This window comes from Nycticebus coucang, chromosome 12 (genome assembly GCF_027406575.1).
Source record: "Nycticebus coucang isolate mNycCou1 chromosome 12, mNycCou1.pri, whole genome shotgun sequence".
NCBI lineage: Eukaryota > Metazoa > Chordata > Mammalia > Primates > Lorisidae > Nycticebus > Nycticebus coucang.
Window position 1 is genome coordinate 2,161,433 of NC_069791.1, and position 144,179 is coordinate 2,305,611.

Here is a 144,179-nt window from a genome sequence, read left to right on the forward strand (position 1 = left end):
TCTACCAGCCATCCTGCCTCCTGCCCACTTGGCCCCTTGTAGAAACCCAGGCACTACACTCTATCCTTACGCTCCATCAGGTGGGCTTTCCAGATCGACATTGGCCTCTGTTCAGGACCCTTTTATCATCCTCTCTCTTTTAAAAACCACCCACAGGATTTTCTTTTCTTTTGAGACAGAGTTTCACTCTGTCTCCCAGGCTAGAGTGCTAGGGTGTCATCACAGCTCACAGTAGCCTCAAACTCCTGGGCTCAAGCAATCCTCTTCCCATAGCCTCCTGAGCAGCTGGGACTACAGGTGCCTGCCACAATGCCTGGCTAGTATGTGTACATATATATATTAAATACATATATATGTATTTTCTGTTCCTTTTTTTTAGTAGGGACAGGGTCTTGCTCTTGCTTAGGCTGGGTCACCCACAGAATTTTAAACTATATTTGTTGATTATGATCATTTTCTTCATAGCCCAAAGAGCAGTTTCTTTCACCAAATTTCACATCATTACCTATTTTACTTCAGACTTGCCATTTAGCTAAAGCCTGTGAACTATTTTGAATGTCTATAGCTAATTTATTTGTGGAGCTAAATACCTTCCAAATATTATACTATCTCTTGTGCTTCTGATAATCTCCAATTTGTATCATACTTAACATGTAGAACCTCATTTTTGAAAGACTAAAGCATATTCTAAGACTTAAGAAGTAAATCCCTGTTCATGGGAATGAATATTTGCTCTTTCACTTACTGACACTGTGCTTTGTATCAGGGATATATGGGGAAAAAAAGGACATTATCTTTGCTTTCAAGTTCAAGAGGAAAACATAGTTTTAATCATCTTTTTCATATTTTTTAAACCAAAAATAAAATCAAAAGTTCATGTGTTTGTTCACTTTCTTCTCTCCCTCCCTCCCTCCCTTCCCTTTTTTTTATTTTTTGAGTCTCAGTCTGTGCCCTGGGTAGGGTGCCTTGGTGTCACACAGCTCACAGCAACCTCAAACTCCTGGGCTCCACCGAGCCCCTCAGCCTCCCAAGTAGCTGGGACTATAGGTATCCACCACAGTGCTGGGCTAGTTTTTCTATTTATTTTTGCAGGTTTTTTTTTTTTTTTTGGCTGGGGCTGGGCTCGAACCTCTGGCATATGGGGCCTGCACTCTACTCCTTGAGCCACAGGCGCTGCTTAGTTTTTCTATTTTTAGTAGAGATGAGGTCTCACTGTTACTCAGGCTGGCCTCAAGCTCCTGAGCTCAGGCGATCCACCTGCCTTGGCCTCCCCAGAGTGCTGGGATCACAGGCGGGGGTCACCGTGCCTTCTTTGTCACTCATCTTCCTTCTTAACCTGTAAGTTCACTGAGAACTCCGACTCCGTGCATTATGTACAGATTTGTATGTATGTGTTTACATATGCATTATATGTCCTAAAAAGAGAATATGATATAGTAGTTAAGGCATGGGTCCAAATCTTGACTCTACCACCACTTTGCTCCATGACCTTATATGAATAATTTAACTTCTATTACCTTTAGTTTCCATACTGATAAAATGTGGTTGATAGTACCCAGCTCATCAGGACTTTGTAAGAAATGAGACAATGTGTATGAAGGTCCCTCAAAATTCATGTGTTGAAACTTAATACCAATACGGTAGCATTAAGAGGTGGGGTGCATGAGAGGTGGCTAGGTCCTGATGGCTGTGCCTTGGTGAATGAATTAGTACCTTTATAGGGCGGTGCCTGTGGCTTAGTCAATAAGGTGCCGGCCTCATATACCTAGGGAGGCAGGTTCAAACCCTGCCCTGGCCAACCTGCAACAAAAAAATAGCCACGCATTGTGGCGGGCACCTGTAGTCCCAGCTACTTGGGAGGTTGAGGCATGAGAATCGCTTAAGCCCAGGAGTTGGAGGTTGCTGTGAGCTGTGTGAGGCCACAGCACTCTACCGAGGGCCATAAAGTGAGACTCTGTCTCTACAAAAAAAAAAAAAAAAGAAAAGAATTAGTACCTTTATAAAAGGGCTCCAGGGAACGAGCTCACTCCCTTTTGCTTTTTGTCCTTACAAATCTGCTGATATCTTGATCTTAGATTTCCCAGCCTCCAGAAGTGTGAGAAATAAATTTCTGTTCTTTATAAATTACCCAGGCTCAGGCATTTTATAGCAGCAGGAATAAACTAATAAAATAGGCAAAGTGGTTAAAATAGTCCAGCATGTAGGGAACCCTTAAATGTGTGGGCAGGGACAGAATTTATAGTAGGGTTTGTTTCCTTACATTACAGAGTGATTCAGAACACACACACTGAAGCCAGATCACTTGGCTTAAAATCCCAGCTCTACTATTTGCTAGCTGTTGATCTTGACTGGGAAAAGGGATAATAATAATAATTCCTACCTCACAAGGCTGTTGTAAAAGTTGTATGTGTTATATGCTCTTCCACACGCAGAATACTTAGAAGATTGTTACCTGGTAAATGCTACATAATTGTTAACTATGATTACATATCTCTTTAAATTTAGAGTTCCTTAAAATAAGGCCTTATAGCCTTGGCACCCATAGTACAGTGGTTATGGTGCCGGCCACAAGCACTAAGCCTGGCGGGTTCAAACCCGGCCAGGGCAGCTAAACAACAATGACAACTGCAACAAAAAATAGCCAGACGTTGTGGTGGGCGCCTGTGGTCCCATCTACTTGGGAGGTTGAGGCAAGAGAATCGCTTAAGCCCAAGAGTTTGAGAGTGCTGGGAGCTGTGACATCACGGCGCTCTACCAAAGGTGACATAATGAGACTCTGTCTCAAAAAAAAAAAAAGGCATTACAGTTACATTTGTTATATTAACCAAACATAGAGTTTCTCAACATAAGGTATTTCAGGTTCCCTTACAGTGTAATAGAATGAGAAGATCAGTGTCCTGGGTTAATACACATTTATAAACAAGACTGAAGCACACGAGCTGGTAATTTTCTCTGTGAAATGGCAGCATTAATCTCCGCCTATTCCTGAACTATTTATTTTTTATTTTATTTAATTAATTAATTTATTTATTTTGAGACAGAGCCTCAAGCTTTCGCCCTGGGTAGAGGGCTGTGGCATCACAGCTCACAGCAACCTCCAACTCCTGGGCTCAAGCCATTCTCCTGCCTCTGCCTCCCAAGTAGCTGGGACTATAGGCGCCCACCACAACGTCCGGCTATTTTTTGGTTGCAGCCTTCATTGTTGTTTGGCGGGCCCGGGCTGGATTCGAACCCGCCAGCTCGGGTGTATGTGGCTGGTACCCTAGCCGCTTGAGCCACAGGCGCCGAGCCTGGACTATTTTTTTAAAGTGGTCCACCCATTAAGAAATATTTGAATCGGGCAGTGCTTGTGGCTCAGTGAGTAGGGCACTGGTCCCATATACCAAGTATGGCAGATTCGAACCAGGCCCCGGCCAAACTGCAACAAAAAAATAGCTGGGCGTTGTGGTGGGCACCTGTAGTGCCAGCTACTTGGGAGGCTGAGGCAAGAGAATTGCCTAAGCCCAAGAGCTGGAGGTTGCTGTGAGATGTGATGCCACGGCCCTCTACCAACAGTGACAAAGTGAGACTCTGTCTCAAAAAAAAAAAAAAAGAAAACAACAATGCTGTGACTTAAATAAATGATACATTAAAAAAGAAATATTTGACTATCAGTTCTTAGCAGACGTGTGAATGATTTAGACCTTAAGAGGACCTCCGATCTGCAGTTGTGTACAATCCAGTTACATCCAATGTGTCTTTTAAAGAACTTTAAAATCCCTGTTGAAACAAGTCAGGGTATAAATTAAAGCAGATAAAGCTGTGCCCTTGTCAACAAAAAAGAAGCATACTCTGTAAAATAATTTAAAGAGGTTTATTCTGAGCCGAAGTTGAGGACCATGACCTTGGGCCACCCCCGAAAGCCTTAGTAAGTGGACTCTTTGTGATGGGGTTACAGTTTGGTGTATATGTTTCATGGAGATAGGAATGATAGGTAAAGTTTTATAAATCAGTATGTGGAAAACATAGTTTGGTTTGGCCCCAAAGGTGGGTCATCTCACAGGGGGGTGCCCACAGGTGGCAGGTGGGTTTAAACATTCTTTAGCTGACTATTGCCTGAAAGAGTCAGGCTCTACCTGACAGACCAGGAGTCAGAGAAAAGGAATGCTGAGTTAAAGGTTAGCTCATCAGAGGCCAAGTACGGACAAATGCTCAGGCACGAGTGGTTGCTGTGTCTATGGAGGGCCTGCAGGGGTGTCTTGCCGAGCCTTAGCCTTGTTAATGAGTCACAAAGGACATCTCTAAGAAGACAGGGGACATGATGAGGCATGCCTGGTCTTGCTCATGGCCAGTAACTCAATTTTAGGGGATCCCCTTGGCCAAGGGCGCCATCCAGTCAGTCAGCCACTGGGTGAGGGAGCCTAAGGTTTTACTTTAGTCCACGTTTGCTCAAGCTCCTGGCACATGATGTTTGTTAGCACATCACCACGTGAAGGGGCTTTGTGTGCTTTCCTAAAAACGCAAGATATTAAAATTACAGTATAGGCTCGGTGCCTGTAGCACAGTGGTTATGGTGCCAGCCACACACACTGAGGCTGGCGGGTTTGAACCCAGCCAGGGCCAGCTAAACAACACTGACAACTGCAACAAAAAATAACCAGGTGTTGTGGTGGGTGCCTGTAGTCCCAGCTACGGAGGAGGCTGAGGCAAGAGAATCGCTTACGCCCAAGATTTTTTTTTTTTTTTAATTTCAGTTTGCTCGTTCATTCTTCTTTGTTTGAAGTACTCCTTTTTTGTTGATTTTCTTCTTCCTCTGGCCGTGCTGGCTGTTTTTGATATTGTTAGTAGAGACAGGGTCTTACTCTGGCTCACTGCTGCTCATATGGGTCTTGAACCTCTGAGCTCAGGCAATCCACCTGCCTCGGCCTCCCACAGCACTGGGACTACAGGCATGAGCCACCACGCCCAGCCTTAAGTCCAAGATTTTGAGGTAGCTGTGAGCTATGATGCCACAGCACTCTACCGAGGGTGACATAGTGAGACTCTAAAAAAAAAATTACGGTATAGCAGAAAATGCTGTGTGTTTAAGGAAGTTTGTTTTGTAAAATTCTGTTTAATATCATTCTTCAGTTTCTGATGGCAACTTATTGAGTGATACCTGGTGAATTAGAAAAGAAAAAGCACAGATACCTTTTGTCTCTGAATAGGGAATTACAGGTCAGTGCAATCTACAAAGCCTTGTCTGAGGCTGAAAATAAAACCCCACTTGAGATAAACAGTAGGAAACCCTTGTAAGGATAATAAACACCAATGGAGTTTGGAAAGAAAGATAAATGGTAAGATCTTTCCAATGCTGGGCTAAAATGCCATTTACGGTGATTCTCCACTTAAATGTTTCATTGTGATGTAAATTCTGTGTTCTTTTTTTCAGACTGCTTCTCTTTCTTGCAAAATAAGAAAAGAAAAACAGTGTGTTAATAACAAAGCATTCTTTTTTGTTCTGGAGTATTTAAAAAAATAGCTATAAAATATGAATTGCAAACTGTGTTTCAATAGGTAGTGATTCTGGGAACTCTATAAAACTGAAATCCACCCACAGCTTTCCAGAACCTAATTCACCAGGAGAATTATTAACCCCCTTCAATGCCCCTATTTCAAAAATATACCATAATCATTATCAGAGAAATTAGAGTAATAAAAGTTGGAAAGAGCGGATCTCTGTAGTATGAGGCTATATATGTAAGATGTAAAAACAGTGAGAGCTATTTTTGTTTTAAAAAGGGTAACTGAAATACGTGATAGGTAGAGTCCACACACATATGCACAATTTTGTTTAATTGTTTTAACACATATTTCGCTCTCTCAATTTTTAATGTTTTATTATGAAAAGTGTCAAGCATGCACTGAAGCAGAGAGACTGTTGTGATGAGCTGCCATGTCCCAATTGCCTGGCTTCAGCAATCAGCTCTGCCAGTGTGCCTAGTTCTGACGTTGATTTTCATGTTAAAAAACCCACTCCAGTTTTCTGATGAATTTCGTATGCATTTGCTTGGAGTATATCTTTTTTTCAACTTTACTCAAATTAATATGAGGGTACAAATTTAGGTTACATTGTTCTCACTTCCAGGGTAAAGTTCCGTTTGTAGAAGAACCCCTCCCCAGGGGGCGTGTTATACACCCTCACCATGTGCACAGGAGGTGAGATGCCACCTCCTGCCCTCCCTCCTCCTGTCACACGCCCTCCCCTGTCCCCCCCCCACCTCCCACTTCCCTCTACCCCCCAACTGGACTATAATAGTGTTTTATTGGTCTTTGGAGCATGTAATTATTCATATATTGATTTCATATTAGTATGGAGTACATTGGATATTTATCTTTCCATACTTGATACTTTACTAAGAAGAATGTATTTCTTTTTTTTTTTTAAATTTTTTTTATTTTTCATTTCAGTTTGCTTGTTCATTCTTCTTTGTTTGAAATACTCCTTTTTGTTGTTGTTGTTGATTTTCTTCTTCCTCTGCCGGTGCTGGCTGTTTCTGATGTTGTTAGTAGAGACGGGGTCTTACTCTGGATCACTGCTGCTCATACTGGTCTTGAACCTCTGAGCTCAGACAATCCACCCACCTCGGCCTCCCACAGCGCTGGGACTACAGGCGTGAGCCACCACACCCGGCCAAGAAGAATGTATTTCAACTCCATCCAGGTAAATGTAAAAGATGTAAAGTCTCCATCTTTTTTTTTTTGGAGACAGAGTCTCACTATGTTGCCCTTGGTAGAGTGCCATGGGGGGTTTTTTTGGTAAAAATCCCTGACATAATGCATATTCAAATATACTTAAATTTGAGTGTAGCAATCACTAAATTGTAGTTGGTCTAATTATAGCATAACTCAAACAGCTACTTGACAGCTTCTCAAAGCACATAGAGAATATTTTATTGCCAAATGGTTATTGACAATCAAGTGAAACCCATGACTTAGTAAATGTTTTGAAGCTTAATTTAAAGCTTCCATTTGCTCTGTAATCATTAGCAAATTCTCTCGTCAGGTAGCATAGTTTTTATTTTTATAGTGGCAAATGAGATTCAAAAGCAGTAATTTTTTTCCAGGCTTGTCCATTCAGTAGAATAACTGAAAAGAAATCTCTGCATTTTTTGAATTCTAATTCATTTCATAGAATTTTTCTATTTGCAGCTTTTAAAAAATTGACTAGTATTCAAAGATTAGATGCTTTAGTTTAGTTTTTTTTTTGAGACAGAGTCTCACTATGTCACCTTGGTAGAGTACTGTGGTGTCACAGCTCACAGCAACCTCAAGCTCATAGGCTTAAGCGATTCTCTTGCCTCAGCCTCCCAAGTAGCAGGGACTACAGGCACCCACCACAACACCTAGTTATTTTTTGGATGCAGTTGTCATAGTTGTTTAGCAGGCCTGGGCCAGGCTCAAACCCTCCAGCCTCTGTGCATGTGGCTGGCACCCTACTCACTGAGCTACGGGTGCTGAGCCAAGTCTCCATCTTTTTTCATGGTTGAATAATATTCCATGGTATACATATACCACAGTTTGTTGATCTATTCATGGGTTGATGGCACTCAGGTTGCTTCCATGACTTGGCAATTATGAACTGAGCCACAATAAACATTCTAGTACAATGGAGTATATTTTTTCTATTCTTTTGCTTTTAACCTACCTAAGTCTTCATACTTAAAACACTTTTTCGGTGGGGCGGATAGATAACATCCAATCATCCTTTTAAAAATCACATGCTGGGGCTTGGTGCCTGTGGCTCAAGTGGCTAAGGTGCTAGTCACTGAGCTGGTGGGTTCGAATCCAGCCCGGGCCCGCCAAACAACAATGATGGCTGCAACCAAAAAATAGCCAGGCGTTGTGGCGGGAGCCTGTAGTCCCAGCTACTTGGGAGGCAGAGACAGGAGAATCGCTTGAGCCCAGGAGTTGGAGGTTGCTGTGAGCTGTGATGTCATAGCACTCTACCCAGGGTGACAGCTTGAGGCTCTGTCTGTCATAAACAAACAAACAAACAACAACAACAACAAAAACACATGCTGAGCACCAGGGCTCATGCCTGTAATTCCAGCACTTTGGGAGGCCAACGTAGGAGGATCTCTTGAGGCTACGAGTTTGATACCAGCCTGAAAACATAGTGACCTGCCCCAAATAGCTGGGTGTGGTGACATGCATCAGTAGTCACAGCTACTTGGAGCATTCCTTGAGCCCAGGAGCTTGAAGCTGCAGTGAAGTATAATGATATCACTGTCACTGCAGTCTGACAATCTCTCCTTTTTAAACGGGGTGTTTGGATATTTATAGTTCATGTAATTAATAATGTTAATTCATGTACTAATAAAATCAGGTCTACCATTTTGCTATTTGTTTTCAATTTGTCACATATTCTATGTTTTTTTTCCTTCTTTTAAATTAATTGAATAATTTTTAGTATTCTATTTAATCTCCATGATTACCTTTTTGGCTATTATTTCCTTGTTTTATTTTTTAGTGTTTTTTATTTTCCCGAGATTTAAAATTCATCTTTAACCAAATAATAGGTTCAAATACTGCAGCAAATATGACAAAGACCCTTCTAACGGTACAATTCTGCTAATGTTGTCACACCTTTTAGACTTATGTCTCATACACTTCATGGTACATTGTTATTATCTTTGCTTAAAGAGTCAATTTTTTTGTCTTTTTGAGATAAAGTCTCATTGTATCACTCTCAGTAGAGTGCCGTAGCATCACAGCTCACAGCAACCTCAAACTCTTGGGCTTAAGTGATTCTCTTGCCTTAGCCTCCCATATAGCTGGGACTTCAAGCACCCACCACAATGCTCAGCTATATTTTTGTTGCACTTGTCACTGCTGTTTTGCTGGCCCTGCTAGGTTCGAACCTGGCCAGGCTTGGCGCATGTGGCCAGCACCATAACTACTGTGCTACGGGCACGGAGCCGTCAATTATTTTTTAAGAAAAATTAAAAAAAAAGAAAAGATTATTTTACATTTATCCACATATTTAGCATTTCTGATTTCCATCTGGTTTTAATTTTCCTTCAGCCTGAAACCTTCTTTCATGTTTCTTTCTTTCTTTTTTTTTTTTTGTAGTTTTTGGCCAGTGCTGGGCTTGAACCCACCACCTCTGGCATGTGGGGCCGGCGCCCTACTCCTTTGAGCCACAGGTGCCGCCCCTTCTTTCATGTTTCTTATAATGCTGGTCATGCTGGTGACCAATTATTTTCAACTTCTGTTTGGCAATTTTTAAATTTCATGTTAATTTATTGAAAGACATTTTCCTTGAATATAGAATTCTACGTTGACTTTTTTCTTGCACCTTTGTAAAATCCACTTTTTTTCCTAGCGAATATTCTTAAGCTTATTTCCCTGCCTTTCGTTCTCTGACTGCGCTTAAAATGTTTCTCTTCATCGCTTGTTTCCAGAAATTTGATTAAGATGTGCTTTGATGTAGTTTCCTTTGGATTTATGTTGTTTAGTGTTTGCTGCGCTTCTTACATCTATGAATTTATAGTTTTCATCTAGGTCATAAATATTTCAGACTTTTTTTTTTTTTACAGAGACAGAGTCTAACTTTATCATCCTCAGTAGAGTGCTGTAGCGTCACAGCTCACAGCAACCTCCAATTCCTGGGCTTAGGCAATTCTCTTGCCTCAGCCTCCTGAGTAGCTGGGACTACAGGCGCCCACCACAACACCTGGCTATTTCTTTTTTTTTTTTTTGGTGCAATTTGGCCAGGGCCGGGTTTGAACCCGGCACCCTTGGTATATGGGGCCACCGCCTTACTCACTGAGCCACAGCTGCTGCCCCCCCTTTTTTTTTTTGACGCAGAATCTCACTTTGTCACCCTCAGTACAGTGCAGAGAGAGATGTCACAGCTCACAGCAATCTCCAGCTCTTGGATTTAGGTGATTCTCTTGCCTCAACCTTCCAAGTAGCTGGGACTACAGGCACACACCACAACGCCCGGCTATTTTTTTGTTGCAGTTTGGCCAGGGCTGGGTTCAAACCTGCCACCCTCGGCATATGGGGCTGGTGCCCTACTCACTGAGCCACAGGCGCCGCCCCGATATTTCAGACATTCTGTTATCAAATATATTTTTCTGCCTTCCTGCCCTCTCCCCTTTTCTGGAACTCGACTTACAAACATGAAGCTCTACTTAATATTTTTCCACAGATCACCAAAGTACTATATTTTTAGTCCTTTTGGATAATTTCTAATGCTACGTCATTCTATTTATTGATGTTTTCTTCTATAATATCTGATTTACTCTTATACCCATTTAATGCAATTTTCATTTCAGATATGGCATTTTCCAGTGTAGAAGTTCCAGCTGTATCCTTTTTGTTGTTGTTGTTGAGACCGAGTCTCACTCTTGCCCTAGGTACAGTGCCATGGCATCACAGCTCACAGCAACCTCCACTCCTGGGTTCAAGTGATCCTCCTGCCTCAGCCTCCCAAGCAGCTGGGACTGCAGGCACCCATCACACTTAGCTATTTTTCTATTTTTAGTAGAGACAGGATCTTGCTCTTGCTCAGACTGGTCTTGAACTCCTGAACTCCAGAGATCCTCTGCCTCAGCCTTTCTGAGAGGTTAATGACCGAAAATGGGAGGCTATTCTGAGACATGAATGAAGTAGAGTCCAGGTTCTGTGTGGGCAACATGGCCTTTATTTATTGGGCAAGATCAGGCTGAATTTGAAAAAGAAGTCAGCACATGGGTTAAGGCGGGATGGGAATGTAAGAGTTCCGAGGGGTAAGGATTGCTGCATTCATTCCCGGGTTTCTCAGCACCACAGTGAGACTTTAATGACCGAAAATGAGAGGTTACTCTGAGACATGAAGGAAGGGAGCAGAGTCCAGGTTCTGTGTGGGCAACGTGGCCTTTATTCACTCAGGTGCGAGTGGGCTGAGTTCAAAGAAGAAGTCAGCACATGGGTTGAGGCAGGTGGGAACATAGGGGCTGGGGATTGGTGCACTCACTTCTTCCTGGGCAAGGTGTTCCCGCGCTCATTCCTTCCTCGTTCTTTCCTAGGCAAGATGATTCTAGTTGGGCAGGTCCCTACGTTAGGCCCTGTCGCTCTCAGAGTACTGGGATTATAGGCCTGAGCCACTGCATGGGCCTAAAGTGTTTGAATCTTGAAGGGAGTTAATTTTCTCACAGAAAGCTTGATATTTTTGAATCTTTTTTCTTTTCTTTTCTTTTTTTTTTTTTTTTAGACAGAGTCTCAAGCTGTTGCCCTGGGTAGAGTCCCATGGCATCATAGCTCACAGCAACTTCAAACTTTTGGGCGCAAGCCATTTCTTGCCTCAGTTTTTCTATTTTTGGTTGAGACAGGGACTTGCTTTTTGCTCAGGCTGGTCTAGAACCCATGAGCTCAAGCTATCCAACTGCCTTGGTCTCCCAGAGTGCTAGGAGTACAGGCATGAGCCACTGGCCTTGAATCTTTTTTCAAAGCTTTATTGGGGGAGACTTTTTTACTCCAGAACTCATTTGACCACACCACCGAGTGCCTCAGGGTTCAGTGAGGCCTCGCACAGGTGCCTGGGACTCAGATGCCTGCTGGACCCTGAGAGCTCTGGGCTTTTTCAGTTTACAGCTTCCTGGTTCTTTAATCAGCCTTGTGAGACTTTTCTCTAAGAATTTCCAGCTTCGTCTTCAGGAACAGACACAAGGGACTTCTCTGCAGCCTTCCTGAGCTCCTTTTTTTCTTTCTTCTCTTCTTACAGACCTCTCTCTGAGTCCCTTGTCCACAAGTTCCAGCAGCCTCGGCCACCCCACACTCAGCTTCCCCAGGGACTTCTTGCTTTCCTTAGACTGAGCCTCCCTTTGAGTGATAGTCAGGAAAGCAGAAAAGAAGCCGGGATGATCCCTGGACTTAAAGGATTGATTTCCTTTCCTTCAGAATTTACAATCTCGCACTGTCTATTGCCTAATGTCTTAAAACAAACATCCCTTCTATTTTGTCCAGTTTTCTAGTAGTTTGCAGTGGGAGGACAAACCCGGTACGGGTGACTCTATTCTACCTAGCAGAGGAAGTTTCAGCTTCAATAATTATCTCATTAATTATTCAGGGCCAGGCTTACTTCCTTTGTAGCCCCACACGTACCCCCTCCTAGACACATCATAGGAACTACAATTTTAAATTGAAGGTGGACAGAGTGACAGCAAACTCAGTCACGAGTGGCAGGTAGGAGCGGCCACTTGGAGGCCGACTGCGCAAATGGTGGACAAACGCACTCTGTGAACACGAGGAGGCCTTTTTGCGCCTTCACACCCATGGGTCAGTGCACAGTTCGTAAAGGTGCACATTGTTTTTTATTTCTAAATTTTTGAATTAACACCCAGTTCAATTATTGTAAAGCAAATTTGTGAAACTGACATTTATTTGGTTCTTCTTTTAGAAAGCCAAGCAGCTGGATGTGAATTACAGGTTCTTAGCACAGGTATCAATTAATGTTCATTTAAATGTTATATTCTTGGTACTTATTCATGGGGCTTAATTGGTTGAATAGCTGTTTGGCAAGAACATTTAAAGAGCTATTAATGCGTCATCTTGACACCTATTATTTGGATATTATCCAAATTAAGGCACTTTATTGGTTAATGTTTCCTCTCTTTACTATTTTCATTGCCTGCAATAGGTGAACTAAACATTTCTACTCATGAAATTTCCCAAAGCAGTTTCAGAAGGCTATGGAATATACTGTAAATGGCAGAAAGCCTTTAACGCCCTGGCCAAAACACTGACCTATTATAAACACCTTATAAAAACACAAGAGACTTGTATTTTCTGTCAACAAAAGTGACATCACAGTGCACTTTTCTTCCAGGAATATGAATGGTGATGTTATTACCAAAACCACTCTTTTTTTTTTTTTTGCTTTCTTAGTAAACTCAGGTGGTACTATAATGTGAGTAATAGTATTTATAGTATTTTATTTTATTTTGCTTTAGAGGTGTAATGCCGGCAATGAATGGAAAAACTCAAGAACTCACACTATTTTACCTTAGCACAAAACTGGTGAGGCCGTGTGGTGTAGTAAAAAGATGAGCAGAATAAGTGACCTTGGTTTTCATCCTAACTGCCAATACCTTGCTGGCTCTGGTTGAAATATAGTTCATTCATCATTATGAATTCAATGAAAAGGAATTCTTTTCTTCACATATCTAATACTGGCCGCTGGATAATGAGATTGTGACTGATGGGAATCAGAAATTCAGTCACTAGTGATGTGAACTGTATTCTGGGGGCGGGGATGGCACCAGGGCCTCCTATAGCCTAGTTTATTGGCTCCTAACATTGAAACCCAATACTACCATTTTGGTTGCCTTATTTTCTGGGTTTTATTTATGTTTGTTTTCTAATTTGTTTAATCATTTAAATTTACTTCTACATTTACATACAGTAAAATTTACTTTTTCGGGCTCAATGCCCATAACACAGTGGTTACAGCGTCAGCCACATACACCAAGGCTGGCGGGTTTGAATCCTGCCTGGGCAAGCTAAACGATAATGACAACTGCAATAAAAAATAGCCAAGCATTGTGGCAGGTGCCTGTAGTCCCAGCTACTTGGGAGGCTGAAGCAAGAGAATTGATTATGGCTCGGCGCCTGTGGCTCAAGTGGCTAAGGCACCAGCCACAAACAGCTGAGCTGGCGGGTTCAAATCCAGCCCGGGCCTGCCAAACAACAATGATGGCTGCAACCAAAAAAATAGCCAGGCGTTGTGGCGGGTGCCTGTGGTCCCAGCTACTTGGGAGGCTGAGGCAAGAGAATCGCTTAAGCCCAGGAGTTGGAGGTTGCTGTGAGCTGTGATGCCACAGCACTCTACCCAGGGTGACAGCTTGAGCTCTGTCTCAAAAAAAAAAAAAAAGAGAATTGATTATACCCAAGAGTTTGACGTTGCTGTGAGCTGTGATGCCACAGCACTCTACCGAGGCTGACATAGTGAGACTCTGTCTCAAAAAAAAAAAAAAAAATTCACTTTTTCATTGGTGTACAGGTCTTTAAGTTTGATAATGCTAGCAGTCATGTGATCACCACCATAATCAAGATTCAGAACAGTTAACATTGATCCTCCCCAAACCTTCCCACAGCCCTTAGTCCCTGATAACCATTGACGTGTCCCTTGTTTTACAGTGATTTTCCAGAAAGTCACATAAATAGAATCACAGGGTGTATATCCTTTATAAAGCTGCCTTTTAATAACAGATAGTGTTATTCCCCTTTTATGATTCTCAGATAGAGAATATTATCTACTCTGACACAGATAATTTAAAAATAATCAGTATATGCTCTAACATAAGAGAAGCAAAAAAAATCAATTGATAATAAGATAATATGTATTCAAAGTGAAAATGGTTGAGGGCAACTATTTTGGACCTGAGGAAATAATCAGATCTTTGCATCTACTTTGATGAAAAAGTTTTGTTTTGGCTGGGGGTGACATGACTCACACGTGTAATCTCAGCACTCTGGGAGGCCGAGGCTGGTGGATTGCCTGAGCTAAGGAGTTTGAGACCAGCCTGAGCAAGAGAGAGACCCCCATCTCTATTAAAAATAGAAAAACTAGCCAGGTTTTGTGGCAGGCATCTGTTGTCCCAGCTACATGGGAGGCTGAGGCAACAGGATTGCTCAAGCCTAAGAGTTTGAGGTTGCTGTGAGCTATGATGTCACCCAGGATGACAGAGTGAGCCTCTGTCTCAAAAAAAAAAAAAGAAAGAAAGAAAGAAAAAAAGAAAAGAAGGAAAGAATAAGTTTTGTGAGCCTCTGTTTCAAAAAAAAAAAAAAAGAAAGAAAGAAAAGAAGGAAAGAAAAAGTTTTGCCTTAAAGAAAATAAGAAGATCAGGAACTATCCTATATAAAAAATACAGGGAGGTTGGGTGGCGCCTGTGGATCAAGGAGTAGGGTGCCAGCCCCATATACTGGGGGTAGAAGGTTCAAGCCTGGCCCCGGCTAAAACTGAAAAAAAAATAAATAAGTACAGGGAGGCTGGGTGCCTGTAGCTCAGTGGTTAGGGCGCTGGCCACATGCTCCAGGCCTGCCAAACAAACAAAAAATAGCCAGCTATTATGGCGGGCGCTTATAGTCCCAGCCACAAAGCGAGACTCTGTCTCAATTAAAAAAAAATATAGGGAAATGAAAAGAAGGAAAAAAAAGCATAAGTGCGATAATATCATTTTTCTAAAATGTAAACAATATTTGGTAAAAATCAGAATAAATGAAATCTTACTTTTTTACTTTCCACAGAATGTTCTCTGAATTTAGAGTCATTGCATTTCTGGAAAATGCAGTGTATATTAAAAATTGTAGGGCTGGGCACAGTGTCTCACGCCTGTAATGCCAGCACTCTGGGAGGCCGAGACAGGTGGATTGCCTGAGCTCATAGGTTTGGGACCAGAGAGATCAGCATGAGCCAGAGCAAAACCATGCCTCTAAAAATAGCTGGGGGTTATGGCAGGCGCCTATAGTCCCAGCTACTTGGGAGGCTGAGGCAAGAGAATTGCTTATGCACAAGAGTTAGAGGTAGCTGTCAGCTGTGATGCCACAGCACTCTACTAAAGGTGACAAAGTGAGACTCTGTCTCAAACAAACAAACAAAAACTATGTTTTTAAGTGTAAGATGCATCTGGGTGTTTAGGTTGAGATGCGTATAAGCAGGTCTTCACTTTATATGAACATCCAGCAGGGTGATCAAAAGGTGTGTAGACTCAGGACAGTCCACATGGGCTCCTGTCTCACACATGGCTGGACCTCTGTCCCCCTGGCTCATATCCAGTAAGACCCCAAAGTACCTTCCAGTCTCAACAGCCAAAATATCCCCACAAATTTCTAAACTGCCTCCTCAAAGGCTGCAGTTGAGACCACTTGTCAAGATGAAGCATTTCTCAGGCCTTCTGGCAATCTCATCCTGGGTCAGGGTCCACCAGTCTTCTGACTGTGCATTGAGTTTCTCAGACCCTTCGCACCAGGAAAAGAATGTCTTCAACTGCCACTTTTGTGTTCTAGTCTCTAGAAATATATTTCCCAGGTTGGATATTGTATTATTTATATTTTTATTTTCAGTAAATTATAATGTTTTTACAGTTTAAAAACTTTTCTGCCCCTCCTGGGGCAGGTCAATTCTTAGAAACAGCAAAGGGAGCATGATCTGAAATGCCAGCTGACCAATCCAGAGCCACACCTCCTCTCTGCGGCCAGACGTAATCATTGCAGGACCAGGGTACCAGACAACTAGGGACTATCCTTAAAGTTTAGAGCCTGCTGAAATTATTCAAATGAACCAATCCTAGGCCACTTTCCCTGTGGGCCCTACCACTCCCATGGAAACTCTAACAAAGCTGTGGCCTCAGCTCTCCCTCATTCCTGTCCCGCCTGCCTCCTGACTGGCACTGGCGCTTTCTCACGTGGCCCGTGTGGCACAGTGTGCCTCCTCTTCCTAGGACCTATGAGCATAAGAAACTTTGTCTCCCTGAGCATTCCTTTGTCTCATCCTGTGGCCATGTCAGACTGATCATCTCATAATAAACAGAGATTAATAGATTATCATTTTTATTTATCCCAGTTCTGTTTTGAGTTTGTTTAGCCTGAAACAATTTCTAAGATCCTGGTCAACTCGGAAATAACAACACTAGATTTGTCTGCACAAAGCTGACTTCTTACTTTGCATTAACTCTGCCAAGGTATTGTCTCCTCAATGGGTCTTCCTTTCATAATTAATCTCCCTTGAAATTTTGAAGGTGTCATTAAAAAATTCATGATCGCAACCGAGTGTGGTAGGATATGCCTATAATCCCAGTACTCTGAGAGGCTAAGAGGGGAGAATGGGTTGAAGTCAGGAGTTCAAGACCAACCTGAGGAAGAACAAGGCTCTACAAAAAACAGAAAAAATTAACCAGGTGTGCTGGTGAGTCCTTCCAGTCCCAGCTACTCAGGAGGTTGAGGCAGGAGGATGCTTAAGCCCAGGAGTCAGAGGTTGTAGTGAGCTAGGCTGATGCCACAGCACTCTAGGCAGGGAGAACAGAGTGAGACTCAGGGTTGGGGGTGGATAAGTGGGAGGAAAACAATTCATGATTGTGTATTTTTTTTCTTTTTTTTTATTAAATCATAGCTGTGTACATTGATATGATCATGGGGCATCATTCACTAGCTTCACAGACCGTTTACCAAGTTTCACATATACCCTTGTAAGATGCACTGCTGGTGTAATCCCACCAATCCCCTTCCCTCTACCCACCTCCCCCCTCCCTCCCCTCCCTTTCCCCCTTCCCCCTATTCTTAGGTTGTAACTGGGTTATAGCTTTCATGTGAAAACCCTAAATTAGTCTCATAGTAGGGCTGAGTACATTGGGTACTTTCTCTTCCATTCTTGAGATACTTTACTAAGAAGAATATGTTCCAGCTCCATCCATGTAAACATGAAAGAGGTAAAGTCTCCATCTTTCTTTAAGGCTGCATAATATTCCATGGTGTACATATACCACAATTTATTAATCCATTCGTGGATCGATGGGCACCTGGGCTTCTTCCATGACTTAGCAATTATGAATTGGGCTGCAATAAACATTCTGGTACAAATATCTTTGTTATGATATGATTTTTGGTCTTCTGGGTATATGCCCAGTAGACGAATTACAGGATTGAATGGCAGATCTATTTTTAGATCTCTAAGTGTTCTCCATATCTCTTTCCAAAAGGAAAGTATTAATTTGCATTCCCACCAGCAGTGCAAAAGTGTTCCCTTTTCTCCACATCCGCGCCAACATCTCTGGTCTTGGGATTTTGTGATATAGGCTAGTCTCACTGGAGTTAGATGATATCTCAAAGTAGTTTTGATTTGCATTTCTCTGATGATTAAAGATGATGAGCATTTTTCCATATGTCTGAAGGCCGCACGCCCGTCTTCGTCAGAGAAGTTTCTCTTCAAATCCCTTGCCCAGTCTGCGATGGGATCCCTTGTTCTATTCTTGCTAATGCGTCTGAGTTCTCTGTGGATTCTGGTTATTAAACCTTTGTCGGAGACATAACCTGCAAATATCTTCTCCCATTCTAAGGGCTGTTTGCTTGCTTTACTTACTGTGTTCTTGGCTGTGCAGAAGCTTTTTAGTTTGATCAAGTCCCAGTAGTGTATTTTTGAAGCTGCTTCAATTGCCCGGGGGGTCCTCCTCATAAAATACTCGCCCATCCCGATTTCTTCAAGGGTTTTCCCTGCACTCTCCTCTAGTATTTTTATAGTTTCATGTCTTAAGTTTAAATCTCTGATCCAGTGAGAGTCTAGATTGTGTATTTTTTTAAGAAGAAGGTTACTGCTGGCACAAATGTGTTTCAGTATTCAGTATTTATCTGAATGAAGCCAGTCCCTTAATAGGGGATTATTAGATTTCAATTATTCCAATGAGTTGGAAAGGAAATGAATCTTGTTCAGGTAGTCCAGGACAAGGTGCCTTAGGAAACTTGAGTATTCTCAAAAATGAGTACAAGATACAAGAATTCAACTCTTCTTAAAAAATAAAATTACAAGCCAATATTCCTGAAGAATACAGATGCAAAAATCCTCAACAAAATACTGGCAAAGTAATTTTGATAGCACATTAAAAGAATTATCCACCATGATCAAGTGGGGATAATTGATAATTATCAGTAATCAATAAACAACTTCCACAATACATAATGTCTTTGGTAAAAGTTTTTAAATGATAAAGATACTTTTTCCTTAACTTTTGGGAAGAGGTTTTATTTTTATTTTTAATTTTTATTTATTTATTTAATTTTTGAGACAGAGTCACCTTTGGTAGAGTCACAGCTCACAGCAACCTTCATCTCTTGGGCCTAAATGATTCTCTTGCCTCAGCCTCCCAAGTAGCTGGGACTATGGGCACCCGCCACAATACCTGGCTACTTTTCAGTTGTAGTTGTTATTGTTGTTTGGCAGGCCTGGGCTGGATTCAAAGCCACCTGCTCCAGTGTATGTGGCTGGCAAGCCACTGAGCTACAGGGGCCAAGCCTATGTTTTTTTGGTTTTTTTTTTCAGTTTCTGGCCAGGGCTGGGTTTGAACCCGCCACCTCCAGCATATGGGCCCAGCACCCTACTCCTTTGAGCCACAGGTGCTGCCCCGAGCCTATTTTTTTATTTTTATTTTTGGAGACAGTTTCACTATGTCGCCCTGGGTAGAGTACCCTGGTGTCACAGCTCACAGTAACCTCCAGCTCTTGGGCTTAAATGATTCTCTTGCCTCAGCCTCCCAAGTAGCTGGGACTGTAGGCACCCGCCACAATGCCCGTCTATTTTTTGGTTGTAGTTCTTGTTGTTTGGCAGGCCTGGGCTGTATTTGAACCTGCCATCTCTGGTTTATGTGGTTGGCCCCTAGCTGCTGAGCTACAGGCGCTGAGCCTATTTATATGTAGTTATTATACACATAGAATTATCATACACATACTTTTAAAACTGGGCTGCATTCAACACTGTGCTCAGCAACCTGCTCTTTTCCTTTGCTGTCTTGTGGCCCCTTCTGCACAGCTGAGCCAGGGAGCATCTGTGGCCATCCCTTAGCCATGTGGTGAGAAGTGTCTGCCATGTGGTGAGGAACATCTGTAGTCTGTCCCCGCAGCCTGGTGTGAAGAGAGTCCATGGCCTGTCCCTGCAGCCTTGCGTGAGGAGTGCCCATGGCCAACCCTGCAGCCATGTGGTGAGGAGCGTCTGTGGCCCATCCCTGCAGCCTCATGTGAGGAGTGTCTGTGGCCGAAACTGCAGCCATGTGGTGAGGAGTATCCATGGTCCATCCCCGTAGCTGTGTGGTGAGGAGCAGCTGTGGTCTGCCCCCGCAGCCCTGTGTGAGGAGCTTCCATGGCTGTCCCTGCAGCCATGTGGTGAAGAGTGCCTGTGGTCCATCCCCGCAGCGGTGGTGAATAGGTGAGGAGTGTCTGTGGCCTGTCTTGCAGCCATGTGGTGAGGCGTGTCTGTGGCGATCCCTGCAGCCATGTGGTGAGGAGCGTCCGTGGCCTGTCCCCCAGCCATGTGGTGAGGAGCGTCTGTGCTCCGTCCCCCGGCAGTGTGGTGAGGAGCATCTGTGGTCCATCCCCGAGGCGTGTGGTGAGGAGTGTCTTGTCCCTGCAGCCGTGTGGTGAGGCGCGTCTGTGGTCCATCCCCGGGCCGTGTGGTGAGGAGTGTCCGTGGTCCGTCCCCCGGCGGTGTGGTGAGGAGCGTCCGTGGTCCGTCGCCCGGCGGTGTGGTGAGGAGTGTCTGTGGTCCGTCCCCCAGCCGTGTGGTGAGGAGCATCCGTGGTCCATCCCTGAGGTGTGTGGTGAGGAGTATCCTGTCCCTGCAGCCGTGTGGTGAGGCACGTCTGTGGTCCGTCCCCCGGCTGTGTGGTGAGGAGCATCCGTCGCAGTCCCCTGGCCGTGTTTTGAGGAGTGTCCATGGCCCGTCCCCCCGCCGTGTGGTGAGGAGCGTCCGTCGCCGTCCCCCGGCCGTGTGGTGAGGAGCGTCCGTGGTCTGTCCCCCGGCCGTGCGGTGAGGAGCGTCCGCGGTCCGTCCCCCGGCCGTGTGGTGAGGAGCGTCCGTGACCCGTCCCCCGGCCGTGTGGTGAGGAGCATCCATCGCAGTCCGTCCCCCGGCCGTGTGGTGAGGAGCGTCCGTGACCCGTCCCCCGGCCGTGTGGTGAGGAGAGTCCATGGCCCGTCCCCCGGCCGTGTGGTGAGGAGCGTCCGTGGCCCGTCCCCCGGCCGTGTGGTGAGGAGGGTCCGTGGTCCGTCCCCCGGCCGTGTGGTGAGGAGCGTCCGTGGTCCGTCCCCCGGCCGTGTGGTGAGGAGCATCCGTCGCAGTCCCCCGGCCGTGTGGTGAGGAGCGTCCGTGGCCCGTCCCCCGGCCGTGTGGTGAGGAGCGTCTGTGGTCCGTCCCCCGGCCGTGTGGTGAGGAGCGTCCGTGGCCCGTCCCCCGGCCGTGTGGTGAGGAGCGTCCGTGGCCCGTCCCCCGGCCGTGTGGTGAGGAGCGTCCGTGGCCCGTCCCCCGGCCGTGTGGTGAGGAGCGTCCGCGGTCCGTCCCCCGGCCGTGTGGTGAGGAGCATCCGTCGCAGTCCCCTGGCCGTGTGGTGAGGAGCGTCCGTGGTCCGTCCCCCGGCCGTGTGGTGAGGAGCGTCCGTGGTCCGTCCCCCGGCCGTGCGGTGAGGAGCGTCCATGGCCCGTCCCCCGGCCGTGTGGTGAGGAGCATCCGTCGCAGTCCCCCGGCCGTGTGGTGAGGAGCATCCGTCGCCGTCCCCTGGCCGTGTGGTGAGGAGCGTCCATGGCCCGTCCCCCGGCCGTGTGGTGAGGAGCGTCCGTGGTCCGTCCCCCGGCCGTGTGGTGAGGAGCGTCCGTCGCAGTCCCCCGGCCGTGTGGTGAGGAGCGTCCGTGGCCCGTCCCCCGGCCGTGTGGTGAGGAGCGTCCGTGGCCCGTCCCCCGGCCGTGTGGTGAGGAGCGTCCGTGGCCCGTCCCCCGGCCGTGTGGTGAGGAGCGTCCGTGGCCCGTCCCCCGGCCGTGTGGTGAGGAGCGTCCGTGGTCCGTCCCCCGGCCGTGTGGTGAGGAGCGTCCGTGGCCCGTCCCCCGGCCGTGTGGTGAGGAGCGTCCGTGGTCCGTCCCCCGGCCGTGTGGTGAGGAGCGTCCATGGCCCGTCCCCCGGCCGTGTGGTGAGGAGCGTCCGTGGTCCGTCCCCCGGCCGTGTGGTGAGGAGCGTCCGTCGCAGTCCCCCGGCCGTGTGGTGAGGAGCGTCCGTGGCCCGTCCCCCGGCCGTGTGGTGAGGAGCGTCCGTGGCCCGTCCCCCGGCCGTGTGGTGAGGAGCGTCCGTGGCCCGTCCCCCGGCCGTGTGGTGAGGAGCGTCCGTGGCCCGTCCCCCGGCCGTGTGGTGAGGAGCGTCCGTGGTCCGTCCCCCGGCTGTGTGGTGAGGAGCATCTGCCTCTCTCCCTTGTCAGGCTCAGCTTGTGGTGCAGCCTTGTGCCTGTCTCAGGTCCAACACCTGTGGTCACTAAGAGAGTTCTGGCTGTAACTGCAGGGGACAGTGCCAGGCAGAAAGGCAGCTGGCCTGGGTGAACCAAGGCCTGGGCAGTTCAAGCAGAAGTCCACAGTTTCATGAGAAATCTTCTGATTTACAAATGTCTGCAGCTGATTAAAAAAATATATATATACACACACATATACACAAGTCTTTATCATTTATTTTATTTCTAAAATAAACTGTACATTTTAGAATAGTTTTAGATTTACACCCCAAATGCGAAAGACAGTAGAGACAGTTCCCATACACCCCACAGCCAGGCCTGTTAGCAGCATCTTACAGTAGACTGGCATATTTGTCGCAATTACCAAGCCAGTAGTGGTACACTATCACTGACAGTTTGTTAGATTTCCCTAGTTTTGCCTAAAGTCCTTCTCCTGTCCCTGAATCCTGTCCAGGACATCACATTACATTTCCCTGTGATGTTTTCCAGGTTGCTCCCAGCTATGACAGTTTCTCAGAATCTTTGTTTTATTTTTGCGATGACTGTGAATTTCAAGGAAGCACTTGACAGTATGTTCTCTAATTAGGCTTTGCTGATGTTTTTCTCATGACTAGACTGGGATTCCGGGTTTTCAGGAGGAAGACGGCAGACAACAAGGACCATTGTTACTACCTCACATCAAGGGCACAGACTATCAGCACGACTTGGCAGTGTTGATGTTGAACTGGAGACGTGGTGTTTTTCAGGTTTCCCCACAGCAAGGTTACTCCTCCTGCCTTTCCCCTGGTATATTCAGGAAAGGTCAGGCTGCACTGCCCAGTAAGGAGTTGGGCTCCACCTCCTAAGGACAGTGTCTGTGTATAAAGTATCTGCAGGTGTTCCTGGCACAGTCTTCCATAATGCTCCTCTGCCCTTTCTGGGCTATCTCCCCAGCCGCTCCCCTGTCGGGATCAGGAGCTGCCCTGCGTTCTTGTCTCCTCCCTCGCTATTGCTCTCTCCACACACGGACCTTCCTTGTCTCTCTCGGATGCTCAATTCCCCTGTGACCTTCCAGACTGATCAAGTTCCTTCTCCTCCAGGACAACTTTCCAGAACCCAGCTGTGTTAGGAGACAGTTCCCTCAGTCTCAGAACAATCTGTACCTGTCCCCACCATGCCATTCATTCCTCTCCACCAAGAGTCCTTTCAGAACAGAGTTTGTGCACACCTCTTGGGTGTGGGACACAACTACAAGAGGGACTTACCTAACAAATGCAAACATTGGTAACCAAGTTGTTTGCATCCTCAGGTTAGTATGAAATTAAAAACAAAACAAAACGGAATGTCTTCTTACTGCCTATCTCCGGTGCCTATAAAGTGCACACATTAGACACTTGGTAAATAATTTTGGAATGAATGAATGAACTAAGAAAACTTTCAGAATTCCAGGTCTGAGATTTCTTCTTTGAACTTCCAGTCCTTCTGTTTTGCCAGCAAGCACCATGTTCTGTCCTGTATTATGGTTGTCTGTGTGCTTGTCTTACTCACTTTGGTAGCTCCAAAGTGCTGGGAGGGCTGAGATCTTGTTTTCTTTGCCCTGTAGCTTCTGGATCAGTGTCTGCACATAACAGGTGTTTAACAAATCTTTGCTGAATGAATTAATGAACAAATACATGAAGCTGTTTGAATACATAAGTGATGAGAGTGAATCACACAAGGAAAGGAAGCATGATGGAATGGAAAATAAATGGTAGAATTTCGACCTAAACGAAGTTGACTCCTAATACCAAATTTCTATCATGAGCAAATAAATGTTGTTACATTTGTATTAGAGAAATTTAACTCTATTCTAAATGAAATAGCTATTTTCTCTTCTCTTTAACAGAAAGTAGAGTCAAGTCAGATTCAGTTATTAATTAGATGGACCTTCCCACAAAAAGACCATTACTCTTAAAAGTAGCTGACTGTTGCATATTGGAATTTATGTTCCATCCGATTTAAAAACCAAAAGAGCTTAAATCCTTATCAAGAGCTTAAAGAGATTTTTAAAATAACTTTTTCTTTATCTGTCTGTAATAAAATAAAATTCTTCCCCCTGTTCTCTGCTAAGCAGAAGTGAACAGGAAACAACCATTCTGGAAGGACATAAAATGTCCTATATCAAGACAGATTATCGTTATTATTAACATCAAATTCAATTGCTGAGAAAGAGCTTCACCCAGAGGAAGCTAAATTAGGGGACAATTTAGCCCCTCTTTTTCTCTTACCAAAAAGTAAATTTTATGAAGGCGATTTCTCAATTACTATTTGGTTAGAACAAGCTGTAGAGGGCGTCCTTGCACCAAGAGCCACAGCGGTTTGAGTGACATGAAAGGAAGAAATTCACTGATCAGTCTCCAAGTCAAAGAAAATGTCTATTGTGCTGTGAAATTATTGCCTTTAACTGGTGGCACTGGCATTGCAATGCTAGTATTTTGAAGATTGCCTAATGTATCAATACATTATATAAGTGAATATTTACTGAAATAAAAAATAAAATGTTGGCAAACAGGCAAATACTTGTATTTTAAAGGAAGAATGGCTGTGAAGCTTTGGCTGTAGATTTAATTATGATCTACTTGGTATGATGTGTGGTGTCTAAGGGAGTGAGCTTTGAAATCAAAGTCAGTCACTTACTAGCAGGATATTCACAGTCAACTTACGGGACTTTTTGAGACTGTTTCTCCACCAGTAAAATGGAAGTAATACTTAATAAAAGAGTTGTGAGTTATTTATTTATTTATTTATTTAGAGACGGAGTCTCATTTTGTCACCCTCTGTAGAATGCCGTGGTTTCACAGCTCACAGCAACCTCCAACTCCTGGGCTTAGGCGATTCTCTCTCCGCAGCCTCCCAGTAGCTGGGACTACAGGCACCCACCACAACGCCGGGTAATTTTTGTTGCAGTTTGGCCGGGGCTGGGTTCGAACCCACCACCCTGGGTATATGGGGCCAGCGCCCTACTCACTGAGCCACAGGCGCCGCCCAGTTGTGAGGATTTAATACGCATTTTTAAATAAAAGTACCTTAAGAATTAAGGCACTGCAAGTTCAAATCAGTCATAATTAGATTGTCTAATTCTATCCCCCACCCCGTTTCCTATCATTTTGTAGCAGAAAATATTTCTAATTGGAAATGCGTATTCTGTTCTGTTGACTTCTCATGACCTGCACTGATTTAACTTAATGCAGGCGTTCATCTAGCTTCTCTTCTGTTGCTTGTTTTCTCGAGATGTCCGCTGCTCCACGAAGCGTCTCCAGGTGTCCGCTGCTCCACGAAGGACTGACTGAGACACCAATTGCCCTTGGGGCACTGGTCACAGGAACTGGGTACTAAAGAACAGACAGAAGTCAACAAATCTTTTCTGAGTCTGAAAACTTCCTAAGTTTTTGAAACACCTTTTGCTTCCATTTTTCTTTAGAAATTAAGCAGGAGGCAAAACTAAGACCTTTCTGCTGAGGCAGGTGGGTCGGTTATGGGGTCCCGCTGCCGGCCAAGTACACTTCCCGCAGACGCCGCCAGAGCCTCGCTCTTGTCCCAAGATTTCAGCAAATGCGCGCGCCCCCAACTTTCTTAAAATACCCGCATGAATGCAGATACTTATGACTTTGGGGCAACCCTACTGCGGGGGTCAGGTACCCCCTCGGGCCCAGGAAACTCTTGCAGGCGCTCGGAGCTTTCAGGGAGATTGGAGTCTCCAACAACAGGGCGTCGGGCCGGTGCCCACCCGGCGTCCTGCGCCCCGATCCATTCCAGCGTCCGCGGTCAGCACCGCCGGACTCTGGGGGCGCGGGTTTTAACCGCGTAGGAGCTCCAGGTGTCCGAGCAGCTTGGAGCGGAGAAGACCTGCCCGGATGATGGGAGAGAGATGGAGAGGGGAGGGAGAAGGGATGTGAGCTTTCCGTGGGCACCGGGACAGAACTGGGGGCGGACAGGTTCGTCATCACGGGCTCTCCGTCCAGCCCGGCGAGGTCTGCCCACCCCATCCCCCCCGCCAGGCTCCCCTAGCTGGAGGAGGGCTCCCGCGAGCGCTCTTCGCCCCCGCACCGCACCCAGCTCTGCGAGCGCCCCACGCGCCCCGGGGCGCCAGCTGCCCGGCAGCCCCCCTACAGCAGGCTCGCTCGCACCGCGCCGGCGCCGGCCCCAGCCCCGCGCGCTCTTGTTGCACTTGACCCTGGGACTGCCTGCCCCGCTGAGCGTGCCGACACCTCCAGCCCCGCCAGGCTGGCGTCTCTGCCTACCCCTCTGGGGCCCGCACCCCTGCTCTTGCGCGGCTCCAGCCGCTCATCCCCTTCCTCCTCCCTCCCTGCCTCCCCCCTCCTCTCTCTTTCCTCTCTCCTCCCTCCCTCCACCGCCGCCTCCTCCTTTCCCTGTCTTTCCCTCTCCTTCCTCCTCCCTCCTCGGGCTCTCCCAGGCTCACGGTACCCAAGCCTAGGGGCTGTGCGCCTGGCCGTCTAAGCGCGAGCAGCTCCGGCCGAGGAGTCGCGCGGAGCCGAGACCCTGACGGCCGCAGGTCGCGTCGGTGCAGCAGCTGGACTTGGGCCGAGCGGAGAGGTCCGGAGCAGCATGGCCGGGAGGGGCTCCTTCCCCGGCGCGGCTCCGCGGCTCTGGAGCGTGCTCCTGTGCGCGCTGGCGCTGCGGGCGGAGGCCGGGCCGCGCGAGCACAGCCTGTACCTGTGGGTCGACGCGCGGCAGGCCCGAGTGCTGCTAGGTGAGGCCCGCGCGCCCGCCGCGCTCTCACCAAACTAGGGACCGCGCCTGGAGCGTGTGCGAAAACGCAGTTCCCGGGGAAGAGCGCTCCCTCTCTTTAATCGGATACTCTCCATCTGAAAGTATAAACTTTCCTCTGGAGGAGCCGGCGCTGGGGTGGCGTCCGATTAGTTTGCACTTAGCCTTAGCGATGTAAGCGCGCGTCTGCTGGCTCTTAGCGCACGCAGAGGCGCATTAGTCTCAGGGGAGTGTCGGTACCAAAAACAGGTGGGGCTTGAACAGAAATGACCCGTACTAATGCTTTGGTTGTCTTTTCTGCATGAAACTTCTGATTTAGAGTCTTTCAAGTCCACCTCGTTTGATAGTTTTATTATTATTTTTACAAAACAGGATTTGAAGAAGATATCCTGATTGTCTCCGAGGGGAAAATGGCCCCCTTTACGCATGATTTCAGAAAAGCCCAACAGAGGATGCCGGCTATTCCTGTCAACATCCATTCCATGAATTTTACCTGGCAAGCTGCAGGGCAGGTAAGTTCTCATAACCAAGAAGAGAGGAGGAAATTTCCCTTAACCTTAACGCGGCCTCTTGGCACGTAGGAGTAATACCGTAGAGCGTGTAGTCTGGGACATTTTACAATCTATTTTTCATTTTTATTTTTATTTTTTTTGGAGACAGAGTCTCACTCTGTTGCTCTGGCTAGAGTGCTGTGGCGTCAGCCTAGTTCACAGCAACCTTCCACTTCTGGGCTCAAAGATCCTCCTGCAGCGGCCTCCCCAGTAGCTGGAACTACCAGCGCCTGCCACCGCACCGGCTAGTTTTTTTATTTTTAGTCAATGGGAGTCTTACTTTATGGGGCTGGTCTCCACCTCCTGACCTCACATTACCTTCCTCACCTCCACCTTGCAGAGTGCTAGGATAACAGGTGTGAGCCCCTGCACCCAGCCACATTTTATAATTTTTAAGAGTAATTTCTCATCTGATCACCAGTGCAAATAAATAATTAATTCCTATTTATTTAGGTCATCACGTAAATTAAAGATTTACAAAAGAAAAGAGTAGGCAGTGTGCCTAAGCTCACTAGTTTGGTAAGAGTCTTGAAGCTACTGGAAATATAAAGACCACAAATACCAACATCACTGTGTTTCTATGATCATTAACATTAAAAAGCAACAATAATGTGTGTCCTTCCTGCATTATACTTCCCAGCAAATCATAATGCCTACACTGTGCATTTTAAAAGATGGTATGCTCACTGAAGTGTGAACACTATACACAGATACCCCCCCAACATGCATAACATTTTAAGAAAGGAAAAAAGGACTGTGTTAAAATTGTAATACTCAAGTCACATTTGACTTCTGTAATTACAAGATTACAGAAGATATAATATACAAGAAAACAAATGTATTATAATTTTAATACAGTTTTTAAAGAAAAAATGTGTATTTTTTTTCGGTGCCCTCTGTATATTTCTGGTAGACATTCACAGACTCAAAAGGTATCATGGAAGAATGGTGTAAAATACTGCATCTTGTTGATTTTTTTACTTTTTTTTTTCTTTTTGCAGTTTTTGGCCAGGGCTGGGTTTGAACCCACCACCTCTGGCATATGGGGCCAGCGCCCTAGTCATTGAGCCACAGGCACCTCTTGTTGATTTTTTAAAGTTACTGTTGTAAATGCTTTCATATGGAAAAGAAAACCGATCTACTTTTATGAAGAAGCATTCCTTTTATCCCATGGCACTTTAGCATCTTTTATATGCTGCCTTTTGCACATTTTTGGTATTATATAAATGGCTCCTAAGTTTGTAAAGAATGGAAGAATAAAATGCTTATGTGAGTTTAATTTTCTTTGTACAATTGGGGAATTTAGAGGACAAATGATAAATTCTTTTGCTAATTGGCTGGTAAAATGTGTCTACTATGAAAATCATGGTAATTATAATTAAAATCACATTTTTAGGTCTTTTTTATTCTAAAGTTACTTAAGTGGTTATTTTCAAGAAGAATGTGACACAGAAAACACTTCATAAAATGTACCTGTTTTGAGTTGAGAAAACACCTTGGTTCCTTCTAATCACCTGTTACGATACAGACACTACCATTTCCTCCTCCTCGTCCTCCTTCACCTCTTCCTTAGACCAAATCTTGACCCTCCAACACGTCCATTGTTATGTGAGTTTTTAATTAATAGTCACTTATTTATTTATTATTTATTTTGCAGTTTTGGGCCAGGGCTGGGTTTGAACCCGCCACCTCAGGCATATGGGGCCGGAGCCCTACTCTGTTGAGCCACAGGCGCCGCCCCACTTATTCATTTTTTTTAAGAGAGTCTTACTCTGTTGCCCTCGGTGAGTGCTGTGGCATCATAGCTCACAGCAACCTCCAACCCTTGGGCTTAAGCGATTCTCTTGCCTCAGCCTCCCGAGTAGCTGGGACTACAGGCGCCCATCACAACGCCAGGGTATTTTTTGTTGCAGTTTTGCTGGCTGGGGCTGGGTTTGAACCCACCACCCTCAGTATATGGGGCCGGCGCCCTACCCACTGAACCACAGGCACCACCCATTATGTGAGTTTTTAAAACTTGAAGTTTTTAGATCTGCCCTGTGTAACAGGAAGGTCATCTGTTCCTCATACCAGGTTAGTCCATAGCTGCTCCTTTGCTCTGTGAGGAGAGTGTTCCTTTTCTCCCTGCAGTCCCCCCCCCGTAGGTCCTTCATGGACACTTGAGTATGGAGCCTCATGAGATCAGTAACAGATCAGTGAATGGCCTTCCGTGGCCTCCTTTTCACCTGAATCTACTAACTTGTGGTTGACCACTTCTCAGATGGTCATTAATTAAACGGTCAATTGATTCTATATTTTTGAAAAGACATTTTTTTGACCTATACTTTTATGGATTCATAAGAATCACTGAAAGGTAGCTTAAATTGCACCCCTATCTGAAAGGATTTGATGACTGGGTAACTATAAGAAAAGTGAAAAATGCAAATGCTCTTTTTCTTTTTTTCTGTGTTTTTTTTTTTTGCATATGTCTTCTGGAGAATGGAATTTGAAGTAAAGGCTTAAATTCCACCTTATATCCCCCAGAGCTTAATGCATGTTTGCAAATATTGACATATTGGTGAGAACAAAATGACTGACCTATCATACAATGTCAGAAATATGTCCTGCAGGGGTTAGGGAAGGCAGCGGACTGGCACAAAAATGGCACTTCAGTGTTCTGGACACCTCGGTTCAGATACCTGATAGGCTGGTGTTCTGGGCACCTCCGTTCAGATACCTGGTAGGCCGCGAGAAGCCTGGTGTCTGGTTTCCTTAGGGCAGAAGGTGGCCAGGGGGAGGCTCTACACAACGCCACGTGGCAAGATGTTTTAAAATATAATTTAAGTCTGATTAACTTTGCGTGCTAGAGTTACATGATTCCCGAACCATAATTTTTGAAGTTTTAAAGATGGGAAAAATAATGATATCAATACCAATTAAGTATTCTGAAGGGCTTCTATGTCCAAAGCCAAACCTCTTCAGAACATTTATATGAAAAATGAAAAGTTCATTTCATTACATAGTTATCTCATCCAAGTGATATCTAACATTTAGGCATTTCAACAACACCTAAGCAAAACACATAGCTGATTAATGAAAATTAAGCTTTTTTGTTGTTGTTGTTGTTTTTGGCCGGGGCTGGGTTTGAACCCGCCACCTCTGGCATATGGGACCGGCACCCTACTCCTTTAGCCACAGGCGCCACCCAAAATTTCAAGCTTTATATTTAAGGGTTTGGGCATCACATAGACAAAGTTAAAATAACTTCAGGACTGAAGACCTGGTAAGGTGTTACCCACTTCCAGTAAATCGTTGGTTCAGTAGCCCTAAGTGTTCATGGGCCCTTAAAATACATCTCTGTGTACTATTGCAAACAAATGCAAATAAAAATTATCATGAGATTCATCAAGTTGGTCAAATTCTTACAAAGTTATTTTAGTCTCTGGAGAATTATGCGTCTTCATTCTCTGCTGATATGCATGTCAGCCTTTTTTCAGGGCAATTAGACTCATGGCAAAAGGCTTGATATAGATCCTTTGTGAAATTATACTTTCAGAGCTTCATGCTAAAGAAATAATTGTGGCTATAAATAAAAATTTAAGTCCAAGAATGTTCTTCATCATGCCATTTATAAAAACAAAAAACTAGACAAAATTTAGGCTCCAGCAATAATAGCAGCAGCATAGAATGAAGCAATAATAAGGGTATTCTAGGCATTCGTTTGAGAGGAAGAAAGATGTTCATGCAAATTAAGTAGTCTATAACATAGCATATTCTGTTTGGTTCCATTACAAAATGCATTGGCTAAGTGTGTAGCTACGGTAGTGTTTTGTTTATATTATGTAAAATATAACAATCTATTATAAAAATAAAAACATAGAAATAAAAAATAAAATAAAAATAAAAAAACAAAAAAAAACAAGATGTATTGGCAGACATAGAAAAAAACGTGGAATCAACATCTGATCCTCCACAGTGTAAGCACTGGTTGCATCTGCTACTTTTATGTTTTGGTTTTTCCACAATGAACGTGTATTAATTTGTAATTAATTTTTAAATGTACAAGTTAAAAACAAATTATAACTTTTATAAGTTTATGAGTTTTACACAGATTTTCTGTATTATAAATGCTTTATATTTGTTATCTGGCATCAATTTTACACTACTTATCGCTCAACAAAATGGTAAAACAAATGGGTTTCATGGGTTATTATAGCCAAGGAAACCTGTGAATTCAGCAGTGCTTGTCTGATTCTCGCCAATTTCTTTTGAGGTTCCCTGACTTTTTCCTGCCTGGAGTTATTTTTCTTGACCTCTCTGTTGCTCCTTTCAATTCTCATTTTCCACAGACAGTCTCGCCTCAGTTTTATCTCTTATTTTATTTAAAATACTCATTTTCTGACATGGTTTTTCTCAAAGCTTTTGTTTTTATTAAATCATAACTGTGTACATTGAAGCATTTATGGGGTTTGGTGTACTGTATTTGATATACAATGTGAAATGCTTAGATTGAACTGATTAACACACCCGTCACCTTGCTTACTCATTTGTTGTGGTAAGATAATTATACTCTTTACTTAATAGCTTTGAAATGTACCATTGCATCATGCACATAAAGCTTTTGGATGAGGGAAGAATTTCTACTGAAGAGGCTTAGGCTTAAAGGACTTTTAGCAATTAAGGTAAAAAAAACTTTTATTATTATATATAACTTTTTTTTTTTTTTTGAGACAGAGTCTCAAGCTGTCGCCCTGGGTAGAGTGCCATGGTGTCACTGCTCACAGCAACCTCAAACTCTTGGGCTTAAGCGATCCTCTTGCCTCAGCCTCCCAAGTAGCTGGGACCACAGGTGCCCACCACAACGGTTATTTTCGGTTATAGTTGTCACTGTTGTTTGGTGGGCCAGGGCTGGATTCGAACCCACCAGCTCCTGTGTATGTGGCTGGTGCCTTAGCTGCTTGAACTGCAGGCGCCAAGCCTATTATATGTAACTTTTTAATAGTTGATGTTTTCTAATGAAGTATGCCTTATTCTTTTTCCCTAAATTTGAGACAGGCAGGAACCATGAGCAACAAATTTGGTTTTCTAAATTAGGTACTAATTAACCATTTTATTTGGAAAATAACCCTTTCTAAACCCAATGGCTTTCAAGTAAAAATTTAATGAGAAGCTTTGTTAGACACATCTGAATCAAACATTAGGACACCACTGCTCATTTCCATATGAACCAATTTGGTGTAAGGCCAAAATGTTTTATTTATGTACCTCACATAAATAAATCTCTATTTATAAATATCATATAGATTTGACCTTGTCAACTATAATATGTTCTATCACCTGTGTAAATACGCTAAGACGCTTTGAATCTAGTACTTAGGGAACAGGGCGTCTCTTTTCTTGCTACCTTTTTTAGCAGTGGCACTGGATTTATGCTGAGCCATCTGTGTTAGTTTTTGGACCTTCTTGTGACCAAAACCTGGATTTCTAAGATGAATGGCATGGGTTGGGGTAAAATTGGAATAATAGTTCTCCGGGTATAGATGACCAGCCATGAGTCATTTCAAACCCATCACCTACATTACTAAGCAAGCTGCAGACATCTGTTCCAACAGTCCACTTTTTATGATGTACAATGTGCGGGATTCTCACAACCACATAAGTCAGCGGTGTGGCTTTGTTGTTCAGTTGCAAGATGTTTAAAAACAAAACTTTAAAGTGTTGCAGTGTACACAGGAAAAGAGAGGACGGTTTTGTCTGTTGCCCCGGGGCTGTGTGAGGCTATGTGCGTGTTGTTGAATAACTGTCTTCATTGAGTTAAACTGCATAAAGTGTTCCTTTGTTTTTATGTATGAACCTCAAAAATAGAAAATATTAGATATGCTGAAGATACAGCATGTCAAGGGAAACATTTTCTAATGCATGACGTTTCTCATAAATGAGTTCATGACACTCGTTCCATAGCAATTAAAAAAATAACCTTGAATTATTGAAAACTGTCAGGAATAATAACAATGATAATAAGAAACTAAGTGTGAGGAAAGCTTGAGAATGCTGCCCAGATAGTGGTGTCTTTGTGCAGAATTCTAGTCAGTATCACCCACTTGCAGCCTGAAAGTGAAGAAAGTACCTTTGGAAAAAAGGGAAATCAAAAGCAGGCCATTTCCCTGGCAATCGACACAAAACTGTGCTAGTTTTTTTAAAAAACAGAATCTTCATACTAAGTATGTTTCTATGATATCGATTGGATGATCCAACGCCATAATTACAAACTGCCTAAAGCCCCGGGTAGCTGGCCTTTTCACTGTGGTGCGTGATACGATGTAACGCTGAGCCCCGGGTAGCTTGGCTTTTCACTGTCCTGTGTGATATGATGTAACTCTGAGCCCTGCGTAACTGGCCTTTTCACTGCTGTGTTGGATATGATGTAACTCTGAGCCCTGCGTAACTGGCCTTTTCACTGCTGTGTTGGATATGATGTAACTCTGAGCCCTGGGTAGCTGGCCTTTTCACTGTTGTGTTGGATATGATGTAACTCTGAGCCCTGGGTAACTGGCCTTTTCACTGTTGTGTTGGATATGATGTAACTCTGAGCCCTGGGTAGCTGGCCTTTTCCCTGTCATTTTGGATACCATGTAACTCTGGTCCCGTTGAATTGGCTGTAGTTTGTAGTCTCATGTTTCCTAATGGGCTGGACTGGAGTTAAGGAGATCTGTATTAAAAGTAATTTTTTTCCCTTCCTTTCTCCTCTTGACAAAAAGCAAAGGAAAATAATAGAGGGTGAATTTTAATTCAAGTGTTCTCTCTCCATCTTCAAAGGAACTGCAAACACCCTTAGACAGCTCTTACCAGCCCTCAAGTCATGGTGACACATTATTATTATTTGAATCCCTTAATGTATACTGTCCACATTTTGTCCTAATAGAGTCATGATTATTTTGGTAGTTAAGACCCAATGGTCTTGTACCTTTGCACTCCTGGGGTCTGCGGTCATACCTTCGTGGAGGTTTTATATCACTAAATGGAGGAAATGCCTCGTTTTCTGGCCCTTGTTCCCTGGTTTCAAAGTGGGAATGTGAGCATGTTTACATACTGTGGCCTGATTTCTTTAAGGAGGTGCTCATGTCAAAAGCACAGCTTTGAACCTTTAATGTGCAGATTCTGCTGTGCTGTGGTGTTTTGCATTGCGGTGCTGTGCACTCGCCACTGGGGATCAAAGGGTAACTCTGCAGAGGGCCCATTTCATAGAGCAAAGCAGGCATGTGCCAGCCATCTGCTGTATCTGCTGATGGAAAACAGCAGTAAGTTTCTCAAACTTTAGCCAGAAAAAAAAAATTAGGCTTTATTGCTTAGAGGAGATGAGTTACATGGTACCTTGTAAGCTACATCTGCTTCTATAGCAGTTTACACGGCATAAATGTAAATTTGCTGTGTCTCTCTTTCATGGTGGTGTTAAAGTGTGTAAACAAACCCTTCCTTGGGACCCTCCCTGTTTATTCCTGACTTGAAATTGCTTGCACAAATACAAGTCTTTTAAGTTGTTGTCATGAAGCAGAAAGTTATGACATTTGATAAAGCATTTTGTTTTGGATTAAGCTCATTTAACTTAACTGTCCGTGATGCATACAATGGATACATGAGGGAAGAATTGGGGGGATTAAAAAGTTCAGGGAAAATGTCCTTCATCCCGTTGCCAGATCTCTGGGGGAGGCTTTGTCAGATCAGGGTTTCTTTTGCTGTGGTAATTGAGCGGACCGTTAAAGTGTCACGGGGGAGTAGCTTGGCTACATTCCCCACAGACCCTCGATGGATGGGGATTTGTGTTCCTATGTAGCTTTTCTCTCTGACTCAAGCACTTGATCAACAAACACGGAGGTAGGCTCATAACCTCTAAGTAGAATCAACTCAGCACCTGCCCTCAGGACGTTCACAGTCTAGGAAACAAATATCACATCAGGTTCAATGTAGGGGACTAGCTGAGCACAGAAAGGAGGCCACGCTTTATCCTGCCTGGGGTGTGGGAAAGCTGAGGCACTTCAGTGAGCTCACAGAGCCAATGATGTTTGAGTTAATTCCCGGAGGATAAGTCAGATCCGTGTGTGGGGGTGGGTGGGTGGGGGGAGTGCCTTCCAGGTGGAGAACTCGGGATATTCAAATGGGGGTCTCAGAGGGGAAGGCCTGCTCCAGGTGATGGTAAGCCCTCTGTCTCATCTGAGAGGTCATGGAGACTCAGTGAAGGTCAAGGTCAAGCTAATGGTGAAGGGGTCTAGGAGAGAGAAGTGAAAAGCAGAAACACACTCAACATCTTCCAAGTTTCTCCCAGGGATACATTAAGTAAATCTTTGAATGTATGTTGAGTGGACAACGGCTTTTCCATGACCCAATTTATCTCTTCTTTCTTAATAAGTTTTGGAAGAGTTTGCAATGATTTTGTTTTGTTTGTTTTGCTTTTTGGTGATTAGGGTATGGAAGCATCAGTTTAACTTTCTAACAGAGTCTAGAACTTTGAATATAACACAAAAGGGAGCTTAAATAAGAAAAATAATACTTGATTTGAAAAAGAATCGACTTGGTAGCTATTTCAACTCCCATACGATTTTTTTATTATTTTATTATTTTTATTTATTTATTATTGAGACAGAGTCTCACTACATTGCCCTCAGTAGAGTGTCGTGGCGTCACAGCTCACACCAACTTCAAACTCTTGGGCTTAAGCGATTCTCTTGCCTCAGCCTCCCTAGTAGCTGGGACTACAAGTGCCCACTACAATGTCTGGCTATTTTTTGGTTATAGTTGTCATTGTTGTTTGGCAGGCCTGGGCTGGATTCTAACCCATCAGCTCCGGTGTATGTGGCTGGCTCCCTAGCCACTGATCTACAGGCACCGAGCCTACAATCTTTTTAAAATATCAGGAAAAGCATAATAAAACTATAGAAATTTATCTTGTTAGGTGATCTTTCAGGTTGAAAAAATGAGAGCTTGAATACTAGAAGTGCTTCTTCAAGTATTTGATTTTCTTTTAAAACTTATTAGGTCTTGAGTCTGAGCCTTTAAAGTGATGGGACAATTACTACCCTTTCCTGTTTTTCTTGGGTAGACGTATGGAATCCTATCCTTTTATCTTCTTTTTGTACGTTTTATCTTCTTTTTGGATTTTATGGATCAATGTAATGAAAGAATCTTGGGAAGTTGTCAGAGATCTTTTGAAAGCCATTCACCTGAATAAAATCTTGCAGGGCAGCTAAGTGTGTGGGCTCAGGAGAAAGGGACTGTTGTGACAGAGTTTCACTCTGTCACCCTGGGCAGAGTGCCATGGCATCATCATAGTTCACACCAGCCTCAAACTCCTGGGTTCAAGCAATCCTCTTGCCTCAGCTTCCTGGGCACTGAGGACTACAGGCCCTCTTCACAGCACCCAGCTAGTTTTTCTATTTTTAGTTGAGACAGGGTCTCACTCTTGCTTGGGTTGGTCTTAAACTCCTGAGCTTAGGCAATCTGCCCACCTCGGCCTCCCAGAGTGCTAGGATTACAGGTGTGAACCACTGAGGACTACAGGCCCTCTTCACAGCACCCAGCTAGTTTTTCTATTTTTAGTAGAGACAGGGTCTCACTCTTGCTTGGGTTGGTCTTAAACTCCTGAGCTTAGGCAATCTGCCCACCTCGGCCTCCCAGAGTGCTAGGATTACAGGTGTGAACCACCACGCCCTGCCAGGGAGTAAATTCTTAAGCAGGCAACCTCAGACTTTTTAGTGTTGGCTTAGCTGCTGCTGGCTGGAACTCACTTAATGCCCTGGGGGTAAAGCATGATTAAGAACCAGTTCCCTAGACCAGCAATGTCGTGAGACCCCAGCTCCACAAAAAAATAGAGCCTGGGATTACAGGTATGAGCCACTGCACCTGGCCTGCTTCTCAAGTCTTATGCCCTGACTCAGACCTGCCTCTGGGAGGGGACCTTCTGCCTAATTGCACAATGTTTTCATGGGAGCTAGCTGTGGCCCCTTAAATACCCTAAGAAAAGTGCCATGAGAGCCTACAGCCAGAGGATTTTGCCATTGATTGGGTAAGCTTGCAATTACTCAAGTGCTGAAGAAGACCCACCCAGGAGGTGACATCTGAGTGGGGTCAGGAAGGACGTTCCCTGGGCAGAGTGGCCCGGACAGCTGGATGAGGCAGCCATGCTGGGTGCCCTGCGCAGCTCACAAGGAGGACTCAACTGAGTCAGGGGCGTGGCGAGAGGATGACAGTTATTTAAAACACTTAGAATTTATGGAACAGGATTGAAAAATATGGTTCTAAAAAAGTAAGATTGGGGAAGATTGTGATGATGGTTGTGTGCTGTTGATGCCTTTGTTTCATAGATAATTGGGAGCCGTTGAAAGTCGCTGACTGTGTCATGCCTGTGGGGGTGACTTTGGTGACACATGCAAGTACATGATGGGATGCCCAACTGGGGACTGGGAGACAGTTAGGGCATTGCTGAGATACAGCAGGAGGCGAGGAGGGCCAGAACCAGGCGGGCAGTGGAGACAGTTAGGGCGTCACTGAGATACAGCAGGAGGTGAGGAGGGCCAGAACCAGGCGGGCAGTGGAGACAGTTAGGGTGTCGCTGAGATACAGCAGAAGGCGAGGAGAGCCAGAACCAGGCGGGCAGTGGAGACAGTTAGGGCGTCGCTGAGATACAGCAGGAGGCGAGGAGGGCCAGAACCAGGCGGGCAGTGGAGACAGTTAGGGCGTCGCTGAGATACAGCAGGAGGTGAGGAGAGCCAGAACCAGGCAGGCAGTGAAGACAGAGGACAGGACAGACTCCAGAGGGACCATCACTCTTGATGCAGTTGACAGGACCTGCTGGCCGGGAGCGGCAGCTCATGTCTATAATCCCAGCACTCTGGGAGGCTGAGGCGGGAGGACTGCTTGAGCTCACAACTTCTAGAGACCAGCCTGAACAAGAGTGAGACCCCGTTTCTACTAAAAATAGAAAGACCGAGGCAAGAGGATCACTTGAACCCGAGTTGGAGGTTGCTGTGAGCTACAATGCCACGGCACTCTACCGAGGGTGATACAGTGATACTCTGTCTCAAAAAAAAAAAAGGATCTGCTGAATGTGGGGTTAATGGAAATGAGGGGATGGAGAAGGACACCGCGGTGGCTGGAGGGACCCTGGTGTCTTCACTGAGACGTTACGTACAGGAGCAGCAGCAGAAGAGTTTGGGGTGTGGGGGTCCACATGGAGATGGCTGCCCACATACTTCCTGCTGGACATCCGGGCAGCAAAGTCTACTGGGCAGTGGAAACAATGTGAGCGAAAGCTCAGACATGGAGTGGAGAACAGGATGCAGATTTCGAACACTGAATCCTCCCTTTTGTCCTCTGTCCCTCCTTCATCTTTTTGGCCTTGACTTGATAAATAGGGGTTCCACCTACCGTTAGAGCTTGTTCTGAACATAGAAAGAGTAATGTAAGTTGGAAGCGAAGCTTGCTATTGCAGAGGCCACAGGCTAGTGTGGAGACAGACAAGACCCCGGTGAGAATAACACTGCCGTGTGGATGAGGCCCTGGGAGAGTCCTGAGGAAGGCGCGCACAGCTGCTGAGGAGCAGCCAGTTGTCCCCACAGGCTGCTGGTGCCCTTCAGGGAGCACCCCGAGACCGGTAAAGCCAAGATATTTGTGCCTGGATAACGGAGCCCGATGAGTTCTGCCTTCTACCTGCCATTCAGTTTTTGGAGCTGAACATGAGGAATGTCACAATATCACAGGTGATGGAGCAAGTCAGCTCTCTCAAATGAAACAGAGGGAGCAACCTTTGGGGAAACTGGTTTGTGGGAGCTGAAAATAGGCCCGAATGGTTCGCTACTGCAGTTATTGCCAATGTGCCTCGCCACCAGGCTGCTGCAGGTCAGTTCTGGATGCACCAGCCGCAGGATTCATACCTGAAGTCAAGTCCATGTGGGGCGTCTCCTCCTTAAGTCAGTAATCAGATGGATCCCCAAACACCTGTGGAATTACGCTGATTCCTCCCATTTGAGGAATCCATCAATATTTTTACTTCCATTTAGAACTTGACTAGGATTTGAATTTTATTTATATTGCTGTCACTCATAGCAGTAGCCAGCAGATGGCAATGTAAAAGTTACATCTTTGTGGAATTTTCTACGTCAACCTTTTTTTAAGGCTGTAGGTGCTTTGTGTGTGACAGGGACCCATTTTTGGGGTGCTGTGATCTTTCTGTCATTCATTTCAGTAGACCATTACTGTGCTCAGCAGGTTGGAAAATAGACTTTCTCAAATTCAGTGTCACCAATAGCATTGAAACTCAGGTTTGAGAAGTCATCCTCACCAAAACTGAATTATTTTTATTACACATTGATCACATATTTCTTCCTTTTAGATAATGCCTCAAATTCTAATGGAAGTTAAGTTTTTGGGTTTTTTTTTTTTTTTTTTTTGAGACAGAGTCTCACTATATCACCCTGGGTAGAGTGCCATGGCATCATAGCTCACAACAACCTCAAACTCTTAGGCTTACATGATTCTCTTGCCTCAGCTTTCCAAGGAGCTGGGACTACAGGCGCCTGCCACAACGCCCAGCTATTTTTCTGTTGCAGTTGTCATTGTTGCTTAGCTGGCCTGGGCTGGGTACGAACCTGCCAGCTTGGATGTATGTGGCCAGTGCTGTAACCACTGTGCTATAGGCACTAAGCTGAAGTTAAATGGTGAGTCATCTCTTCATCTTCATCCAATTTCTTCTTTGCCTTTTTGGCTGTCTTTAGAAGATTCAGAACAGCGGAGTAGGGAGAGACTCCAAGTTCATCCAACTCAATGAGCCCAACCTTTCTCCAAAGTGTCCATGAATCATGGTCTTCCGGCCTCTATGTGAACAGGCTCAGTGGCAGGGAATCATTAAGACAAGGTTTTTTTTTGAGACAGAGCCTCAAGCTGTCACCTTGGGTAGAGTACTGTGACATCACAGCTCACAGTAACCTCAAACTCCTGGGCTCAAGCGATTTTCCTGCCTCTGCCTCCCAAGTAGCTGGGACCACAGGAACCTGGCAAAACACCCGGCTATTTTTTGGTTGCAGCCATCATTGTTGTTTGGTGGGTCCGGGCTGGATTCAACCCTGCTAGTTCAGGTATATGTGGCTGGCACCTTAGCCCCTTGAGCCACAGGCGCTGAGCCAAGGCAGGGTTTTAAAAAATGTTTTCCATTGTGTTAATGATAGAAAGTTGTTATTCTTAATGAGTCCAAATCTGCCTCCTAGTGTAACTGGAATGTCCCTATACACTGCCGTCTGTGGGCTCCCTCCTGGGGTGCTGACACTGCCGTCTGTGGGCTCCCTCGTGGGGTCCTGACACTGCCGTCTGTGAGCTCCCTCCTGGGGTCCTGACACTGCCGTCTGTGAGCTCCCTCCTGGGGTCCTGACACTGCCGTCTGTGGGCTCCCTCCTGGGGTCCTGACCCTGCCATCTGTGGGCTCCCTCCTGGGGTCCTGACCCTGCCGTCTGTGGGCTCCCTCCTGGGGGTCCTGACACTGCCGTCTGTGGGCTCCCTCCTGGGGGTCCTGACACTGCCGTCTGTGGGCTCCCTCCTGGGGTCCTGACACTGCCGTCTGTGGGCTCCCTCCTGGGGGTCCTGACACTGCCGTCTGTGGGCTCCCTCCTGGGGGTCCTGACACTGCCGTCTGTGGGCTCCCTCCTGGGGTCCTGACCCTGCCGTCTTGGGCTCCCTCCTGGGGTCCTGACCCTGCCGTCTGTGGGCTCCCTCCTGGGGTCCTGACACTGCCGTCTGTGGGCTCCCTCCTGGGGTCCTGACACAGCCGTCTGTGGGCTCCCTCCTGGGGTCCTGACCCTGCTGTCTGTGGGCTCCCTCCTGGTGTCCTGACACCGCCGTCTGTGGGCTCCCTCCTGGGGTGCTGACACTGCCGTCTGTGGGCTCCCTCCTGGGGGTCCTGACACTGCCGTCTGTGGGCTCCCTCCTGGGGGTTCTGACCCTACCGTCTGTGAGCTCCCTCCTGGGGGTCCTGACACTGCCGTCTGTGGGCTCCCTCCTGGGGTCCTGACCCTGCCGTCTGTGAGCTCCCTCCTGGGGGTCCTGACACTGCCGTCTGTGGGCTCCCTCCTGGGGTCCTGACCCTGCTGTCTGTGGGTTCCCCCCTGGGGTCCTGACACTGCCGTCTGTGGGCTCCCTCCTGGGGTCCTGACACTGCCGTCTGTGGGCTCCCCCCTGGGGTCCTGACACTGCCGTCTGTGGCTCCCTCCTGGGGTCCTGACCCTGCCGTCTGTGGGCTCCCTCCTGGGGTCCTGACACTGCTGTCTGTGGGCTCCCCCCTGGGGTCCTGACACTGCCGTTTGTGGGCTCCCTCCTGGGATCCTGACCCTGCCGTCTGTGGGCTCCCTCCTGGGGTCCTGACACTGCCGTCTGTGAGCTCCCTCCTGGGGTCCTGACACTGCCGTCTGTGGGCTCCCTCCTGGGGGTCCTGACACTGCCGTCTGTGGGCTCCCTCCTGGGGTCCTGACACTGCCGTCTGTGGGCTCCCTCCTGGGGTGCTGACACTGCCGTCTGTGGGCTCCCTCCTGAGGGTCCTGACACTGCCGTCTGTGGGCTCCCTCCTGGGGTCCTGACCCTGCTGTCTTGGGCTCCCTCCTGGGGTCCTGACCCTGCCGTCTGTGGGCTCCCTCCTGGGGTCCTGACACTGCCGTCTGTGGGCTCCCTCCTGGGGTGCTGACACTGCCGTCTGTGGGCTCCCTCCTGGGGTCCTGACACAGCCGTCTGTGGGCTCCCTCCTGGGGTCCTGACCCTGCTGTCTGTGGGCTCCCTCCTGGTGTCCTGACACCGCCGTCTGTGGGCTCCCTCCTGGGGTGCTGACACTGCCGTCTGTGGGCTCCCTCCTGGGGGTCCTGACACTGCCGTCTGTGGGCTCCCTCCTGGGGGTTCTGACCCTACCGTCTGTGAGCTCCCTCCTGGGGGTCCTGACACTGCCGTCTGTGGGCTCCCTCCTGGGGTCCTGACCCTGCCGTCTGTGAGCTCCCTCCTGGGGGTCCTGACACTGCCGTCTGTGGGCTCCCTCCTGGGGTCCTGACACTGCCGTCTGTGGGCTCCCTCCTGGGGTCCTGACACTGCTGTCTGTGGGCTCCCCCCTGGGGTCCTGACACTGCCATCTGTGGGCTCCCTCCTGGGGTCCTGACACTGCCGTCTGTGGGCTCCCTCCTGGTGTCCTGACACTGCCGTCTGTGGGCTCCCTCCTGGGGTCCTGACACTGCCGTCTGTGGGCTCCCTCCTGGGGTCCTGACCCTGCTGTCTGTGGGTTCCCTCCTGGGGTCCTGACACTGCCGTCTGTGAGCTCCCTCCTGGGGTGCTGACACTGCCGTCTGTGGGCTCCCTCCTGGGGGTCCTGACCCTGCCGTCTGTGGGCTCCCTCCTGGGGTCCTGACTTGCCCTTACACTGTCAAGTGGTAACTCATCCCCTCTGTTGTCACGTGGGGACTCTGGGTCATTTACTGTTTTCTTTATTTTGCCAAAGACTAGCTAATTCTGAATTTTTAGAAGGGTTCCACACATGTCACCTCCAACAGGGATGTCTTTGTCTTCACCCACATCGCTGCCATGGTGCGGCTGGTAAGAAGGCTGCTTTTCAGGCCCAGGTGTAATCCGTTCATGCCCCTGTTGTGGTGACCACGCATGGGGCCTCCCTGGGCCATCTTCCTCTCAGGCCGCCTGGCCACGGAGCATGTTCTATGAGAAATGAAGACCCTTGCTGGGCCCTGAGCTTTGTCACTTGGCCCCTGCACCAGTGCTGGGGTCTGGCTTTGGTTTGTCCCTGGCAAGACTCATGCTGAAGTCCCATTGCCAGCGTGGCAGTGTGGGCAGGTAGGGCCTCTGAGAGGCGTGTGGACCATGAGGGCAGATCCCTCATCAGTCGGTTGGTGCCATTCTCACAGTTGCTGGAGAGTTCTTGATCTTGCAAGACTAGACTAGTTTTTATGAGAGTTGGTTCTTAGAGACGGGTCACCCCTGGGCCCCCAGTTTGCACACACCTGCTTGCCTTTCCGCTCCTCCGCCATGTTGTGACACCTGCAAGGCCCCAGCAGAAGTTGGGCAGATTCCAGCACTGCACTCTTGGGCTCCCAGCTACTGACTTGTGAGCTGAGTGGACCTCTTTTCACACAGCAGCCTCAGGCGCTGTGTCGTAGCAATGCAGCGTGGACTGACAGCAGCATGGCGTAACATCTGTTCTTAGCTGAGGGCACCAGTGTTAGGTTCCTGCAACCAATGTCCCCATAGAAATCAGGCTTGATCCTTAGGGCCAGGCTAGAATCTGCCAGTACAAATGTGCACCTCTGTGTGTCCCCCTCCCCTTATTTCCCAGGCAACTATATAAACAGACCCCCTGTTAGCAGGTCCCCCGAATCCCATGCCTGCCAGGGGCGGGGGCCATAGACCACCAGCAACACTGCTCAGCCTCGATTCCCAATCACAGCTCCACTGGGGTGCCTGGTCACATAGGTAACCCTGACCACGGTCCTCTCCTGTCCTCCGAAGCCAGTGGGGATGTGTTTTAACCCCTTTCTCACTGGAAACCATAGGCATTTGAGGCCAGATCCCCTCCCCTTCAAATTATCTTTTCTCTATGCCCAACATCTCCCATTCTTTCAGGTACTTCATACAAGCAGCTTTGCATTTCTTCAACCTTGACTCCTAAATACTTTTTTTTTTAATTGTTAAATCATAGCTGTGTACATGAGTGCAATCAAGGGGTACAATGTGCTGGTTTCATATACAATCTGAAATATTCTCATCAAACTGTTCAACGTAGCCTTCCTGGCCTTTTCTTAGTTATTGTATGTAGACATTTGTATTCTGCCTTTAGTAGGTTTCGCCTGTGACTCCTAAATACTTAACAAAAGCATCGGCTTGAAACTTGTGTAATAAACTAAAGAAGAAGAAGGGATTGAGCAGAAGGCGAAGAAAAAGGAAAGAGGGGAAGGAAAAAAAAATAGAGGGAAATAGCTAACACCTGTTAAATGCGTTTTAAGTGCATGTTGTGCTGATCGTGTTGGTCATTGTCTAATTCCCACAGCGACCCCACGAGATGAGCACTACCTGTGCCCTCTTTTTACAAAAATGATACCTGAGTTACAGAAAGGTTAAATAATTGCCCAAGGTCATACAGTCAGTAGGTAGTGGAGTTGGGATTTGTTCTCAGGAAGTCTGAGTCCAGAATCCATGATGAATTGCAACTGAACTGTTTGAAATCAAGATTTCCCTGACTGCTCGTGTGTGTTTTCAGACAACCTCCTGCCCCACATGAGGGGTGTCCTGCTGCCTGCTGTGAAGCAGGAGTTTAGATAAAGACCCTGAGCAAAGATGTATCATTTGAGAGGAGGTCAAGATAGTGTGGCTTCAGGAAATATTAGGTGGACTTGCTTGAAATTGTCTTTTTAGTAGGTCAAAATGATTGAATTTTATGTGATTAACCTAACAATAAGAAGTGACATTGATTGGGCATTTGCTGTATGCCAGCAGCTCTTCTAAGTAATTTACATAGATTATCTCAGTTAAGGGCAGCGCCTATGGCTGAACGGAGTGGAGCGCCAGCCCGATCGATATGCTGGAGGTGGTGGGTTCAAAACCAGCCCCGGCCAAAAACTGCAAAAAAAAAAAGATTATCTCAGTTAATATTTGGGCCAATTCTAGGAGCTGAATCTCATTTTGATCTCCATTAAATGTATGAGAACACTGAGGCACAGAGATATTATATCGCTTGCCCAGTGTCATACCTTAGTCACCTGCAGAGCCTGGTTGGCAGTCAGGCGCCACGGTATGTGTATATATGTGTTTATTATTTCATGTCTAAGTTATATAAGGGTAGGCCACCTGTCCATCCAAATTGTTTGGAGAGTCCCTCCTTACAAAGCAAATTTCACCTCATCTGAGTCAAGATCAGTTCAGAAGCCAGGAGAAATTAATACAAAGTCCACTTGGAGGATTTTATGCACCTATTACCTATACCTTTGGGAGCCCAAAGCTGGTGGATCACCTGAGCTCAGGAGATCAAAACCAGCCTGAGCAAAGTGAGACCCCATCACTACTGAAAATAGGAAAACTAGCAGGCATTGTGGTGGGCACCTGTAGTCCCAGCTACTAGAGAAGCTGAGGCCAGAGGATTGCTGGAGCCCAAGAATTTGAGGTTGCTGTGAGCTATGAAGGCACAGCACTCTATTGAGGGCAACAGAGTGAGACTCTGTCTCAAAAAAAAAAATCCCCTTGGCTCCAGACTGGCTGAATTTCTTGGATTCCCTGAGATTGAGCAGTAAACTTACCTAGTTTGTAGGCCTTGCTTTTAGAGAGTTACCATTTCATGTCCTATATTGTCCAGGGTTGGAGGGAGCATTCCGTCACAAACGGGGAGACGGAGTGTCACTGGGCGCAGCTCTACTTGAATGAGGTGGGAGACTGTTCTGTCATTCTGCAAATAGTGCAATGCCTGTCATTCATACTGCACTTAATAGTAAAACATGCTTTCCTTTACATTATCTCATTAAGTGCATTCAGCCCTCCCAGTGACTGAGGAAAACTGTGTACTAATGAAACTTTACATACCTGAATATGAGGAATAACTGATCATTTGCAGCAAGTGGCTCTTAGCCAAAAGTAAAATAATTCAGACCCAATCCTTAATAGCTGTGCATTTTTCTATAATAGACAAAAGATTTGTGTTTGCCATTTTATAGAAATGCTTTCGCTGTTCAATAAAAATAAACAAGGGCATCTTCAGTAAATACTACTTGAATTATAAGGAAACATTTCTGGATAAGTGGATTTCCATTCCATTACACAATCAGCATAAAAATAATTGCCCCGCCTCTGTTTCTGTGCTGGATATTTCATAGGTGTTTGCCATCAATTCCTTGAGAAACTCTGCATGCCCAAGGCTTTTCTAGAATGATATTTCCTTGAATTTGGATGTTATCTCCCCAATGTAAAACTCTGCGAGTTAAGAGAGGTGATCGAGGGTGGTGCCTGTGGCTGAACAGAGTAGGGTGCCAGCACCATATGCCAGAGGTGGCGGGTTCAAACCCAGCCCTGGCCAAAAAACTGCCAAAAAAAAGAGAGGTGATTGAATCTCTGAGTATGGGGCACTGCCCTTCCTAATGTGGTGGGCCTCAGTCAGTCAGTCGAGATCCTGAAAAGGACAGAAGGGCCGGCCCTCCTGCGGGGGGAGACAACTCCTGCCTGGCAGAGCTTGGAGCAGAATCCAGCTCTTCTGGACCATGTGTCTGGTGGCCGTCACACTGGAGCTGCAGCAGGGGCTCCTGCCAACCCCAGATCTTAGGACGCAGCCCCCACACTCTGTGAGCCAATTCCTTACAATTCATCTCTTCAAGTATCTCTGACTGTGGGTTCTATTTCTCTGAAAAGCCCTGACACCGTGTTTTCTGTCATAGCTGCCCACCAGTGGGAGTAGTTACTACCCAAGACAGGCAGCTTTGGGCTAAATCTTGATCAATTTAAAATTGTAGGGCCTAAGGGTCTTCAGGTACGAAAAGGTGATAATTAACTTACTTTCTACACTGAAAAACGTGGTTTTTTTCTTCCCCTTGTGTCAGTGAGCTGCTGGTGCTAGGTGGGAGCCGTGAGGCCGGAAGCACAGTCCACCAGACCCCGGCTGGGAGGAGTGCTGCCGGGATGCCCGGATCTCACTGAACTCAGAGTGTGGCCCTGACCTCAGGAGACCTGGCTTCCAGCCCAGCTCCCACACCAGCTATCTGGGGCCTCAGACAAGGATTTCATTTTCTTATCTATACAATAAGAGGGTTTTTTTCTCTCCCAGTTGTAAAATGTCTGTGGTTTATTAGTTATTATAATTATGGATTGTTCTTAATTTTATGTTTGAGTTCAAATCACAGTAATAAAAACAGCTTGGCTATGCAGTTACTTGTAACTAAAATCAAACAAACTTTGAGCAGAATTAACTTTTTAAAAATACCGTTTACCTGAATAATGTTAATAAAATCTATTTTAGGCAACTTCTATCTGGTTTTGCTGTTGCCTTGAGTTCAGTCCATTCAGTTTGACTAATAAACTGACCTGCGGAGTTAAACTCTGAGGACAGGACAGCTACAGTACTAACATGCACCCTCTTAGGCCTTCCCCACATGGTAGCTTCTTTCTGGATGTTCTTAACATTTGTACTTAGCGAGGCTCTCTACAAAGAACTGAGCAGTTAACTCTAAGACTTTTGTCTCTTCGTTATAATGCTAGTTGCCTTGGCAATAATTATAACTCACCAGAAATGTTAACTGGACCCCATTAGAGCTTGCAGGACTTAATTTCCTGGGCATAACTATTTTTATGAATCCTGACAGAGTTTTATTTTAACTTCATTACTTTTTTCCATCATAAACTGGTACACCCTCTAACAAGTTTTGAAATACAGAAAAGGAAAAAGAAGAATGGGAGAGGGGAAGTCGTATGTAGCCAGCCCACCTAAGAAAATCCTAATATTTGAGGAGTTTGGTGTTTTTTACTTGGAGTAACAATTCGTGTCTGCCTTTTGTTTGTTGTCTGTCTCAGGACGGCAGAGCAATCTCTGTGTTACTGAATACTCTCTAAACACACAACATTCTGTTGTTTATTTACACAGTTTTCTACTTAGATCTCTAATATTTCACTATTAAAAATAACGCTGTGGCTCAGTGAGTAGGGCACCGGCCCCACATACCGAGGGTGGCGGGTTCAAACCCGGCCCCAGCCGAACTGCAACAAAAAATAGACGGGTGTTGTGGTGGGCGCCTGTAGTCCCAGCTACTCGGGAGGCTGAGGCAAGAGAATCACTTAAGCCCAGGAGTTGGAGGTTGCTGTGAGCTGTGACGCCTCGGCACTCTACCCAGGACCATAGCTTAAGGCTCTGTCTCAAAATAATAATAATAATAACACTGTGAACAGCAACTGGATAGGTCAGGCTTTTTGCAGGTGAGGATGTTCCTTGGAGGAATTCCTGTGAAAATGCCGGTCAGTGTATGGGCTCTTGGCATGTACCTTATTGCCAAATGGCTTGTCACGGCTGCGCCATTATGTCCTCTTTAGTATTCTCTTGTAGCTTGGAAAAAATCCTCCAAATGAAGGTTTCTGAAGGGTACTGACGCCACATTTTTGTTGTTAGGACAGATTTATCCCGGTGGGAATTTCACACTGTGGGAGCTCAGTGACTGTAGGTGAGTGACTTCCCTCCTATACCAGGCTCAAGGTCCCTCCAGATACGAGGCTTTGCATAAGTTTGACTATTAATCGTGAGCACAAGACTCATCAGACAAAGGCCACATTATAAATTATACTTCTAGTCTAAACATACAAAGCTAGAGGGTGATTTCTAAAGAATAAAACAGCTAACTTCTTTGGTGTTTGTTTTTTTTTATTTTTTATTTTCTTTGTCACCCTCAGCAGAGTGCTGCAATCTCAAATTCTTGTGCTCAAATGATCTTCTTGCCTCAGCCTCCCAAGTAGCTAGGACTACAGGTACCTGACACAACGCCCGGCTAGTTTTAGAGATGGTCAGACTGGTCTCGAACTTCTGAGCAACCCACCTGCCTTGGCCTCCCAGACTGCTAGAATTACAGGTGTGAGCCACCACACCCAGTCAGCTAATTTCTTTGGAACATAGCAAACAAGAAGGTTTTCTACTAATTTGAAATGAACACAAGCAAATAAACATTTGTATGATTTTTTCTACATGTTTCATACATGTGCAGACACTTATTCATAAATATTTTGAAGTAACAGTGATTGGAACACGTATTTTACTACTGTACTTTCTAAAAATGAGTATGTATTAAGTAATTTATTCTTCCAACATTCAGGGAGTTATTTCCTCACTTTCCATAAGGGCAAGATAGAGTGGGATTAGCCAGTAGGTCAACCTCATGGTTTAGGTCAACATTCCTAATGCCGCAATGTACTTTCATTGTTAAAAAGGGGTCACGACCCACAGGTTGAGAACAGCTGGTTTAGGGAGTTACTGTTATCAGTGGCTGGGACAAAGCACTTTCAAAGCAGGAGGAAGAATGATGCATTTGCTACATTCCATCCAAATGAAGAACTCTGAGCAAATAAGAATACTCTTACAGGTGTTCATAAAAGGCAACAAATTAGCATGCCACTCAGAGCCCCCAGCCCTGTGTGTGTAAGTCGGATAAGAGGAAGCACAGACGTGGGAGTGGCCAGAAGCAGCTCAGTACCTGAGCAAATACTCTACGTTTGGGCTTTGAAGTGTCTGAAACTTATGCTGAATTTGCTCTCTTTGGAATGAAACAGTTCGGGGCAGCGGGGTAGCGGGGGAAAATTATTGTTTATAATCCACGGGCCTCTCTGCCACCAAACCCCCTCTGCAGCCACTGCAAAGGCAAGAGCCGTCGCACACTTCTCTGAGCAAAATCCCCAGCAGTGAACTCTGCAACCTGGAGGGAATTGGGGAGGTTGGACAGAGGGCAATCATCTCCACCATCCCCCTGGCTCGCTCTGAATAATTTTGTAAATTGGGCATCAAAATATATTTATGCAATTTGAAAACATTAGGAATTGATAAAAGGCACAAGTGTGTCTCCCAAGATACCTGTGCACTGAATTTCCAGGTGTGCAAGTGTTTCTGAGATACCCGTGAGATCTTAGATCCCCAAGGGCTCAGAACCAACATGCTGGGACTCACAGAACTAGCTCTTTAATGAGCCATCAGCCCTTTACCAAGATATGTACAGAGAATGAACTCAGGCTTCCTGAAGGCTTAGGACTCTGTGATAAACTTTGGAAGAGTTTGTCAAAGGTTTGTTTAGAATTATAAACTCTTAGGAGCGAAAGACTCATACAGATTAGTTTAGCCACCTTATTTTTCAGATGAGGAAACTGAGGACCAGAGATGAAGACCAACTTCTGAGAATCCCAGAGAGTTAGTAACAGAGCTGGCTGGAGAGCAGAGTTCCCAGACAGGCAGATCAGGGCTTGCCACTGCATCAGCACCACGTTACACTCCAGCACTCCCGTAAAAATGGCGGAGGGAAGACCTGCCTGCAGTGTTTCTCCCTGGTAGAGTAGGGAAGTTGTTATCTGTTGTTGTGTTATCCAGTCCAGTAAACACACGTGTGTAGACTTTAATGTGCAATTTTGAGGCAACGGCTCAGTGGGCTGGTCACAGGCCCCCCTGGTTTCTCCGTCTGGCCATGACTTATTGCTCCCAGCACAGTGCCTGAGACGTGGCAGGTGTTTAACAATGGCATGGAGGGCGCGGTGGAGAGGGAGGCAGTGCAGTGTCACGGACATGTCTGGGCCAATCCTGACTGGGTGGGCTTTGGAAATGTGACCTAACCTCCCTGGTCCTCAGCTTCCCCATTTGATTTCCTAGAATTTTTCCAGCTCTAAAATGTGGTGATTTGCTGTTTTACTGTAGAGGGGCCTTGTGGAAACTGGCGTGTTTACACAGCTCTCAGAGATGCCTTATTATGGAAACTCCAACAGCATCAAAAGGAGGTACAGATACAGATTTTTCAAACAGAGTTGGAAAGTGTTTAACAGTCAGATAATATATGTATATGTTTAAAAATAGCTCTGCTTTTCCATGACTTTGAGGAGCTGGCCTGACCCCACGTTTACCTGTTTCGGAAAGCCTGGGTCATAGATGGGCTTTGGGAGGGAGAAGGGCTTTGTGTCTTTAGCACAGCGTGTGTGAACTAACCCTTGTGTTCTGTCGGCCTCTTAATTTGTTTAAAACTTGGGCTCTTTCTTGGCAATGCATTCTTTTCTCCAGAACCCATCAATCCTAGAATTACAATCCTTCCCTTATTCTTTCCTTACCCAAATTAATGAACATATTTTCTCTGTATGATGCTAGAACTTTTTTTTGTTTGTTTTTTAAAGATGGGATGTTCTTATCTCGTCCAGTCTGGAGTGCAGGGGTTCACCACCGGGGCCATCCTGGCTCACTGCAGCCTCCAACCCCGGGGCTCACACAAGCCTTCTGCCCCAGCCTCCTGAGTAGCCACCATGCCAGCTGACAGTACAACTTCTTAAACTTTAATTTTCTCTAACAATATCACCCAAAGGGATATGATACAACCAAAGAAAATTGAGGGAAGGTACTAAAGATATAAATGCCAAGGTAATTATAGAAAAGGCAGACAGACAATTATAAAAAAGGCCGTGGAAAGATTCACTCTCTGGGAAGAAGACAATTTAGAAATAAATGTTGGAGAAGGGTTTGATGTTTTGAAACAAAGGGATTTTGAAGGGACCAGGAAGAGTAACAGAACAGAATGAACAAATGAGAAGGCCTGGGAGCCGGAGAGTAGAGAACAGAAGCAGACGGTGTGAGCATCTGGGTATGCTGTTTGTCAGAGCCGCTAATGAGAATATCTGATGGACTCACCTGAGCAGAACCCCACCTGTGTGCATACCGGGCCCACACGGGTTTGTGTTTTTGTTTTGTGTTTGGTTCTTCCATCTGTCGCTTGGTCACCCCACGGCCTGGTGAAGGCTGGATTCCCTGTCTTGTGAGGAAGCAGCCATGTGGGCAGGGGCCAGGGTGTCGGTTCTGAGGTGAGGGTAGACCTGTCTGTGTTCCCCACCCTCTCGAGGAAGGACGTCGATTTAGCCTGGCCTCATTTGCTTCTTGTTATTTTATGTCATTGCTCTTCTAGGTATTAAAAGAGCCATGAAAACAGATATTGACACTAACCTATAATTTCCAGAGTTTCCCCCCCAATTAAAGGTGAATAAAAGACATGAATTTAAAAGGTGAATTAAAGTTTTCAGAGGTTGTTTTTTTTTCTTTTTTGAGACAGAGTCTCACTTTGTCATTCTTGGTAGAGTGCCCTGGCATCACAGCTCACAGCAACCTCAAATTCTTGGGCTCTAATGATTATCTTGCCTCAGCCTCCCCAGTACCTGGGACTACAGTCGCCCACCACAATGCCTGACTATTTTTAGAGACAGGGTCTCACTCTGGCTCAGGCTGGCCTCCAACCTGTGAGCTCAGGCCATCCATCTGCCTCAGCCTCCCAGAGTGCTGGGGTTACAGGCATGAGCCACCATGCCTGGCCTGTTTTCAGAGGTTTTAATTTCCATACATTCATAGAAATCACGAATCGGATGGTATCGGAGTGCATCAGTTTTTCTGTTGATCTTTCCTTCATGTGGCCTGTTGTTCTGTGTTACAACCGGGGACCCTGAGAGCTAACTGATGTCTTCTTTAGAAACTAACATTCTCTTTAATATTCAGAAGCCAAATCCTTCACCCCTTTGGAGGTTACTAGTCTTCTCTGATTATCTTTTTTCATGTGTGTGTGTATGTGAAAGACATTGGAAATTACTTTTATAAAACAAACTGGGCCATTGGAAATAGACTGATAAGTAGTTATGGTCTTTGCCTTTAGGAATTCTAATCAAATAAAGGCGATATGAGGCCAAGTATGAGATTTTTGATGCAGATGAGGACGATGAGTGCATCCTAGTCAGTAATTCTAATTCTAATTTAAAAGCTACTGATGCGGCCAGGCGCGGTGGGTCACGCCTGTAATCCCAGCACTTTGGAAGACTGAGGCGGATGGATTGCAGCAGGTGCTGGTAGACCCAGCTACTTGGGAGGCTGAGGCAAGAAGATCATTTGAGCCCAAGAGTTTAAGGTTGCTTAAACTCTTAAGATCACAGCACTCTACCCACAGTGACGAAGTAAGACTCTGTCTCTAAATAAATAAATACATAAATAAAATAAAAGCATTTATTTTATGCGTTTACAAGTGGAGAAGTTCTGTGCAGTGGCTCTGGGTGAGTCTGGCAGTGCTCTTTTGAACTAAGGGACCTATAAATGGACATAGAATACATTTGCTGGAAATTCACTTTGGCAGTTTTCAAATAGCTCCAAAAGAAAGAAAAATCCATAATGACAGGTATCCACAGTGACTAAGGTGGATACCTGGGGGGTAGGGGAGTAGGGATAGTGCTTATAGGAAGGCGCCCGGCTGCGAGCCTGGCGCTTTGACCTCCCGCTTTACCTGCTGCTTCTGGCTCTGTCTATTCATTTCATCTCTCAAAAAGATGGGACTGATCTTTCCTTGGATATCTTTTTTTTTAATGTGTTGATCTTTTTTATACAATCTGATGTGCTTACATCAAACCAATCAACATAGCTTTTGCCTCATTTACTTGATTATTGTGCTAAGACATCTATGTTCTACACCAGACAGATTTGACTTGTACCTTGCCATATTCTCCATAGGTGTGGTCCCGCCTTTTACCCTCCCTCTGTCAAACCTCCCCCCTCCCCTCCCTTCCCACTCCATTTCTCTCCTTAATCCTGGGCTATAGTTGTGATCTATTCCTTGGATATCTTTTATTCTGTCATTAAGACTTCACTTTAAACTTTTTTGTCCCTTTACATCACAAAACTCTTTCGATTTTGTTTTTTTCTGCTGTGGCCCTGGGTTAGGGATTTCTCTCCCCAAATCTTTTCTTTCATCCTTATGACCCTTCTTCCCAAAGTGAAGGCAATTAAGCTATGCAAAAACCTCACATATATAATTTACTAATAATATAGTTTAGTTTAACGAGATAGAGAGAGTGAATGTAAATCTTAGATAAGTGGATAATGACACAAGGGTGCCCCAGCAGGCCCAGTTGCTGGAGAACCTCCCCAGAGAGCACGTCTTTGCCAATGACTGGGGAACCTTCCTGGAGAGCACATCTTTGCTAATGACTATGTTTTCATGGTGATTTGTTGGACATCTCCCCACCTCCTGATATTTTCTAAAGCCCAATTAAGTAAAGTCGCTGGCTTTAATTAGACTGCTTTACACAAAGGAGTGTCTGTTGGATTTGGGGGATGCATTTTTCCTTTTAAGCTTTCCAAAAATCCTGTCCTTGGGGTGCCCACGCCCAAGTTAGGGGTCTGAGAAGTTCAAGGCTGACGGTAACTGTGAAAAGTTCTATAGCCTTTTAAGAAAGTTCAGCGGCTGTATTTGGGGACAAGCGGTATGTGTTATGCAGGGCTGCTGCAGAGATCAGAACAGACGGAATTCATAAAGGTCCAATTACAGGACCGTCACTGTTTGCCATGGTTTTAACTTACGTAAGTTATTGATTATACTTTCATGAGGTCATAATCAAAAGGTTATTCTTTGGTAATGGTGTGTTAGGAGAGCTTTATCCTGAACTTCAAAGCTGTCCTCTGAGCCCCCGGAACAAAGACTTGGAAGTCTGAACTGGGGCCAGAATCAGTGTGCATGAGTTAGTGACGCTTGGGGAGCTGAACCAACCTGTCCCCGTGCGGGGACTCTCTCATCACATCAGATCAACAGTCGTCACTAGAGATGACAGCTAATTCAACTTTAATGTGCCTTTTTTTATGAGTGAGTCAGCTTGGCTAACTGCAGTGTCTGCTCCCATTGGCCTGATGACCCTGCATTTTGACTGAAGTGCCATCACTCACCCAACTGTAAGAGGCAGGTGACCACCACTGGACAGGTGCACGTCCAGAGACAGAAGACTCTGCAGAAAACAGTTCTTAGAAATGAGGAAGCTGGTGTGTGCCTTAGCACAATAAGTGAGTCACAGTGAAGGAGGGTCTGGTCTGTCCTAACATTCTAGTGTGTTTTAAATGGGCAGAAAAGAAAGCACTTTGACTAACTCCACAAATGCCAAATCTGTTGCCCCTCTTAGCTTGTAAAATCCTCATATAAGGATCTAAGGACATAAAAAACTATTACACCAAATATGCAAAAATGCTATTGCCTAGGATCTGGGCTTGGGTAAGTGTGCAGGCCGGACCTGGAATTTCTGTAATCAGCCATAGTAATAAAATGTCCTCTGGTTACGTTAGTGCTAGGATTCTTCTCATTTCAGTAATTTAAGGGTCCACTTCCGTGTAGTAGTTAAAATTCTGGCCTTCATTTAAGGTTGAGGTTCTCCCTGCCCTTAGTTGTGGCTGCAAGGCTGGGTCTGATCCTGCAAGGTATGGGGCATGGAAGAGCGAGACAGAAGTAAGGGGCAGACAAGAGCTGATGGCACCTGCTGTAGAGGTCCCCAACCTTTTTGGCACAGGGAATGGTTTTATGGAAGACAATTTTTCCATGGACCAGGTCGGGGGTACCTCAGACTCTCATGTGGAGCTGAAGCCTGGATCCCCTGTGTGCAGTGTTTGGTGGGTTCTCGATCCGGGGAGAACCTGATGCCACTGCTGAGCAACAGGTGGTGGAGCTCAGGTGGAGATGTGGTGATGGGAGCAGCTGTGCACACAGAGGGAGCTTTGCTGACTTCCCCTGCTCGCCTCCTGCTGTGCGGCCTGGTCCTAACAGACCACAGCCCAGGACCCAGGACTGCAGACCTGCAGGGATTCCTCTGCTGTGTGACAGGTGGTGGAGCCTGGGTGGTGATGCAGTGATGGGAGCAGCTGTGGACACGGAGGGAGCTTTGCTGACTTCCCCTGCTCGCCTCCTACTGTGTGGCCTGGTCCTAACAGACCACAGCCTAGGACCCAGGACTGCAGACCTGCAGGGATTCCTCTGCCCCCAGAGGATGTTTAGAACGGAACTTGTAGTGGGCACTTTACCAGGTGCCCACTCTGGGGTCACCCGCCTGCTTGGCCTGTGGTGAGGCAGTCTCTCCCCAGCCCGTAAGTGCGAGTCCCTCCCGCACACCGGCCCGAGCTGCTTCCTGACCTCGCCAGCTGTGGTTCCACCTGGGGGACGAGGCACTGGACCCCTCTGCAGGGGCTCTGCCCGTACCCACACAGCTCGCCCCCTCTCCTGCTCCAAGGAGACGCCGCCCCACATGCATTCATCTGCTCTGTCACCTTCCTCGCCTTTATTTCCCCACATAGCACTTATCGTTACCTAACACATTATGTGTCCATTTATACATCCTTTTTAAGGAATGGCGAGTCTCCTCCTCCCTGTACGGGGCCAGGACACTCCCCTCCTGTGCTCTCTGCCCCCCACCCCCAGCCTCTCCTCACCGTTTCTTTCCCACACCTCCTCTTGCCTCTGGTCTCCCCGGTGCCTGCTCCACCACCTGTAATGGCATTTTCTTTGCTCTGTCCCTTGTCTCACCACACTGCCCAGGGTGTCCCTTCCTCCATGGACCAGGGGTCTGCAGCTGTGAGCTGGAGCAGACTGCCTGCAGAGAGGTCGCTTGTCAGAAGCTCCAAGAGTATAAGGGAGCATGAGCTTTTAGAGACCCACTGTGGCCCACGTCGCCCTTTGCCTGGGAAATTCTGGGATTCCAGGAGACCAGTGTGGAGAACATTACTTGACATTTATAACAATATGGTTTTTTTCCCCCAATCTTTGGATGAACTGAAAAAAATCTTTTCTACCTCTCAATACTTTGCTTTTCTACTTACTTGTTACTCAAAAATAAAAATAAAAATCCTTAACTTTCGCTTGTATTTAATACAAAATGGCAGTGTAGCTCTCCCCTGCCCCCCTTTCTTTGGGAATCTTGAAAGAGAGTGACTAACCGGCGATTGTCACATGGCCAGGTCTGTTTCTGGTTTGCATGAGCAGTGGTGATTTCAAACCCTAGGAGGAAAAAATGGAAAATGTCTTAGAAATTTCAGATTCATGTGAAGCCAAACTCTGTGATCTCCTGCCAGTTGTAGTTTACAAAATTCTCATGGTCCCAGATGTGTTTACTTGAACTTCAAGTTTTAATATCACCATTATATTCCAATAACTTCACTCCCTCAGTTCAGCCCACCGGCTGCAGCCTAGTCTCATGGGTATAAAAACAATTACTAGAAGAACGTGGCTGATTGAAATTTTCTCTTTAAGTAGGCTTCCTTTCAATGCCAATATAAGGCAAGACCAGTGAGATAATTAATAACTATTCTGCATAATACCAACGTGATTTTCCTTTTGTTTTTGAAACAAGTTCTGCTCAGAACCAGTTTTAAAAGAAGGCAGGGGAAGAAAGCCATTGTTGATACGGGTTGAGCATCAGAGCCTCAAGCTATTGCCCTCGGTAGAGTGCTCTGGCATCACAGCTCACAGCAACCTCCAACTCCTGGGCTTAAGTGATTCTCTTGCCTCAACCTCCTGAGTAGCTGGGACTACAGGCACCCACCACAACGCCCGGCTATTTTTCGGTCGTAATTGTCATTGTTTGGCAGGCCCAGGCTGGATTCGAACCCCGTCAAGCTCTGGTGTACGTGGCCTTAACTGCTTGAGCTACAGGCGCCACCCAGGTTTAGAATTTTTTATTTTTTTTTATGAGACAGAGTCTCACTTTATTTATTTATTTATTTATTTATTTTTTTGTAGAGACAGAGTCTCACTTTGTCACCCTCAGTAGAGTGCTGTGGCATCACAGCTCACAGCAACCTCGAACTCTTGGGCTTAGGTGATTCTCACCTCAGCCTCCTGAGTAGCTGGAACTATAGGCACCCACCACAACGCCCAGCTTTTTTTTTGTTTTTGTTGCAGTTTGGCTGGGTCCGGGTTTGAACCTGCCACCTTCGGTATATGGAGCTGGCACCCTACCCACAGGGCCACAGGCACCACCCAGGTTGAGCATTCTTAATCCACAATTTAAATACTTCAAAATTCAAAACTTTTTACAGGCTGACATGATGCCACAAGTGTATTGCTGCAATAATTCCACACCTGACCTCATGAGACAGGTGGCAAAATTTTTAAAAATATTGTATGCAATTACCTTCGTGAAACATACAGGAATTTCGTGTTCAGACCTGGGTCCCACCCCCAGGATATCTCATTATGTATATGCTCATTTTCTAAAATGTGAAAAAATCCTAAAGCCAAAACACTTCTGGTCCCAAGCATTTGGGGTAAGGAAGATTCAGTCTGTATTTCACCAGAGACTACAATTGCATTTTACCTCCTGTGTTTCAGAGCTGGGCCTCATTTACATTATCTGCATACATTCCTTCTGGAGCCTCTGTTGCCAAGTTTAGCCCCAGAGCAGCATAAAACAGTTACAAACTACACACAAATTGGCTGGCTATCAAATGTCAATGTTCTTTGATTGTTCCTTTTTCCGAGAGTGTTCTGTATTCTCCATGTGAGCTGTGTTGACTGGCCACACAGCAAAGTAAGAGAGAAATGTTTGACCCATAAAAATAGTTGAGTGATTGGTAAAACAGAAATGCTGCTGCCTGTGGGTAGATGCAGAGGCTAATGGCATTTCAGCACAGAATTAGTCCTGAGCACACTGGGCTCACCCTGCTGGACGCTTCTCACTGGATCCTCCACTCATGTAGCAAATACTTTCCAAATACCTTGTTGTGTGTAATGCAGATGGAGTTTCCTGTGGAGTGCTGGGAAAAAATAAAATCCCATTCTTACCCAGAAGGAATCCAGAATTAGATAAGCATACCTGGTGTGCACGTATGAAAGCTTAATAACAATACAAGGTGGGGTGAGTTTAAGGGCCAAGCTGTTTTAAGGGCCAGTGAAGGTTGGGGGAGGGGAAATCACTGGAATTTACATGGCCACGGTAGCACAGCAGGACAGCTGAGCTCCAGAAGATGATCATTCCTGTTGGGGAGTAGGAAGAGAGGAAGGGAATTCAGATCCAGGCCATGGAGACACCTTACTGCAGAGATGAGGGAGGACAGGGAAGGATTGTGACATGGCAAAAGTGATGTTTTAATTAGATTGGTTTCCATCTGGCAGATTTCTAAAGAGAAAGGCAAGAAGGATATTTCAAAGAATGATATAAAAATGCCAGTATGAGGAGACAAAGGCTGGGTTAGGGTAGAAGTGGGGGGGGCTTGAAAGAAAGAAAGGGACAGAATCCAAAGGTATTATAAAGGGAAAAGAGTAAGGTTTTGGTGTCTGGTGGAGAGATGAGACAGATGGAGGGGCAAGGTCGGAGTTGTCACGCTGCTAACACGGTGGAGGAGTCGAGTGGGAAGTGCTTTTGGAAGATAATGAACTTTCTCCCGTGCACTGAGCATGCAGGAGGCACGTGGCGCCGGGGCCTGCACTTTGGAAGGAGAGTGCACGTGGTTCTGTGGAGCATTGCTGCCCAAGAGGAAACAGTTCACCCTGGGAGGGCACCGAGGAGAAGGATGGAGAGCTGAGTCTTGAGTGGTCTCCAATGATAATGAGCAGAGAGGGGGAGAATGACTGGGAAATGGGGGAAAATCAAGAAGTGGGGTGAGAATCAACAGAGTCACAGAATCTGAGGAAAAGAAGTTTCAAGTTTGAAGGATGGAATTTCGCAGAGAGGAAACAAGAAGCACACGGAGGAAGGGCTGCGGCCTGGCAGTTTGGGCCGAAGCCTTCAGGCATCACACCAGTTTCAGCATTGGGTGCACATTCTCATTTTGTTTGGGTCTTTAACGTTGAACTGTTTGCCTTTCCTGGTTGTTGTAGTTGGTCTTATCTCACCCTTCACAAGACGAGTTTCTTGTCCCGTTAGCTCTTCCCCCACTCCATACTCTGCTAATCTGGATTCACCTGGATGCTGCCACAATAGTGAGCTGTGAAAATTAAATGAACAGGGAGGCGGAGCAAGATGGCAGCCAAGTAACAGCTTCCTTGCATCTGGGCACCGTGAGTCTGGGGAGATAGGACTCCAGGCATCTCTGGCTGGTGGGATCTGCCCATCATCACCCCTGTGAGGATATAGGGAGTCAGCGAGAGACTTCTGGACCCCAAGAGGAGGACTAAAACAGTGGAAAAATGGCAAGTGGTCGCATGTGTTCATTCGGTCTTAACCCACCTGCAACTGTAAGTACAGTAGCAGCGAGACTGCAAACCAGAAAGGCCTTACCTGTGAACTGTTTTGGTGTCTTTGGACTTGGCACTCAGTTGAACTGCCTTGGGGAGAGCCTGAGCGGGAGTGTGGAGAGCGATCTGCCCCGGCAAGCTCTGCCCTCAGGGTCGCAGAGCTAGAATCCGGTGGGAGCTGGTAACCCAGTGACCAAGTAGCATAAGGGTGGGGTCTGAGCCGCCTTGCAGCCCTAACCCTCAGGGGCAGAGTGAGACCAGTTTTGGCACACTGGGTAAGTGGATAGCCACTTCAGCAGTGATTCCAGTGACAAGCACTTTCCTGGGAAAGCTTTTGCTCAGCAAGTTTACAAGTTCAAAGTGCCTTTTAAGTGGGCTGAAGAGAAATTTAGGGTGTCTACCTGCTGGGGTTTGAGAAATCAGCAGCCTCCAGTCGTATCAGAACTGTGATTAACATCTCATACCCCAGAAGACCACGTGTTGCCCAGACAATATTCAATAACATATACATATTGTTTTGTTTTTGGTTCTGGTTTGTTTTTTGTTTTTTTTTTTTTGGTTTGGTTATTTTTTTTGTTTATTTTGATGTTGTTGATGTTGTTTTGTTTTTTAATTTCAACCTTTTCCATACAGATCCTTTTTCTTTCTCAGTTTTTCTAGTTTAATTATAATTTCCCATTGCCCATTCCCATTTCCCATTTTAATAACTAGAACTTCATTTTTCCTAGTGTTTCTACTGCTATTATTTGTTGTTTCACCCAATATTATCCTGTAAAGTTTTCTGTTTGCTTGTTTTGGTTTGATTTATAGCATTTTTGTCTTTCCTCTCTACTTGGTGGAGGTGGGGTACTGTGTCTGATCAGGTTAGCAAAGACCTGCTGACCTCAAGGGAACCACCCTTCTGGGCACCCCCAGAAGGTGGGGTTTTTTTAAGGTTGTGTCAAAGTACCCTACTGTACACCTATATTGCTCTGTCTCCCTCTTTCTGTGCCTCTCTTCTTTTTGTCAATATTCCTTTTACCCACCCCCTCTCCTTTCTCTATTCTTCTTTTTTTTTCTTATCACTCGGTCCTCCCTTCTTTCATCCATTTTTTGCTCTTCAACCTTCTCACCCTTCTGGTCCTGTAACCCTTAGTCCACAGGCATGAGAACTTAAAGAGCAAGAGGAAGTGAAAGGAAAATTAGGGCAAGGAAACAGATAAAAGAAATCACTCATGAGGAAGAATCAGCAGAAAACTCCAGGCAACATGAAGAACCAGTCCAGAACAACCCCGCCAAGGGACTATGAGGCAGTTACTGCAGATGATTCCACCTATAAAGAAATGTCAGGAATGACAGAAAGGGAATTTAGAATACACATGATGAAAACAATAAAAGAAATGATGGAAACAATGAAGGAAACTGCTAATAAAGTGGAAAATAACCAAAAGGAAATACAAAAACAGAATCAAATAAGAGATGAACGACATGAAGAATATAAAAAGGATATAGCAGAGCTGAAGGAACTGAAACAGTCAATTAGGGAACTTAAAGATGCAATGGAAAGTATCAGCAACAGGTTAGACCATGCAGAAGAAAGAATTTCAGAGGTAGAAGACAAAGTTCTTGAGATAACTCAGATAGTATAAGAGGCAGAAAAGAAGAGAGAGAAAGCAGAACATTTACTGTCAGAATTATGGGACTTTATGAAGCGTTCCAACATATAAGTTATAGGAATTCCAGAAGGGGAAGAAGAATGCCCCAGAGGAATGGAAGCCATATAGAGAATATTATAAAAGAAAATTTCCCAAATATCACCAAAGATTCTGACACACTGCTTTCAGAGGTATATCGGACCCCAGGTCGCCTCAACTCTAACCGAGCTTCTCCAAGACACATTGTGATGAACCTGTCCAAAGTCAAGACAAAAGAAAAGATTCTGCAAGCTGCCAGGAGTAAGCGCCAGTTGACCTACAGGGGCAAATCCATCAGAGTGACCGCAGACTTCTCTAATAAAACTTTCCAAGCAAGAAGACAATGCTCATCTACCTTTAATCTACTTAAACAGAACAATTTCCAGCCCAGAATTCTGTACCCTGCTAAGCTAAGCTTCAAAATGGACGGAGAAATCAAATCATTTACGGATATACAAACATTGAGGAAATTCGCCACAACAAGACCAGCTCTATAGGAAATACTTCAACGTGTTCTGCACACTGACCACGACAATGGATCAGCAGCAAAGTAAGAACTCAGAAATTAAAGGACAGAACCTAACCTCCACACTGATGCAAAAGATAAAACTAAGCAATGGACTCTCACCAAATAAGACGAATAGAATACTACCACACTGATCAATTATCTCAATAAATGTTAATGGCTTGAATTCCCCACTGAAGAGACATAGATTGGCTGACTGGATTAAAAAACACAAGCCATCCATTTGCTGTCTGCGAGAAACACACCTGGCTTCAAAAGACAAATTAAAGCTCCGAGTCAAGGGTTGGAAGACAATTTTTCAGGCAAATGGAATTCAGAAGAAAAGAGGAGTTGCAATCTTATTTTCAGATACATGTGGATTTAAAGCAACTAAAGTCAAAAACGACAAAGATGGTCACTTTATATTGGTCAAGGGAAAAATGCAACAAGAAGACATTTCAATTCTAAATATGTATGCACCCAATTTAAATGCTCCCAGATTCTTGAAACTGACCTTACTCAGTCTGAGCAATATGATAGCCGATAATACCATAATAACAGGGGACTTTAACACTCCTCTTGCAGAGCTGGACAGATCCTCTAAACAGAAATTAAACAAAGATATAAGAGATATAAATGAGACCCTAGAACAACTGTGCTTCATAGACGCATATAGAACACTCCACCCCAAAGATAAAGAATATACATTCTTCTCATCACCCCATGGAACATTCTCCAAAATTGATCATATCCTGGGACACAAAACAAATATCAACAGAATCAAAAGAATTGAAATTTACCTTGTATCTTCTTAGACCATAAGGCACTAAAGGTGGAACTCAACTCTAACAAAAATGTTCGACCCCACCCAAAGGCATGGAAATTAAACAATCTTCTGTTGAATAACAGATGGGTGCAGGAAGAAATAAAACAGGAAATCATTAACTTCCTTGAGCATAACAACAATGAAGACACAAGCTACTAAAACGTGGGATACTGCAAAAGCAGTTTTGCAAAAGCAGTTTTGAGAGGAAAATTCATCGCTTTAGATGCCTACATTGGAAAAACAGAAAGAGAGCACATCAACAATCTCACAAGAGATCTTATGGAATTGGAAAAAGAAGAACAATCTAAGCCTAAACTCAGTAGAAGAAAAGAAATATCCAAAATCAAATCAGAGATCAATGAAATTGAAAACAAAAGAATCATTCAGAAAATTAATGAAACAAGGAGTTGGTTTTTTGAAAAAATAAATAAAATAGATAAACCATTGGCCAGACAAATGAGGAATAGAAAAGTAAAATCTCTAGTAACCTCAATCAGAAATGATAAAGGGGAAATAACAACTGATCCCACAGAGATACAAGAGATCATCTCTGAATACTACAGAAACTCTATGCCCAGAAATTTGACAATGTGAAGGAAATGGATTAATATTTGGAATCACACCCTCTCCCTAGACTCAGCCAGGAAGAAATAGAGCTCCTGAACAGACCAATTTCAAGCACTGAGATCAAAGAAACAATAAAAAATCTTCCAACCAAAAAATGCCCTGGTCCAGATGGCTTCACACCAGAATTCCATCAAACCTTCAAGGAAGAGCTTATTCCTGTACTGCAGAAATTATTCCAAAAAATTGAGGAAGAAGGAATCCTCCCCAACACATTCTATGAAGCAAACATCACCCTGATACCAAAACCAGGAAAAGACCCAAACAAAAAGGAGAATTTCAGACCAATCTCACTCATGAATATAGATGGAAAAATTCTCAACAAAATCCTAGCCAATAGATTACAGCTTATCATCAAAAAAGTCATTCATCATGATCAAGTAGGCTTCATCCCAGGGATGCAAGGCTGGTTTTACATATGCAAGTCCATAAACGTTATCCACCATATTAACAGAGGCAAAAATAAAGATCACATGATCCTCTCAATAGATGCAGAAAAAGCATTTGATAAAATCCAGCATCCTTTTCTAATTAGAACACTGAAGAGTATAGGCATAGGTGGCACATTTCTAAAACTGATTGAAGCTATCTATGACAAACCCACAGCCAATATTTTACTGAATGGAGTAAAACTGAAAGCTTTTCCTCTTAGAACTGGAACCAGACAAGGTTGTTCTCTGTCACCTTTACTATTCAACATAGTGCTAGAAGTTCTAGCCAATACAATTAGGCAAGACAAGGAAATAAAGGGAATCCGAATGGGAGCAGAGGAGGTCAAACTCTCCCTCTTTGCTGACGACATGATCTTATACTTAGAGAACCCCAAAGACTCAACCACAAGACTCCTAGAAGTCATCAAAAAATACAGTAATGTTTCAGGATATAAAATCAATGTCCACAAGTCAGTAGCCTTTGTGTACACCAATAACAGTCAAGATGAGAAGCTAATTAAGGACACAACTCCCTTCACCATAGTTTCAAAGAAAATGAAATACCTAGGAATATACCTAACGAGGGAGGTGAAGGACCTCTATAAAGAAAACTATGAAATCCTCAGAAAGGAAATAGCAGAGGATATTAACAAATGGAAGAACATACCATGCTCATGGACGGGAAGAATCAACATTGTTAAAATGTCTATACTTCCCAAAGCAATCTACCTATTCAATGCCATTCCTATCAAAATACCAACATCGTACTTTCAAGATTTGGAAAAAATGATTTTGAGTTTTGTATGGAACCGGAAAAACCCCCGTATAGATAAGGCAGTTCTTAGTAATGAAAATAAAGCTGGGGGCATCAGCATACCAGATTTTAGTCTGTACTACAAAGCCATAGTGGTCAAGACAGCATGGTACTGGCACAAAAACAGAGACATAGACACTTGGAATCGAATTGAAAACCAAGAAATGAAACTAACATCTTACAACCACCTAATCTTTGATAAACCAAACAAGAACATACCTTGGGGGAAAGACTCCCTATTCAATAAATGGTGTTGGGAGAACTGGATGTCTACATGTAAAAGACCGAAACTGGACCCACACCTTTCCCCACTCACAAAAATTGATTCAAGATGGATAAAGGACTTAAACTTAAGGCATGAAACAATAAAAATCCTCCAAGAAAGCATAGGAAAAACACTGGAAGATATTGGCCTGGGGAAAGACTTCATGAAGAAGACTGCCATGGCAATTGCAACAACAACAAATGGGACTTCATTAAACTGAAAAGCTTCTGTACAGCTAAGGAGACAACAACCAAAGCAAAGAGACAACCTACACAATGGGAAAGGATATTTGCATATTTTCCATCAGACAAAAGCTTGATAACTAGGATCTATAGAGAACTCAAATTAATCCACATGAAAAAAGCCAACAATCCCATATATCAATGGGCAAGAGACATGAATAGAACTTTCTCTAAAGATGACAGACGAATGGCTAACAAACACATGAAAAAATGTTCATCATCTCTATATATTAGAGAAATGCAAATCAAAACATCCCTGAGATATCATCTAACCCCAGTGAGAATGGCCCACATCACAAAATCTCAAAACTGCAGATGCTGGCGTGGATGTGGAGAGAAGGGAACACTTTTACACTGCTGGTGGGACTGCAAACTAGTACAACCTTTCTGGAAGGAAGTATGGAGAAACCTCAAAGCACTCAAGCTAGACCTCCTATTTGATCCTGCAATCCCATTACTGGGCATCTACCCAGAAGGGAAAAAATCCTTTTATCATAAGGACACTTGCACTAGACTGTTTATTGCAGCTCAATTTACAATCGCCAAAATGTGGAAACAGCCTAAATGCCCACCAACCCAGGAATGGATTAACAAGCTGTGGTATATGTATACCATGGAATACTATTCAGCCATTAAAAAAATGGAGACTTTACATCCTTTGTATTAACCTGGATGGAAGTGGAAGACATTATTCTTAGTAAAGCATCACAAGAATGGAGAAGCATGAATCCTATGTACTCAATTTTGATATGAGAACAATTAATGACAATTAAGGTTATGGGGGGGGAGGAAAAGCAGAAAGAGGGACGGAGGGAGGGGGTGGGGCCTTGGTGTGTGTCACACTTTATGGAGGCAAGACATGATTACAAGAGGGACTTTACCTAACAATTGCAATCAGTGTAACCTGGCTTACTGTACCCTCAATGAATCCCCAACAATAAAAAAAAAAAAGAAAAGAAAATTAAATGAACAGTGCTTGGAGAATGATAAAGACTCAACAAAAATTATTCGCAAATATTCAAACCTTATGACGTGTCTGTGTTTTGAGTCCACAAACACCTCAAGTTTTCTTGAGAACAAAGATGATACAGTTACTGTCGTAATGCTCTCCGTGAGCACCTGGCCAGCGTCATGATATGGAGTGACCAGGTCTGAGTGGCGTGTATTCATGAAAAGCTTTTGGTCTGAACTCAGACGAGCTGCACTTGGTGATGATTAGATTAAGCAGATGCCATAAACCTAGAACTTCAAAGTTGGAAACGAAACACGGAATTCTTTCCATTCCTCCCAGAGGTTTGCACGATTCTCTGCTTCCTTTCTCCGAGTCCCCCTCAAATAGGGGCAGAGCAAGGTCTTGTGAGTGGCCGCATTTTGCTGTTTAAATGGTGTCTTCATTTGTTCTGGAGGGAACAACCCTAGTATTCAGCCAAGTCGATTGGAAGCGAGTTAGGTGACCTCCTGCACTCCTCTCTCAGTAATATTTGGCAGTCTTTTATACTTCTCTATGAAAAGAAAATTTACGGCTTGGCAAAATAGGCCAGCAAAATTTTTCAGCAACTTAATTTAGAAGTGAATTATTCTCCTGAATAGACCCATTCTTTGTTTGAATACAAAGTGATCTTTTCATGTTTTTCCCAAATAAAACTCTGCTTGCCTCTGAGTTTCCACTAGTGTCATTTAATAAAACAAAATGTACTTTTTCCTAATAGAGGTTTCAGACTCTCCAATGCACGACTTCTATGTTACGGCTCCTGCTCCGGGTTCCTTTTATCTAAATAACAAATCTGCAATTTGTGAAACTTGTTCCCAAACCATGAAGCCAGGTCTCTGTTCTCCTTGGCATGCAATTTAGGTTTTATTTGCTCCAAAATAAGTTTTTACAATGTAGAGATTTGGGTCTAAGAATGTGTATTCTAGACAAAACAGGAAGTTTTGTCTAGAATTTAGAATATGGCACACATCTATCATTAATTTCATCAGTCACTTTTTATGACTTTTTAATTTAAGCTCTTAAGTTAAATGAAGGATATATTTACTCCATGTCAGGGTAATGATAAATAATATGTTTGTAGAAATATTTATATGGTATTTGTGGTTCTGGTAGATCTATTTATAATGGCAGAGTAAAACTTTGGAAGAAGTCAGTGTCAAGATCAGAGACAAATGCTGGTCAATTTCTAAGTGATTTTCCAGTTAGAAGTTTTCAGAAGGCAACTACGGACTCCGAGACTGACTGAGACGGGTCCTGGGCTTATCAGCCCACCCTCTGCGGCTGCACAGGGGCCCGCAGGCTCCATGAAGCTCTGTTTCTGGGCCAGAGGGAAATTCTTTTGGGTCCATATTCTCTCACCATCATCAAGACTTTTTGCAGGAGACGTTCAAAAGATACTTGAGTGCTACTTGTCCCTTCCTTCTCTCTCTCTCTCTCTCTTTTTAACCTGTCCACGCAAATCAGTTGGTGTGCTTGCCTACCCTACCTTAACTTTGAAATTTGGGATTGTCAAAAGGACATATGCGAGCGTTTTAAAGAAAAGTGTCACCTGAGCACAGACACACTAGATGGAAGTCCCAGAAGGATGTTACACCCGTGATCAGAAAGTGGCACAAACAGGGCGGCGCCTGTGGCTCAGTCTGTAGGGCGCCGGCCCCATATGCCGAGGGTGGCAGGTTCAAACCCAGCCCCGGCCAAACTGCAACAAAAAAAATAGCCGGGCCTTGTGGCGGGCGCCTGTAGTCCCAGCTGCTCGGGAGGCTGAGGCAAGAGAATTGCTTAAGCCCAGGAGTTGGAGGTTGCTGTGAGCTGTGTGAGGCCACGGCACTTTACCCGAGGGCCATAAAGTGAGACTCTGTCTCTACAAAAAAAAAAAAAAAAAGAAAGAAAGTGGCACAAACAGAGTCATCAGTGACTATCCGCAGCCACCAGGGTGTGTGGGTAGTGCTTGTTTTTAAATAAACACATTTATTTCAGTATAAAAGGTATAGAACCATATCTGAAAAATAGAGAAAAAGGAAAGAAATCAACTGCTGTCAATACTACAGGATTGGCTTGGCGCCTGTAGCATAGTGGTTACGGTGCCGGCCATGTACACCGAGGCTGGTTTGAACCTGGCCTGAGCCTGCTAAATAACAATGACAACTGCAATAAAAAAAATAGCCAGGTGTTGTGGCAGTGCCTGTAGTCCCAGCTACTCGGGAGGCTGAGGCAAAGGAATCACTTAGGCCCAAGAGTTTGAGGTTGCTGTGAGCTGTGATGCCACAGCACTCTACCCAGGGCCACATAGTGAGACTCTTGTCTCAAAATAAAAAAATACTACACGATCACTATTTAGCTCTTGGTGTCTCATCTTTCACTCTTTTTCTTACTAATAGAAGAATACTTTAAAAACTGAAATATCAGATTTCTTATTGAAATTGTGGTAGTTTTTACAAATGTAATTTTTAAAAATATCACACATAGGAAGGCATATTTAATTCATAATGCAATAAAACTGAAAGATTTATGGAGTAGCAAATGATAAATTCTTTGGTATTTGAAATTTTTGTTTCAAACACCATAGAATTTATGGTATTTTTGTGTTCTGATCCACTTCTTTCTCATCATTGCATGTACTTTAAATAAAATGTTTAAAATAAGTTTTGGCACGTGGTGTACATCACGTTTGATGTTTGTTGTGTTATTGTTACTTTTTTCTTAATACTGTGCATGGTACTATAAATAATCCAACAGTTACTGATTATAGGGGTATGCGTCACTGAATTCTTTCATAGTGCTAAAACATGTTTTAGAACAAAGTGTTGAATGCTAAACATTATCTAGGAAAGTGTAGAGGGAAGTTCAGCCGGGAAAAGTCATTTAAACTTGCGGATTCATGAAAAGTAACCACTTTCAATAGTCACTGCTTTTTTTCCTGCAGGAACAGAGCTACCATTCTTTTGGTCAAAGGAATTCATCCCAAATTGAATTTACCTTTCCTGACCACATTCTTTTTGTAGGACTTCTTTGAGACCTCTGCCTTCCCATAAGATTGGATCACCTATCTTATGACCCTTTATTCTCAAGGCCTCTCTAGTGATGCATTCAGGAAATTAATTTACGCAGCTCTTTACCCACTTAAGGAACAGTTCACAGTGGTCTTTTGAGACTGTGGCCAGAACTCAAAGGCGGGGCTGCAGTGAGATCTGGTCAACGAAGGGGCTTCCTTTGGCCCAGTGAGACTCACTGCTGAGTAGACAGTGTTCCTGTAACTGCTGAGATGACCCCTTTGCATTCACGTCCCCATATGAAGTTCCTAGAGCCTGTAACAACCACGTATCTCTTTACATCTCCCATGTTGGAAGAGCTTTTCTTTCTTTTTTTTTTTGTAGAGACAGAGTCTCACTTTTTGGCCCTCGGTAGAGTGCCATGGCATCACACAGCTTGCAGCAACCTCCAACTCCTAGGCTTAAGCGATTCTCTTGCCTCAGCCTCCCAAGTAGTTGGGACTACAGGCAGGTGCCCGCCATAACACCCAGCTATTTTTTTTGGTTGCTGTATATGGGGCTGGCGCCTTTACCAACTGAGCCACAGGCTCCACCCTGGAAGAGCTTTTCTAGTGCATTCAGGAAAGGCCTTATTCTTCCGAAACCTCCTTCTGTTCTATGTTTATGTGATTAATTTCTTTAATTAACCCTTCCAAATTCTGGAGAGCCCTACAAGTAACTGCAGAGCTATTCAACTTGCCTAACTCTCACTTAGCATTTGTGCTATTAATTGATTGTTCTTTATTCCTAAGGAAGAACATGGTGTTTCCATTATGGACACTTTGACTGACATTTGACAGGCACTTAAGCCAGGGATGGGGGACCTGCAGCCTCAGGCCACAGGTGACCTTCTAGGCCTTGAGTGCAACCTTTTCACTGACTCTCCTACAGAACAAATCCTTTTATTTTTATTAATACATGTTTCTTTTATGTTTTTATTTTTTTTAATGGACATATTTAAAATACCAAAGCATAAAATAAGTTTTCAGAAAAATAATACTCCCAGATTGGCACAATTAGAACATTAGTCTTCCATAAGGGCTAACTTGACAGCTGCTACACAAGATTTGGTCCTGACTGCCCTGCCTGAGCTCTGCCACTATGGCACGAACCTAGTTGGTGAGAGTTTACGGGGCTCAAGTATGTCAATCTTTTTGGCACCAGTGACCAGTCTCCTAGAAGACAATTTTCCATAGGATGAGGGCTCATTAGATTGTCATAAGGAGTGTGAAAACTAGATCCCTCACACGCACAGTGTACAGGAGGGTTGGAACTCCTGGGAGAACCTAGTGCCGCCCCTGATCCTACAGGAGGCGGAGCTCACTCAGGAGGCGGAGCTTGGGAGGCGGAGCTCACTCAGGAGGCGGGGCTCACTCAGGAGGCGGAGCTTGTGCGGGAGGTGGAGCTCAGGAGGCAGAGCCTGGGAGGCAGAGATCAGGAGGAAATGGGAGTGATGGGGAGTGTTTGTGAAGTACACTGGATGCTTCCCACACTCACGTGCCACTCACCTTCTGCTCTGCAGCCCAGTTCCTAACAGGCCACAGTCCAGGGGTTTGGACCCTGGCCCCAGGCTATCGTCAGCTTTTCATCGTGGTGCACTGTGTTTCTGTTTGAAGTGGAATTTATGAGTTGCATGATTCAATGGTGGTTTTTTTTCTTTCTTTTTTTTTTTGACACAGAGTCTCACTTGGTTACCCTTGGTAGAGTGCCATGGCATCTTAGCTCACAGTAACCTCAAACTTTGGGTTCAAGTGATTCTCTTGTCTTAGCCTCCCAGGTAGCTGGGACTACAGGTGCCCACCACAGCACCTGTCTGCTTTTTAGAGACGAAGTCTCACTCTTGCTCAGGTTAGTCTCAAACTTGTGAGCTCAGGCAATCCACCAACCTTGGCCTCCTAAGTGCTGGGATTACAGGTGTGAGCCACCATGCCTGGCATCCCAATGGTATGTTTTAATTTTGTCTGCTTAAAAGCCTGTGTTGTCAAAGAAGTCAAAGAGAACACTGAAGGAAGAAAACAGACCTTTTTTTTTTTTTTGAGACAGAGTCTCACTCTGCCACCCTCAATAGAGCGCTATGGCATCACAGCTCACAGCAACCTTAAACTCTTGGGCTTAAGTGATTCTCTTGCCTAAGCCTCCCAATTAGCTGGGACTACAGGCGCCCTCCACAATGCCCAGCTATTTTTTTGTTGCGGCTGTCACTGTTGTTTAACTGGCCTGTGCTGGGCTCGAACCTGCCAGCCTCGGTGCATGTGGCTGGAGCCCTACTCACTGAGCTATGGGTACCGAGTCAAAGACAGACTTTTTAAATGAGGATTAGGACTGCAATATTATCTTGTTCCTGCTAAAGATAAGGTGATTTGCTTGCTTTGTGATACTGCAATGTTAACATTAAAGAAATTAGATTAGAGGGGGAGGCATGAAAGGTTGTATTGCACAGTTAAAAGAGAAAGCAAAAACAAAGAAAATTTTTTCAAGTAGCAATAAGACCTAGAAATAATGCCACTGAAGAAATTTATAAAATACCTTATACACTCGGGAAAAAATGGAAGCCATTCAGAGATAAAGAAATTGTGAAAGAATGTATTGTCATTCTTAGGATGCTTAGACCCCAATAACGTACGGAGTACAAACAGCTGCCTTTTTCATGGAGAACCACACCTGATCAGCAGCATGAATTAGCCTTCAAGTTCACAGAGCAACTTCACATAATACTTCAAAGGAAAAGAAATATTATTCAATTGGTTTGGATGAATTGACTGATAATACTGACTCAGCACAAGAGTTATATTACATTCAGATCATAATAGAAGATTTTCTTTGCCACCAAGAGTTACTTGCTTTGGGCACTCTTGGAAGCAGGATACTAGGAATAGATATCTTCAACAACTTTCAAGATCAATGTCATGAAGTTGGACTGACTCTGATGAATTTTATTTATTTATTTATTTTTGTGTGTGTGTGGTTTTTGGCTGGGGCTGGGTTTGAACCCGCCACCTCTGGAATATGGGACCGGTGCCCTTCCCCTTTGAGCCACAGGCGCCGCCCAACTCTGATGAATTTAGTTAGTGTGTGTACAGACAGCGCACCTTCCATGACAGGAAAACATGAAGGATTTGTCACACAGATAAAAAGGTATTAACCAATCCAAATGCTCTCATTTCTTTTCACCATATCTTGCATCACAAAAATCTCTGTGCTTGAGGTACTATTTTGAGTGACACGTTGCAGCGGGTGATAAGTATTGGTAAGTATACTTGTGCAAACACAACACAGAATCATCGGTTTCATAAAGTGCTATAGTTGGAGGATGAGGTATTCAGTGTGGATTTTCTGTATTATTCTAGTGTGTTGGCTATCACAGGTGCAAGCCCAAATTCTATCTCTGTGAGAGCAGTTAATTAAATTTTATGAAGAACAGAATCAGCAATATGAATTATTGAATGAATATTTCTATAGGAATGCAGTGTTTCTGTGTGATATCATGTCAAATCAAAATGACTTGAATATTTCTTTGCAAAGTAAAACTATATGTATGATATGTGGCAAAAATCCAAGTATTTTTTTAAAAGCTATCTTTCTTCAAAGTATTTCCCCCTGAAAATTTCAGGTGAAAATTTTTCCTAGTTAGCAAAGGTCATTGAGCAGCTGGACGATCCTTGCAAGTCTTTTGAAGAATACACAGCTGTTACAGACCTATCATTGGCGAATACAATGAATGGGTCACTGACTTGAGATCATGACATCACACTCAAATTAGCACTTCAACCAGCACTCATCTGGTTGATGTCACCAAGGCACCTAAAGAACTATAGATAAATTGATGGAGCGCTCAGTAGATGACAGCTTAAAGTCATTGTTTGATGTTAAGAAAGATCCGATTGAAGTATGGAAAAATGCAGTAGAATACCCACACCTTCGGCAACATGCCTGAAAAATGCTTTCTTAGTTTTCAACCACTTACTGCTGCCAATCTACATTCTCCTACCTAACCCAAATCAAGATGCCCTTAAGGCCACAAATGACTGGTACCCATCTAGAGGATCCCTTCTAGCTGAAACTGTGAACCTCCCTGCTGCCACCAGATACTCAAATGCCTTCCAACAAAAGGCAGACACAACAAAGTCATTAAAAGGTTAGTGAACTTTAAGGTTAACAAATGGTTTTTATTTTTTGAAATTATTAAGTGCACAGTAGTTATATTTTTACAAAATAATGGACATTTTTAAGTGTGTCCAGTTAAAATTTCTTGAATGCGGCCTTATTTGATTACACCTAAATTAATTCTGCTTTCCAACATGAGGTCTCCAGCCCTGACGTTAGCATCAAAGTGCTTAGTGGGATGGAACATGGCCACTCTCAGTGTTTATGGCCATCTGAGTGGCAGGAATCATTTTCTCAACTAGAGACCTTAGTGGGAAAATGGAAATGTTTACATTGTAAAGCTCTGTGGCTTGTTGTCATATTGTGCTGGTGGTTTTTTTGTTTTTTTAAATTTTAGACTGTTCTCTCCATAATTAAATTGAGACTTTAAATATAAACCTTTCAAAGGGAATAATACTAAAAAATCAGTTCCGGGGATGCGGTCTAGAGGCATTCAGAAAGATGGAGCATTTGATGTAGCCTCATAGGCTTTCCTGCAGTACAGCTTCTAACAAAACCAGGCTGGCCCAAACCCCTGGTAATAGAACTGTTTACCTTTACTCCAAGAGGGTTGGGGAAGCACCAAAGTCTGCAGGTGGCGTGTGCCCAGGCAGACTTCGAGGGGTTTGCGCTGTAAGCCTTAAAGTTCTTATGAGGTTGCCTAAAACAAAAAAAAAACATCAGCAGAGCCTGGGGTGGTTTCACAAGTGCTGAGTGTGTTCGTGACAGGATCAAGCGTGCTTTCCTTATCGAGGAGCAGAAAATCGTTGGGAAAGTGTTGAAGGCACAAGCACAGAGTCAGAAAGCTAAATAAGAAAATGAAGCTTTTTTGAGTAATAAAAATTAAAAGACTTAAAAAGAAAAATCATTGTTAACAACAAGATTATTTTGGACTTTAATGTCTTCTTCTGCCAATAGATTGCTGTTTGCATTGTCCCTTTATTACAGCTCTTCAAATTCTGATCACAAGACTCTCTGTGAGTTGGGCAGTGGCTCACAGCTGTAATCCCAGCACTCTTGAGAGGCTGAGGTGGATGGATGGCTTGAGCTCAGGAGTTCGAGAACCTGTCACTGCTGAAAACAGAAAAACTAGCCCGGCATCGTGGCAGGTGCCTGTAGTCCCAGCTACTTGGGAGGCTGAGGCAGGAGGACTCTCAAGCCAAGGAGTTTGAGGTTGCTGTGAGCTGCCATGCCCTGGCACTCTATCCAGAGCAAGAGTGAGACTCTGTCTCAAAAAAAAAAGACTCACTTTAAAGTTTAGAATTAAATAATGGCTGAAGAAACTGAGATCTATTTTCTAAGGACAAGTCTATGATTGTTTTGACATCAGTTATTTCCCTAACAGCATTTTTTCCCTCAAAAATCCTTCCACAAGCAGGAACTAAATAATATCACTTAAGTTAAAAGGATAACTTTTGTGGATGTTTTGGGTAAGTGTTTTTAAGGAATCACTTCTCTCCAAACAGAGGGTCTGATTCCACAGCTGTAGAACGCAAAGGGTGAGCTAATCCCACACAGAATCTCCCAGCTCCTGTTCCCCCAAGTTCCGGGAGTGAACATTACTCTTTCCCATCAGATGGGTGATGAGTTGCAAAGTCCCGCTCGCGCTCTGTGGTTTCATGATGCTGACTGTCAGTGCCTTCTGTTGCAGGCAGAGTACTTCTATGAATTCCTGTCCTTGCGCTCCCTGGATAAAGGTGTCATGGCAGATCCAACCGTCAGCGTCCCTCTGCTCGGAACAGTGCCTCATAAGCCCTCAGGTGGGTGGTCTTGCCTTGTAAAGGGGTTTGCACTTAAAATGTAATGGCGACGAGAATGATATTCAAGATCCAAATGTCACCATCAGAGGGATTACAAAGTGTTTACTAGAGAGATCTGTTGATTTTAGGGCAACTCAGTATCCTTTGGGCAAAGGATTAGGAAGAAGGTGAAGAAATAATGGTTTTATACTCTCCTAAAATCTCGAAATAGCTCCAGCCCACATCAAGTTCATAAATGATTTTATATTTAAAAAAAGGAAGAAAGGAAAAAGAAAATAAAACACATCCGATGAGCTACATCCAGCCAGTTAGTGTGGATTAATATAGTCCACGTAAATGTGGTAAGATTCAAAGCGAGGGACTGGGGGCCAGTGAGGTAACTCAAGAAAACTCCCCCCACAGTTAACACTGCGTTAAATAGGGATTTGAAGGAGAGGAGAGACTGGAAAAGTGGGAGAAAGGTCCTATCTTTTAGGTCTAATCATCCTTCTTTGCTAAGAAAATAGTGTGTGGTATTTGCCTTGAGCATTTCAGTCCTGAGTTACCTATTTGCATACTGGGAGGGAGTGAAAGCTGTAACTACTGCTTCATTTTGTAAGTTAAGGGTTAAACCTTTTGAGATCTGACTGACTTGCCCAAAGTCAGATATTAATGTCAGGGGTGGAGTTGAGGGCAGAGCCTGGGGTCTCTGGCTTTCAGAGACATTCAGGTGCCCCTGTGTTGATGTGCTAATATATTTTCTTCTTGTCTTTTTTCTATGAATATACATTTTTATACACTTATGGCAAGATAATATGTGTGATTTTGTGTCATAACCTTTTTGCTTTTAACTTTTTTTTTTTTAATGGAGTCTCACTCTAGCCCTGGGTGGAGTGCAGTGGCATCATCATAGCTCACTGTTGCCTCAAACTCCTGACCTCAAGTGATCCTCCTGCCTCGGCCTCCCAGAGTGCTAGGATTACAGGTGTGAGCCACTGCGCCTGAGCTTGTTTAAACATGAGCGTTTCCCATCTCATGGTAGACTTTTTCCAAAAGTTGTTTTTAGTGCCTTTACTGTGTTCTGTTTCACGGGTATACCTTGATTTATTTATCCATTCCCTGTTGTTTGTTAATGACGTTATTTGCAGAGTTTGTATATAGAAAATCACAGTAAACATCCTTTTGAAACTAGTGCACAGTGACCCCATGAGGGCAGGAACCCTGTTTTTTACTCACTGTGGCTCCCAGTACACGCCTGGCACAGAGCAGGCACTCGGAAAGTGCTTGTTGGATTAATGCACACACCAGACTCTGGGTGGTTATCTCATTATTTTGTTAAAATAGATTCTTAGAAGTGGAATTATTGTGCCAAAGGATTCTGACTGTGAACTTTTTAAAACCTCTTAAATAAATTGACAAATGCCAAGTTACTTTCTGTGGAGGTCATCACCATGTGTACCCTTGCTCCCAGTGTGGGAGAGGGCCTGGCCCACTGCGCTCTCATCAGCACTGGGTGTTAACCCTGTGAACTGCTTTGCTCACACAAAGAGCAAAAGGGCTTTTCTCACAGTATCCTTTTAGTTTGATTTCTTTTATTCTTATGGAGATAGAACATACTTTCCTGGATCTATTAGATAATACAAAATGTCTGTGTATCATGTTCATTTAAAAAAACCTCTCCAGTGGTAGAGTTTTATTCTCTACGTCACTTGGGTAAATGACATGCCTTAAGAAAACAGGACGAGTCTCTCTTGGCCCTGAAGTTACACTGGGTGGCAGGCAGGCTTCCAAGAACACCTCCAACTCTTACATCAGAGCAGCGTGACAATGGAAATACATTCTGCTTCCTCAGCCTGCGCCTCCCAGGGCCTCTCTCTTTCAGGACGCACCTTGCTTCTTCTGTGCTGCTGCAGCACGCGTCAGGCTCATTCCTGTGCTGACATCATAAAATCTCATTTGCATAGCTGGCTATACATAAAGTATTTTACCTTTTATTTTATTTTTATTTTTTGGCTGGAGCTGGGTTTGAGCCCGCCACCTCCAGCTATGGGGCCAGCGCCCTACTCCTTTGAGCCACAGGTGCTGCCTAAGTTCCAAGGTATACCTTGATTTATTTATTTTACCTTTTATAATATTTTATCAAAATATCATTTATATTTTACTTTGGAAGGAATATGTAAAGGCTTTAAAATTCTGTGGAATCAAACCTATTATTTCCTTTGCCATTTTTCCCCATTATTTTTATGTTTTGAAATTAATTCTTACACACGGGTTTGTTTAGAATTTACTGTTTTAGTGTCACAATAGTTTTTAAAAATAGTTTATAGCCTAGCCCTCTCTTTTAAAAAAATTTAATCTTACATTTTTATTTAAAATTTGTTTTCTTTTTATTTCAGATTAATGTGAGGGTACAAATGTTTTTTAAAGTTTTGTTAATTGACACATCATAATTACACATGTTCATGGGGTGCTCAGTGCTGCCGCCATACGAGTGGTCAGATCAGGTGACGAGCATCCTGTATCTCAAACGTTCATCAGTTCCCGGTGCTGGCACATCTCGTATCCTCCGTCCAGCCCCTGAAACTGCCTAACGTGGTAACTGTGTCATCCAAGGTGTAGAGCCCTGGGATTGGGTCCTCCTGTCTAGCTGTACTTGTGTATCTCCTAACAAATCTCTCCCCTGTATCTGCAATCTTCTTGGGCTTTTTCAATTTTCGTGTCTATTAAAAAACACTTACTGAAATTCTACTTCTTAGGATACTGATACATAATATTCTGAACATAAGATATGGGAATATCTTTTTTTTTCTTTTATTACATTTATTCCAGTGTAACTTTTTGCAATTAAAATTGTTTTTCCATTCATCATTTTTAAGACATAGAAATTTAGCTTTTATATTGGTATTGTATCCTGTGACCTTGCTAATTCAGTTATTCAGTAGCTTTTGGTAGATATCTTTGGGTTTTCTATACACATAGTCATGTTATCTGCCAATAAAAATAGTTTCATTACTGTACCCACTTCTAATATCTGCCTTTTATTTCTTTATTGCACTGGCTAGGGCCTCCAGTACAGTGTTGAATAGATATTATGGGAAAGCATGCCATATTTCACTGTTAAATATATTTGCTGTACATTTTTCATAGGTGTCCTATATCACACTGACAAAGTTCCTGTCTATTCCTGTTTTCTTTTTTTTTTTATTAAATCATAACTGTATACATTGATATGATCATGGGGCATCATACACTCGCTTCATAAACCATTTGACACATTTTTATCACAGTGGTTAACATAGCCTTTCTGGCGTTATCTCAGTTACTGTGCCAAAACATTTACATTCTACATTTACCAAGTTTCGCAAATACCCCTTAATAGATCATGTTTAGATAGAACTTCATTTTCTAAAAATTTAGAATCTTGATAAATAAAAATTTTAAAGGAAAAGTAGATGACGACACTTGGGCAAGGAGAGAATGAGCGACCTGCTGGGACGAGGTGACGTGCAAAAATGTGGGTGCACAACATCCACACACATCCACACACACACACACACACACACACACGCACACTTCCACACATCCACACACATGCACATACACACACACGCACACGCGCACACATCCACACACATCCACACACACATTTACACACGCACATCCACACACATATTCACACACATACATCCACACACAACCACACACATCCACGCACACATGCACACATCCACACATCTACACACACATCCACCATACACGCACATCCACACACACACCTCCACACATATTCACACACCCACACACACATCCACACACATATTCACACACACACAGCTCCACACACATCCACACACCCTTTGTGTATACAGCCCCTTGTCTCTCTCTCTCTCATACACAGTTCCTGGCAGCAGATGTAGGATTTGTTGGTGAAACACAGGTGCGAGCAGTTTATGGGGCAGCCAGACCAGTGCAGGGCAGTGTTCATTAGGCTCATTAGCTTGGCCCCTCCGTGGGGCCCTGGAATTATTAGAGGAACGGACTCAGTGTGTCACTGCCCCTCAGCGTCCAGCTAGTGTCTGTTACTCAGCAGGCGACTCTATACCCTGAGCTGCTAACTGTTCTCTTATCCCACAACCCCCATATACCCAAAGTTGGATGAGAAAAGAAAACTCTTGATCTTTAACAGCTATGAAGTGCCTGCCTTTTGGCGTCTGAAGAGAACAAAAACAAGAAATGCAAACTACAGGGTGGTTCAGAAAAATTACTGAGTTGTATACAACAAAAACCAGTTTCCATAAAGCCAGGACTTTGTGCCTCTTTTAACCTTCTGTCTTTGCTGTGCTGGGAACCGCCCCACCCCCAACCAGGGAGTGTTTCTCAACTACTACTTTTAAGAATTCAGTGTCTAGAAATTTGTAGGTAGGTGCTTGTGCTGGAGGAGCACCTCGGAGACCCCAGTTTTTAGCAGAAGGTTAAGCCCAGAGTGAGTGCCTGAGAGAACAAACGGCCAGTGGGGCACTTGAAGCCTGATGAGCATTTGGGGCACTTGAAGCCTGATGAGCATTTGTGTTGGGTAGTTGCTAGTTGCTCAGCACGTTGTGATCCTGTGGTGTCAAGGCTGAGATCCCCCTGCAGTCTTTCCCCTCTCTCCCCTGCTGGAAGGGCACAGACTCCAGGGAGGAGGCAGAGGCTGTGTGAACACCTTGCTCATCTCTGTGGGCGGGGTGTTCAGCCCGAGTGAGTTTGCCCTGGCTGGTGTGCCTGTCACTCTGCACCTGGTGTGGATGTGTGCTCCATCTGAGCTGTGCTCACACTAAAGTATTTCTGAATTTTGTTTTGAGACAGAGTCTCACTCTGTCACCCTGGGTAGAGTGAGTGCCATGATGTCATAGCTCACACCAACCTCAAACTCTTGGGCTGAAGTATCCTCTTGCCTCAGCTTCCCAAGTAGCTGAGGCTACAGGCGTCTGCTACAACGCCTGGCTTATTTCTCTGGAATGTTTACTGGAGATGGGGTCTTGCTCTTGCGCAGGCTGGTCTCAGACTCCTGAGCTCAAGGGATCCATCTGCTTAGGCCTCCCAGAGTGCTGGGATTACAGGCTACAGGCATGAGCCACCATGCTGGGCAGAGGTGTTTGTTTTGTTTGTTTGTTTGTTTTTGTTTTTAGCTTTTCTGAATATGCATGTCTTTTTTTATTTTTTGTATTTTAATTGTTTTATTTTTTTTTTTTTTAATTTCAGGTTAATTTGAGGGTACAAAGAATTAGGTGACAGTGTTAGCATTTGTTAGGTAGAGTCTCTGTTGTAGTCGTGTCCTTCCCCCAGGAGGCGTGCCACATACCCTTACATTGTGCCCTTTCGGTGGGAGCACACCAGCCCCCTTCCCTCCTCCCCTCTCCCTACCCCAGGTTGAACTGAGTTGAGTTTTTCTCCTGTGTGGGTGTGTATTAGATTGTCTACTGGCTTCCTATTAGTCTTGAGTACATTGGATACTTGCTTTTCCATTTTTATGATACTTTACTAAGAAGAATGTGTTCCACCTCCACTCAGGTTAATACAAAAGATGTAAGGTCTCCCTTTTATGCTGAATAGTATTCCACGCTATACATACACCACAGCTTGTTAATCCATTCTTGGGCTGATGGGCACTTAGGTTGTTTCTACATCTTGGTGGTTGTTAACTAAGCTGTGATAAACAATCTAGTGCAGATGTCCTTATGAAAAAAATGACTTTTTTGTTCTGGGTAGATGCCTATTTCTGTGTTGTTTTATCAATATTCACCTTTTTTTAAGATTGTACAGCATCGACTGGCCTTGGTACCCAACATCTGCCTAATTTCATCTAGGTTTTGGTGAGAGTGGCTCTCCCCTCATCTGGGTATTGCTGCAGAAGCACGTGACTCTCACGTTTAGGTTGCTCTTTGGAAGAGTGTGCTTGCCCTGCCTTTGCTCTTTTTCTGCATGCTGTTAGTATTTTTTGCCTGCGTCTCTCACTATCTGTGGTGAATTTCTGTGTGTGTGTGTGCATGTGTGCATGGGCAGGTGTGTGCCTGTGACGTGATGGTATATGGGTGTGTCTCCATGGTGTGTATGGCACCTGTCAGTGCCTGCTCGTGACAGACAATGTGCTAAGTGCTGAGATTACAAACACAAGTATGATATGGTTTTCACCTTTGAAAATCTCATCCCTAGCAAAAGCTGCAGACCCTAAATAAATCATCATATGATGATAAAATCACAATAGAGGCGACTGGGAAATATATACATGGAATTATTTAGGATGGGGGCAATTAGAAAAGGCTACACAGAGTAAGTGCTATTTGATTTTGGCCTTGAAAGTTGAACGGGAGGAGAAAGCGCAGTCCAAGCACTGGGTGCGCCGTCAGCACATTATGGACACCCCAGGTGGGGAACTTCGTGAATTGCAGTGTGGGTGCAGAGAACAGGTTCACGATAGGCAGCTACCAGAGACCAGGCTAACCACAGTCAGGTTGTGGTGTTTCTTTTTTTTTTAAAGCAAAATTCTTTAAAATTGTTAAGGTGTTTGATTTTTAAACTCTGAGGGTGTTCAATTATTATCTAAATGGTCTTACAGATAAAATTTATATAAGCAGAAAGAAAGACAAGGAGAGTTTGCACACAAGAAAATAGAATTTCTACTTGGGTTTTAAATTGAAAAACGGGCAAGCATAATGGTGTGATTTATCACATCTTCCATTAATTTCTACTTTTACATTAAAAATTAATTCATCGAGTTGGGCGCAGTGGCTCACGCCTGTGATCCCAGCACTGTGGGAGGCTGAGGCGGGAGGATTGCTTGAGCTCAGGAGTTAGAGGCTTGTTTGACTGAGAAAGAGACCCTGACTCATGAAAAAAATGGAGAAACCCAGCTGGGCGCCCTGGTGAGCGCCTGTAATCCCAGTGGCTTTGGAGGCTGAGGCAGCTGGATGCCCACAGTCTGACTCTGAGTTGCAGTGAGCTATGACACCATTGCACTATGCTCAGGGCATAGGGTAGAACTCTGTGTCGCCAAAAAAAAAAAAAAAAAAAAGAAAAATTAATTCATTGAAACCATAAACTACATAGCTCCTAACTTCTAGACTTTATTTCCTAGCTCTTTCCTGTGGTTCAGGGTTCCGATCATGGCTGCTCTTCTCCCCAACAGCTGACATCTGGAGCGCGTGAGCATGGAGTCACAATTTAGTTTAACCAGACTTGTGAATGGTCTGCTTTTAGCACATCTGAAGATGTGGAGGAACTAACGATTGCTCTTAACTGAACTTCCTATATATTTAATTTGACTTTTTGTTTTTGAGACAGAGTCTCACTCTGTCACCCGTGTTGAGTGCTGTGGCATCATAGCTCACAGCAACCTCAAACTCCTGGGTTCAGGTGATCCTCCTGCCTCAGCCTCCTGAGTAGCTGAGACTACAGGTGCCCACCACAAAGCCCGGCTAATTTTTCTATTTTTAGTAGAGACAAGGTCTCTTGCTCAGGCTGGTCTTGGTCCTGCCTCAGCCTCCTGGAGTGCTGGCCTTATAGGCGTGAGCCACAGTGCCTGGCCAGTAAGACATTTTCTGATACTCAGTGTGTAGAGCATGTCTTGAAATTTGACGATGCTGACAAGCAGAAATGGAAAGGAGTTTACTTTCAAATATCTTGTCTTCCATACCAAGCTTCTGAAAGCTAAAATAAAACTGAAGTCCCTTTTTAAGAAAAGCAGGGAGCCTTCAAGGAAGAGGCCAAGTAAGGTCCAGGAAAAAGAAGCCCCAGGAAAATGAGGAAGTGTGGATTGTGGTGAGGAACATTCTGAAAGTTCTGTGTTAAATGTCCCTTCAGGTTCTCCCATCTTTTTCTGCCTCAGAAGAATTCGTCGCCTACCTATCCATATAAAAGATTCAGGAGAAGGGTAAACAAAGTTTTGTAACTGAATAATGTATAAATGGGGCAAGCAATCAAACACTTTGTCAACTGCCTTGCTTCCTTCTGAAAAAGAAATCTCCTGGATTTTTTTGTTTTGTTTTGTAAACTGGCATTTTCATATATAGGATTTCATTAAGCCAAGTTTTATCAATGGGGACCATTTTACTTTGCAACTCTAGACATGATTTTGGTTTTCTTGCTCTTTTTGTTTCTGTTAAATTATCTGTATTTCCTTCTCATCATATAACTGATTATTTGCAATGTTCACATCCAAAGATTCAGGGCAATGGGAAGGTCATGTGACTGTGAGAACGGCGCAGTCCCAAATACCAACTCTGCCGATGCCTAGAGTGGGGTTTGTGGTTGCCGAGCACATTAAGACGATCATATGCCCAGCTTGTATCCAGCCCAGACTGATTTCCAGTTTTCATTTCTTCTTGTAAACCTAGGGAGAAAGGATTTTTCGTGGTTTGATGTGATTTTCCCAAGCTTGGCAGTAGCCGTAACCTGCATTGCAGAAACAGACTGAAGTCCAATCCCATATCCACCTGTCAGTCATGTCTCTGTGTGTGTCGGGAAGCCCCAGCGTCTGGCAGGTCCAGTTGGATCACCTTTCCCAGGGAGCATGCCAACATTGTCCGGAGGATCTTGGACATTTACATAATCAGCCTCTCAGCCAATAGGCACGTGTGACTCAGCCTAGCTCCACCCATGACTCGAGCGTGTCCCACACTGGGTGGCTTCCTTGCCCTCTGCACAGCACTTCTGTCCCCAGCAGTGTGGCTTCTTGGTCAGCACCTGCACACAGCAAGTCACCCTCACACTCACAAGAAGAAGTGGCTTCCCTCTGGAACCTAGACCATACACATGAGCCTATCTCCGAGATTATTTCGTCAGGCCAAAGGCTCTTCCCCTAGATACAGCCACTTCTTCACAGTAACAAACAGCCCGAGAAAATTATTAACTGCATTAACTCTGTCCAGTGATTGGAGTCTGGTGTGAGTTATGACGTATTATCCAAGAAGATATTTTGTCACTTCCAGTGGAGTCCTGCTCACAGGCACTGTTTAGTGAGTTAGCTCTTTCTGCGTTGTACGGAAACTGATGGTGAAGGAGCCCACAGAGTTTCTTCCCCCCATTCATCAGTCTGTGCCTACTTTTGTGTCTTTAATTTCCAGAGAGAATGTTTTTATCAAGATAGCACAAGCCCAGACTATGGACAAACGATTCCTGTCAGAGCCAGGATGCTAGGTCGCTGGCCCCGGCCCCAGCCCATGAAACTGCCAGTGTGCAGACCACTGTCCAGGCTTGCTCTGGGATGGTTCCTCATAGGTCAGGGAGCCCGTTGTCTCAGTCAGGTGATGCTCCCCATCAGGAGGAGCCTGTTGTCTCAGTCAGGCCAGAGGGGCCAGAGCAGCTCAAAGGTGCAGGAGCCTAGCAGGAGCTTCGACTAACTTCTCCCGTGGCGATTTATAGACGTGCTCCGTGGCATTTACACCACAGGTGTAATACGAGCAACGATGTATGTTCTCTCCTGCTCTCCCATGCTACTGCTCTTGTGCTGTTTAACGAGAGACCAGTCCCTTCCCCATTCCCTTATTACCAAGGGGTTTCTTTTCAGCTGTCTCCTACAGATTCCTAATTCTGTGTCGGTGAGGTACAGCCAGCATGACCTTCAAGTTTGGTGGAGAAGGCCCCAGCAATTGAAATACAGTTCACAATCGGTGGACACACGAGGAGGTCATGGAATGGCCATGTTTTTGCTTTGTTCTTTCTCTCTCCCAAGTTCTCCGCGGAGCTGGGATCAGCCGGGTGAACTCTCTCTCTCCACACTTCCTCTCTTTTCCTTTTAGTCGTTCAAGTCGGTTTCCCGTGTCTTGGAAAACAAGACGGGGTGGCAGCGTTCGAAGTGAATGTGATCGTGATGAATTCTGAGGGCAGCCCCATCCTCCAGACGCCTCAGAATGCTATCTTCTTTAAAACGTGCCAACAAGGTAAGATTCAAGAAAAGGCCCATAGTGCCTTTGGGTGCGATTTGGGCAAAAATTTATATATACAGTTTTCTGGAATAATTGCTGTATAACCATACCACGGGGGAGGGATGGTAAACCCAGGACTTGGTAACAGGCTGAGACAGCTTCCTCTGCCTTGGACCCCACTTACAATTTTAGGGGCTCCAACACTCCTTGTCCACACGCTCTCTGTGCAATCTTGGGGAGGCCCCCGTAGCGTTTCACCTGCGGTCATGTGTCCCCTTTGCTTGGCCTGGCTCTTCTTAGCAAGGTTGCCAGTCATTCCCAGAACTTCCAGCTGTTAAAGGCAACGCTACTGAGATCCTGCCCACATCATGGTGCTAACAGCCATGGAAGACAGGCAGGAGTCACCGTGACACCAGTGATCTCCGCCAGGCCAAAGCCTCAGCACCTCTCGCCGTGCCCAGTGCCCCCTTAGGCACCACATACTATACCCTGCTCCTTTCTCATCCCTCCCACCCCCGGCCCAAGCTTCTCCAGTGCAGAATCTGAGCTGTGGAGCTCCAGTGCTTAAAAGTGCCTCAGAAGTCACTCTGCCCTCCGAGAGTGAATACAGGAGGCAGACCATGCATCCTATTACAGTACAGAAGATTGACAAGTGGGGCGACAGCAGAATAAACCTTGTTTTCATTACTCCATGAGCCCCTGCTCTGGAAAGAGGAGAGAGAGAGCAAAGTGTGCTGTGAAGATGTAGTGAAGTCCGCATGGTACAGAGAGGACGGGGTGGAAGTGCAGGTATTCAGCCAGTCACCACCTCTGATGTCTCGTGCACCTGTGACTCAGCCACCGTGATTTCAAGGGTGTCTATATAACCTTGTTTCCATTTGGTGAAGCTGAGTGCCCCGGAGGCTGCCGAAACGGAGGCTTTTGTAATGAGAGACGTGTCTGTGAGTGTCCGGACGGATTCTTCGGCCCTCACTGCGAGAAAGGTAGGGGACGGGGAGAGCTGACTTCCCCCGCCAGCCTCTGAGCACTCGGACATCACCGGGGAGACCTCAGGAATTGTTAACACCTGAAATCATTTTTCTTGTCACATTATTATAAGGACTAGTAAAACTTTTGAAAAAGCCACAGAAGAGTTATTGAAAGTATTTCTTCTAGAAGTATCTTTTCTGTTAAATCCTGTTGTCGTGATGACAGGGACAGAGAACTTTGGGCACAGTATTCACTTCTGTGGCTATTCCTCATACCCCCCCACTATTATATGTGCTGGACTTTGGTATAATTTTATGAAAGTTTGCATTCTTTTCCCTCTGCTTAAGTTGGGTTTAAAAGCTAGTATTACCCGGTGGCGCCTGTGGCTCAGTGGGTAGGTTGCTGGCCCCATATACCGAGGGCAGCGGGTTCAAACCCGGCCCCGGCCAAACTGCAACAAAAAAATAGCCAGGCGTTGTGGCGGGTGCCTGTAGTCCCAGCTACTCGGGAGGCTGAGGCAGGAGAGTCACCTAAGCCCAGGAGATGGAGGTTGCTGTGAGCTGTGACGCCACGGCACTCCACTGAGGGCGATAAAGTGAGACTCTTATCTCTACAAAAAAAAAAAACCCAAAACTAGTATTACCATTGATTTGAAATTATTCTAGTTAAAACTGTCTTCATTGCAATTAACACTACATCTGAGTTATGAAGTTAAAAATCGTAAAAATCATTTTTATGATTTTTCATAAAATCATATCAATTTCAAGAAATTACTTTTATAAAAATTATATGAAAAAAGAGATAACCAAAAAAGGGGTATTTATGCCTAAATAGTAAGAGTTTATTTGACCAGAGTAAGCAAAATATTTTTAATCTTTAAGAAATTCAAATATTTTAAAACTTTGCTTTTTGCAATTATCTTAGAATTAGAAGATAAAAGAAATGGAGAGAGAAAATATTTAGTTTTAAAAAGACCTCATCTTAGTTGAAATGATTCCGGGAAAAAATTAATCAGGCATTCAAATGGGATACGTTCAGAAGTCTTCTCTAAGAACTTGAGTGAGAGGCTGGGTGCCAGGGCTCAGGCCTGTAATCCCAGCATCTGGGAGACTGAGGCAGGTGGATCGCCTGAGCTCAGGAGTTCCAGACCAGCCTGAGTGAGAGTGAGATCCTGTCTCTACTAAAAATAGAAGAACAAGTTGGGTGTTGTGGCAGGTGCCTCTAATCCCAGCTACTTCAGAGGATGAGGTGGGGGGATCACTTGAGCCCCGGAGTTTGAGGTTGCTGTGAGTTGTGACCCCATGGCACTCTACCCAGGGTAGAAAAAAATAATAAAACAAAAACAATTAAAAAATAAATAAGGGCGGTGCCTGTGGCTCAGAGGGTAGGGCGCCAGCCCCATATGCTGGAGGTTGCGGGTTCAAACCCAGCCCTGGCCAAAAAAAATAAATAAAATAAAAAATAATAAAAAGAACTTGAGTGAGAAGCTGAAAAATAGTCCAATTTATAACACAAAAATTGTTTTTAATATAGCAAACTTTCTGAAGAGTAGCCATTTTAGAGTGAAAGCTTGAAAATGTAGACCTGTCGTTATTATTGACATTTCAAAATGGTCCTGCTCCAAAACCCATTTGGCCTTACTCGGGCACCCCTCCCCCCAGCCCTGTGCACCCCGCGGTGCATGAACGGTGGACTCTGTGTGACTCCCGGCTTCTGCATCTGCCCACCTGGATTCTATGGCATCAATTGCGATAAAGGTAACAAATTTTGTTTTTTCAAAACACAATTCTTTTTATGTTTAAAATGTTTGCTAGAGGAATGGTACTTAAAATGTCCTTAGTTTTTCTTAACAGCTCTTAACACACAAGGTGTGTCCTTAGGGTAAAGTGGCTGCTGTAATCACTTAACCCAATTTTAGTGCAGCTTCACCCAGCGAAAGCTTATTTTGCTCACTTTGGTGCAGGGATACCTGGCCAGGGGGCAGAGCTGTTCTGCTCCACAGGGTGACTCAGGGCCCATGCACCATCCACCTGGGATCCTGCCTAAAGCTGTAGAGCTCTCCAGACCCAGCCAACAAGCAGGGAAAGATTAGAGTAGAAACTGCTGAAAATAAAAATTACATAAGCCCAGATTTGACCCAGAAAACGTCCACAGCTATTCCATGGGTAGGAATTAGCCTTGTGGTTCCATCAGGATGGGCAGAAGAAACACTGTCCTGGGCTGGACAGCTGTCTCCCATGGACAGTTCATATTATAGAAACGTAGATGTTTGTGGATAGAATCTATCTCTAACTTACAAAATTTTGGTATGTCCTATATCAGTTTTGTGGGTGAGCTTCTAAATTAAATAGCCTGCTCTAAATCGCCTGACCTAGGAGTTTGCTGACTCCCAATTCAATACCCTGCTCACAGATCATCTCCCTGGGAAATAAGTTTTTCCTTCTTAACATGGCAGCAACATAGCCAGATTTTAGTGACTCTAATTGGCCCTAAAATATTATTGAGCGATTCATACTCTTTACAAGATACCTGTCAATTTTGCCCAGTTCACATCTTTTAAGTGGAAAAAAAAAAAAAGAATATCTCTGCAACATATCTATATTTAATGAAGTTATCCTTGCATCCAAAATGCTGGTTGCATGAGCATATATATGAACTGAAATAGAATGATAAGTTTTATTTTTGAGAAATGTCTCTGTAGTGATCACTCAGTATCAGTAGGATTGCAATGAGCAGTTTGTTTTGTTTTAAAGAAGGGAAAGACCCCTCAGCATGAGTCAGAATAATAATGTATGGTTTTCTGCTAGTTTGTGACATACAAAGTAATTTCAAATAATTGTCTGATTTGACTCTCCTTTTGATATATGTGAAATATTATCCATCTCATTCTCACTTAAGCAAAATGAGGTCATTTGAGTCAAATTTACATCTTCCACGGTGCCGGGTTGCCAGCCAGGGTACTTCATCAGGTCTCGGTTCCCCTGCGGGTGCCGCTGGGCCCGGCCAGTCAGCTTCATCTCTGCTTTCTCCACCTTCAGACTTGGAATCAGGTTTTGACCTTCCTGCCCTCACCCTTGAGCCATATGTGATAGTGACATTGAGATAATATGTGGATACATTTCCATCTTAAAGCGGTCTTTGAAAACTATAGCATTGGATTTAAAATCATTTTAAAATTGTGTATCCGTAAAATTTCAAGATGACACTGATAAGAGTTAATGGCCACTGAGTAAAATTCTTTATTAGTCTTTTTATTTGTCTGACTTCAACATTCAGCATCTCTGTGAGTTCAAAACTGGACATTTCTTGAAGCAGAATTGAGCTCGTCTTATCTCAAAGCTACGCATCCTTCAGAGATTTGGATGAAGAGCTCACGTATTCACAGGTTTAAAGAGATCGTTTGTGAGGCCTGCTTATGCAGACGTGGCCATTACCAATGAGGTTTGCACACTGAAGTGTCAGTTGTAATATTTTCCAGTGCTACGGTGGCACAAAAATTGCATGGTCACTGCAGAAGGAATCGATCAATATTCCAGTACATTTTACATTCTGTCTTACCTTTCAAATGAAAGATCTTACTACTACTCATTTTTTTTTTTGTGGTTTTTGGCCGGGGCTGGGTTTGAACCCTGCACCTCCGGCATATGGAACCAGCGCCCTACTCCTTGAGCTACAGGCGCCACCCCAATAGCTTTTTTTTTTTTTTTTTGTAGAGACAGAGTCTCACTTTATGGCCCTCGGTAGAGTGCCGTGGCCTCACACAGCTCACAGCAACCTCCAACTTCTGGGCTTACGCGATTCTCTTACCTCAGCCTCCCGAGTAGCTGGGACTACAGGCGCCCGCCACAACGCCCGGCTATTTTTTGGTTGCAGTTTGGCCAGGGCCAGGTTTGAACCCGCCACCCTCAGTATATGGGGCCGGCGCCTTACCGACTGAGCCACAGGCGCCGCATTTTTTAAAAAATTCTTTTGGGAGGTCTTTTGAAATCCCACTCCATATCCCAGAAGATTTGGGAACATAAAGAAATAATATTTGCTTGGACAGTGCCTGTGGCTCAAAGGAGTAGGGCACCGGCCCCACATGCCAGAGGTGGTGGGTTCAAACACAGCCCTGGCCAAAAACTGCACAAAAAAAAAAAGGAAAGAAATCATATCTGGTACTATCTCAACAAAAAGATGCTTTTATTATCTAAGAGAGAGTATGGAACTTCTGGAAAATGGTTTAATTACTGACATGGAGCTCCACATTAGTACTATATATTTGAATGAAAGTTTAAGAGTAATTTTCATTGGCCCTTGGGACATCTGTCCCAGAATCCAGGAACTGAGGTAATGCTAAACACTGACCAGCAAACTGGCAGCCCCAGTAAGAGGGACTCAGTGTCTCTGGCTCCATTTTTCTAGTCAAGAATTATTACACAACAGAAATATAGGGAAGTTTGGTCAGGACAGTAAAATGTTATGCAAGTACTGAGGGTCTGGCCACCGGGTGTGTCCTGCCCCAGCTGCAGGCCACCTGCAGGTCATGTGGGGACGTGTTTGCTTATCTGTGGTGGGGGTATCTTGAAAATCATGCACCGACCTTTTTATCTGCTCATCAGCTTTTGTCAGTGTTTGTGTTTTTAATGTGTGGCCCAAGACAACTCTTCTTCCAGTGTGTAAGGGTGGACGCCCCTGGTTGTTGTCAGATTCTATATTTTTCAGTGAAGCTGTCAGTAAGGGACAGTGTCCACAGAGCACCTTCCAAGTGGCACTGATCCAAATGTTTGTCATTTCCTCTTAGACAAACAAGGGCAAGTGGGCAGGCGGAACACACACAGACTGCTCTCTAGCCCCAGCCACTTTAGTGGCGAGTAGCAAAGAGAAGGCTGGAGCACTGCCTCTCTGAAACCCTCAGTCCTGTGCTGAGATGCTGCCGCTGCGAGTACCACAGGCTGCGAGACAGCGGTGACTTCAAACACCACATTTACTGGTTACAACGCACGACGTTCCTCGTCCATTATACTTGGGCTTTTTTTCCGAAAAGGAAGCATGCACGTACAATTTCCAGATTTCCTTTCTGATTTCCTACTTTAGCTTTTGTTCATCTATGGCCAAATTTGGCCTCTTTGATAAGAGACAAGAACATGAAGGCACACAGCCGGAATTGCTAACAACTCAAGCTCTAATTCTAATTTCCTTTACAGAAGGAGCCAGCTCATCCACTTTGAGGTATTTTCTCTCCCCTGTCTCCATTTCTCTGCCCTCCCTGTGTTTTAGGTGCCAGTGAACGGTGACATTCCAGAAACTGACATGAGAGTGAGGGAGCAGGGTGCACAGCTGGACAGTGCTGTCGCTCCCCAGTCAGTCACGGCTTCTCACTGCTGCTCAGCCAGCTCTGTCCCCGCCCACTGCCACCAGCTCCCTTCCCATGGACCACAGTCAGTCCTTTTTTGGAATATAATCACTCCTTTCTCCACTGACATAAAAGTCTGTTTCAAAAACTCCTATTAGAGGCCAGGTGCAGTGGCTCACGCCTGCAATACTAAAACTCCAGGAACCAGAGGTGGATGGATTGCCTGAGTTCACAAGTTGAAGACAAGCCTGAGCAAGAGCGAGACCCCATCTCTTAAAAAAAAAAAAAAGCCAGGCATTATGGCAGGTACCTGTAGTCCCAACTACTCGGGAGGCTGAGGCAAGAGGATCTCTTGAGCCCAAGAGTTTGCGGTTGCTATGAGCTATGATGCCACAGCACTCTACTGAGGGCAGCAAAGTGAGACTCGGTCTCAAAAAACAAAAACAACAGCAACAACAAAAAACTCCTGTTAGGTCAGATGAATCTCTTCATCCAATTCTGAAAGGAATTTGTTTTCCCCTTTTTCGGAGCCCCCTCTCCCTTTATTTGTAAAATAGTTTTTCTTTTTTTTTTTTTTTTATTAAATCATAGCTGTGTACATTAATGCAATCATGGAGTACAACGTGCTGGTATTATATACAATTTGAAATATTTTCATCAAACAGGTTAACATAGCCTTCACTGCATTTTCTTAGTTATTGTGTTAAGACATTTATATTCTACATTTAGTAAATTTAACATGTACCCTTGTAAAATGTACCATAGGTGTGGTCTCACCAATCACCCTCCCTCTACCCCCCCCTCCTCTTCCTCTCCCCTTTCCCCATATTCTTGGGCTATAACTGGGTTATAGCTCTCATAAGAAAGCTATAAATTGGTTTCATAGTAGGGCTGAGTACATTGGATATTTTTTCTTCCATTCTTGAGATACTTTGCTAAGAAGAATATGTTCCAGCTCCATCCACGTAAACATGAAAGAGGTAAACTCTCCATCTTTCTTTAAGGCTGCATAATATTCCACAGTGTATATATACCACAATTTATTGATCCATTGTGGGTCGATGGGCACGTGGGCTTCTTCCATGACTTGGCAATTATGAATTGGGCTGAAACAAACATTCTGATGCAAATATCTTTGTTATAAAGTGAATTTTGGTCTTCTGGATACATACTTAGTAGAGGAATTGTAGTATCAAACGCTAGGTCTATTTTTAGATCTCTTAAGTGTTCTCTAAATATCTTTCCAGAAGGAACGTATTAATTTGCATTCCCACCAGCAGTGCAGAAGTGTTCCGTTTTCTCCACATCCACGCCAACATCTCTGGTTTTGGGATTTTGTGATGTGGGCTAATCTTACTGAAGCTAGATGATATCTCAAAGTAGTTTTGATTTGCATTTCTCTGATGATTAAGGATGATGAGCATTTTTTTCATATGTCTGTAGGCCGTGTGCCTGTCTTCTTCATAGAGGTTTCTCTTCAAGTCCCTTGCCCAGCCTGACATGGGATCACTTGCTCTTTTCTTACTAATATATTTGAGTTCTCTGTGGATTCTTGTTAATAAACCTTTGTTGGAGACATAACCTGCAAATATCTTCTCCCATTCTGAGGGCTGTCTACTTTCTTTACATACTGTGTTCTTGGCTGTGCAGAAGCTTTTTAGTTTGATCTGATCCCAGTAATGTATTTTTGGTGTTGCTTCAATTGCCCAGGGGGTCCTCCTCATAAAATATTCGCCCAGGCTGATTTCTTCAAGTGTTTTCCCTGCACTTTCTTCTAATATTTTTATAGTTTCATATCTTTTTTTTTTTATTGTTGGGGATTCATTGAAGGTACAATAAGCCAGGTTACACTGATTGCAATTGTTAGGTTAAGTCCCTCTTGCAATCATGTCTTGCCCCCATAAAGTGTGACACACACCAAGGCCCCACCCCCCATAGTTTCATGTCTTAAGTTTAAATCTTTAATCCAGTGAGAGTCTATCTTAGTTAATGGTGAAAGGTGTGGGTCCACTTTCAGTCTTCTACAGGTCGCCAGCCAGTTCACCCAGCACCATTTGTTAAATAGGGAATCTTTTCCCCACTGAATGTTTTTAATTGGCTTATTAAAGATCAAATAACGGTAAGTAGCTGGGTTCATCTCTTGGTTCTCTATTCTGTTCCAAACATCTACCTCTCTGTTTTTGTGCCAGTACCATGCTGTTTTGATCACTATTGATTTATAGGATAGTCTGAGGTCTCGTAGTGTAATTCCTCCCACTTTGTTTTTATTTCTGAGTAATGTCTTGGCTATTTTAGTTTTTTTTCTGATTCCATATAAAATGAAGTATTATTTTTTCAAGATTTTTAAACTAAGACAGTAGAGCTTTAATAGGGATTGCATTAAAATTGTATATTGTTGTGGGTAGTATGGACATTTTAACGATGTTGATTCTTCCCAGCCATGAGCATGGTATGTTTTTTCATTTGTTAACATCTTCAGCTATTTCTTTTCTTAGAGTTTCATAGTTCTCTTTATAGAGATCTTTCACGTCCTTTGTTAAGTAAACTCCCAAATATTTCATCTTCTTTGGCACTACTGTGAAAGGAATAGAGTCCTTGACCATTTTTTCAGCTTGACTATTGTTGGTATATATAAAAGCTACAGATTTATGAGTGTTGATTTTATAACCTGAGATGCAGCTGTATTCCTTAATCACTTCTAAGAGTTTTCTAGTAGAATCCCTGGTGTTTTCCAGATATACAGTCATATCATCTGCAAAGAACAAAAGTTTGATCTCCTCTGATCCTATATGGATACCCTTGATCACCTTTTCTTGCCTGATTGCTATGGCTAAGACTTCCATTACAATGTTGAAAAGCAGTGGAGACAGTGGGCAACTTTGCCTGGTTCCAGATCTGAGTGGAAATGATTTCAATTTAACTCTATTTAATACAATGTTGGCTGTGGGTTTGTTGTAGATGGCCTCTATCAGTTTAAGAAATGTCCCTTCTATACCAATTTTCTTAAGTGTTCTGATCATGAAAGGATGCTGGGATATTGTCAAAAGTTTTTTTCTGCATCAATTGAGAGAATCATATGGTCTTTGTTTTTTATTTTGTTTATGTGATTAATTATATAGATTTACGTATATTGAACCAGCCTCTAGACCCTGGGATAAAACCCACTTGGTCATGGTGTATAATTAGTTTTATGTGTTGCTGGATTCTGTTTGCTAGGATCTTGTTGAATATTTTTGCATCAATATTCATTGATGGGTCTTTTCCTGCTTTGGGGATCAAGGTGATGTTTGCTTCATAGAATGTGCTGGTTAGTATTCCTTCTTTTTCTATATTTTGGGAAAGGTTGAGTAATATGGGTACTAGTTCCTCTTTAAAGGTTTGGTAGAATTCTGATGTGAAGCCATGTGGTCCCGGGGTTTTCTTTTTAGGGAGATTTTGTAGAGTTGATGCTATTTCAGAACTTGATATAACCCTGTTCAACATTTCCACTTTATTCTGGCTAAGTCTAGGAAGTATTGGTCTATTTCCTTCAAATTTTCATATTTCTGAGAATAGAGTTTCTTGTAATATTCATTAAGGATTTTTTGAATTTCTGAGGAGTCTGTTGTTATTTCATCTTTGCCATTTCTGATTGATAAAATTAGAGATTTTACTCTTTTTTTCCTGGTTAGGTTAGCCAAAGGTTTATCCATTTTGTTGACCTTTTCAAAAAACCAATTTTTTGATTTATTGATCTGTTGTATGATCCTTTTATTTTCAATTTCATTTAATTCTGTTCTAATTTTAGTTGTTTCTTTTCTTCTGCTGGGTTTGGGATTGGAATATTCTTCCTTTTCCAGTTGCTTGAGATGTCTCATTAGGTTGTTAACTTCCTCTCTTTCCGTTCTCTTGAGGAAGGCTTGCAGTTTCCCTCTTAGGACGGCCTTTGCGGTATCCCAGAGGTTCTGATGATTTGTGTCTTCATTATCGTTTTGTGCCAAATATTTGGTAATTTCCTTCTTAATCTCGTCTATGACCCAGCTACTGTTTAGCATAAGGTTATTTAGTTTCTGTGTTTTTGTATGTATATGCAGATTAAGAAAACAGTTTTTGGTAAACACCAGGTTGGAGGGTAAAGGAAGGGGAAGCAGAGAGTCTTACCTTTTCTTTTCTTTTCTTTCTTTCTTTCTTTTTTTATTTTTTTGAGATAGGGTCTCACTATGTCACCCTGGGTAGAGTACTGTGGCGTCACAGCTCACAGCAACCTCAAACTCTTGGGCTTAAGCGATTCTCTTGCCTCAGTCTCCCAAGTAGCTAGGACTACAGGAGCCCACCCCAATGCCAGCTATGTTTTGGTTGCAGTTGTCATTGTTGTTTAGCAGGCCTGGGCTGGGCTCAAACCTGTCAGCCTCAGTGTATGTGGCCAGTGCCCTACTCACTGAGCCACAGGCGCAGAGAGCCCCAAAACTATTTTCTTGGGTTTGTAGCATTCTTCTCCTTTTAAGGACATAGATATTTATAAAAAAATTAGAAAGCTAAAGTTTTCCCCCCTGGGCCTTTCCTCGGTAAGATGTAAACTCTGGGAGGTGGGCAGTGATGTGTGTGTGGAATGCTGTTATGTTCTGGGATCTGCAGATGGTCTGGCTGTCAGTTACAATGCCTGTATTTGTCAAGCGGATTGCCTAAGTAAATGGCAAGTAGCAGATGCTTAAGAAACGGCATCTCACTTTAAGTGGTGTGTTTGCTCCGTTTAACTCACCGTCTTGTTCTAACAGCAAACTGCTCGAACACCTGCTTCAACGGAGGTACCTGCTCCTACCCCGGAAAGTGCGTCTGCCCCCCGGGACTAGAAGGCGAGCAGTGTGAAATCAGTGAGTATGGTTGGCTTCTGCTCTCTCCTCAGCTGGGGCCATAGACACTTCTAACTCCTCCGTGTATCCAGGAGGAATCTGAAGCCCAGAGAGAATGAGGGTCTTAGGCCACTTGATTCACTCAGCTGAAGAGTGACAGAGCTCAGCCGAGAGGACTTGGAGCAAAGGCCTCGGACTCGGCCAGGCTGGGTCTAGATTTTTTGCACGTTGTGTTTCTTCCTCCTTCGTTGTTCTGTCCCTTCCTCATGGGTCTGGCCCGTGACTTCTGCCCAGACCTGCAGGCTGAGCTCTGCAGGCACAGAGGGTCCCACCCTGCCACTCACTGCCAGGCACCCTGAGCTAGAGTGAGCCCACTGCCCATCTCAGAGAAAAGGCTAGACCAAGAGAAAAGAGGGGGAAAGGTGCACAGCAGTAAAAATAAAGGGAATGGCGCACACCGGCATGCAGGGCCACGCAGGCAGTGGGCCAGGTGGGAGGACACGGCCCATCAGTGTCAGCCGCACCAGCCCTATCTTTGAAGTTCAAGAATGGGAAATACTAGCAGGTGGCAGTGGAAACTAGAGCATAGTTGGGCACAGAGGGCTGTGCGTGTAGGATGCTGGGCGCACTCTACTTCGGGCACAGGGGGCTCTGCATTTGGGATGCCCAGCATGCCCTATGTTAGGCACAGAGGGCTCTGCATTTGGGGTGCCCAGTGCGCCCTACGTCAGGCACAGAGGGCTCTGCATTTGGGATGCCCAGCATGCCCTACGTCAGGCACAGGGGGCTCTGCATTTGGGATGCCCAGCATGCCCTATGTTAGGCACAGAGGGCTCTGCATTTGGGGTGCCCAGTGCGCCCTACGTCAGGCACAGAGGGCTCTGCATTTGGGATGCCCAGCATGCCCTACGTCAGGCACAGGGGGCTCTGCATTTGGGGTGCCCAGCGTGCCCTACATCAGGCACAGGGGGCTCTGCATTTGTGGTGCCTAGAGTGCCCTACATCGGGCACAGGGGGCTCTGCATTTGGGATGCCCAGCGTGTCCTACATCGAGCAGGGGCTGTGCATTTGGGGTGCTTAGCATGCCCTACGTCGGGCACAGAGGGGCTGTGCGTGCGGGGATTGTCACGTGCATGTTTACTGTAAGTAGCTGAGCTATAAGCGCAGGATTTGGCTCCACCACGCCCCACTCTGTGTGTGGCATGATTCCATTCAGGAAAGTTGAAATGTGAGGTGGGAGGTAGTGGGCCGTCTGGGGAATCAGCACACCCTCTGCTTGTCTTGGCACTGCCCCTCCCAGCCACATGTCCCTGTAACCTCTCCAGATTCCTGTGTGGCCCAGAAGACGGACAGCAGTGAAACACACCCCTGGGAGGGACGCAGGGGACGCGAGGGACACTGAGGGTGCCCGGCCCTGCCTTTCTGGATGTGTGTCACGTGGGTGGCACCATCATTTCCAGCAGGGCTGTGTCCACAGAGCACCACTGTGTCTGGTGCGGCTATAGCTTCTGACACCATAGTGGGTTCAAAATTGAATAATGCTGAGTTTCTATTTTAACTTTCAACCTCTGATTTATTTCTGGGGTTTTGTGCTTTAGTGAGTAGTAGATGAAGTAATCATTTTTCATAGAGTTCAAATGAAATACGTCTAAAGTTTCCATAACATGTAATTAATTGTCTGGCTGTGGTTCCTATTCTTATTATAATAATTACCCTTTCCTGATAGAGATGTCTCCGAGCTGAGTCCCCCAGTGCCCTCCCCACCTCCCCCCTTCTCTCGCTCTCAGACGCTGCACGCTCCGTCGGTTCATGTTAGGAATCTTTGTTCATGCCTCGTTTTCTTTCTTTTCTTCTTCTTTTTTTTTTAATGCCTCTTCATGCCCTTAGGTTTATTAACTTTCTGTTGGCAGAGATAATGTTATTTATTCTTGTTTTGTTGTTGTTGTTTCATTTGTTCTAACTGTTCTAACCAAATATGTAGGTCTTTGAAAGCTCCTGATTCCCACCACCCCCTCCTCGCCCCCACCGTGCCCCGCAGGTTTTATTCAAATCCTTTCAGGAAATTTCCTGTTTCTATGACAGGGACCACATCACCAGAAAATGTGGAAATGGGCCTTGAGTTGCAAAATGACCCTAAAAGGATAGAGGCAAAAAAGTGCAGAATTTTTCAAGATACTACATTCCACGTAATTCAGTGTATTGACAAAGTTATGGCACTATCACCTCCATCATATTCCAGAGCAATTATCATCTCCAGAGCAAACCCACACCTCCAAGCGGTCACTCTGCATCCCCTCCCGGCCCCTGGTGACCTTCAGACTTGCTCACCCTGAGTATTTCGCAAGAGTGGAGTCGGACAACATGCAGTGCAGTGTGTCTGGCTTCTTTTACTAGGTCCCTCCTAATGGTTTGGTTTTTTTTTTTGTTGTTGTTGTTGTTGTTGTTGTTGTTGTTGCAGTTTGGCAGGGGCCGGGTTCGAACCTGCCACCCTCAGTATATGGAGCCGGCACCCTACCCACTGAGCCACAGGTGCCACCCCCGTCCCTCCTAATGTTTTCAGGCTCATATGACATGCAGTGTGGTGTGCCTGGCTTCCTTTACTAGGCCTGTCATGAAGTTTCAGGATCATTTGTGTGCAAGTTTCTGTGTGGACGTAAGTTTTTCTTTCTTCTGGGCAGACTCCTAGGAGTGGAATTCCTGGGTCAAACGGTCACAGCTCTCTTGAGGAATTGCCAGACCGTTCCCTAAAGTGGCTGCAGTATTTTACATTCCCACCAGCAATGCATGAGGGCTTCAGTTTCTCCATATTCTCACCAACATGCATTAATATCTGGGTTTTATTTTAAATGAAATATGGATTCTGATGTCATTTTTATTTTCATTTTTCCTGATTTCTATCAAGAATGGTACCTTCTCAAGCTACTTTCCCATTTGGCTGTGAAGTATGCTTGTATGTCAACAATTAAAACCAGGGTAAAGGTACCTGGGGGGTGGTGTGTGCATTTATCTTGTTTTTTAAGGCTCATGGATTTCCCAAGAATCTTTAATAAACCTTCAATTAAAAAGACTATACAAACTATTTATACTGTGTTATAAGTGGATTTTTGAAATAACTTTGTAGGTTCTTGTTATTATAAAAGTTCTGAGTATAACATATTCTTTGTAAAAAATTTAGAATATTGGAAGAAACAATTAAAAATCACCCATAATCTTAAGACCCACAGATGACAATTGTTGGCACTTGTCATAAACCAATTACCTTTTTCCTTCCTGAAGCAGAGTCACAAATTTAAGTTATCCCACGATAGGAAAGGTGGACGGAGTTTAATGTTTGTTTTATTATTACCTTATGTCATTTTTCCTACAGGAACTCATCCACTGATTATAATACAAATGCTAACTGTACCCAGCTACTTGGGAGGCTGAGGCAAGAGAATCGCTTAAGCCCAAGAGTTTGAGGTTGCTGTGAGCTGTGATGCCATAGCACCCTACATAATGAGACTCTGTCTCAAAAAAAAAAAAAAAAAAAAAAGGAGAGATAATCAAATACTAACTGTTTAAACTTAGTCACATTAGTTTGTCTTTAGGCAATGGTTAATCTCTTTAGGTAAAACTGTACAGTCTCACGGGCTGGCCCAATTTTCCCCATCCAGTGGACAGAATATGCTTGCAAAGCATTTTCAGAAAAAGGAAGTGAATATTAAAGATACTTACAGGATTTGAAATTTTGGAACAATCAGGTCATCATGAATCTGGCTCCTCTGGTCTTTGAATCAGCCCTGGCTGTGGCCTTGTAACATCCAGGGTCTCCTGCAGTCACATTTCTGTCACGTGAGAACCAAGAGAGAACATCCTCCGTCCTGGCTATGGTGAACAAGGGTCCTCACATCTCCCTTGCCAAGAAAACAAAAAACCTGTAGAGTAGATGAAAAGACTCTCCACCAGCCGCTATCGGCACTGTCTCCCACTGACCCCTCCCAGAGCCTGGACATCTCTGCGCACCAGGTATCTCACGAGAAAGCCCTCTGTCTTTCCGGCCGTGTCATTACCATCTCATATCTTGCGTTCTTGAAAAACCCCAGTGCACTGTAGAGGACTGTGGCAGGGCCCCATCAAGTGGATATGTTGTGGTTAGACGTTTCCTTGATGCTAGTAGAAATTCAGATTTAGATATTTTTTCTTTCAGGTAAGAGTTGAGATCTTAACTAAATGGTTAATGGTATTTTTATATCCAAACCTAGCAAAAAAGGATCCTTTTGGATTTTTAATGGCCAATGAAAAGGTGGTAATCTATTGTGCAGGTTGTTTTAATGCCTGTCCTACAACACCCCTGTTCCAGAAAAACCCCAACATCTAATGATAGTTGTAAGTTTGAAAGAGACACTAACACCCCAATATTTTTATTCATTTATTTATTTATTTTATTAAATCATAGCTGTGTACATTAATGCGATCATGAGGCACCATACACTGGTTTTATAGACCGTTTGACACATTTTCATCACACTGGTTAACATAGCCTTCCTGGCATTTTCTTAGTTATTGTGTTAAGACATTTACATTCTACATTTACTGAGTTTCACATATACCCTTGTAAGATGCACCGCAGGTGTAATCCCACCAATCCCCCTCCCTCTGCTCACCTCCCTCCTCCCTCCCCTCTCTCTCCCCTTTCCCCATATGCTTAGGTTATAACTGGGTTATAGCTTTCATGTGAAATCCATAACACCCCAATATTTTTATGGGCACACTGTCTCCACAATGGCTAAACGCTGCTTCAGGCCATTCATATGTGAAGAAGGTATTTTCAGGTAGGTAAAAAGAGAAAGTGTTTTTAGTAAAATGATTTTCCTATGGGACTTACTTCATACTTGTCAGGAATAGTGCTTGTCTGTATAATATATGGTGGTTTACTGTTTGAAAGCTTTCTCTGAGGCTCATGCCTGTTACCTCAGCACTCTGGACGGCTGAGATGGGGGTATCACTTGAGCCCAGGAGTTTGAGGCTGCAGTGAGCTAGGATTATGCCGCTGCATGGCAGCCTCGGTGAGAGAGTGGGACTCTGTTTCTTAAAAAACAATAACAACAGCAAAAAAAACCCAAAAAACTTTCTTTGGCTTTTTTTTTTCCCCAAAGAGGGCTTTCGAGAATGAAAGGCAGGTTGTTTTAGGATGAAGATGTCCTGACCTCTTCTTAGGTATCCAGAGATCTTCATCGTGAGTGCTCTGCTAGAGTGAAAACCAAACAAACCAGTTAAAATTCCTTCACTGCCAAAATCTAACAGACATTGACCCTGTCTGGAACATCATTATGCCCCTCACAGGATGTGGTTTCAGCTCTGGGTGAACAGTGTTTTATCTTCCACTTCTTCCAAAATTTCAGCCTTGGGATGGCAAATGCTAGATTGCAGTGTGGGAATAAATAGCCTCTGGAGTAAGAAGGGAGACAATTATATTGTACTTTTTACATCTAAGGCTGTATCCCAGCTCTAAAATTCTGTAATTTAAAGTTCTGTGGAAAACCTTAGCAACACTCATTTGGCACAAAGAAACAGAAGAGAGAATGATGCCTCCTTAGGGTCTGAGACAGCCCAGGAAGATGTGCAGTGAGGCACCGGCACCTTCGTGCGGGCCTGCTGCCCGCCTGGCCAGCCCCACACTCCTGCCACAGCTCTGCAGCCCGGTCTGCACAAGTGAAGGAGGCCATACCTGGCTCAGCTGCCCCGTACTCTGCTGTCCACCCAGGCTGCATCACACACTCACAACAGGGGAGCCTCAGGAATTGAGCCCCTGGGCCATCCCTGGAGGTGGGAGACAGATGCTGGTGGATAAACGCCCCCTCCCTCCTTCAGACAGCTCTCAGGGTGCAGCCCACTGGCTCCTGGGAAGGACCTGGCAGGGAGAGCCCTGCTGCATCGTGGGGACTGACTCACACTTCCGTGTAGTCTTTCCTCCTTCCCTGCTTCCCTCTTCCCATTCCACCTGTTTCCTAGGATCCCTTCCCCAAGCAAACTATCTGCAAGCAAGTCCTGCTTTCTGGAGAATTCTAGGCTAAGACTTAAGTCATCAGGTACAGGTGTAGGCCTGCTTGCAGAAAAAGTGGCATTCGAAAGCAGCACTCAGAGGAAAGGTCATTTTAGAGGGTCATTCGTATCTTAATTTTTAGTAAGGCATATCTTAAATGACAAGTGTTTATGAGTCAGGTTAAGAGACTATTCTGTTTATTAAAAAGTAACATAAATACACCATTTTGGGGTATTTATTGGGGTAGAGGACACGTGTCCAAAATCAGAAGCAAAAAAGCATGAGCCTGTCGCCAAAACAAAGCTCAAATGACATAACAGCCAGAATAGACGGGGAATGAGAGACATAGGAAGGGATGGCAGCGTTTATCTTCCCACATCCTTGTGATGTTTCAGAAAAATGTGATGGGCTCTGAATGAAGCGTCTGCACCTTTGTCTCCCCAGGCAAATGCCCGCAGCCCTGTCGGAATGGAGGTAAATGCATTGGGAAGAGCAGGTGCAAGTGCCCCAAAGGGTATCAGGGAGACCTCTGCTCAAAGCGTGAGTACCCCCACCGCACGCCGCCAGTCGGGCATGGGGGCGACACTGGCCACAGCCTCTTCCCACAGCCCTTCCGTGCCTACTGCCCACTGTTATTCAGACCAAAAACGTTTGCACGCACACTTTACAGGTTTCCTTTTTTCCTTCTTCTTTCTTTTTTTTTTTTTTGAGACAAGAGTCTCACTATGTTGCCCTCAGTAGAGTGCGGTGGCATCACAGCTCACAGCAATCTCTAACTCTTAGGCTTAAGCGATTCTCTTGCCTCAGTCTCCCAAATAGCTTGGAGGCATCCACCACAACGCCCGGCTATTTTTTGGTTGTAGTTGTCATTGTTGTTTAGCTGGCCTAGGCCGGGTTCGAACCCACCAGCCCCGGTGTATGTGGCCGGTGCCCTAGCCGCTGCGTACGGGCGCTGAGCTATTAGAGGTTTTCTTAAGGAAAATAAATTTCCGTTGCCCAGCCGTTCCCAAATCCCACTGAACATCTGTGAATGAGTGACGTGCTTAGTTTAAGGTCACTCTCAGGACTTTTTCAGAAAGCGCAAAATTGGCAGCTGGAGATTGACTTAGAAATAAAAAAACAAAACTAGGGGAGGAAGCCAAACTAACACCTTCTAAAGAACTGCAAGCAAAGCAGTTTAGGGAATTGTGCAGAAAAATGGAAGCTCAGGACATATTTTCTCTATTGCGTTTGTCTCTAGCTGTCTGCGAGCCTGGCTGCGGCAACCACGGAACCTGCCACGAGCCCAACAGATGCCAATGTCAAGAAGGCTGGCACGGAAGACACTGCAGTAAAAGTGAGTGGGGCCCGTGGGAGCCCGCTTTCCACGCCGTTTCAGCTCCGGGGGCTGAAAGAGAACCTGGACCTTGGCCCAGCTGTCCGCCCACCACCTTTGCCTCTTGGGCCCCCCACTCCCCTTGCCCTCTCTAAACTTTGGAATTCAAGCTTTGGCGTGTAAAATATCACCACATCTCTAAGATATCACCTCGAGTATTTTCTAGGTCAAATTAGTAATACAGGTCGATTTGGGGCAATACTAATGTTAGTTATGGAAGAAACAAGTGAAGTTAAGATTTTTAAATCAAATACAAAATCATACCTGCTTATCTCTGATTTTATAATTTAAGATTTATCAACTAGAATATAAAACATGTAGAGTTGTGCTTTCTGAAATCTTTAAATTTTCTTAGTTGTAGTAAGTTTCAAATGACTTCTTTTGAGGGAAAAAATTCATGAAGCTCTCCAGGAAAGACATGTCATGATGGAGTTGTATTTTTTTCAAATTTACTGACCACCAAAAATGAACCAACTATATGGCTGAATCACTGACCTTATACACAAAATGTGACTTGCTAAATTCAGGGAGTATTCATTGGTGTCCACTGCCCTAAGCATGAACCCAGGCGCCAGGCACTCAGTAGCACAGACAGGAAAGACCCTGCCCCTTGGAGTCCAGGTTCTTGGGGGAGATGAGGGAGATGGTCAGTCAGCACATGGGCAAAGGAGGCCATGACCTGGCAGCTAGGACCTGGTCTTCTAAGCCTGGGCCCACCGATCACAGTGACCTGGCCATTAGGGCCTGGTCTTCTAAGCCTGGGCCCACTGACCACTGTACTTTGAAGATAAGAAGCCATTAGTCATATAATACTCTTCACTGACACAGTCCCAAATTGTGTCTATCATATTGTGTCTCCGTATTGGACACACAAAAAATTGGTCAAATCCTCCATTGGATGTTTTTCTATGTAGGGTATCCAGAGGGGATAACTGTATCCCAAAGAGTAGAAATTAGCACTTGGGTTGTTGAGGGAAAATACTAGTTTTAAAATATTTTTTTAAATTATATTTATATAATTTTTATTTGTATGCATATTAACACATAAATATTTATATTTGTTTATTTCAGTGTTTCTAATTTATTATTTTTTTACATTGTTTGGTGTTCACCAGTAGATGATAAATTTCTACATAGGCAGACATCTTTGTTCACTTACATTTAAGTAAGTTTGTGTCTCATTGAGTCTACACTAGGCCATTGATTTGATTCTTGTTCACCCCCTGAGTGGACTGGGTGGTTGATTAAACCGGCTTCAAGTGGGCACAGGTAAAAGAGAATTCCTCTGAGGCACAGCTCTTCACGCAGTGGTGACAACCGCTGAATGCTTAACGGAAGATCGTCTTTGGACTAAAAGACTCATAGGGAACACCATTTCTAGAGCCACTTTGGAAAAAGTAAACCAAACCCTTTATGCCCCCCTCAGCTGGATTTAAACCCTAAGTCTTGTCCCAGAATCAGCGCACCTTTCCAGAAGTTCTGGATGACTTGATGTCAGATCACGTATCTCCAGACCAAGGTCTTCCGAGAGTCACATCTGGGAGCTGGTGATCACCCGGAGTAGTGAGGGAGAAGCGGGGCACTGGTCCCTCTGGGCACCCAGTCCCTCTGTTAGGACTTCGGTGGTGTCGAGAGCAATGCTGACAGGTTTACCAACCTTCCAACTGCAGCCCCCCTTGGAGACCCTGCTGCTGGGAGCCTCAGCCTTGGCCACTTCCACATCGGGCCCTGCTAGGAGCCTCAGCCTCAGACCTTGCAGCCAAATAGATGCCCTGGTGCTTTATTAAAGTGCCAGGCATTTCCCAGGAGGGGCCCTCTAGCCATGTTTGCATTAGCTGAGAGAACTGAGCTCAAAGAATCAGTTTAATTTTGGGGGTTTAATTTTGATGGGAGGGAGGTGACCAGAAAACTCAGAGGCAAGAGTTATGCTCAAAACAGACTCCCAGGGTGACTCGCTGGGCGGTCCCAGGCACCCAGGCGGCACGGCGGGAGGAGGACACTGGGGTCAACTGTCTCACGCCCCCTCACCCCAGGGATCGTATTCAGGCTCCGTGGTGGCACCAGGTGGTGCAGTTGGAATCAACTCCCACTTGCTGTTGGCTCAGGTCTGGATGTTCTGTGAGCTCCTGGCCTGCACACCGACAGGTCAAAGATACATGTGCAGGAGACGGAAGCATTCTGCTCTCGGTAACTGCTGAATGGCGTGCTTGCATTTTAAAACCCTAGGCAATGAACGGAGCCGAGCTTGACTCTGATGCACAGGAAGGTGAAGGCAGATCTTTAAAATGCAACTTGCTGTCTTGGATCGATTTTAGAAACTCAGAAATGGGTCACTGCCCCAAGCTTCTAAGTTTATAAGTAGGAGGAAGAGCTACCTTCCACTTGGAAGGAAGCTAGAAATGGGCTCCCAACCCCATCAATGAGGAATCAGTTCATCTCCAACCCTATAATGGAATCCGTGAATTCTTAGAGAATTCCTGCTTTGTGTGAGTACACTAGCTATGCCCGGTCTTTTGGCCTTATGACCTTTGTTACATCTAACTGAATGGATGTGGGCTGGGCTGGTTTTTGCAATGCAGTGAAAAGGACCAATGACCAGATCCTCCAGGAGCATCCAAAGCTTCAGTGCTAGATCCTTACCAGCTCTGGCGTGGAGAATAACCCTCCCGTCATAGTCACCTGACTAGACTTTGCATCAGGAGTTTCTGCAAAGTCAAAATATCTAGTGCGAGAGAAGCCTGGTGGAGGCCAGATTGGATGGAGTTAGTAGAACAAGTTTCTTTTAGTAGAGATCTTGATCCTGTAACATCCTTTCATTCCGGTAGCTTTTTGTGGCCCTTTGAGTGTGGGTTGAAAAGGCAAAATGGATTTCATTTGAATAGTTAATAATGGATCTGAAAAGCCTGTATTTGTAGTTTCTTTTCTTTTAATCTGTGAATAATTTTGCAGGGTACGGAGCCAGCCTCATGCACGCCCCGAGGCCAGCAGGCGCCCGGCTGGGGCAGCACACACCTTCACTTAAAAAGGCCAAGGAGGAGCGGCGGGACCCACCTGAATCCAATTACATCTGGTGAACTCCACATCTGAAACGTTTTAAGTTACACCAATTTCATAGCCTTTGTTAACCTTTCATGTGTTGAATGTTCAAATAATGTTCATTACACTTAAGAACACCGGCCTGAATTTTATTAGCTTCATTATAAGTCACTGAGCTGATATTTACTCTTCCTTTTAAGTTTTCTCAGTATGTCTGTGGTGTGATGGTACAGATTTTCTTGTTTCAGTGCTTTAGGACAGATTTTTATATGATGTCAGTTGATCAGGTTAAAATGTCTTTTCTGTGTAGTTGACAGATATTTTCAAAATTACAATGCGTTCATGGTGTCTAGAGGCTAGGGAGCATTAGAGAGGCTAAATTGGGCAAAAATGCATAAATCACAAGGGTTTGGATTAAACTATTCCCAGTGTTGAAGTTACAGCATTTCAAATTTTATTGTCATATTTTTAGATGTCGTCACATTTTTTAATTGCCCTTATTTTTAAGCTGTCAATACACTATATTTTGACCTTACCATTTTTTCCAGAGAATTCAGTATCAAAAAAAATTACACGGTGGTTGTGGCATTTAAACAATATAATATATTGTAAACACAATGAAATAGGGACTATAATGTGTGAACTTTTTGCATTTGGCTTGAGGCAATATAATATATTGTAAACAAAACACAGCTCTTACATAATAAACATTTTATACTGTTTGTATGTATAAAATAAAGGTGCTGCTTTAGTTTTCTGAGTGTTGCGTGGAGTGGTCTTCGCTTATGTCGTTTTATGGAAATAAGTTGGCTGCAGTCTAGTGCAGAACTGTAACAAAGGTAAGAGATTCCATTCTCTGAACGGCCTGTGCTCCCAGCCTAGTCTCTTCTGCTCCCTGGCTGAGCCGAGCTGGCTCTTTTGTCTCGGCTACAACACTCCCAGGTCTGTCAGGTCTCGGCTCCTTTGTCATTTCTCCCAAGAAGTCTTCTCTAACTAGCATATGTTAAGTACCCCATTAGTGGAAGAGTTTCTGAAGGTGTCAGAATGTCACAGATGAAAAATGCTGCAGTGCACTTGCCAGCTGAAGCTGAAGTTAAGACAGAAATAATTTTATTACGGTTTATTGAAAGACAAACAGAAGGGTGGACTCAGGAAGATGTGCCACAACGTTGCAGGTGTTGGGGATTCTGTCACAGGTTGAAAGGTTTTCATGGGAGAGTTTAAAGGAAGACAGGGGCCTCCCCATACAGACTTGCCCTCTTCTTGGGGGAGGGCTCAGTGCAGAGTTTCAGCATCAGCTTCAGCATCACTGCTGATCGCGTCACACAGGCTGTCATAAGGTCAGTGAGCAAGAGACGCTGTGGCAGTCACACTTCAGCTTGTCCTGAAATGTCAGCCTCCTCTCAAAGTCAGCAGGCTGCATTGATCAGGTATCAGCACTTGGGGGAATTTCCAGTAAGTTTCTTTCCTCAAAGGGGTTGCCAAGGAGGCAGGCTCGAGAACTCCCCAAGTGGGTTAATTTGAAGTCTGCTTAACAGATGTGACCCACAGGTTATCCTATTAAAACCCTACTGGTTCCAAGAATGTGGGAACCAACATGTTGCAGCCCAACACGTGTGAGGTTACAGTCCTATGGTGCAGGTACTGTTTTGCTCTTTTATGGATCAGAAAACTGAGGGTTGGAGATGTGATTTTCCTGAGCTCTCATGTTAGGGCCGTGGTTTGAACCCACATCGCCCGACCCCACAGCATGGACGCTGCGCTGTCCTCCCGCTCACCCTCCTTCCAGATTCAGTAAAACACAGAACCCCACAAATCCTAGAGAACAACTTCCCAGCAGCCATTTTCTCCTCCTCCCAGGGCCTGTGACTTTATCTCATAGATCAGTGGTTCTCAACCTTCCCATTGTTAGAAAGGGCGTGACCCACAGGTTGAGAACCGCTGTTACAGCCACTCCTGTATCTGTGGGTTCCTCTGGCAGGGTGTGGCATGGTCACTTGTGTGATGTGGGGAGGTGACATGCTGACAGGAAGGGGCCGCGGGGGAGGCAGAGGCAGAGTGAATGTCACTGTAGTGCGTGCTGGGCCACCGCGACCTTTCTTCTCTACCTGGCTGGAGGCCAGAGTATCAGCCTGTGCTCACACAGACTCAGCAAAGCGGGCCTGGAGCAGGGAAGCCAGCCTGGGCTCCCAACAGGAGATCCAAACACGTATATCAGACCTTTGAAGTAAGAATCTAGACGCATGATAAGGAAGACTTAAGAGGAGGGTAGAAAGTTACTATATTTTGCTGTGTATAATGAGCACTTTTGCCCATTGAGGGAAAAATAAGGATGTGCATTAAACCCAGCCCTGGCTAAAAACCTCAAACTACTCCCTTCACCCAGACACAATCCTCTTTCTGAAAGGAGTTTTGGTGACTGGAGTTTTTCCCCAACCCCCTTGGGTCCACCGATCCTTATGTGATTTCAGCTTGCCATGTTGGCACGGTCCCAGTGAGCTCTCCCTGAAGCCACCACTCTACCTGAAGCATAGAAATGTTCCCTGTGTTCTCGTGAAGAGGTCAGGGTGTCCCTGACACGAGTGCACAATGTGGACAGAGCAATACCAGTTAAGATTGTTGCTTTTCATATTCTTCAGGGGGACACAAATTGCACCGTGAAGTCCAGTTTAATAAAAACATGTCCTCCAAGGGGAGCAGAGGGCAGGGGAGACACTGAGGTGGGCAAGTTTTAAATTACGTAAAGGAGAAATACTGCTATTTCAAAAGAATCTCCTAAGGCTATAAAAAAAAAGAAATAAAAGGGAAAAGAATGACTACCCAAAGACAGGAGTTTTGTCACAATAATTATTAGGGCAGTTTATGTAAGTGTTGCAAATATAAAAATTTAATAAGCACATTGCACAAATGCCTTCCATATGGCTCAACATAAAAAAAGAAACGGTACACAGGAGACAGATCATAAACCAGAACATTCAGGTGTTCAGTAAGGTTTTAAAAATTCTAATGTAAACACCAAGTGGACATTGACTTTGTACCTGTTTGTTTACTGGCTTATTGTGGACAAGAGTAGTACTCCCCATGTTTCTGCCTGCCTTGTTTACTTGGATTCTGTGCGACCTGGTTTCTAGCCAGAGCCAGACGGAGGGGCAGCTTCAGGGTGAAGAGCATGGTCAGCCTCAAGGCTGCAGCCCTTCCGGCCCCACATTCACCACCATTGAAATGAGGCTGTGAACACAGGTTATTCCCTAATTGTGGAATAAAGTCATTCTGATGGAAGTGGCTGAGAATGTTCTGAAGATCACTGCAGCACTTGATCTTTAGAAGGGAAAAAACAGGACCTTTGAAACAGACATCAGGCTTGAGGTGAAACAAGTTCAGCTTTCTCGTCTTTGCCAAGTGCCCACCGATTTTTTATTTTTTATTTTTATTTTTTGGAGACAGAGTCTTACTCTGTCACCCAGGCTACAGTGCTGTGGTGTCAGCCCGGCTCACAGCAACCTCAAACTCCTGGGCTCAGGTGATCCTCCTGCTTCAGCCTCCCCAGTAAGTAGGACTATAGATGCCCACCACAACTTCCGGTTAGTTTTTCTATTTTGGTAGAGATGGGGGTCTCACTCTTGCTCAGGCTGGTCTCCAACTACGGAGCACAAAAGATCCTCCTACTTTGGCCTCCTAGGGTGTGGGGACGACAGGATGAGCCATGGCACCTGCCCGCCCACCAGTGCTTTATACATGTGCTGATCTGAGGGACATCCCAGGGACATGCGTCACTGAGACTCCCAGCAGAATGGGGGAGCAGGAGAGCTAATGCGGTGTCCTTATGCTCAGGGACGTTAGTATAGAAGCAGCATTCTAAGCTTGTCAGAGGATCTTTCTTTGGAAATGCTGAACCGCAGCATCTCTGTGTGTGGGGGCGGGTAGGTGATTCTACTGAGAAACTGAGGCCTGCGGCTCACTGAAGACCACAAAACACTCAGAGACTACAACAGCCCTGGTGTGGAGGTTCCTGGAGACCAGCTGGTGTTCAAAACATGGACAGGAGTTAGGTGACAAGACAGCAGGATTCTGGGGTCACTGCATCTGGGTGATGAGAAATTGTGCCCAGTGGGGGCAGCACCTCTCAGAGTTCTTGCTGCGCGGCTGAGCACAGTCTGTCTACAAGATGGGGTGCTGCGCAGCACCCCCCAAACTCACCTGACCAAATTGGGCTTTTCCCTGAAGCATTTTCCAGGAATGAAATCCTGCCCCACACACTTTGGGGAGCACGCCCTTGGATACGGAGTTTGGAGCCCCACAAGCTGGGCCTTCCATGCACGCTTTTTCTTTCCAGAAAGTTTAATGTTACTCTATGTCTTTGAAGCTAATTCAAGAACAAGTGAAACCTGTAACTTATAACACAAAGGGTTTCTGTTTACAGTATAAATCAGTTAGTTTTAAGTAAATTGCTTGTTTTTCCCCTTTATTCCAAAATAAAGGTCTGTTTCAGTCTGGCTTTGCTCACATAGGGGAGCATCAGAAAACACTCTGACTACTGTCAGTGCCTTCACACTTCAGATGTGTGCCGGCAATGTGTGGGGTTAAATAAGAGAATGAGTGAGGCCTTACAATGAGTTAATGCTTGAGGCATTTAAGCAAGTTAGGAAGCCCCAGGGATTGCCTGGCTGAAGCACTTGTTTAAGTCAGCTGCCCTTGAAATGTATTTATGGGAATTTCGGCAATTCTTGGTCTCCACGTTGCTTCTCAAATATTACTTGACTTTAAGTCAGGGATGGATGTGGTGGGCAGAGAACAAGGGTCATCATCTAGAGACAGCAGGGAGCAGAGAACAGCGGGAGGAGTGGCAGATGGGAGTGAAGAGACCCCTCCTTCAACACTTTCACTCGCCAGACGAAGGTTCTTACCCAGGACTCCAAAATGGTGCGTCTTGAGCCAGATGTTTCCCTCCCTGTCTCCCTACCTGGGCTCTTTCTTTACTCCTCCCACCTCTTATCTCCCAAAATGGTCTGAATGCCCCAAGCGCTGGGATAAAGAGATGGAGAAGCTACTGTCCCCCTCTCTCACTGCCAAGGCAGTGCTGTTCTTGGGCCCCACACCCCAAATTTGAGTCTCTTCCATCCGACAAGAACTAACATTCCCTGGGGATGGTCAGAGGGCGGTCCTAGGTTAGCGTTAGTGCTGGGATAGTAAGGCAAAGTGTCTATTTCCACCCTTTACACAGCTCCCAGCACAAAATAACATTCGTAGCACTGACCTTCAGCTAAGACATAGATTAGCTCTGTGTGGGGCTTTGTTCAAAGTTCTCTGTACACATTAATTTAAACGAGCTGAGGGAGTTTGTATCAGCTCACAAGTAAAAACCAGTTGTTAAAGTTTTAGGAAACGAATGAGCCAGTCGTTAAACTCAGAAGTTATTAAAATCAAATTATATGAACACGGATTAAAAAGAATAACAAGGGTGGTGCCTATGGCTCAAAGGAGTAGGGGTCTGGCCCCATATACCGGAGGTGGCGAGTTCAAACCCGGCCCCAGCCAAAAAAAAAAAAAAAAGAATAACAAATACTCAAACCTAACCGCTTCCTAATTGTTTTACTACATTTTTGCATCCATGTGTCAATATGTAGAAACTAGCACACTGCTGGGCTCTGCTCCCTGTCCCCACTCAGAGATGCTACTTTGAAGGCCTACAGTTGTCTGCGGAGGGAGTGTTCACTCCAGAGAAATCAGGAAACGCTGAAATCAAGACTCTATTTTCTTCTTCCAGAAAGTTTGTTAAATTTTTAGTGTTAAGCCCTCTTAAAAACCTTCTGAAGTGTGCACAATTATTATTCCCATGGCACAAGGGTCATGCCCAGGGCCACATGGCTGGTTGGTGCCAGAGCCTACGTCTTATCACAGGCAGTCTGGGTCCAGACTCTTGCACTCCTGATAATCACAGGGAGTGACATTGTGACATTGGTACAGACACAACCGAAAATAATGGATGTCATGCAACAGCAGAGATGCACTTGTGTTCAGAAGGAAAGAAAACATGTCCCCAGTACAGTGAGAGCAGCCGGAGGGAGCACTCAACTCCAGCAAATGAAAAGGGATGAGTGAATAAGACAGTGAACACATGTCATCCATGAGGAAGGCTGACACCTACGCAGCTGGAACCTCCTGTCTCCAGAACCCAGCAGCGAGCTGACCTTCTCCATGGACGCTGACGCCCGCGCAGCTAGAACCTCCTGTCTCCAGAACCCAGCAGCGAGCTGGCCTTCTCCGTGGACGCTGACGCCCGCGCAGCTGGAACCTCCTGTCTCCAGAACCCAGCAGCGAGCTGACCTTCTCCGTGGACGCTGACGCCCGCGCAGCTGGAACCTCCTGTCTCCAGAACCCAGCAGCGAGCTGACCTTCTCCATGGACGCTGACGCCCGCGCAGCTAGAACCTCCTGTCTCCAGAACCCAGCAGCGAGCTGACCTTCTCCATGGACGCTGACACCTACGCAGCTGGAACCTCCTGTCTCCAGAACCCAGCAGCGAGCTGGCCTTCTCCGTGGACGCTGACGCCCGCGCAGCTGGAACCTCCTGTCTCCAGAACCCAGCAGCGAGCTGACCTTCTCCGTGGACGCTGACGCCCGCGCAGCTAGAACCTCCTGTCTCCAGAACCCAGCAGCGAGCTGACCTTCTCCATGGACGCTGACACCTACGCAGCTGGAACCTCCTGTCTCCAGAACCCAGCAGCGAGCTGACCTTCTCCGTGGACGCTGACGCCCGCGCAGCTGGAACCTCCTGTCTCCAGAACCCAGCAGCGAGCTGGCCTTCTCCATGGACGCTGACGCCCGCGCAGCTGGAACCTCCTGTCTCCAGAACCCAGCAGCGAGCTGGCCTTCTCCATGGACGCTGACGCCCGCGCAGCTAGAACCTCCTGTCTCCAGAACCCAGCAGCGAGCTGGCCTTCTCCGTGGACGCTGACACCTACGCAGCTGGAACCTCCTGTCTCCAGAACCCAGCAGCGAGCTGGCCTTCTCCGTGGACGCTGACGCCCGCGCAGCTGGAACCTCCTGTCTCCAGAACCCAGCAGCGAGCTGGCCTTCTCCGTGGACGCTGACGCCCGCGCAGCTGGAACCTCCTGTCTCCAGAACCCAGCAGCGAGCTGGCCTTCTCCGTGGACGCTGACGCCCGCGCAGCTGGAACCTCCTGTCTCCAGAACCCAGCAGCGAGCTGACCTTCTCCGTGGACGCTGACGCCCGCGCAGCTGGAACCTCCTGTCTCCAGAACCCAGCAGCGAGCTGACCTTCTCCGTGGACGCTGACGCCCGCGCAGCTGGAACCTCCTGTCTCCAGAACCCAGCAGCGAGCTGACCTTCTCCGTGGACGCTGACGCCCGCGCAGCTGGAACCTCCTGTCTCCAGAACCCAGCAGCGAGCTGACCTTCTCCATGGACGCTGTCTTCAGCTTTTGCTCTTGCTTCATTCAGCTGCCATTTGATAGCAGTTGTGCTGTTTTTTGTGCTGCTACAACAAATTACTACAGACTTAGTGGCTCAAAACAATAGAAATTAATTCTCAACAATTCTGGAGACCAGAAGTCTACACCAGTTTCACTGAGCTGAAATCCAGGAGTTGTCAAGGTTATACTCCCTTGAGAGCATCAAGGGGACAATCGGCCCTGTGCCCCTTCCAGCTTCTGGCAGCCGTCAGCATCCCTCGGCCTGTGGCCTTTCTGTCTGCGCCTCCGTGGTCAATCCTGAGCTCAGTTTTTTCTGGTTAAAATGCTAATTGTCATGGCCACCCAGAGATTTCAGGATGAGCTCTTCCTCTTCAGATCTTTAATTATGCAGATTGACACATAAAGTGATATTTTCAGCTCCCAGGAATTGTGACATGAACATATCTTTGGAGCCAACATTCAGTCCATTATGGCCGTCATTGTCAATGACTGCAAAGCAGCGCTGTGAGTTGGGGCGACTGCAAAGCAGCGTTGTGAGTTGGGGCGACTGCAAAGCAGCGTTGTGAGTTGGGGCTGCGGCAGGATTGCTGTCCTCAAGAAGCCTGCAGCCTGGAGGGGCAGTGGAAACCCCAGAAGTCAGGCATAGGGAAGGTGGAGTGCAGCACCATCATTACTGAATGATGCCACCATCCCTGGGTGATTCGGTTGTGTCTGTACCAATGTTATTGCCTGTGATCATCAGGACTGAGAGAAAATAGAAAACAGCTTGTCAGCTTCTTAAAAAGTTAGTCATGGATTTACCATGTGAACCAGCAATGTCACTCCTGATGGAATCCTACTCCAGGCAAAGTCTTGCATGTGAATGTCTGTATCCACAGTAGCATTATTCAGGAGAACCCCAAATTGGAACATCCACCAACACAATGGATGAGCCCAGTGTGCGGTATCCAAAAAACGGGACACTACAGCAATAGAAAGGAATAGAACCCTGCCCATGTCACAACATGGTTGAATTTCACACTGAGTGTAAGAACTCACACACAAAAGAGCACACTTCATAGGAGTCCACTTATACAAAAGGTCCAGAGAGAGACTCTGCAGGGACAGGAAGCAGATGGGTGGCTGCCCAGGGCTTGGGCAGTGGGAGTGGGGATGGATGTTGAATGGGCAGGAAAAATCTGCTTGGAGTAATGGAAATGTTTCAGAATTGAGTTTTGGTGATGGTTGCATCATTCAGTAAACTTAATAAGAGTCATTGAGATGTGCACTTAAAATGGGTGAGTTTCATGGCATGCAAATGATGCCTCAATAAAGTTAATTTTTAAAAAGTAAATAGGAGCCCGCCGCTGCCATTGCTATGTGTGGCTCCCACAGCCGGTGCTCAGGACGCGCATGGAAGAGCCCAGGGCCTGCAGCTGCCACCACCGCCAGATGTATACAAAGTAATAAAAGAAAATATATCAATCGGTGCCCGCCTGGACCTCCGTAAGAACTGTGATCGGCTCCCGCCCAGACCTTGGTAAGAGTTGCACCGCAACCCCGACCCATGACCTGCACCCGCCAGGCCTCCGCACGCCCTGACCAGGAACTGCAGGAGCCACACAACCCCGCGTCCTCCCTCCTGTACCCTCCCTGCCTCCACACCTGCCCGCTCATCTGGCCAGGGACTCTGGTAGCCACATGCCCTCCAGAGCCCTCCCTGCCTCTCCACGGAGCCCTTCTCCTGGCCAGAGACTGCTGGAGCCTTGCACTGGGCGCCAGGCACTCCCAGAACCGTGTGCACCACCCCCTGCCCTGTTGCTGGATCTGGGTGTGTCACACTCTGGAGCTGTTCCCACACCCAGAACTCCCTGGCTGGGGAAGCCCCAGAGGAGCTACACAGGGTGACTCCCTACAAAGATCCAGCAATAATAGAGTGATCCTGCTGGGGTCTAATCTTGGAGAGACACCTCCCCAACTCTGAGGACGGCCAGAGGCAACAGTGAAAAACAATCATGAGGTGAAATCAATAGAAAAACTCTGGCAATATGAACAATCAGAGTAGATCAACTCCCCCAAGGATCAATGGGGCAGAAACAGCAAAAGATCCCATGCACAAACAAATAGCTGAGATGTCAGAAATCGAATTCAGAATCTGGATAGCAAATAAGATTGAATTAGAATTCCAAGAGTAACCCAAAAGGTATCTCAAGAATTAAACGAATTCAAAGGCCAAATGACCAAAGATTTTGACACATTGAGACAAGAAGTTGCAGCCCTCAAAGATCTGAGAAACACAGTAGAATCCCTCAGTAACAGAACGTAGCAAGCAGAAGAAAGGATTTCTGACATTGAAGACAAAGCTTTCGCTCCCAAACTCTCAGAGAGGAAGAGAAATGGAGGGCAAAAAAGGATCACTCTCTAAGAGAGCTCTGGGATAATTCGGAAAAAAAAAAAAAAACAACAATATTTGTTTTACAGGGATCTCCAAAAGCAGCGAAGTGGCTTCACAAGGCACAGAGTCTCTTCTCCATGAGATTATGAAGGAGAACTTTCCAGACATTCCAAGAGATTCTGAAATTCAGATAGCAGACAGTTTCAGAACTCTAGCATGACACAATCCAAATAAGACATCCCCCAGACACATCATAATCAATTCCACTAAAGTTAATATGAAGGAGAAAATTCTGAAAGCAGCCAGACAAAAGAAAGCCATCACCTACAAGGGCAAGAATATTAGAATAACTGCAGATCTCTCTGCTGAAACCTTTCCAGCTAGAAGAGGATGGTCATCAACTTTTAATCTCCTAAAACAAAATAACTTTCAACCCAGGAACCTGTCCCCATCTAAACTGAGTTTCATTTATGACAGAGAAATTAAATACTTTAATGACATTCACAAGTTGAAGAAATTTGCCATAACTAAACCAGCTCTCCAGGATATTCTCAGACCTATCCTCCATAAACACCAGTGTAATCCTCCACCACAAAAGTAAACCCACCCAGAAAATTTTGATCAAATTCCAACTTCCACAGTCGCGAAAGGATTAAAAATGTCCACTGGACTCTTGAAAGGCTTATCAATATTCTCAATTAATGTGAAGGGTTTAAATTGTGCTCTAAAGAGGCACAGGTTGGCTGAATGGATACAAAAACTCAAGCCAGATATCTGCTGCCTACAAGAATCTCATCTTACATTAAAAGACAAATATAGACTCAAGGTGAAGGGATGGTTATCTATACTCCAGGCAAATGGAAAGCAGAAAAAAAGCAGGCGTTGCAATCCTATTGCAGACGCAATAGGCTTTAAACCAACCAAAATAAGGAAGGATAAGGATGGACACTTCATGTTTGTTAAAGGTAATACTCAATATGATGAGATTTCAATTCTTAATATTTATGCGTCCAACCAGAATGCAACTAAATTTATAAGATAAACTCTAACAGACATGAGCAACTCGATTTCCTCAAGTTCCATAGTAGTTGGAGATTTTAACACCCCTTTAGCAGTGCTGGATAGATCCTCCAATAAGAAGCTAAGCAAACAAATGTTAGATTTAAACTTAACCATTCAACATCTGGACTTAACAGACAACTACAGAACATTTCATCCCAACAAAACTGAATACACATTCTTCTCATCAGCCCACAGAACATACTCCAAAATCGACCACATTCTAGGCCACAAATCTAACCTCAGCAAATTTTTAAAAAAATAGAAATTATCCCTCGCATTTTCTCAGACCATCACGGAATAAAAGTTGAACTCAATAACAACAGGAACCTGCATACCCATACAAAAAAAATGGAAGCTAAACAACCTTACGCTGAAGGATAGATGGGTTATAGATGAGATTAAGAAGGAAGTCACCAAATTTTTGGAACAAAACAACAATCAAGACACGAATTACCAGAACCTCTGGGATACTGCAAAGGCAGTCCGAAGAGGGAAATTTATAGCACTGTAATCCTCCCTCAAGAAAACGGAAAGAGAGGAAGTTAATAACTTAATAGGACATCTCAAGCAACTGGAGAAGCAAGAACATTTCAACCCCAAACCCAACAAAAAAAAAAGAAATAACCAAAATCAGAGCAGAATTAAATGAAATTGAAAACAAAAGAATTCTACAACAGATCAATAAATCCAAAAGTTGGTTTTTTGAAAAGATCAATAAAATAGATAAACCTTTGGCCAACCTAACCAGGAAAAAAAGAGTAAAATCTCTAATTTCACAATCAGAAATGGTAAAGATGAAATAACAACAGACCCCTAAGAAATTCAAAAAATCCTTAACGAATACTACAAGAAACTCTACTCTCAGAAATATGAAAATCTGAAAGAAATTGACCAACACTTGGAAGTACACCACCTACCAAGACTTAGCCAGAATGAAGTGGAAATGTTGAACAGGCCTATATCAAGTTCTGAAATAGCATCAACTATACAAAATCTCTCTAAAAAGAAAAGCCCAGGACCAGGTGGCTTTATGTCAGAATTCTACCAAAACTTTAAAGAACTAGTACCTATATTACTCAACCTGTTCCAAAATATAGAAAAAGAAGAAATATTATCCAACACATTCTACAAAGCAAACATCACCTTGATCCCCAAACCAGGGAAAGACCCAACAAGAAAAGAAAATTATAGACCAATATCACTAATGAATATTGATGCAAAAATACTCAATAAGATCCTAACAAACAGAATCCAACAACACATAAAAAAAATTATATACCATGACCAAGTGGGATTTATCCCAGGGTCTCAAGGCATGTTCAATATACGTAAATCTATAAATGTAATTCAGCACATAAACAAACTAAAAAATAAAGACCATATGATTCTCTCAATTGATGCAGAAAAAGCTTTTGATAATATCCAGCATCCCTTCATGATCAGAACACTTAAGAAAATTGGTATAGAAGGGACATTTCTTAAACTGATAGAGGCCATATACAGCAAGCCCACAGCCAATATCGTATTGAATGGAGTTAAATTGAAATCATTTCCACTTAGATCAGGAACCAGGCAAGGTTGCCCATTGTCTCCATTGCTCTTTAACATTGTAATGGAAGTTTTAGCCATTGCAATTAGGGAAGAAAAGGCGACCAAGGTATTCACATAGAGTCAGAAGATATCAAACTTTCACTCTTCGCAGATGATATGATCGTATATCTGGAAAACACTAGGGATTCTACTACAAAACTTTTAGAAGTGATCAAGGAATATAGCAATGTCTCAGACTACAAAATCAACACCCATAAATCATAAATCTGTAGCCTTTATATATACCAACAATAATCAAGCCAAAAAAACAGTCAAGGACTCTATTCCTTTCACAGTAGTGCCAAAGAAGATGAAATATTGGGGAGTATACCTAACAAAGGATGTGAAAGATCTCTACAAAGAGAACTATGAAACTTTAAGAAAAGAAGTAGCTGAAGATGTTAACAAATGGAAAAACATACCTTGCTCATGGCTGGGAAGAATCAACATTGTTAAAATTTCTATACTACCCAAAGCAATATATAATTTTAATGCAATTCCTATTAAAGCTCCATTGTCATATTTTAAATATCTTGAAAAATAATACTTCATTTTATATGGAATCAGAAAAAAACTCGAATAGCCAAAACATTACTCAGCAATAAAAACACAGCAGGAGGAATCATACTACCAGACCCAAGACTGTACTATAAATCGATAGTGATCAAAACAGCATGGTACTGGCACAAAAACAGAGAAGTAGATGTCTGGAACAGAATAGAGAATCAAGAGATGAATCCAGCTACTTACTGTTATTTGATCTTCGACAAGCCAATTAAAAACATTCAGTGGGGAAAAGATTCCCTATTTAACAAATGGTGCTGGGTGAACTGGCTGGCAACCTGTAGAAGACTGAAACTGGACCCACATCTTTCACCATTAACTAAAATAGACTCTCACTGGATTAAAGGTTTAAACTTAAGACATGAAACTATAAAAATACTTGAAGAAAGTGCAGGGAAAACTCTTGAAGGAATTGGCCTGGGTGAATATTTTATGAGGAGGACTCCCCAGGCAATTGAAGCAGCATCAAAAATACACTACTGGGACCTGATCAAACTAAAAAGCTTCTGCACAGCCAAGAACATAGTAAGTAAAGCAAGCAGACAGCCCTCAGAATGGGAGAAAATATTTGCAGGTTATACCTCCTATAAAGGTCTAATAACCAGAATCCACAGAGAACTCAAACATATTAGCAAGAAAAGAACACGTGACCTCATCTCAGGGTCAAAGGACTTGAAGAGAAACTTCTCTAAAGAAGACAGACGCACGATCTACAAACACATGAAAAAAAGCTCATCATCCTTAATCATCAGAGAAATGCAAATCAAAACTACTTTGAGATATCACCTAAGCCCAGTAAGAGTAGCCCACATAACAAAATCCCAAAACCAGAGATGCTGGGATTGATGCGGAGAAAAGGGCACACTCCTACACTGTTGGTGGGAATGCACACTAATACATTCCCACTGGATGGATGTTTGGAGAATACTTAGAGACCTAAAAATAGACCTGCCATTTGATCCTATAATTCCTTTACTAGGTTTATACCCAGAAGACCAAAAATCACAATATAACCAAAGACATCTGTACCAGAATGTTTATTGCAGCCCAATTCATAATCGCTAAGTCATGGAGGAAGCCCAAGTGCCTATCGACCCATGAATGGACTAGCAAATTGTGGTACATGTATACCATGGAATATAATGAAGCCTTAAAGAAAGATGGAGACTTTACCTCTTTCATGCTTACATGGATGGAGCTGGAACATAGTCTTCTTAGCAAGTATCTCAGGAATGGAAGAAAAAGTATCCAGTGTACTCAGCCCTACTGTGAAGCTAATTTATAGCTTTCATATGAAGGCTATAACCCAACTATAGCACAGAATATGGGGAAAGGGCCAAGGGAGGAGAAGGGAGTGGGGAGGTTAGGGTGGAGGGAGGGCAATGGGTGGGGCCACACCTACAGTGCATCTTAGAATGGGTACAGGCAAAACCTACTAAATGCAGAATACAAATGTCTACATACAATAACTAAGAAAATTTCATGAAGGCTACATTGAACAGTTTGATGAGAATATTTCAGATTGTATATGAAACCAACACATTGTACCCCTTGATTGCACTAATGTATACAGCTATGATTTAACAATAAAAATAAAGAAAGTAAAAAGTAAATAGGACCCCAAGTCCACATATGCTAAAGGAGAGGGCAGTGAATGCAAAGATTTAAGAGAGAATATGAGTGTGACGTGTGAGTGTGTTAAGTGTGAGTGTGTGAGTGTGTGAATGTGCAGTGTGTCCATGTACATGTGTGTGTGTTTTGGTCAAATCTAAGATTTTATTACATTTTCAATTCTACTAATAAAGAAAACTGGCTCAGTGTCCAGAGCTCAGTGAGGGCACCAGCCACATACACCAAGGCTGGTGGGTTTGAGCCCAGCCTGTGCCTGCTAAACAATAATGACAACTCCAATAAAAAAATAGCCGGGTGTTGTGGCAGGTGCCTGTAGTTCCAGCTACTTGGAAGACTGAGGCAAGAGAATCACTTAAGCTGAAGAATGTGAGGTTGCTATGAGCTATGACGCCACAGCACTCTACCCAGGGTGGCATAGGGAGACTCTGTCAGAAAGAAAGAAAGGAAAGGAAATCACGAGACAGAGCATGATCTAGGGCTGATAGACAAGCAAAGCTGGGGAGAGGACCTGCCCAGGGCCCCCTCCAGCCTTGATGGCCCACATTTCCTCCTTTGTTCCACCTCTTTCTGCTGCCCAGAGGCCCAGAGGACTCTGTGAAGCCAGCCTGGTCCAAAGGCAAGTGGCCACAGAGGCACCTGCCCTCCCACCCACACCCCCAGTGCCAGCCAGGCCTGCCCGGGTGGCCTCCCCCACCAGGTGAGGGACTCTGGGAGGCTGGACCTGCTGAGCACCAGGACAGTGCCTTTCGTGGCCCTTTGTCTACCCCACGATGTTTACAATGGGGGTTCTCTCAGGAAGGCTGACGGGAAGCTCTGGGATGTTCTATTTGCTCTGCGACACTACCAACATCGCTGAAAACATTTCTTAAAATGCTAACCTTCCACACATTAGGAATCATTCGCCCTAACCTAACCTCTGCATAACCACTGCACACCAGGGGGTAAATGACAGAAAATGCCCTTGTGACAAGTAAAAAGGAGAGAACCCTCTATCTGGGTTCCAACTAAATAAGGAACAGTGGGCAGGAAAGCTGTCCTGTTCTCTCACGTCTGCCTGAGTCTGAGCGTGTTGGATAAAGCAGCCTCGAGGTAAATGCTTAGTGACGGATTTACTCTGGGATGCAGGTCCTGGACTGCCCACGCAGGGCCCAGGAAGCCAGGCAAACATTTGCAGCAGTGTCACCTGTCACAGTGAAGACAGTGGGGCACCCAGCACCCCAGTAAGAGCAGGCCCTCCACAGCTGCAGAGCCCCGGTGCTGGAGGGTCCCAGAGACATGGTGTGAAGACTCTGACCAGCGCGGCTTCATTGTCAAAAAAGGTAATGCCAAACGATGTGCCGTAGGGGGCTCATGAACAGCAGCATGAGTGCGCTGAACACAGGGTGGCCGGGGGCACGCCGGGCATTCAAAAGAACCAGTGACGTCTCCTTCTTAAACTGGGTGGTGAGTTCATGAAAGCTTATTTTATTTCTCTGAATATATTCTCTTTTATGCACAAATTATTACTTACTAAAAAATGAAAGTAAATCCTAACGTTCCTAACAGAAAAATTAATAAAGAATGTGATTAACTCATATCCAAAAGAATAATAAATTGATTCTTAAAGTCAATTGGTCAAAATGACTTGTAATCAATTATCTATAAAATTTCCTGTTGTAATTTTTTTTTTTAAACTTTAAATTAAATTACTATGAGGGTACAATATCTAGGCTACATTGTTCTTGCTTCCAGGGCAAGTTCCATTTGTGGAAGAGCACCTCCCCCAGGGGGCGTGTTACACACCCTCACTGTGTGCACAGCAGGTGAGGTCCCGCCTCCCACCCTCCCTCCTTCTGCCAATCTTCCTCCCCCTTCTCTCTTCCTCCTCCCTCCACCCCCGAACTGGACTACAATAGTGTTGTATTGTTCCTAGGAACATGTAATTGTCTATATATTGATTTCATATTACGATGGAGTACACTGGATATTTAACTTTCCATTCTTGTGATACTTTACTAACAAGAATGTGTTTCAACTCCAACCAGGTAAATGTAAAAGATGTAAAGTCTCCATCTGTTTTAATGGCTGCATAACATACCATGGTCTACCTAGACCACAGTTTGTTGATCTATTCATGGGGTGATGGGCACTCAGGTTGCTTCTATGACTTGGAAATTAGGAATTGAGCTGCAATAAATATTCTAGTACAAATGTCTTTGTGGTAGAATGATTTTCGTTCTTCTGGGTAGATACCTAGTAATGGGATTGCCGGGTCAAATGGAAGGTCTACTTTTAGATCTTTGAGGATTATACATACTTCTCTCCAAAAGAGCTGTATTAGTTTGCCATCCCACCGGCAGGGTAGAACTGCTCCCTTCTCGCCACATCCACCCCAGCATCTGGTGTTTTGGGACTCTGTGATGGGGGCTAATCTTGCTATGGTTAGGTGATCTCTTAGAATGGTTTTGATTTGCATTTCTCTGATGATTAAAGATGATGAGTATTTTTTCATGTGTTTGTTGGCCATTCGTCTGTCATCCTCAGAGAAGTTTCTGTTCAAATCTCTTGCCCTCTTACAGAAAGGATTGTTTGTACTTTTCTTATTGTTAATTTGAGTTCTCTGTAGATTCTCGTTATTAGGCCTTTCTCAGATTCATCCCTCAGAATGGGAGGAGATTTTGTAGTAATTGTTGAGAATCTTTCGGATTTCTCTGGCATCTGCTGTTATTTCCCCTTTATCATTTCTGATGGTAGTTTATTAGAGACCTTGTTTTTCAGTTTCTGGTTAGTCTGGCCAGGGGTTTATCAATTTTATTAATCTTTTCAAAGAACCAACATTTTGTTTCGCTGATCTTCTGAATAATTCTTTTGTTTTCAATTTCATTTAGTTCTGCTCTAATTTTGGTTATTTCTTTTCTTCTGCTGGGTTTGAGATTACATTGTTCTTCCTTTTCCAGCTGCTTGAGATGGCCCATTAGGTTGTTGACTTGCTCTTTCTGTTTTCTTAATGAAGGTATCTGATGCTATAAATTTCCCTCTAAGGATTGCTTTTGCAGTATCCCACAGGTTTTGATAGTTTGTGTCTTCATTATCATTTTGTTCCTGAAATCTAATGATCTCCTTCTTGATTTTGTCTATGACCCAGCTATCATTCAGCATAAGGTTAGTTTCCATGATTTTATTTGATTATGAAGATTTCTTTTGCTGTTGAATTCAACTTTTATTCCATGATGCTCTGAGAAGATACAGAGGATAATTTCTTTTTTTTGATAATTTCTATTCTTTTGAATTTGTTGAGGGTAGCCTGGTAACCTAAGATATGATCAATTTTGGATCATTATTTCCTTGTTTAGTTTCTGCTTAGAGGATCTATCCAGTACTGGCAATGGGGTGTTAAAATAGCCAACTATTATAGTGTGGGAAGATATCATATTGTTCCAATCAGTTAGGGTTTGTTTTATATATCGAGGAGAATTTAGACAGGGTGTATAGATATTAACTATTGAAATCTCTTCATATTGTGTGTTTCCCTTGATCGGTAGGAAGTGTCCATCTTTGTCTTTCATTATTTGTGTTGGTTTGAATCTCATTGTATCTACTTACAAGATTGCAACCCAACTTTTTTTCTGCTTTCCATTTGCCTGGAATACCATTGCCCATCCCTTCACCCTGAGTCTTGTTATATCTTTTGAGGTAAGGTGAGTTTCTTGTAGGCAACAGATATCTGGCCTGAGGTTGTTTTTTTTTTTTTTATCCAGTCAGCTCAGCCAGCCTATGCCTCTTTAAAGGAGAGTTCAAACCATTCACATTAATTGAGAGAATTAATAGATGTGGCAGACTTTTGGTCATCTTGTTTTTCATAAGTTCAGAGCTTAATTTCATGCCTCTCACCATTGTGGAAGGTAAGCTTTGTTCTTTAATTTCTGGGTAGGTTTACTTTGGTGGTGTACCCTCCTGTTGCTTGTTAGAAGAATGCATCTGAGGATTTTCTGTAGAGCTGGTCAAGTCATGGCAAATTTCCTCAGCATGTAGATGTCAGTGAGGTATTTGATTTCTCCATCACAAATGAAACTCAGTGTATCAGGGTATAGGACCCTGAGCTGGAAATTGTTTTGTTTAAGAAGGTTGAAGGTCGATGACCATCCTTTTTCTGGAAAGTTTTAGCTGAAAGATCTGTAGTCATCCTTATACTTTTCCCTGTGTAAATATACTTTTCTTACACCTGGGCTGTTTGCGGAAGTTTCTCCTTCATATTAACATTGGCAAAATTAATCACAATGTGTCTAGGAGATACTTTGTTTAGATTGAGTGGTGCTTGGTTCTGAAATTATCTACTATCTGAATTTCTGTGTCTCCTGTAATACTTGGGAAGTTCTCCGCCATAATGTCTTGGAGCAGAGAATGTGTGCCTTTGGGACCATCCTCTATAATCCCTAATTTGGATGGTTGATTTCTTGGAATGATCCCATAACTCTCTCAGGGAATATTTTGTTCTTTTTCTCCATTTTTCTACCTCTTTGAATGCTTGGGATAGTTCAATAGTCTTGCCTTCTTTATCTGAGATTCTTTCTTCTCATTACTCAGCTCTATTTCTGAGGGACTCTACTGTATTCTGAAGCTCCTCAAATACCTTTTCAATTCCTTAAGCTCTGCTATATCTTTCCTCATTATGTCCATATCTTTGGCGAGTTTGTCTTTGAATTCATTAATTTCTGGAGACAACTTCTGTACTGTTTTTTTCTCTGTTTCTATCTTTTTCTCCAGTCCTATTATCTTATTTGCTATCCATAGTCTAAATTCTATTTCTAACATTTCAGCAGTTTCTCTGTGGATGGGATTCTCTGTTGTATTTTCTTTGACGTCCCCAGGAGGGGTTGATCTGCTCTGATTTTTCATGTTGCTAGAGCTCTTCAGCTGTTTCCTCTTCATGAGTATTTTCAGCTTCTTCTTTTTCTTTTTTAAAATATGTTAAATATTAATAGTTTGTCCCTGATGAATCCGCTCCTCACCGTTGCAATGCCACTACTGCACTAACAAAGGCAAGAAGTGGGGAATCCACAGTCCCAGACAGTGTCTCCTGGGTAACAAGAATCGGCAGGCAGTACTGGCCCCAGAGTCGCTCTGCCATGTTGGCTCTACCCACCAAATCAAGTTCACGAGACTGATCAGCTGACAGCTCTGGCCCAGAGTTCAGTAGAGATGCTTATGCACTGGGCACCATCCAGCCAATCGAGTGCTGAGGGCTCTCAGCTCTGTGGACAGCTTAGGCCCAGAACTCAGACAAAGTTGCTCAGGCACTGGGCACCACTTAGTCAAGCTCAGAGGGCTGTCACCTGGCAGGGGGCACAGATCAGAAGTTCAGATAAGAGTTGCTCAGGAACCAGGCACAGTCCACCCACTTGAGCTCAGAGAGCCTCCACCCAGTGGAAAGTGTTAATCCAAAATTCAGTCCAAAGTCGCTTAAACCTCAGCACTACCCACCCAATTGGTCTCAGGGAGCCCCGCCTGGTAGAGACCAGAGGTCCAAAGTTCAGTTCAAAGTCATTTAAACCTGGCCCTGTCCACAATTGAAATCAGAGAGCCTCACATGTTGGAGGCCGGAGGCCCAAAGTTCAGACCAAAGTCACTTAAACCCTGGCCCCACCCACCCAATGGAGCTCAGAGAGCCCCGCCTGCCTGGTGGAGTCCAGAGGTCCAACGTTTGGTCCAAAATCACTTAAACCCTGGCCCTGCCTCCCCAGTAGAGCTCAGAGAGCCTTGCCTGGCAGAGCCAGAGGTCCAAAGTTCAGCCCAAAGTCACTTAGACCCCACCTGCCCATCCAATCAAGCTCAGAGAGCTGGGCCTGGTGAAGGGGGCAGGTCCAAAGTTCGGTTAAAGTCAGTCATTTAAAGCACTGGCCCCACCCACACAATGGAGCTCAGAGGTTGTCCTGAAGGGTAGAAAACAAATCTGCCTGAGAATCCCTGAGGAGCTAGAGATGGATAGTTCACTCTCTCCCCACAAAGGCTTGAACTGCCGTGCTACTGTTCTCACAGTGCAGCTGGGTGACTGGCAGACCTCCCCAGCTTCCCAATGAACTCACCAAATACTCTGGACTCTACAGGGGGATGGTCCTTCCAGCAACTAGGGTGGGGGAAGGGCTATCTGGGTGGGTGCTCAGGATTGCAGGAAAAATATTTCGTCTTTTGTGCCAGACAGAATGGGGCCCCGTCTCAGTGGTGGGACCTCAGTAATGAAGGATGACTGGGACTTAGCAACTGTTGTCCTGGGGGATAAGACCAGGAGACTTTTGTTTTGTTTTGTTTTGTTTTTTTATTAAATCATAACTGTATACATTGATATGATCATGGGGCATCATACACTCGCTTCATAGACCATTTGACACATTTTTATCACAGTGGTTAACATAGCCTTTCCGGTGTTATCTCAGTTACTGTGCCAAAACCTTTACATTCTACATTTACCAAGTTTTGCAAATACCCCTGTAAGATGCACCACAGGTGTGATCCCACCGATCCCCCTCCCTCTACCCACTCACCCCCTTTCCCACTTCCCCCTATTGTTAAGTTGTAACTGGGTTATAGCTTTCATGTGAGAGCCCCAAATTAGTTTCATAGTAGGGCTGAGTACATTGGGTACTTTTTCTTCCATTCTTGAGATACTTTACTAAGAAGAATATGTTCCAGCTCCATCCATGTAAACATGAAAGAGGTAAAGTCTCCATCTTTCTTTAAGGCTGCATAGTATTCCATGGTATACATATACCACAATTTATTAATCCATTCGTGGATCGATGGGCACTTGGGCTTTTTCCATGACTTAGCTATTATGAATTGGGCTGCAATAAACATTCTGGTACAAATATCTTTGTTATGTTGTGATTTTTGGTCTTCTGGGTATATGCCCAGGGAGGAATTACAGGATTGAATGGCAGATCTATTTTTAGATCTCTGAGTGTTCTCCATATATCTTTCCAAAAGGAATGTATTAATTTGCATTCCCACCAGCAGTGCAGAAGTGTTCCCTTTTCTCCACATCCACGCCAACATCTCTAAGACCAGGAGACTTTTGCCCTCAGTTCACTGGCTGACTGGTCACCCACTATGGAGCTCCCGTGTTCAGGGAGGAGTCTCCTTTCCTCTGGTAGCTGGGCTCATGCCTGTTGCTTTTCTTCCACTTCTTTATTTCTGTCACTTGGTTCAGCCTGGGTGATGTATACCTCACGCAGTCCTCTCAGTGCAAAGCTCCACTCATTTGGTTTCCATCCCCTTCAGTCCAGTATCTCTCCCTTTGGGCACGAGCGTCTGGCGAAAGCTACTTCTAGGCAGCCATCTTCCCACAATTCCCTACTGCAATTTTTTTTTTAATGTGTAGGAATTTTCATCATCTTGGAGAAGTTACTTTTAAAATAATACTTAATTCATGGGCTAATGCCATTATTATGGACACAGTTATACTTGGCTGCTGGAACCATAAATCAGCACAACTTTTCTAAAAAGCTATTTAACCATACATATATATCAGGAAGCCTTAAAACGTTTTCTTTTGACTCAATAAGTCCACTTCTAACAAAGTGTCCTAAGGCACTCTGTTCATAATAACCCAAAATGCTAAACATTTATCTTTTCAGTCAACAAATTATTTACTGAGCACTCACTATGTACCAGATGGTGTTTTGGGCACCTGGCATACATTGGCAAACAAAACTGGCAAAAATCTGTGGAATTTACATTATAGTGAGGAACAGACAATAAATAGTAAACTTAGTAAATAAAGAAAGTAAATATTATGTGAGAAAGAAATAGATCACATAGAAAAAGAAAAAAACAGAGTAAGAAAAATTCAGTTAGGTAAGAGTATATGTTCAAGACATTTATTGTACAATGTGCTGACTGTATTTAATAACAATGTATTGTATCCTTGAAAATCATGAAGAGAATAGATTTTGAGTGTTCTCACCACAAATAAATAAGAGAGAGAGAGTGCTGGAGGAGCAGTTTGCTTCATTAAGAAGACACCAGTGAGATGTGAGGGAAGTGGGTCCTCGGCATTGCAGACTTGGGGAGCCTCCATAGAAGGGCCAGGGACACAGGCCTGTCTGGGGAGGCCAATGTGGCTGGAGGGGCTCAGGTGGAGCAGGAGATGGAGACAGAGAGGGAGGTTTGGGAGAAGACTCAAAGACCATCATAAGAGCTTAAGTTTTTACTCTTATCAAAATGAGGAGGCCTTACAGAGTTTGAAACAGAGGAGAGACACAAAGTGACGTATTTAAAAAAAAAAATGTTAAAAAAAAGGGAGATTACTACTTAAGTTATAGTAAGTTTTGTGCTTCTTTTTAGTAGGAGCTTGGACAATATTTAGAGAACAAATGAATAAAATGGACTGCTTTATACCCATTGAAAGTGATAACTTTGGCCAGGCAAGGTGGCTCACACCCGTAAACCCAGCACTCTGGGAGGCCGAGGCGGGTGGATTGCCTGAGCTCGTGAGCTCAAGACCAGCCTGAGGAAGATGGAGACCTCGTCTCTAAAAAAATAAAATAGCCAGGCATTGTGGTGGACACCTGTAGTCCAAGCTACTTGGGAAACTGAGGCAAGGGGGTCGCTTGAGCCCAAGAGTTTGAGGTTGCTGTGAGCTGTGAAGCCATAGCACTCTACCAAGGGTGACGAAGTGAAACTTTGTCTCAAAAAGACAACAAGGAAGTGATAACTTTGAGGAATATTCAGTGACATGGAAAAACGCTCATTACACGTATTAAATAAAAAAAAAAAAAAACTGTATGTGAGTTACAGCCCCAGTTTTAGATGGATGTGTAGAGAAACAATGGTGACAGGGAGATGGATTGAGATAATAGAAAGGGAAAAAGATAAAACTGTAAGGAAATGCCATTCAATTTGAAATGGTTTTAAGTTGTGAAATTACAGCTGATTTTTATGGCATTTTGTGTATTTCTGAATTTTCTATAATAATAATGTATCACTTTTATAAACAGAACAAAACAATAACTACAATTTTTTAAAAAAAAAAACTACCCAAACCACATGGTATTCTTTACGACTTCTACGGCAAATGACAGAAAATATGTCCATCGATCAAAATTATTAGCTTCCTTCTGAGTTCCATGGAAAATGGAAGGCATTTGATGTTCCCTGGCTGAGCGTGGCAGCAGGCAGCCTGCAGTTCATCAGCGTGGCTGTCACCAGTAGTTCCATAAATCCATTGGAATCACTACAGAAGAATTTCTAATGGGATCATGGAAACAATTTGGCTAGTAGAAAATGAATGATTAAAAAGTCATTACGTTATCTACACAGGCGGGAGAAGAATTGCTTAATTTAAGCACGATAGTCACTACAAAAGACCAGAATAATTCAGTGTAAATGGATTTCCCAAATAAACGAATCATTTGATTTTAATGATACCTTGAGAGGAAATTATGAGTGCAGAGCAAGTTTGCCAGAGCCACGTACACCCTCTCATTAGCACCCTCCGTGGGCTCAGTTGACTGCTCATTGGATGGGGGTGCCTGTCCCTGCCCTGGAAGCTCCTTCTTCTTAATTTCATTTTGGTGTCTGGGTGTGAAGTCTCCAGATGCCTGCGGCTCACTCCAGGCATGGGGGATGGGGGGGTGGGGGGGTGGAGACAGGTTTCCCATGAGACCCGTCTCCTTTTAAGTTCCTCCGAGGCTCAATTTGTAGCAGGATTTTAGCCTTCTGTAGCCAAGAATATGCTGAACCCCCAGAAAAATGTGATTTGGTCCATGAGGCATATGGAGTAATGAACAAAAGAGAGCTCATAACGGAACCAAAAGTGGATTTCCAGAAAACACTTGAAAAGCTCCCAGAATGTGCATTCTCTACCTAAGGCTCTGGGTCCACAATTTCCCTTTCCTAAGAAAGGCAGCTGCAGAATGGAATCATTGCTGGTTTATTTAATCATGCAATACATGCACATATTTATTGAAATCCCACGGTTTAAAGATAAGTAAGTCCCTGCATTAAGAAGTGAATAGTTTAGGAGGCAAAGCAGATACCTTGTCCGTGTTCTGTGGGAAGGTGCTGTGGGAACTCAGATGAGAGGCATCTGATCCCAAGGAGAGGGGTAGAGTCCCCTGTCAACAGTTAGGCAGGTAGAAAAAAAGGCAACGGAGGAGGTTTTCATAATGCCAAACACAAACATTTCAAAAGTTAGTCTAACACTGCTGGGTTTTAATTGTTGTTTTGTTTTGTTTTATGAAAACAGCTTTTTCCTCCAATGATAAATGCGATGCATGTTCACCATAAAGTCCTTGCCTTTCTCTACTGTGAGGTAAAGAATCTTATATTTCAAAGGTCTTGTTTTTTTGACAGAGTCTCACTTTGTCGCCCTCAGTAGGGTGCTATGCCGTCACAGCTCACAGCAACCTCCAGCTCTTGGGCTTAGGTGATTCTCTTGCCTCAGCCTCCTGAGTAGCTGAGACTACAGGTGCCCACCACAACACCTGGCTATTTTTTGGTTGCAGTTTGGCCAGGGCTGGGTTCGAACACTTCACCCTCAGTGTATTGGGCCTACACCAGACTCACTGAGCCATAGTCACCACCCTATTCCAAAGGTCTTAATCTGGCTTTTTAGCTTGCAAGTAGAATGGATTCACAATTTTTTCAACCAGCCAAGATTCTCATAGGTGTAATTAGTTGAAACAGAAAGCAACAGAATTTTATATAAAATCCACTCTTTTGAATAAGAAGGCAATAGAATCTCTTCTTGCAAAGTCGGCCATGAGTTTTGGTGCTATTGTGATCATATGGCAAACAGAGATTCAGGAACTTCACATCCTTCCCTGACCTTCTCCTTCCTCATCAGAGAATTTCTGAGGAAATCCTGCTTGTAGGAAATAATAGATAAATTGGGCCAGTAGGCTGGTATCTGTTGTCCCAGTACACAGAAGGCTGCAGGGGGAAGATTGCTGGCGCTCAGGAGTCCAAGGCTGCAGTTAGCTGTGATCTGGCCACTGCCCTCCAGCCAAGAAAACAGACTGTCTCAAAAAAGAAAAGAAAAGAAGAATTGTAGATAAATTAGGACCCAAATCCCACTTTATTAACATCTATTCAAGTGCTCGATAGTCCATTGAAGGGAGTATTTGGGTTTGGAGCTTAAACAGGACTTTCTTTTTCTTCCTTTGTTCCTTCCAAAATGTAAATACTGTTCAAGTGCAATTTCCAGAAGAGAGAAACCAAGACTAAGACAGATAAAAGAGGTGGGAGAGAGTGATTATGAATCCTACAGAGCCACTGTCTTCTAGTTCACCCTCCCAGCTGTTAGTCACGGTGGTGCAAGTCCCTGCCACTCACAAACCCACAAGCTGAGAAATGTGCCCCAGGGCACATCCCTGTCACCCACACCACGGGCCAGAGCAGGTGTTCCAGCCAGCAGCTTCCCTCCACCCAGTGACTCAGGGACCCAGGCTCCTTCCATCTTCTGGCTTTGCCTCCCTGAATTTGGTATTTTAAAAATCTTAGTTCACATGGGGTATATTAATTTTAACCAGTCTTTTATTTAATGGGTGGCGACAGTACTGACAGGTTTTATTGATTAAGGAGAGGAGGCAGCGTGATAGAGTGGCAAGGGCATGGGTTGAGAGGCATAAATGGCATTAATCTCGAATGTTTTAAGTGTTTTTCCTACATTAGTTCATCAGTTCCCAAAACAACGTAGGAAGCTGTCAAGTCGGCAGTCTGACTTGAGAGCCTGTGCGTCACCTCCGTGGCATCCATCCTCTAGAGAGGGTGAATCTGGTTCTAGCTTGTAAAACCTATGCGTCTTTGCACAGGTCCTAATACAGCAAACTCCATCCCTGTACTAGAAAAGTAGTGGCTGTTAGGATTAGATAATGTGAGGTTGGTAAAATCATACCATATACTCAGGAAAAAAAATTAATTCAATAAATACTTTTAGAGCTCTATCTGCAAGGCACTATGCTAAAGAGGGGTGTAGTAAGTGGTGAAGGAGTCTGAAAAAGTCTACGCCTCGGGAGCCTAAAGTAGGGTAGAAAATACAGGCATTAAATAAGCAATTGGATTACTAATTAACTAGAACTGAGTAAGCTTTGTATACCAAAAGTGCAGGAGGACGACCCAACATGAGTTTGTCAAGTTTGGAGGGAGGGTGGTGAAGTCCAGAAAAATGGTTAGGAGTCCTGTTTTTATGTAAGTCTAGGCTTACAGAGAAAGAAATGAATAAGCCTGGAAGAGGTTAACCGTTTACTCTACCCATGTTTCTATACAACTGTTATTATCCATTACTAGATTTATTGTTATATCACTTCTGAATCTTTTAAAACCAGGATTTATGGTACCAATTCTTTTAAATACAGAGTATTAAAGAAGCGGTTAGGTCCTCTGGCTAACCAGTACGAGCCTCCAGGAGAACTTCAGGCTTGAAGGACCTCCAGAAGAGAGGTTGATAATGGCATTGAAACCAGTGTTTTGTGTTAGGATCTTGGGTTAAGCATCTCAGAAAGAGGCCCCAAAGCCGGCTTCACACTCCTGGGGAGCACCCTCAGATGATTGGGGATTTTCTGTGATAGAAAAAGGTCCAGAACACTGGGAAAAACAGAGTGTGAAAACGTGGGTGTGATGTTGGGGGCAGTGCTGCAGAAATCTCCATCAGTCCAGCCTGGGACTCCCTTCCTCACCTTCCCACGCCCACCAAAGCGGCAACGTGGGTAGGTTTTTGGGGGTGACCAGGACACCTCTGGGAGAAGGAAATATGGCAACTTGGGCTCCCACAGGTTCTCTTAACTGGGAAATACAAATCAAAGTGGAGCCTTCCGTTATCATCCCTGGAATTGCCGCCCACATCTTTCAGTCGTTGGCCAAGGCTGGCTGGCCAGGCCGCAGGATGTAGCAATAAGATTTACATGGTAAACACTTTCCTGGAAAGTGTTCTTTATGATCAAGAAGAATCGGTTACTTCTCTAAAAAGATGTCTCTTTCTCAGTTACAAATCCAAGGGTATGCATGAACCATCTACACAGAACATAAGTTCTTAGAATAATTATGCTGAACACATTTTTCTGGGTCAAAACAAAGGAGGAAGCTGCTCTTCGATTTATCTTCTCTTCTCGTCCCTTTCCAAGGATTCTGTCCTAAAGCCCTTGTGGGGCAGGCCCAGGTGGGTCCCCACAGGCAGGGAGGGGCCGCAGGGTGTCAGAGGCCAGGGACAGTGCCCAAGCATAAGGGTGGCTGGAATGGGGTGTCAGGCCCCAGCGGGCGAGAGTGGACCCCATGGGGTTGGGGGGTGCAGGCCTGCACAAAGCACCGGGCCGCACAGAGGGTGCATGTGCTGGTGTTGGACTAGGAGCAGAGGCCTGCACATAAATTTGAGGTTTCACATACACAAAACAAGACACAGAAATGAAGACGGAGTGTGTAAGTGTGTGTGTCTGTCTTTGTAAGTCTGAGTGTGTGTCTGTGTGTAAATCTGAGTGTGTATCTGTGTGTGTGTATCCATGTGTGCCTGTGTCTATCTGTGTCTGTGTGTGCATGTCAGTCTGAGTGTGTCTGTGTGTATGTCTCTGAGTGTATATGTCTGTGTGTGCCTGTGTGTGTGTCTGGATGTGTCTGGGTGTGTCTGTGTGTATGTCTCTGAGTGTATATATCCGTGTGTGCCTGTGTGTGCGTCTGGGTGTGCCTGGGTGTGTGTCTGTGTGTATGTCTCTGAGTGTATATGTCCGTGTGTGCCTGTGTGTGTGTCTGGGTGTGTGTCTCTGAGTGTATATGTCTGTGTGTGCCTCTGTGTATATGTCCGTGTGTGCCTGTGTGTGTGTCTGGGTGTGTCTGTGTATGCCTGTGTGTGTGTGTCTGTGTGTGCCTGTGTGTGTGTCTGTGTGTGCCTGTGTGTGTGTCTGGGTGTGCCTGTGTGTGCGTCTGTGTGTGTTTGGGTGTGCCTGTATGTGTGTCTGGGTGTGTCTGGATGTGCCTGTGGGTGTGTCTGTGTGTTCCTGTGTATGTGTCTGGGTGTGTCTGTATGTGCGTCTGTGTGTGTCTGTGTGTGTGTGTCTGTGTCTGGGTGTGTCTGGGTGTGCATCTGTGTGTGCCTGTGTGTGCGTCTTGGTGTGTCTGGATGTGCCTGTGTGTGTCTGGGTGTGTGTCTGGATGTGTCTGGGTGTGCCTGTGGGGGGGTGTGTGTGTCTGGGTGTGCTTATGTATGTGTCTGGGTGTGTCTGGGTGTGCCTGTGTGTGTCTGTGTGTGTCTGTGTGTGTGTCTGTGTGTGCCTGTGTCTGTGTGTCTCTGTGTGTCTGTATGTGCCTGTGTATGTGTCTGGGTGTGTCTGTGTGTGCATCTGCATGTGTCTCTGTGTGTCTGGGTGTGTCTGTGTGTGCCTGCGTGTGTGTGTCTGGGTGTGTCTCTCTGTGTGTGTGTGTATGTCTGGGTGTGTCTGTGTGTGCTGCTCTATGGAGAAGCAGCTGGTTCCCGGGCAGAGGAAGAACACGACAGCCTGGTGCACCTCCTGACAGAAAGTCGAGAGTGAAGAGGACGTGTGGGAAGGCCTCGGGGACAACTTCAACTTGAAAGGGATCCACTGACCAGACTTGGGGGGTTCAAACATCTAAAAGCAGAAGGCCGGGCATGCATTATAACCCACCACAGAAACCATAAGTCCACACAGATTTGAATAGTAAACGAATACATTGAAAGTCCTGTAACGCATGGGCATTTACATGGTTTCAAAGCACCTTCCTCCCAAATGCTCATAAGGACAAGTCCCAAGGCAGAGGAGGGACCCGGCAGCGCCTTTGCTGTCTGAGAGGATGCAAAGACAGGCACATGTCCTTTCCGTGATTCTCTACCAAAAACAAATGACCAACATCGAGTTAGGAGGAAATCGAAGAGAAAGCCAGACTGGGCCATTCTGCTGACTACGTGGCCTGCGACCTTCTAGAGCACAAAGGTCAGGGGCTTTGGGAGGAAATATGGGAAAACAGCTGCAGCCTTAAAACAGCCAAGGAGGCGTGGCAGGCAGATGCAGTGGGTGGTCAGAGCTGGACATTTTTACAATAAAAGGTGATACTGAGACAGTTGGCAACTATGACGGGGCTTGCAGCTTTGACGGCTATGACGTACCCAGCAAATGTCTTGAATCTGATGGCTGCTCTGTGACCAGGCAGGAAGGTATCCTTGTTGTGGGCATTGCCCGCTAAAGCGTTGAAAGGGGCATTGGGATATGAACTTACTCTCAAATGGTTCCAAAAAAACTTTTTATACCATAGTTGCAACTTTTCTGTAAGCGTGTTACTGTTTGAAAACAAAAATGTTTAAGTACATTCTGAAACCAGGAAAAATATATCCTGTGATAACAGCAGAATACACAACGCCAGGGCCCTCCTAGAACTGTCGAGGCGTCTGCCTGCTCTGTGCACTGTGATGGGAGAGACCTCCTGGGGCAGTTCTTCCCGAGAGCAGCTGGCTCTGCCCTCCACCACGTCCGTCCTCCACTATGGAGCTCAGGCCCAGATGACCTACATTTGCTATCAGCATGGTTTCTCCAGGCTTGAAAATTCATCTTATGCTTAAACGAACTTGAAACACAAAAGCCCAGGCTCCTGTACACTGCATTTCCTCGCCAGGGTAGGGCTGAGACGTTGCCACCAGCTGACCTCTTAGGTAGTGTGTGTTCAGTGGCTACAGTGACACCACCAGGTGGTTGATGCCAAGAGGGAAGCAGTTCCCTTTTTCAACTTCATTCAACAAATATTTATTAAGTATTTATCGTGATGGACTGAGTATTTGTGTCCCCTCCCCTCCAATTTATACATTGAACCAAACACCCAATGTGACAGTATTAGGAGGTGCTGAAGTGTTGGTGGTGGTGTGCTCATGAACCCAGAGAGCTCCCCACCCTGCCCACTGAGTGAGGATGCAGGATGGTCCTGTCTCAGACCCAGAGCTGCCCCTTGACCCAAGACACGAGTTATGAGGCAGACGTAAGTTATGAGTTATGGGCCCAAAGCCGGGACAGAGCAGAGACTGAAGACAGCACCCTCTCCCAAGGGGAGCACAACCCAAGGCTCTTTTTAAAGAAAACTTCAAAATTGAGCTATACTATACACCAGCACACAACAACCACACTTCCTGGTGAATTTTCATAACCCAAACGCACCTGTGTAACTAGCACTCGCTTTGAGAGAAAGTTATGGGACCCAGAAGCCTCCCTGCCCTTTCCAATCACTACCCTGCCCCCAAAAGCAGTTCCTGTTTTAAGGTGATTTGGAGGAGAACTGAGTCCTAGTTCTTCCAGAATAGGGCTCCTCCTCCTGGGGTGAGGGGATGTCCTGGAGCAGGCACCTGAGTCTGCCCTCTGTAGAGCTGTGGACTGCTAGCTAATAGTGACAGCTTGGATTTCCTGAGTCTGCCCCTGTGTAGAGCTGTAGGTTGCTGGTTAACGGTGACAGCTTGGATTTGCCTGGTAGTGGCCTGGACCGTCATTCTCAGACGAAAGAGTATGAGCAGGGTGGTGGCCACTGAGGCCACCTGTGGGAACCCAGCCTCCCCCTGTTGCCAGATTGGAGTCCGTGTAGCAGGACACAGTGCGGCGATGTCACACAGGGGGTCAGAGGCCGCCCTGGGAGTGAGGGTTGAGATAGAAGTAAGTGGAGGGCGCAGTGAGCTTTGTCTGAGGGGCCAGTGGCAACTCGTGGGTTGGTGTGTTTCCTAGGGGGCCCTAAGGAGCCCAGCTCCCGCTGCCTTAGGAGGAGGCCTTCGGGGTCAGCTCCCCAGTTTCCCAGGGCACTGGTGCCCCTCAGGACTTCTAACGAAGTGGCGTCTTCTCTCAGTGAGTCCCCTAAAGCATCCCTAGTTCTCTGTAGAAATTTTGAGCCATCAGAAGAGGGTTGAAGTCTGACTTGTTGAACCACTGTCATCCCGAGGGCTGCCTGGGGGCCAGGTTCATCCCTCCTGGCAGCTGGGGCTTTTCCCATCAGGGCTCCCCCCTCACGTCCGTCTCATTTGGCCTCACGTTCCCTGTATTTAGCTTCTTTTTTGCTCTCCTTTCTTTACCCTCTTACTCTGTTACTGTTTCCAAGGGTTGCTCCGGAAGCTCATGGTTGGCAGTCACGTGAAGAACAGAAGAAAAGACACATGACTTACCCGGGAAGGAAGGCGGGAAGAGGAAAGGACCCACAGTAGGCCACGTGTGGCACGTGGCTCTGGCCAGGAAAACCAGAGACACACATTGCCATAAAGGAAACATTTTACATAAAGTTTTCCTTTTAGAGTGAATTTTAAGGAAGCATCCAGAAAGAAAGACAAAGAGTTATATTGATGGGAAGGAAGGAATAAGACAAACTTTGAGCTGTAAGATGCTAAATTTGGAAGGTTCTGATGTGTCTCCGACCCAAGGCCCTCATTACACGTCAGGCTGCCTGCGTCCGCAGAGGTCGGTGGCGGGAACCCCAACCCCAGCCCCCGGCACAGCAAGACCGCCAGCTTCACCCCAGGTGTCCTGCTCCAGGGGGGGAGCACCAGCAGGTTGAGAAATTAAGACTTACTAAATTACTTGCAAAAGCACCATCAGAACTCATTCCAGCCTTCAGAAAACACAATACAAAGGTGACGTCATTACTGTGATACCTTGAATGAAGGGTGGCACATTTAGTGAGGTGTTCCTAACTCACTTATTTTGGAAGTGCCGGAGCTTCTCTGAGGAGTCCAGGTTTTCTGTCTTCTTGTGGTTCATTTGATACTCATTGTTTTTTCTTCCCCTAAGGTCCCTTTCTCTCTCTCCCCCTACTCCACCCTCCCACCCCACCCCAGTCCTATGTTGAATCTGAAGGATCATAGAGGAAACTGTCCCCGCCATGGGGACTTAGCGTCTCCGAGATGGATCCCACATGGTGTCCACAGGGCGAGGCTGGGCACCGCGTCCTCCGCGGGGCTGATATGGGAGCCCGGCATCCTCAGCTCATCACCCGCCCGAGTTGAGCTCAGCCTGCTGGAACCACGAATTTCCACTCTCTTGGCTTCAACAGAGCTTCTAGCCATGCTTTTTCCATTTCTTTAACTGCATTTCAAGAACAACAGGATTCAGAGATTTAAAAAGCTTATTTTATCTGATCCTATGCCCACAAAATTCATGCTCAGATTTACCTTTGAGCTCTTGCCTGTTTTTACTAATCCAATTCTTCCTCTTGTGTCTATAAACTATAGTTAGGTTTTTCTTTTTTCTTTCTTCTGGTTTGTTTAGTTTCCAGGATAGAAGAAATCTCCTCTCAGGTTCTAATTACAGCACAGAACCAAGCTGTCATTTGTGTCAAGATGTTTGGAGAGGTGTCTTGCTTGGTTCCTCCCCTTCAATCCAGCCTCTCAGAATGTCAGTGGCGATTTCCAGAAGCTTCTTCTATTTGCCACGCATTGTTCTGCACTCTGAACATGGTTTGCTCCCAAAGCCACGAGCTTTAAGAGACATAGCAAATGCCGGGCCTGGGCGGCTCCAGCCACCCTGGGCTCCTCAGCTATGAGACGGTAGCTGTTAGCAACATTTTGAGTGTGTTTCTTTTATAGGCAGAGTGACTTACTGTTTGATTTCTTCCCAGGGTCTGCATCGTTTGGTCAACTGTGTTCAGAGAAGCCAGGATAGCCAGCTGCAGGAAAGAAGGTCCATCTGGCTCTTAATTGCCTGCCCAGTTACCGGGCATTGCAGCTCGTGCCAACGGCCACTCTATTGAAGATCCAGCCAGCAACAGACTTGAAAGGGAAAGGGACATACAAAGGGTTCTGCTCCAGGAAAGTGCCTCGTAGCATTCAGAGAGGGGAAGGCAGCTCAGAATACAACCTTACAATGTGCTTTGCAAGAAACAAACTGCCCACCGGGGCCTTCGGAACTTTGTTCTGATGCAAAGTCCAGTGACATGCTGGACTGATGCTGGACTGGTGAGTGACCGGAGCCCAGCCGTGGGGGGAGAACAGGTACCCTACCTTCCAGAGCGTGGCTCTGCCACAGATTCATCCTGCATCTGATGGAGTTGCCACATGTTGAGAAAGTCTTACTTTAATTTCATGAATTCTTTTCCTTTTTTTCCACACACACAAAAAAATGTGTAATTGTGATGATGGGGAAATGTCTGTAACAATTTTAACATATGTTAACCTGCCCAAGAGGCTTTTCATATTCTGACAGGTTCAGAAGTTCATTAGTCCACCTCTAGGATGTGACATGGTACAGATTTACTTCTGCACAGTATAAAGACGGTGATTCTCAACAGGACCTCCCGAACAGCCCTGCCTCACATCTCTCCAGTTGCTCAAACACAGACAAGTAATGTCTCAGATGCTCAACGCCTGCCTTCTTGTAATCTCTGCTAGAATAGACGAGATATGGGATTTGGGGCCAGCGATCATATTAAGTGATAGGTGGGGAGGGGACCTGTTTGGTTTCTCGTTGTTCGATTTGCCATAAAAACTTCAGTCTCAGAAATGTAAAATGCGGATTGCTGAGTTAAAGTGTCTCCGCAGGGCAGAGCACACACATTCCTGTGATGAATTTCCTCAATGACAGTTTACAGCTGCTCCCTTACCTGCACATTAAATAAGGATGTCATTCTTTTAGGGAAAAACATCTGTCAACCACGAGCCCCTGTGCTTTTGAGCTAAGTGGTTGGTGACCTCCGTGTGCCGTGCTAAATCAGGCCCAGTCCTGGGTGCTTTCTTGCTCAGCCTGATCGTTTACGGATCTGAACGTAAACGAGACATGTTCCAGGGAACCCAGTGACAAGCGCTATCACTGTCAGGAAGTTTGAACTGTGAATGGGGATGCAGCTCAGCAATTCATCCCTTGGTAGAACCATGCTCAAGTCATCCCCCAAAGTTCTTAACATTTAAAAAAATTAAATTAGTAATTATTGCATGCCTCCAGAGCCAGTAAAAAGAAGTATTTAAACACATCTTGGCTGGAGCTTCTTAAAATTTGATAGAAAAGATGAACTGTTTAAAACAGTACAGACTATTCCAGGCACCTGCTGCCCCCTGTGATCTGCTGCTCCCACCTCACAGTCTCACTCACACTAGGTATGCGCTCTCCTTGCCGTGAGCCCGGCACCCCCCCCCTCACCCCCCGACCTCTGCAACTGTTATTTCCTCTGCCCAGAACTCCAGATGCCCAGCTGGCCAGCTCAGGCACCTCCTTCAAAGCTCTGCTGGATCTCACCTTCTGACAGGGGCCCACCCGACCACTGTGTTTAAAATCACAGCTACCCTCCAGCCCCACTGTCCCCATGGCACTCATCCTGCCCCGACTTTCCCCTTTTCAGTATCACTGTGATCTTCTAACATACCAGGTAATGTACCTATTTACTGTGTGTACTGGTTCTGGGTGCAAACTTCACATAGGCAGGGATCTCTGTTTTGATCACCAGTATATCCTGTATGCAGGGCACACCATCAACGTTCCATTAAATATTTGATGAATGGGTAAGCAAAGGGCCCAAGGAAGCAGGAGGCCGCATCAAGGCTAATCATAGAGGAAGTTTGGACATCACTTAGAAGCTGTGGTCCACAAGAACCAGAAGCCCCTTCCTTGTGGGGGACGGAAAGGGAAGAAAGCAAAGAGGTCAGACTGGAGGCCCTGCTCCCCCTGAGGCCTGGAAACCCCTGGAAGAGAAGGACGAAGGGCTGCAGAAACCCCAGAAAGGCCTCACTGAGAGACCCAAGCACCCTTCTCGGAGTTTATCTCCTGGAAAGGACCCCCCATACTCCCACACTTCTGAAGTTCTCCTGTATCCAAAGAAGGAGGAAGGAAAGGAGAGACAACTTCCCCCCAAACAACAACGTGAGTACCCGAAAGAATGAGGTAGAGCAAGAGTGGCCATGTTCAAGTACAACAGAATGAGTTATTTTTATCGATAGATAATTATAAGGATTTTCCACATCATTAGCACAAATGAGACCTATTCTAAAAAGGAGACCCACTTCGTGGCTGTACTCCCGGCATTCAGCACAGCGCCTGCAACACGGTGGGTGAAAAATATCATTGGTTGGAGGGAGAGGTCATCCATTCGATGAATGGATCAATAAATCCAATCCTGAAGGGGCTCTGGAGTCAAACTGCCAGGGCCCAAATCCTTGCTGTGCCAGGACCAACATGGACGGTAGAACCATCCAGGCCACATCTTTACCCTCTTGTGGCAGGAACATTTATTGAGGTTCTAATTGGTCTTTTGTTGCCATTATACTTTTCTCGACCTCATTCTCTTAAACCACCACCTTCAAGGGACCATGATGACCTGGATGGTGAGAATATTGTAGCAATGACGGGCTGAATGCTGGACACATCTTCATTCTCTGAGCATGAGACTCTTATACAGTCCTGGGGAAGATGGTGGGGCCCACTTGACCAAATCTAAAATTTCCTGCTAACCCAACATATTGGGGTGCAGGGTCAGATTTGATTTGATATAAATAAAATAATTACCTCCTTGCATACCCAAAAAAGATTCACATCGCACACTATTATTTTATTTTATTTATTTATTTTTGCAGTTTTTGGCCAGGGCTGGGTTTGAACCCATCACCTCTGGCATATGGGGCCAGCACCCTACTCCTTTGAGCCACAGGCACCACCCTTATTATTTTCAAAACTACAATTTTAGAAGAATGTTGACCCCCGCAAGTTTCCTCCAAGGACCTTCTCCCTGAATGATTCTAAATGTCTGCTGGAAGTTGAGTAAAGGGGACATTGGGTTCAAAAGTCAGCACAGGATGCTCTTGGGTTTCCTCATTAAAGTCTCCAAAAGAGCATTTCTGGGAGTGCTATGAAGAAGAAATAAACAAAAAATCATGAAAAGTTACATCCAAGGACATGTTTCGAAGCTTTTTTAGAAAAAAGAAACAGAAAACTAGTAAATGTGAGTTTTCATGAAGAGGGAAGCAGTATGATACTCCGGAGCATACAATGAGATCTCAGTAACTAACCTCGGGGAAATGCCCATGATGTCTTACACATGTACAATTACACAGGGTGACCATAAAGTTCGTAAAATAGTAAACTATTTTAAATCACACACAAACTTAATATGCAAGTTGCGGGGTAATATATAGTTTTAGTAAAACATAAAACAGTAAAAAGCATTGTCCATAAGGCTCCACATACCCCTGTAAGTATAGATCAAAGCTTAAAAACAGACACATCAGACGGTCAACATCACGGCCAGTGCTGGGCATGGAGAAGGCAGACATTTAAAACTTATTTATTTTTGCATTGTTTTATTGGTTTCAATAGGCAAACACTATTTTGGTAATTTTTATTTATTTATTTTTTTATTGTTAAATCATAGCTGTGTACATTTGTGCAATCAAGGTATTTTGGTAATTTTAAAGAGGTTTTTTTTTTTTTTTTTGAGACAGAGCCTCCAGCTGTCGCCCTGGGTAGAGTGCCATGGCGTCACAGCAACCTCCAATTCCTGGGCTCAAGCGATTCTCCTGCCTCCACCTCCCAAGTAGCTGGGACTACAGGCACCCACCACAATGCCCGGATATTTTTGGTTGTAGTTGTCATTGTTGTTTGGCAGGCCTGGGCTGGATTTGAACCCGCCAGCTCAGGTGTATGTAGCTGGTGCCTTAGCCACTTGAGCCATAGACGCCGAGCCAATTTTAAAGAGTTTTTTTTGCAGTTTTTGGCCAGGGCTGGGTTTGAACCCACCACCTCCGGCATATGGGGCTGGAGCCTTATTCCGTGGAGCCACAGACACCACTCCTTTAAAGAGTTTTTTTAAAAATGTGTGCCCTTTGTTAGAAATGGAGCCACGATGTTAATTCCTTCAGAGCTTAACTGCAGCACAAGGCATCCTA

The 144,179-nt window shown here is 44.8% G+C and overlaps 1 protein-coding gene across 2 annotated transcripts; it reads left to right on the top strand.

Moving 5' to 3' along the window:
- The first annotated feature begins 26,403 nt into the window (after nucleotides 1-26,403).
- Nucleotides 26,404-107,486, top strand: WIF1 (WNT inhibitory factor 1). 2 transcript variants are annotated; one of them, XM_053557562.1, is made up of 10 exons: nucleotides 26,404-26,703; nucleotides 27,093-27,232; nucleotides 75,171-75,279; nucleotides 85,035-85,175; nucleotides 86,048-86,143; nucleotides 87,791-87,886; nucleotides 96,219-96,314; nucleotides 102,760-102,855; nucleotides 103,556-103,651; nucleotides 106,640-107,486. In XM_053557562.1, exons 1-10 carry the CDS (start codon nucleotides 26,559-26,561, stop codon nucleotides 106,762-106,764), a joined length of 1,140 nt encoding a protein of 379 aa, XP_053413537.1. In that variant the 5' UTR covers nucleotides 26,404-26,558; the 3' UTR covers nucleotides 106,765-107,486. The 2 variants fall into 2 exon arrangements, with proteins under 2 accessions (XP_053413537.1, XP_053413538.1); XM_053557563.1 differs by lacking the exon at nucleotides 87,791-87,886.
- Nucleotides 107,487-144,179: the final 36,693 nt, after the last annotated feature.

Excerpts from the sequence above, each read along its gene's own strand:
- WIF1 (XM_053557562.1), top strand. The coding sequence starts at position 26,559 with ATGGCCGGGAGGGGCTCCTTCCCCGGCGCGGCTCCGCGGCTCTGGAGC. Across the intron at positions 96,315-102,759 it reads AGGCGAGCAGTGTGAAATCA|GCAAATGCCCGCAGCCCTGT; the intron begins GTGAGTATGGTT and ends TTGTCTCCCCAG. Across the intron at positions 102,856-103,555 it reads GGGAGACCTCTGCTCAAAGC|CTGTCTGCGAGCCTGGCTGC; the intron begins GTGAGTACCCCC and ends GTTTGTCTCTAG.